The sequence below is a fragment of the Neltuma alba genome, unplaced genomic scaffold, assembly GCF_004799145.2.
Source record: "Neltuma alba isolate B1F8T4 unplaced genomic scaffold, ASM479914v2 tig00010243_pilon, whole genome shotgun sequence".
NCBI lineage: Eukaryota > Viridiplantae > Streptophyta > Magnoliopsida > Fabales > Fabaceae > Neltuma > Neltuma alba.
Window position 1 is genome coordinate 33,424 of NW_021635172.1, and position 144,179 is coordinate 177,602.

Below are 144,179 nucleotides of genomic sequence, written 5' to 3' on the forward strand. Positions count from 1 at the left end.
ACAAGAGTTACACAAGATGGGTAAGTCATCTCAATCGGGTCTTCAACATGCTCAACTTCATACCTACTGAAATCTGCTACCTCATCCCAATATTGTTTAGATGAATAACCGTAGACAGTTGTTTCATATCAATAGTCCTTATCTAGCATGAATTATTAAGAGGAAAATGTGCCCAATATTGTTTAGATGAATAGCAACTGCAGACATTCATTTCATATCAACAATCCTTATCGAACATGAATTATTAAGAGGAAAATGTGATCAGTGACTTGGCTATTAGGACTATGGAAGGAAGATAGAAAAAATCAATGACTCACAAGCCGCCACATATAAATCCTTTTTTAATTATTTCTACTATTTTAGTTGTTAAACACAATCATTTAAAAAAATCATTAAAAAAAAATCAGTCATACATCATTCCATTTGAAAAACATTTGGTAGTATATTACTTAATATTCCCCGAGTCTTATGCCTTTTCTTCATACTGAATTTTACCTTACTTCATTCTAAGTTGTACCCTACACATTCTAATATAACATAATTCATATCTAATCAATCACAACAACAACTCGAATTCCTTTATAAAAAATAAACAATGAGTTTCACAATAAATGAAACTCTTATCAGATTTACCACCATTCAAAGTTACCTGCTTCACAGGGGCTTAATTCAGGAATTTGTCCAAAAATTTAACAATGAGAATTGAAGATTGAATCAAAAACTTAGTAAACATTAAATCTAGACAGCTTGTTTTAGTAGCTGTAAGTGCTAAGCTTCAAGTCTAATTAGCAGTGGACTACCATGAAGTGCATGTTGCCTTGCATAGCTTTCTACATCATGGAATTTTACCTCTGTTGTTGTTGGTTTTTTTTTTTTTTTTTTTTAAGATAACTTTGACTTGAATTATATTTCTATTACGTTGTTGAGCTAATTACTGAAATCTTCCTTGCTAATTATTTTTGTTCTTTAAAAAGTATTCTAAAAGCATTTAAAGTGTATCAATCTCAGGGTCGTACATATCACACAAAAAGCTTCAATTAAAAATGCAAAACAGTGATAAACATATGCACATCATTCTGAAAGAAAACAAAGTCTAAAGAGCAAAACCTAAAACATTTAGTATCAACTATATAATGCCTAAATTCCATGAATAAGCAAAATAATTGTCATATTAATTGCTTTCACAAGTTAAGCAAGTAGATGCAGATGGAATTTCAGAAAAAAATCCAAAATTACTGTACTAACAATATGAAGTTAATCTCATAATCTATTGTGTACGAACAAATGTAATGTCAGTACATAATCCATTATGCAATTATAGGAACTTGAGTACTTACAGCTACATGATTAAATAGAGCATTTGCATGACATGAACATTCATTGGTGCAATACAAAGTTTAATTTCTTTTTGTTTCCCTTTTTTTCCCCCCAACAACACAAAGTTTCCGATATTCTTATACAACATAATAATTTTAGCTTGTTTCTTAATGACGTTCAAACAAAACAAACAATCGTACAACAAATACATTTAGCACAATAAAAAGTTTCTCCATCTCTTGCTAAAAGCACACAAGTTCAAGCTACACATATCAATAGCAAGCTAATCTTGCAGGTTTGCATACAGGAGAACTTTGTAAAGAAAAAACTGTCAGGCAAAACAGAACCATTCATTTTATATGACACTCTTAGACGTCAAGAGAAGGCTGTGAAATAAACAGCCAAAATGTATTCCTATGGCCAGAGAGAAAATGAATGTGACAAGGAGAAGGGGAAAAAATACCTTGATTCCTGTAAGAAGGATCCGTTGTTCTCAGCAGCAGAAGGAGTTTCGCTTCCAATGGGCAAGAAATGCTCCACTTCAACAAAATGCAAGAGACAGTAAAGTAAGTAAAAGCACCTTAGTTCACTCGAAAAAAGCTCCTTAGTGACATGATAAAACAACTACTGATGTTTTTAACAGACATATACCGATATAAGGTTTATTACAGATTTCATCCTTATGGTCAATAGGCTCTCCAATGGCATTCGTGATACACCCAAGAGAATCAAGAAGTATATAAGAAAAGAACAACACAAATATCAAATATCAAGCAAGCAAGATCCAGATACGATAGGTGTTAAGTGCTAGACAAAATAAACAGAGAGAACCAAGAGAACAGAATCACAACCACATCCAGAAACCAAAGCCCAAACTTAGGGGACCTTAAATAGACTTCAATATCAAACATCACAAGACGTTTGAGTAAGGAAGGAATCCTACGACGATGACCCAGATAGAAAGTTCTAGTTTATCTTTCCCTAACAAAACAATTGAACAATATGATTTTCAAACTATCCTATCCTATAACTTCAGAGCAAATTTAAAGAAAAGGATACACGGTTTTGGGTCAATTTCTTAATGAAGGAAAAATACACTCAGATCTATGAATATGCTAAAAGCCTAAAGCTACACGGGGCATTTGCCTAAACATCCAGAAACTGGCTAGAAAGTGGAACTCTCCTAAGACCCCAAACCTTCGTCGCCAAATCAAACGACAATACTTGAAAAATTGCAACATCTGGAAATAGAATGTGAATGGAGACTTACGATAAGAGGAGACGCAAGGTTTGAGCCCTTCAATTTCGTTCATATTGAACCCAAAAAAGCTGAGTCACCTGCACCGCCAATCGAATGTCAGACGATCACACTAATAGACCTGGAACACATTCCGGAGCAACTGTGGCTCATGTAGCATACTCAGTGAAGACACGATTGAGTAAATAAATAGCAAACTTGGTCTTTGGACCCAAAAAAAAAAAAAAAGCGCAAATTTAGTCCCAACGTTACAATTTTGGAAAGACTGACTTCTCAGAAATAACCATCTAGCTAACGGTAATTTTTATTCAAATTAGAGGAAACAAATTGCCTGAATTCCAATTCTAGTTAACGGCTATTTTCATTCAAATTAGAAGGTACCAGGTCGCCTGTATTCCAATTCTAATTTAAATTATATGGGTTTACATATTCATTGTGTGTGTGTGTGATTTGTTTGTGGGGACACGCTGCTTAGGCTTTCACCATCAACCTTAATCGAGTCACCGATCTTGAATCGAAATAACCGTTAACCAGATCATTTAAATTTTGAAACTTTCAGTCTTTCACAAATTGTAACTTTAGGACTAAGAAATCTATTTATATTATCAGATCCAGTTCTCCGCAACCGAGTCACTGAATATGCATCCCAGCCGATGGTACTCCACCTCCGCCAGCGAGAAGACGGACGCCGGAAATGGCAGTGTTGACATCATCAATATTAGAGAAGAAGAGGGTTTGGCTGTGATCTTGCTGCGATTCAATTCGAATGGGTTAGAGGCAGCGCCTACGTTTTACTGTAAGTCTCGAAACATCACACTCTTTTATTTTAGATTGTGTTTCATGCTTACTGTTTAAAAGAGTATCGTAATCTGGTCAGCGAGAGAAAGTTTGGGTTTTCAATAGGGTTTGAATTTCTAGTGTCTTTTTCTATATATGCCCATGAATCTCAAGCGGAGTCCATTGCACCATGAACCATGAGTCTCTGAGCTTTTTGAATATATTCTATTGGACTGAGCTCCTTGATTTGCCTTGAACCGGCATAAAATTGGTCTTCTGTGTAATTGGGCTAAGCTTTCTGTTGCAAGAAGGCCATCAGATGAGAGTTTTTCTTACTAGCATTGTTTATGGTTGTTGGTTGGATTTGTATATTTAACAAGTGTGGGGAAGAGATTTTTTGTCGTGTTTTTTGCTTTTCAAAAGGAGGGGGGAAAAAAGTTTGGTCTTTATTTTGTTTTTCTTGCCTTGTTTTAGAGAATAAAAAAATTGAAAAAAAAATCATCACTTTCAATAAGATTCCATGACTTTTAGACTAGTGAGCATATTTGGGCCTCGTTTTATTCTTTTTATGTCTGCGATCCCCTTTGTAACATTGACTTTTTTTTTTTGTAACATTGACTTGATTCTTATAATTGAGATTATATTTATATTTGCATGCATGAAGATACTTTAAGTGTTCTTTTCCTTTTTAATAGATATATATATCTTTTGTTTATTTATTTCTGGTTTAAAAGTTCTTTGGTGCAACAGGAGGGCCACCTCATTTCTATATGTCTTTTAATGCATTCTATTTATATTCTGAAAATTTAAAATTTTGGGTTTTTTTTTTGTTGGGGGGGGTCTCTTCCCCTCTCAATTGCAATGACGTACTCATAATAAGCTCCACCTTTCCCTCTCTATTTACACTCACTCATACATGTATCCTAAAAATTTTGATTTCAATTATTTTTTTATGTTATGTGGCAATGGTTATAAATTAATAAAATGTAGAGAAAATATGTTTCTAGTTAAAAATATAAGGGGTGCAATATATTTTTTCTATTTTAAAATATATTTTTTTAAAGAAAATATTCCATTTAAATGTCTTTCTTTAAAAGATTGAAATTTTGGCAACGTACTACTGAGATTTTTTATTTTAGATACTTTAATCCATGTTTGAATCTTAAAGAACTTTCCCGTCATTTTTTATATAAGAAAACACGGGTCCCAACTTAACTTACTCAAAATATAAATATAGAATGATAAAATTTAAAGCATTTAACATTTTAATTATAAGATTAAACAATTTAGTTATAACATTTTAGCTTGCCCTTTTCTACAATTAAATTAAAAAAAACTTGTATTTGAACTAGAAAAACATATAATCCATTTTATGATGAAGTGTATGATACTCCTTTTATTTTTTAATTATAAGATATTTTCTAGAACATTTTATTAACTTATATTAGCAAGTAACATCAAAAATTATAGTTAAATAATTAAAAATTTTAGAATACAAGTAAGAGATAGTTGCATGAAAAAAATAAATGAGTTGAATATATTCTAAAATGATATAGTTCAAAAAAAAAAATTGCAAGAACATGGCCAATATACTTTCCATTGGAGCAAGCATACTCCCTTTTAGGCTATCTTTGATTTCATTTTTGGATTTGGCTTTCTTAGCTCCAATTTTTCAAACAACAGTGGATCATTACCAAAACAGCCTCTCCCCAAGCAAAACTTTATGTCATTCACATTTGTAGATAGTTGCATGAAAAAAGAAATGAGTGAGTATGTTCTAAAATAAATATAGTTCGAAAACAAAATTGCAAGAACACATAGGTAATGTACTTACTTACCTTAGGCAAAGTGCTCCCTTTTAGCCTAACTTTGATTTCATTTTTGGATTTCGCTTTCTCCCTTATAATTTTTCAAACAACGGTGGATCATCATCAGAGTAGCCTCTCCCCAAGCAAAATTTTATGTCAATAACATTTCGATAAATTTTGCATATAGAGCTTTTCGTGAAAAAAAGAACCATGGTCCTCCTTATTCTAAACTTTAAATCATGAGTAAACATCTCTACTCTTTTCAAGGCTAACTGCTTTCATTTTTAGATTTGGCTTTCTTAGATTTTTATCCTCACCAAAGCAGCCTCTCCCCTTAACAGATTTGGTTCTTTTTATCACCAAGGCAAAACTATAGCAATTTTTTCAAACCATTTATGTATAACATACTTCAAAGTTTGGAAAAATAGAGTCAGCTATAACTTCCTCATTGTCTTAAAGCAACATAAGTGTTTATGACTAATTAGCAAATCAAGAATATTAAAAATATCCATTAACCATGCGATGGATTGTGGGATAAGGATAATTATTATTAGATTAAATCTAGGATTTTATTACTAGGATATGATTTAAATTATTATTTCAGGGACCTACAATTCAGACAAAAGTGAGATATTATTTGTGATGGTGAATAAGAAGAGTTCACCAAACCATAAGTGAAACATCAACCAGTCTTGAACCTGTTCGACTTTCTTCTTATTTTACCCCTCAAAGACTTCCCTCCTCTATTCGTAGATCCCTTTTTAAAAGGATAGAAAATCTTATTGAGATAGACTATCTACTTAAAAATGCTAAAATTCAGGAAACAGATCTATCTCTTCTCAGCCCTTATAGCCTCTATCACCATACCAACTGTGTCTCCAAAAAAATCAAAAATCTTATTTCCACTAGACGACCCTATGTGAAAGAAATTGTTCAGACTACCACTCTGAAAAACTGTGGCCTTCATGCCACCTCTTCTGAACAGTATGTTACTCTTGACATAGCCCAGCCTTTAATTCATGAATGGAAGGCTCAGGATTATACTCATCTCCATATTGGTGCCATACGTCTCATTTTTACACTTCATGGGAGAAAAAGAATTCCATCTATTGCTAAAGTTGCTTTAATTGATACTACTATGTATACTTCTTATAATAATGCTCTGATTAGTGCTATTTTAACCACTCTTAGCAATAGTAGTGTCATTCTTACCATAGCTCCGAATTTTAATATAAAACTTTCAGATCCAACTTTGACGGATAGACTGAAAGTCTAGATCTAGATAGTTGGAGCAGATCAAGATCGCAAAGCTATTATAGCAACCCTTCATCATCAGATCATCTACAGACTCTAGAATCATGCTCTTGACCTCCATTTTCCAAGCTCTACTAAAGATGCTCTTTCTATCATCCAGATTCCTCGACAGATTCCTAAAGAAGAACTTGCTCAGTTGATGCTTTTTGAATGGATCACCAATTATGAAAAACGGTTCCATAGTGTCTAAAGGGATGTCCATACCTCTACTCGTCCAGTGATAAAAAGACTTCTAGACGGCATAATCGAATCTGTTTTTTCAAAACTAGGCCAAAAAGGACCCTTAATTCCTTCTAAACATATTTTTTCAATGATCCTGACCTACATTCCATCTAAGCGAGATCTTCCAATTTGGATAGACCAAAATGACAAACCATAACCATGTTATGTGTCTCACATAAATAGTTATTTTATCTGGGATCATGTACCAAAAGAATGTGATCCTAATTGTAAATGTGATACACCTATTAGTGGAAAGCATCAGATGATAAGGACGGTCTTATCCAATTAGATATGCAACAAAAAAGAAAAAGGAGAAGAAAACCCATGTATCTCCTTGTTTCCACAAGAATTATAGTCATCATCATTCATCATGATGATGATGATCATGGTCCAAAACAGAAAGCTAGAAATTAGAAACTTCCTATTCCTACTGTTTCTTCTAATCAATTATCATTGTATGATTTACTTAAAGAAATAGGTCATGAAGATCTCCTTCCCAAACAAAGGCTAGATCCAGTGATCTCTATTATCCAACAATCCATCCCCTGCATAACAATGATGGATCCTTATGGATTTTCCTCCTCTTGAAAGAAGAATTAGCAGAGAAACAAAGGTTTCAGCAAGACCTTTCTCAATTCCTATAAAAGTTTCTACTGGTGAAGCTAGACCAATCTTTACAGAAGAAGTTCTCAACTGGAACTTTGACACTCAAAACTTGATCTTTTAACTCTCATAACTAATACTTTGACAAGCCGACTAGATCAAGTTTCTGATCAGGTCAAACAACCCTATATGACCTTGTTTTCTTAGGCTTATCAATTGGATGTAGATTTGAAGCGGTATATCGAAAAAGGATACATTGGACTAGAATTTATTAAAGGAACAAGAAGTGTCACAGATCCAAAAGGATTTACAAAGGATTGAGCTATATTGTAAAGTCTGACTATAGCAAGGTTTTTATAATGTCTTATCCCATTTTAAGACAATTGAGAAAACCTCAACCAACTCTTCTACTAGTACAACCAAATTCTCTTCCTAGACTTCTAGTAAAACCACCTCATTTTCCTTCATCGAAAAATCCTTTTCAACCCTCATCCTCATATACTAAACCCAATGAACCAACACCATCCTTTCAAGGAATTATAATCAGAACTCCACCTTCATCTCCACCAAAACAACACTATAGCCACTCTCCAATCCTTGAATAAAGATCAATCATCATCATATGACAGCTCAGAGACTGTATCCAATCCTTCTATTGAATATGATTCTAACTTTGACTTGAGATATATCATGCTGATATTTCCAGAGTACTAATGGTCCAACCCTACAGTTGACAGATATTTCCAAAGTACCAATGGTCCAACCCTATAGTTGAAGATCCCTCTGATGGAGAACTATTTGTTTCAAATCCATCTAAGCTAAGAAGAACAAATTACAAGCCAACTACAAGTCTATGGTTCACCTTTGATGACCTTCCTCAAGAAAAATAGAGAGAGAGACTCCATGAGTCGAGCCTAGATTGATTTGCAGCTTGCCAGACATGATACAAATCTCAAGACTGACAGGAACATTGAGAGAATGGTTTTAAAGCCTCAGTGGCTATTAGAAAATTGCAGCAGCCAGAGTTGATAATACAAGAACTCTCTTGGGACTCATTCACAAAAAATTCATTGGTGATTTTCAAATCATTGATAAAAGAATACTTTGAGATGATATCAGTGTGTTTTCCTTATGTATTCTCTCTAAATCTAAAAGCCTTAATTATAATACCTTTCTTCTGTCACCAGAGATTCTGAGAATGTTGTGCATCAGAAATAGAATTTGATCACGATCTATTAAGGTGTGTTTAGTAACGAATTTCTCAGTTATCTTAGATCTGATATTCAAAGATAAGAGTCCTAACGTGGCCCGTTGATAAGTTGAGAATGAGTAGTCTTACCAGAAATGGTGTCATTTATTGTTATTTACTTTATAAAATATTGTTAGGATTCTACTACAATTTCTCCCTCAATTCTCCTTCTGTATCTTTTCTCGATCTCTTCTCCTTTCTCCCGACTTTCGTACCACCACAACCTTTGTCCCCTTTTTGCTACCACCTATCCCTACTACAATCATCTTCATCAGCAAGAATGTGGCCCGATCCATGAGTTTGAAGATCAAAAAGGCTTTGTTTGTCACATGCCCTCATGTATATCCTGTTGTCTAACATTCAAATCCCATGCTGTCACAATGTCTAATTTGATTTTAGCAAAAAAATTGACTTTCATACCTACATTTTGGAGAAAAGTTCACCTTTCGGCCTTTTGGTGAAAATTACACTTTTGACCCACTTTTAGGCGACCTTAAATGCTCCAAAAGCTATTAAAATATCGGGGTATTTTTCTTTTCTGATTTCTTTATCAATATTTATTTGTTGTATTTAGTTTTTTGCAATTTTAGAGAAAAAAAATAGAGAGATAAAAATCTAAAAGAAAAGGAAGAAGAACAAGAAAAGAATTATCATGCTACTTAGTTCTAAGTATGAGACACTATGCTAAAAATGATTATTGTTTTGAGCATGTCGTGCGGCGAAAACTTGATTTGCAAAGTTCAAATCGAACAATTTGAAGCAAATGACTATGTACTCGATAAAAATCATGTGACTATATACTCAATAAGTTTGAAAAGAGATATACAAGGGAATTGATAAACTTGTGAAATTCATCAATGATTCAAAAATCAAGTGGAAGAGGCTTTTGAAGTAACTAAACTAATAGACGTCAAAGCTCCTTCATTAAACACAGAAGAAGATATTGTAAAGCCAACTGAAATAGTGCCCACAACTTATGTAGAGCCGATTCATAGTAGTCAACATGTTGTTCAATTAGCTAGCAAGAATTAACTTAATCATTTTATAGTGTCGCCTTGTTTGCGAGCTACACCTTCTAAGATTGCCTCATTGCTGAACGAAACACTCCAACAGTATCTTGTCTTATTAGAAACGTTTTCCAAATGCTTTTCCAAATGCTCACTCCTTCCAAGGTTTCCTCTTCTGGTACCTTATCTATTGGAAGGGATTTCCAGATCAAAACACCTACCCTGCTCATCTAGATAAGGATAATTATTATTAGATTAAATTTAAAATTTTATTGTTAGGATATGATTTAGATTATTACTTTAGGACTTTGATTAGGATTAGCATTTATGATTGTCAGTTACAGTAGATTTTCGGATATTGATTGAATTATTCAGACTACAGTGTCTCTCTCAGTTCTCCTTCTGCATCTCTCTGACTTCTTTTCTCGATCTCTTCTCCTTTCTCTCCTCTGATTTTTATTTCTCCTCTTTCTTCTTCTTTGTTTTAGATCACCTATTGGAAGGGATTTCTAAACGAAAGTGCCACTTTTAGCTTGTCCGGAGCCAAATCCTTTAAGGGCCTGTTTGGTTTGAGGGAGGGGAGGGGAGGGTAGGGAGGAGGAGGGAAGGTTTCATCCTCCCCTTATTTGGTTTGATTAAAAAAGAGGGGAGGGAGGGATATTTACTGATCCCTTGTTTGGTTCAAGAAGGGGAGGGGATAATCAATTTACCATTTTATCCTTACATATTAGTTTATATTTTTTATTGATATATTATATAAATTAATTTACATCTTAGTTTAAATCATATAATTTAATAAAAATTCGGTCTTATCATGTTAATATGTGCATTAAAAAATTAATTAATATAATAATATATTTGAAATAATCCAATTGACAAATTTTATATGCTCTAAAAAAATTGAAATTTTATTCTAGGCTATGCCTTTATTTAGCTTTAAAATATATTTAATAAATAATATATTTATAAAAATAATTAATTTTATATTATTATAATTTTTTATTTTTATATAATTTATATTAGTTTTTATTATAATATTTTTTAATTATAATAATTTATATTTTTCATTTTTTTACTTAGGATAATATATTTTTTATTTAAAATAAATATTATAATAACATATTTTATGGGTGGTTGTGGAATATTAAAAAAATTATAAGGGTATGTATAATGGTCCAAAATTTAGCTCCCCTCCAAAACCCCCAATTTGGAGGGGAGCTAAAATGGGGGAGGGAGGGGACAGGAGGGAACATTTTGGCTTCCCTCCCCTCCAAAATTTTTAACCAAATGAGAGGAGGGGCTCCCCTCCCCTCCCCTCCCCTCCCACCAGCCTCTCATTTGGTTAAAAATGTCCCCTCCCCTCCCTTCCCTCCCCTCCAAATTTGGAGTTTTTGGAGGAGAGCCAAATTTTTAGACCATTATGCCCTTATAGTTTTTTCAATATTTTACTTTTACTCATAAAATATATTATTATAATATTTATTTCAAATAAAAAATATATTATCCTAAGTAAAAAAATAAAAAATATATACATTATTATAATTAAAATATATTATAAAAAATTATATAAATAAAAATTATAATATTATAAAATTAATTGTTTTTTATAAATATATTATTTATTAAATATATTTTAAAGCTGGAAAAAAGATAGCCTAAAGAGAATAAAATTTCATTTTTCTTAGAGCATATAAAATTTGTTAATTTGATTATTTTAAATATATTATTATATTAATTAGAATAAAAATTACTGTACCAATTTTTTAATACACATATTAACATGATAAGACTGAATTTTTATTAAATTATATGATTTAAATTAAGATGTAAATTAATTTATATAATATATCAATAAAAAACATGAACTAATATATAAGGGTAAAATGATAAATTGATTATTACTATCCCTCCCCTCCCCTCCTTGAACCAAACAAGGAATCATTAAGTATCCTCCCCTCTCCTCCTTTTTAATCAAACTAAACAAGGTGAGAATGAAACCTCCCCTCCCTCCCCTAACCTCCCCTCAAACCAAACAGGCCCTAAGTGGGGGAGAAATGATGAGATATGGGAAGAAATAATTATGATTTAATTATATTTCTAGGATGTTTGAATTATTTAGAATTTATCATTATTTTAGTTTTTTTTAGATTTATCAATATTTTAGCGTTTTTATTATAAGGATTAGTTGTTATTATTGTTTTCATTTTATTATTATTTTAGTAGAAGTAGCTCTAAATTTCTCATTAGACCTGACTTTCAATATTGAATTGACAAATGGTTAAAAGCACATAATTTCAAGCACCAATACATCACCATATCTTTATTTTTCAAATATGCATATAGAAGAACTTTGAAAAGAATCAAGCTGTATTCCATTGAACAGACCGAAAATAAAAGTGAGAAGGAGAAGAAAAGATACCTTGATTCCTATAAGAAGGATCTATTGTTCTCAACAAAAGCAGGAGTTTTCTCTAGGCGGCAAGGAATGCTCAATTTCAACAGAATGCAAGACAATAAAGTGAGTAAAAGCACCTTAATAACAAGATAAAGCAACTACTAATGTTTTTGATAGATATATACCGATATAAGGTTTGTTACAGATTTCATCCTTGTGACCAATAGGCTCTCCATATCCGATATCTAATATAGGTGTTAAATGCCAGAAAAAATAAACATAGATATCACGAGGTGAGCAGAATTACAACCATATCCAGAAACCAAAGCCCAAACTTAGGGGACATTAAATAGACCAGAATATCAAACATCACATAGACCGCGGTTAAGTCAGGAAGGAATCCTCCGATGATGACCCAGATAGAAAGTTTTAATTCATTTTTCCCTAACAAAACAATTGAATAATATGATTTTCCAACTACTCTATACTGTAGTTTCAGAGCAAATTTAAAGAAAAGGATACGCGATTTTAGGTCAATTTCCTAATGAAAGAAAAATACACTCAGATCTACGAAGCATGCTAAAAGCCTAAAGCTTCACGATGCATTTGCCTAAAGATTCAGAAACTCACCAGAAAGCGGAAATCTCCTAAGAACCCAAACAATCGTTGCCAAATCAAATCACAATACTCGAAAAGCAGTAACCACAAAAGCAATCTAGAAATAGAATGTGAATCGAAACTTACGATAAAAGGAGGCGCAATGTTGATCCCTTCTGTTTCGATCATATATAACCCAAAAGTTGAGTCACCTCCAACGTCAATCGAATCGAATTACTCTAAACCTCAAGCGCAGTTAAGATCAAAGGCAAACCCCTCCTCGAATCATAGACGACTACACCGATGACCTGGAACACCTAACACCTTCCTAATCACACCCTTGCCGATGAAGGCGTTAACTACTTCCCCACCACCAGTTCCGGAATCCTTCTTCGCAGGCGGAGGCGAAGCAACTACGGCCGTGGCTCAGGAGTAGCATCCTCAGTGACAACACGGTTGAGTAAAAGAAGAGCAGATTATATATATTTTTCTCTGCCCAACGTTACAATTTTTTAGAGACTGACATCTCAAAATTAATCATCTAATTAACAGTTATTTTTATTCAAATTAGAGGAAACAAATCGCCTGAATTCGAATTCTAGTTAACGGCTATTTTTATTCAAATTATAGGAAACAGGTCACCTGAAATCCAATTCTAATTTGATCAACTGGTTTCAAACTTCAAATTATCGTATAATCTTGGCCATTGAAATCATTGATGGTGTAAGACTATGCCACGTATCTGACAAAAGATTAGAGCGAATCATTAATTTAATTCAAATAATCCTTGTTTCCTTTTTTTTTTTTTTTTGCCAATGCCGAATAGTCCAATTCTTTTGAAGGTAAAAAAAAAAAAAAGAATAGTCCAATTCTTTTGGCACTCACCATCTATCTATTAAACCAGGTTTTGGAAATTTTGGGAAATATGGCATCAGTTAAAAATTTATTCGTGAGAGTGATGTGTATAGAATTTGTATAATATCGGATTTGTGGTATAATGTCAGATTTGGGTGTTTGCTGATCCTAAAAAATACCCTAAATTTGTGAAGTTTCTTTTTTTAAAAAAAAACTGAATTGTGTGATTCTTGTTTTTTTTTTTTTTTTGAATTTAGGGTATTTACATCATACTACCCGTTATGTTGATAAGGATGTATTGGAAGTAATTGAATTACTAATTTTTTTACGGCAAAGCATTTAGTAAGTGTTATTATTGTCTATTACAATAAGGGACTCTTTGCATCATAAATAAAGTAGTTAAATAACCGCCAATAATTAGATCAACTGGTTACAAAAATTATCCTAGCTTAATCAAGATCTCAGAGTTTGAATTTGGGAATGCCTCCTGCTTGAATTCAGGTTAATCTAGACCTGTCAAATTTCCCGTCATAAGAAACTAGCCTAAAATATCGAGTGCATACACTAATAATAGTAGTAGTTAAATAAAACTGCAATTTAAATTGGTCACCATGCTTGCCACTTGTGATTTTGAAACTTGAAGATTTGTGAAAATGCCTCTTATTATTTTGTCGGCAACTGACAGGGAAATGCATGAATAAATTTACCTTTAAAAAAAAAACCAAAATTGAAAATTTCATTTCTTTATGTTAGAGAAGCTTACCAAAACAAGAGTAAATGGAGCTAACAAATTACTGCTTTACATACCCATTAGAATTGATATTGATTTATCACCAACATCCTATTTAGTTGTGTATTTTGAAAATATTCAAATGCACTAGATTTTATTATTATACTCTTCTGATTCTAAATATAAGACCCCTTTTGTAGTGTAAATTACACTACGAAAGGGATCTTATATTTAGGATCGGAGGAGTATCATTTTCTTTTCATCACATCTTTTACTTTAAAGTATTCATTAAGCCATAGGTTCTCACACAGCTACCAACAGCTTAGGCTCAAAAGATTCACTAATATTATAAAAGGCCTACTACTTCATATGATTTTATATCAAAAGAAGCTAACCATTATGCTACTAAGATCACCAAATGGATGTTGAAGTTATTATCATGGCAATTTCCTCTGCAGAGTACATTCTCATCGAAGATTCCAGTCCTAAACTATCAGTACCTAGCTACTCTCTGCGTGTTTTACACAGCCTCTTTATTCCAAGAAAAAGGGGCCCACTACTTCACAAGTTCAACACAGTAAATTCAAACTACCGTTGGGGAAAAAAAATCAAACTACCTTATTTCTGTGATGTGAGTCGCATCACTCAGCGCCAAGGCAGAGTCGGATCATAATGTGATGTCAAACATGTTTTTGCTCTGACCTCAGAACAGAACTGAAAACATGAAGGGGATGAAATACAGGAATGACAATTTCATTATTCTCAATCACCTTAACGTTGACATAAAGTTCCGGATATTACTAGAGAAGGGGAAAACATAAGTACTAAATTGAGGAAAATTCTCATTTCTTGTAACGTGCTACTTCACCATCATTGGGAAAGAAACCCATAAGCCGACCAGTGGAGTTTTGGTATGCAAACATGAACCCACCCATGAACCCGATCAGATCCCCAGTCACCATAGATGGACCCTTGATTCCAGTTTTGATCCCTAAGCAAAAAAAGGTAAACAGATTTAACCATAAACTACACAAACCATTTTAGTACCAAATAATGCAGGATCTTACTTGGTTTCAGAATATACAAATTCAATTTCATAGCATAAGCAGATCTCTATCACGCATTCAGATACCCCGAGAGAATTTATCAGTACTAGGTGCATTCTTAGGCAATGGAGTATCTTTGAAGCAACATCTTCTCAGCGATTTAACTTCTAGCGTCTAAATTCTTGTCAACAAGTCCAGATTGAACAGAATCTCAGTTATTTATGCCAAATTAATTAACACCTGGTCGATGTAAAACAACCAATGCAGTGCGCAAAAAAATGACAAACAGAAATTGGAAGGAAGAACGTAAAAATAATCTGAAGTCTTCAACAATGATTAACCGTTGATAGGTCCATAACTAATGGACCAAGCTGGTAACGAACATATGGGTTGCGAGATATGATGTTAGGGTGAGAGATAAAGATGGAGGGAGGGAGACATTGGGGCATATATTGCGTGTGATGGAGTCAATGAGAGGCAGGGAACATGTGGGCATCTGCGTGGAGAGCATAGCACTCTCAAATTGCTAGGAGCCTTGTGTATTTTTTGCTTTGTTTCCCTTTCTTTTTTTTTTTTTTTTGCCATTACCTTCAAATTAGGTTCCAATAATCTCTCGCTTGTGACAGAAAGAAGCAAAACTGTCATCAACAAGCACAAAGAAAAAAACAAACTGGCACTAAAATTGCATGCATTAGGGAAAGTTTCGGAAGTCATTTTCACCAAAATGTTAAGAAGTTTTAGCTATTAAAACCCCTGAAGGAAAGAAACGGACAAAGAAGTACTTAAGTCTACAAAATTCCCATTTCTCATATCACATCATCATTGTGAGAGAAGCCGTGAACTGACCAGCGGAGTGCGAGAATGCGAGAAAAATTACTGTTGGGAAACATAGAACCATTCTTTTTATAACACACGCTTAGACATCAAGAAGAGTGGCTGCGGAGTAAACAATCAAAATTTATTCCAATAAACAGACCGAAATGAATGCGAGAAGGAGAAGAAAAGATACTCTGATTCCTATGAGAAGGATCTGTCGCTCTCAACAAAAGCAGGAGCTTCTCTATGAATGGGCAACAAATACTTAATTTCAACAAAATGCAAGGCTATGTAGAAGCACCTTAACAAAATAACATAACAATTACTAATGTTTTGACGGATATAAATTGGTATATGGTTTCTTACTAGTTTCACGTACTCTTTCCGTCAATAGGCTCCTCAAAGGACCAAAGAAATATCAAATATCAAGCAAGACCTATATCCAATAGGTGTAAAATGCTAGACAAAATAAGAAGAGATAGGAGCAGGTAAACAGAACCGCAGAATCACTTCTACAAACAAAAGCCAAAGCTTAGTGGACGTTAACTGATATAGAAAGTGAAGATAAACATACTTCAATTTCAATTATCACAGTGTTTTTAACCACGATCCTCATAAATCATACCATGAACCTACAACAAAACCTTTGATCAATATGGTTTTCCAGCTACTCTATACTGTAACTTCAGAGCACATTTAAAGAAAAGGGTACACGCACTTGGGTCAATTTCCTATGGGAGAAAAAATACACTCGGATCTATGAAACACTAACAGCTTACAGCTTCACAATGTAATTGACTAAACTTCGTCACCAAATAAAATTACAGAACTCAAAAAACAGTAACCAGGATACTCAATCTACAAATAGAATGTAACACGAGACTTACGGTAATAAGAGGCGAAATCTTGAGCCCTTCAGTTTCGTTCATATAGAAATATTTCTCACCCAGAAGCTGAGTCCCCTCCAACGCCAATCGATTCGAATGGCTCTAAAACGCAATCAAGATCAGAGGCAACCTTCCTGTTGACACCCATGCCAACGACCGCATTAACTACTTTCCTACCAGCAGTTCCGGCATCCTTCTTGGCCGGCGGAGGCGGAGGAGCTGAGGCTGTGGCACCTGTAGCATACTCAATGGCGCAGTTGAGTAAAATAAGAGCCGAAGGTATATATGTCTGAGTCCCAACATTAAAATTTTTGAAAGACCGACTTCTCAAAATTGACCATCAACCTAACGGCTATTTTTATTCAAATTACTAGAGGAAACAGATAGGCTGAAATCCAATTCTAATGTAATCATTGATCAGATGGGTAATTTAGACTTCAAATTATCGTCCAGGCCATTGAAATAATTGATGGCGAAAGCCTATGTCTGGCAAAAAGGCTGAGAGGGATTGTTAATTTAATTTAAATAATAATACAATCTCTAAATTGTTTTTTTCTTTAATAAAAATAGGTTTTGATTTGGGGTGATTATTGCAATTCTATAGTTCATAAATAAGTGGCGAAAGTTAGGATTGACAATTGATGTGTGGATTGATTCCGACGTATCACAACTAATAATTATTAATTTATTATAGAGGAACCTAATTAATTTTTTTATTTTTAAGAACCGCATATTTCTAATTATCTTAAAACATCCAATTATATTATTCAGGTTGGATTTAAAATTGGTATATATTTTTGAATTATTTCGTTAGTAGAATCGAATTACTTGTAATTAAGATATAAATTTTAAAAAAAAGTTAATATAAATTTTGGTCCTTCAAGTTTACTCTCGTTTTGGTTTTGGTATCTCAAATTTCTTTTTATTTAAAATATTAATTCCTATAATTTAATAAAAATATCAACCATTTTACCCCTTATGTTGCTAAATTATATAGTTTGAACTTGAGGGACTAAAGCCAAAATTATGCAAATTTGAAGAACCAAGTATTATATTAACCCATTAAAAAAAATGTTAATGTGCTTTGCTATCCCTCCCCCGAATTGTGAGGTTAGATTATAACGGGATGAATGATTGAAATGCTAAATAAATCAAATATTAAATAATTATAAATTCTAATCATTGCTTTTATTCTGGCAAAAAAAACCCATTGCTTTTATAGAACGGGTAATTTTTTGCTTTTATAGTAATTTCAACTTGAACTTTTATCTAATTGTAAAATCAATCTAATTGTATTTAGATTTCAAATCAATCCAATCCTGTTTAAGTTTAGAACTAATAAATTTTTATTATTAGAAGAGAATATAAAATCTAATTATATTTCAGGTTGAATTTCATTCCCCTCTCCCTCTATATGTTTAAATTATAAGATATAAATTAAATTTTTTCTGAACGGGTACTTCTCTCATTATGAATTTAGATTATAACAAGTATAATTATTCAAATATTAAATACTTCGAACTATTAAATAATTATAAATTCTAATAATTACACAATAATTAAAAGGAAAAATGATATAAAAAGAAGTTGAAAATTGTAATATTACAGTTAAGGCGCCTAAGACTTCAAAATCCCAAAGGAAAAAGTGATGCATGATTGGGTATTTTGTTCATATAGTTAAATGACTAAAATGCCCTTATATCAAAAAATTTATTAACAAGTTATGAATTGGCAATAACAAGTATTAAATAGCAAATGATAAGAAATGTACCAGTAATGACAAGTTATTTATTAATAAGTTGTAAACTGATGATAACAAGTGTTAAATAGCTAATAACAAAAAATTGTACTAGTAATTAATGACAGATTTGATAGTTTTTTGTTTAATCTAATACAAAGACATTTGAGTCATTTGACTACATTTACAAAATATCCGATTTGGCACTACTTCCTTCTTTGGGATTTTGAATTCTTGGGTGCCTAAGTTAGAATATTATAATTTTTAACTTCTTTTTATGCATTTTCCCTAATTAAAACTTGGATTTGTAAATAATCATAATAGATAATATTATTTACATGTCAGATTATTCAAATACCATTTGAATTTGAAAATAAAACCTAATTATTAAAGAGGCGTGTTCTGTCTTAATTTCTTGAAAAAATAATAGAAAAATAATGCTTAAATTTCAAAATCCCTAAATGGTCATTTAAATGAACAAAATTTCAGTTTAGCTGTAAATGACTAAATTGGGATTTGCAAATTTGGTGAAATGACTCTTGCCCTTTATTTTTGAAAAAAAAAATACTAAACACTCTCACCGGCTGGCCGAGTGTTGGAGCTCTAGTGATGGTGGCGGCGGTCAGAGTTTAGGTGGGTTACCATCATCAGAGCTCCAACGAATGGTCATTGGGTAACTTTTTTTTTTTTAATGGAGATTTTTACAATTCCCATAATGCAGTTAACAAATTTTTTTAACATTATTAGTAAGTTCAGTATAGTAGTTAGTTGCAAGTTTTTTAGAAAATTCAAAAAGTAACATTTTTATTACCCTAGTAATGCGGTTAATAAGTTTTGTAATACTATTAACAAGTTCGATATAGTAGTTAAATAAGCAAAATTTTAGTTTAGGTATAAGTGACTAAATTGGGGTTTACAAATTTGGTGAAATGACCATATTGGTCTTTATTTTTCTTTAAAAAAAATACTAAACACCCTCACTGGTTGATTGGGTGGTGGAGCTCCCGTGATATTGGCGACCGTCGGAGTTTAGGTGGGCCCCCATCATTGGAGCTTTAGCAGTTGGTCATTTGGCAAATATTTTGTTGGAGATTTTTTACAACTATAATAATGTAAACAAATTTTTTAATGCTATTAACAAGTTCGGTATAGCAGTTAACTATAGGTTTTTTTTAGAAAATTCAAAAAGCCACATTGTTATAATTTTAGTAATGCGGTTAACAAGTTCTATAACACTATCAACAACTTTGATATAGCAGTTAACAACAGGTTTCCAAGAAATTCAAAAAGATGAATTTCTTTAATTTTAGTAACTTAGTTAACAAGTCATGTAACGATGTGAATAACTCTCATAGCACTATTAACAAAATTTCCTTATGAAGATTAATGTTTTTAATATTAGCTCGTTGCAGAAGTTGTATGTCAAAATTTTTTCATTTATTAGATAATCACTATAGTTATGAGAATTGTTAATATCATTATATAACTTGTTATTAAAGTTGTTAATAGTATTATGAGAGTTGTTAATATTATTACATGACTTGTTATTAAAGTTGTTAATAGTTTTATTATAAATGTTGTTAATATCATTACATGACTTGTTAGTCAGGTTACTAAAGTCCTAAAAATATCACTTTTTGAATTTTCTAGAAAATCTATTATTAACTGCTATATTGAACATACTAATAGCATTATAGAACTTATTAACTAAGTTATTGGAGTTGTAAAAATACCACTTTTTGAATTTTTTGAAATATTGGTTATTAATTGTTATACCAAAATTGTTAATAGTGTTAAAGAACTTAACAACGGCGTTGCTGAAATTATAAAAATTCCCAAAAAAATAGTTGCCGGACGATTAGTTGCTGGAGCTCTGGTGATGACGGCCCACCTGAACTTCCGCAGCTACCCTACTGGAGCTTCGGTGGCCAGCCAACTAGTAAGGGTGGTTGGTGTTCTTTTTTTATAAAGAAAATAGATGTCAATATGGTCATTTTAGCAAATTTACAAATTCCAATTTAATCACCTATATCTAATCTGAAATTTTGCTTTTTTAAGTAACTATTTGGGAATTTTTAAATTCAAGAATTAGTTTTCGGTCATTATCCCTAATTTCTTCATGTATGATTTTGGAGGATGGGTCTATAAATAGTGTAATGAGAAAAACATTATATGGTAAATTCATCGCTGTTTTTTTAAACTGTTAGTCACTTTGCCCAACAAAAACTTACAATGTGATGGTAGTACAAGATTTTGAAATATACAATTAAGAAGATGAGTTCGTTTTATTTGTAAAAAGTTAATGAAAGCTATTTTTAATTTATATATTAAATTAGTTGTTCGCTTTGAACGGGAGAGTGCTAAAAGGATCCCAGTAAAAGAAATATATATTCCGGGTTTATTTGGCATATAAGTTATAGTTAGAAGAAGAAAATGAAATAAATAATTTGCAAATTTTATTAAATCGTTTATTACTCTTTTCTTCATATTGATTACATATCGTTACCGAATAAGGTCAAAAAATATAGGGAGAATTTCACAAAAAAAAGAAAGTTAAAATCACTAAATTTCAAATCAAGTTTGGTTTCCACACTTTAATAAGTTTTCACAGCACTTGACTTCATTTGACTTGCAAATAACAATATATTTTTATAAAAGCTCCTTATTTAGAATTTAATAATTTCAAGCTCCTTTTTATGAGATTCTCCCAAAAATACACTGTTAACGAATATTAACTAAGAGGGCAAAAATATAGTGGGCTGAAAATGAAAGAAACTAATTAAAAGTGTGGTTCATTACCGTATCATCTATTGCTTATAATGATCACGCCTTTAGAAACATGATCTATTATCATTCATGATATGTTTTGAAGACACCAACAATATTTGTTTTTTTCCTTTTCCCATTAGAAAAACTTTTGCTTTGGCTTTAGTTTTTCCCATTATGGTAGTGAGTTTCTCAGTAGTGGCCCATGAGCTCAATTTCCACCTTCTTATCTCGTTTCTTATTTATTTCTTTTTTTTAAAAATTCATGTTAAAGCTATGGATTTTGGGGGTTAGATTATTCTTCGTTTTTTATAGTTTCATATTTTCTGTACTCTGGAATTGAATTTTAATGATGAATAATTACGCAGCAAAGCCTTCCATATTGTTTTACTTCACATCAATATATATATATATATATATATATATCCTGGAAACAGGTAATTAAACACGTGATTATTTGAATCTCTATCTAGTAATACTTTCATTGATGATCCTCAATGGTGTGGGGTTAAGTTTTCATATTCGTTAATTGACTTCCTTCGTTAGCGGTGTTCTAAATGCATTAGTAGACTTCATCATGAAACAAATGCTAATCGGTGGTGAAGAAATTGTTTTTAAATGCATTTATAAATAGGCTTTAATTTGAGATTTATATGAAATTAAACAATGAAGATTAAAATGCATTTTTATGCGTGATATTATAGCTTGATCTCTAAAAGTGTGGGCGTTAGATATTTCATGGTAGTCTTTTGAAGATAGTTTACGAAATAAATACACAATCATGTTAATTATTAAAGGAAAAAAAAAACAAGAAGAAAAACTCTTTCATCACAACAAATATATTATTATACAGTAGTATCACATTCAAAGTTCAACCACACAATCCTTGAAAATGAGTTCACATATTCATCAATTACATCATCGTTATTGAAAAGCATAATATGATTACAGGAGAGATAAATCACTCATCTCTTCTGAAAATTTATGTATATCTCAATGCTTCGTTTGTGTTCTAGCCTTGAAGTTGGTTTTTATAGAGGGGCAGATTGTTGTGTCCTTGTGTATGATGTTAATGTTATGAGGTCTTTCGATACCCTTGACACATGGCGTGAGGAATTTCTCGAACAGGTCCTTTTTCTTTCCCTTTATCCTGTTATTTTCATTGTTTTGGTTCATTTGCATGCTTCATTCCGCATATTTTCTCATGTGAAATGAAATTTAAAAACAGGAAGCCTCACATTTGAACTGCTTAATTCTCCTAGGTAACTTCTATTGTAGACTTGTGCTTGGCGTTCAGGATGGGAAATTATAGGGAAGAAGAGTGCATAAAATGTTTCTTAAATGGGATGATCCTGGCTGAAGTATGTTTATCGTGCTTTACACTTTCATTTCTTGGATTTTATTTCCTTTTCATTTGAAAGGTTGTTTAGACGCTTTTCACACTGGAATCTTTATCATGCTTTTGCCTTTAGATTCCTGTTTTACACTTTCATCTGTTGGACTTTAATTCCCTTCATTTGAAAGGGTGTCTTGATTCTTTTCAGTGTCAGTCTTTAGCATGCTTTTGCTTGTAGATAAAAAAAAAAAAACTGTATTATTGCATGAAATCTTGATCAAGATTATCACATAACAGTTAGTAGATATGCTATAGGATCATAATCTAAAGGCTTGGAGCTTTCGTTGGATGTTCTACTCATAGATTGTTTGCGCGGGAGTTTCACTTGTGGATTTTCAGAGAGATTGAGGATCCTTTTCCAGTTCGACTATATGTTAATAACCCAGTCTCCCAAAAGCTTAAGCTCCTACTATTAGGAGGAGGCCCAAGATTGATTTTACTAATACATACTTCACACCCTTCACATGGAAACCTTGTGTTGAAACGAATCTAATTACAAAAATGAGGGCAGAAGGAATTAAAGTCTTGATTGTGACTATGTAATTATCTCACTGATAGCATGTCAAAATCAGTTTTCCCAATGGGTTAAGTTGTTAGGAAAGGTTGAAAACATGTTTATTTTACAGATGGGAAATTTTATAATGGGTTTTTCATAATAAAAAGGAAATCCTTGTTTAAGTGATATTATTAGAAGCTTTAAAGGGTAGGAAGGATGCGTCAATATATATTAGAAAAAATACCTCAGCATTTGCTATTCACAAGTCTAAATAGTGCGATTTATTTATTAGACTTGTATAATACATATACCCTAATATCTAATTTATAATTATAAACAATTGAAATAAATTATTATCTCTATTCACTATTTATATATGTAATAAAATTACAGCAAGTTATTCTATTCATAAATTATAAATAGGGTGACTCATTTTTCAAATGTTAGGGCCTGATATCCAGTTTAAAATGTTACTCTTCCTGATGATTTAGCAGCAGTTTTTGTAGAGAACTTTTAAATCTTTTATGGGTTCTCCATTGTGAAGTATAAAACTGGAATACCTAAACAATAGTGTTTGCTTCACGTATGACCACGCTGCTAATGAGTCATTATCCCCCTTGAAGAGAATCCACTTCCACTTCATAATATGCTGCCCAGTGCAGAAAAGCTAGAATAAATAATTCTAAAACATTGCAGCAAATTCAACACTGGATAAAAATTGATTCCTCATTTCTGTTCACATGCTAACAGTGGCCAGTCCTGTTATTTGTTAGCTGTTGAAATACAGCCAAAATAAAAACAAAAAGACGAAGAAGAAGAGGTAAACACGAAAGAACTGAACAATTAGGAAGGAACTTCAAAATGATTGTGACTTGAGTCAATTGATTCCTTATAGCATAATCCACGGACCATGTCTCCAATATATGGAGTCATTTTTTATCGATCACTGATAAACTTGTTGTTTAGCTATCAAAATACTAGAATTAAACTCCTATAGTGTAGTGGAGTCAACCCTAGGTCAGTTCTCTTTGATCTCTAGCTTTTAGAATTTCCAATTAATGAAGTTTAATTACAAATTAAGAGAAGAGACGGTGATTTAAATTCTTTATTTCTAATTGTCTAGAACTAATTGTTTTTCTGTATTGTAGTGATTAAGTGGAGGAATGGAATGTGATAGGAGATATGTGATTAGCAACTCCTAGAGATAGTGTTCATGCTTGCCTCGCTTTTCTCTAGGATATGGAATTTATTTAACCGCCGGTCAGATTGCAAACATCGAAGATGTCACTTGATTCAAGTATAATAGCAACATGAAATCATCGTAATATCTCAGAATTAACTTTAGCCACTAGTATTTTTTAATTACCACTTGGTTTTCAGTTGTGAAAAAGAAAGCAAATCTGGACAGAGATTACTTTTCTAGCAACCTTCCACAATTTAATCACATCTACAACGCAATATCATGTCTAAAATGCAAATGCATCAAATTAATCTTGAAACTAGAAAGCAATATGTCTTAATCAAGAGGAGCATCCAGAACTGCAAGCAATCACAAAGGAGACCGTCCTCCTCAAGTGACACATTCAATTGAGAGATCATACAAATTCAGAATCACAGTGTCTAATAAACTTAAATCTAAGCTAATCAGAAGTGAGAATCTGAATCTAGAGAAGAAACAAGAAGAACTCTCTTTGTGGCACATCAATTCCAGCAATTGACACCTCCCTAGGGGTCGAATGGATCAATCATTCATTTCCAATATGTCTCACATGGAGCCTCACTCACCATGAAGCCTCTAGTTTTAGGGCCTGTTTGGTTTGAGGGGAGGGTAGGACAGGGGAGGGTAGGGGAGGGGGGGGGGGGAGGGAGGGGTAGAGGAGGGGAGGGGAGGTTTCATCCTCACCTTGTTTGGTTTGATTAAAAAGGAGGGGAGGGGAGGAATAGTAATAATCAATTTACCATGTTACCCTTACATATTAGTTTATGTTTTTTATTGATATATTATATAAATTAATTTACATCTTAATTTAAATCATATAATTTAATAAAAATTTAGTCTTATCATGTTAATATGTGTATTAAAAAATTGGTACAGTAATTTTTTATTCTAATTAATATAATAATATATTTAAAATAATCAAATTAACAAATTTTATATGCTCTAAGAAAAATGAAATTTTATTCTCTTTAGGCTATCTTTTTTTCCAGCTTTAAAATATATTAATAAATAATATATTTATAAAAAACAATTAATTTTATAATATTATAATTTTTTATTTAAATAATTTTTTTATAATATATTTTTAATTATAATAATGTATTTATTTTTTATTTTTTTACTTAGGATAATATATTTTTTATTTGAAATAAATATTATAATAATATATTTTATGGGTAGAAGTGGAATATTAAAAAAACTATAAGGGCATAATGGTCCAAAAATTTGGCTCCCCTCCAAAAACCTCCCAATTTGGAGGGGAGCCAAAATGGGGGGAGGGGGGGAGGGCACATTTTAGCTCCCCTCCCCTCCAAAATTTTTAACCAAATGAGGGGAGGGCTCATTTTCCCTCCCCTCCAGCCAAACAAACCCTTAGACTATGTCATCCATCTTGTTATTAAACTTTTTTTTTGTTGTTGGAGGAACTTGATTCATAATATCATATTTTCTTGATTATGTGGGTTCGAAAAATTGGCAATTTTGACGCTGTTTTTGCTTTATTACCTTTAATTTTAATTTTTCCCCCTATTTTCTTCATTTAGCCCTTTTATCTACACTTGGCATTTTTGTCAATATCTTATATATATTGCTTTAATAGCGTTTTAACTGAAGTAGAAGATAGCAACATTTTGATTATGGGAAATATATCCTTTGTACACTTGAAGTTATGAGAGTGCACTGCATTGGTTGCTTGTTTCTTTTTATTTGAAGAGATTTGAGTCCACCCATTGTGATGGTGTTGATATTTTGTTTGGTGATGATGCATAGCTGGAGTACAGGACTTGATCAAAATTTCTTTTCTTATGCAATATTTGATTATTTTACATCTTTATACTCATCATCATTATTATGTCAAAATTTGATAGCCCTTTTCATCTTTTGACTTATGTTTTCTGACTGAAGATGAGCTCCTATTGAGATAAAAGTTTCATGGAAATTTCTGTTTCTATTGCTTGAAAATGAGGTTGATATTGATGTGGGAGACAGTTGAGCGCTAAGCAGACGGTGATATGTTTTGAAGTTTTCTCATAGCCTTTTTTTTAATATAAATATAGTTTAAAAGAAAAATTTTGTAAGAGGAGTGATTGGACTGGGGATCTTTTTTCCAAACTACCACCTAAGGAGCCTCATGTGGTTATCTTGAATTCAGGTGTCTAAGAAAAAAGCATTGGATTGGTGTGCGTTAAAAGGAAATATTCCTTATTTCAAGACATCTGCTAAAGAGGACTACAATATAGATGCTGCTTTTTTGTGTATTGCAAAGACTGCCCTAGCTAATGAGCAAGGGCAGGACATGTATGTTTTGCTTTGAACTTGTGTGCACATACATGTCAAGATATTTACATCCGACATACATATATTTATATAGGATATGTGTGTAAAATGTAGGATATTTGTCTCAACCTTTAGTAAGAATTATGGAACCTTAAGCAAGCTAATCATATTGTGAAATTAGTAGAACAATCTTACTTGCTAAACACTCAGTCGTAAATGATAGCGAGTGATCATTGAAAACAGAGCATAAAGGATATATACATGACATCAAATAATGTTCCATTCTTAATTGCACATGCTTTCAAGGTATTCTAGACATATACTAATGATTCTCCACCCTTCCCGTCTTTCTTGTTATTCGGTCAGTTGGATTAGTTTGTGTTGGGAACTCACATTTGACCTTTGACTTGATTATTTTGTTGACTGTTATGCATTCGATCAATTGATTTGCCACGAGTTGTTTAAGCTTATGTATTCATGTTCCTTCATAACAAAGTTGTTTAAGCAAAAGTGTTGTAAATCGCATTTTATTGACAGTGCCCTTGATGTTAGGCTATTCTATTCTAAAGGACTTTGGTATCACAAAATCTCCTATTCTATTTCTTGGGAAAACAAAGTTCTTTTTTATTTTCTCTTTGTTTTTATTATTTGGATTGAACTTGATTATTGATGGTTACAGGTTTTGTCAAATGGAGTATTGATTCCTCAAAGATAGTGCACTGAATCTAGTTTTTAACAAATGCTAATAGGTGATTAAGCTTTGTATGAAATCAAAACAAGCAAAGCTTGAATAGAGTTTTCTGCATGATATTATAATTTGGTCTTTAAAGTGTAGACGTTATGTCTTTAATGGTACTTTTTTGAAGATAATTTATGAAATAGATTGATAATTATGTATTGCTTAATTTTATCTGTAATGCATCTATTGAGACCACAACTCTTTCATCACAATGATATGACATTCAAAGTTGAACTGCACAATCCTTGTAAATGAGTTTATTTATCAACAACTTCATCATTATAGAAAAACATAAGATGATTACGAGAGAGATAAATCACTTGTCTTTTAAAAACACCAACCTTCCAGATGCAAATTTGGCCTTAGTTTGCTTTCACCAGTGGCAACGGTATTGCAGTTTATACCACATGCGATCAATGAATTGGAAATAAGCATACCTCCAAGAACTATTGTAGAGCAAAGGACCCACCACTACCCAGAACCCCACAATAAATCCAAATGCCATGCTCACAAAGAACCACTTGATTCCTTTCGCATGATGGACTTCTTTCTTGCTAGAGTTGTTTGACAAACAACTATTGTTGAGTGGAGGACCATATAAATCGTAATTGCCAACAAAACTTGATGCTTCAAAGCTTTGTATTTGGGTCCTTGTTGGAATTTTTCCTGTCAAATTATTGTAAGACAAGTTTAGCATGCTCAAAAAGCTCAATTTCGACATGCTTGATGGGATTTCACCTGTAAGATGGTTTCTTGGGAAATCCATAGTCTCTAGTGATTCCATATTGCAAATATTTTGAGGAATTTGGCCAACAAAATGATTATTTGAAAGGTTCAAAAAATGAAGTCCCCTAAGTCCTGTAAGTTATGTTGGTATCTCTCCAAATAATTCATTATTTGAGAAGTCGATGCTAGTGATGAGACCAAGGTTGGAGCTGTAATCATAAACCCTTTTTTTCAACAATAATGGTTCAGCTACCAATTGAGGACCAGCCGATAATTCTATAAAAGAAATGTAAGACTTTAAACTATTATTTATTACCAACATGGCACTCAAATGGTTAACACATTTTGGAATATATCCTGTCAACTCATTCTGCACAAGGTCCAAGATTTGTAAGATACTCATGTCGCAAATTTGATGAGGGATTAGACCAAAAAATTTGTTTGATCTCAAAACAAGAATCTTCAAATTTGACAAACTTTGTCCAACCCAAGATGGAATCATTCCTGAAAATTGATTCTCTCCCAGATCCAAGGAAATCATGCAGCTTCTGTTCTTCAAAAAACTTGGTAAGTTTCCAGAAAAAGTATTGTTGCGAAGGTTGAATATTTCCAATAGTGGTAAGGATGGCATGGATGTCTGTAAAATTCTAGTGAAATGGTTGTTTCCTAAGTTCACCCCCATAATATATGGCCATCTCGTCCAGCAATTAGGTACTTTACCTGATAAATTATTTGATGCCAAATTAAGAAAAGCTAACACCATCTCCTCTTATTTATGACACAAAAAGTGAGTAATGGATCCTGAAAACCAATTGCTTGAGAGGTCTAAGAATTCCACATTTCGTGATACATACAGTAATTGGCCATATAACTTATTTGAGCTTAGATCAACAATACCTTCAAAAGAACAGTTTATTAGTGTATTCGAAAGCTCTCCTTTAATATGATTGTGGGAGAGATTCAAATAGCCGAGATTTCCAGTTGTGCCCCAAAACCAAGTTGGAATTGAATCACGAATCTTGTTGTCGGAGATGTTCAAATACCGAAGATGCTTTAGTGATTGAATCCATGATGGAAAGTGAGGACCAAAATTCCAAGAAGCCAATTTTAACTTTTGTAAAAGTTGGAAAGGAGGATTCCAATTAGGGTCCACTTTTAAAGCAAGTTGGTTTTTTGGTACATCTAATTCTTGCAGATGGGTAAAATTAACAAGGTGGACTTCTTTGACAACCCCTTGAAAAAGATTATACCCCAAATAAAGGAAATTCAATTTACAGAGTGATCTAAGGATTTCGAAAGGATTACCTTCAAGTTGATTTTCACAGAGATCAAGATACATCAAAGATGTTAGATTTCCAAATGATATAGGAATTGCACTTTCAAAAGTGTTGTTCCAAAGATCAAGACATATCAAAGATTTAATGTTTCCTAATGAGTCAGGAAGTGCACCTTGAATGGAGTTATCAGAAAGATCAAGTTGAACAAGATTCTTAAGAAGACCAATTTGGTCAGTGAGATGGCTAGATAATTGAGAATCACTCATATAAAAAATCTCTAGTGCATGAGAAACACATCTTTCTGAAAGAATTTTTAATATTTGAGAAATTTGTTGGTTGCACTTCATGTTTGAAATATCCAGTTTTTTCAAGTTGCAAAGATTTCCCAGAGAAGTTGGAATCGATTCTTCTAAAAGATTTCCATGTAAATCATGAGTAATAAGAGAAGTCAAGTTTCTAATATTCATAGAAATTTTGCCAACCAAGTGGTTTTGAAAGAGAATGAGGGACTTTAAATGACTAAAACTGTACAACCAATCAGGAAGAGAAGAGTTGAACTGATTGTCAAATAAATCAAGATGTTGAAGGAGAGTTAAATTTTGAATACTAACTGGGATGGGACCTTGAAAACCATTACTGTTTAGTTGAAGATGAACTAATCTTTTCAGTTGAAATACCCAATTTGGAATCAATGAAGTGCCCAATTCAGAACCAAAAAGATGAAGGATGGCTAAAGATGAAAAGTGTAAGGTTGATGGTTCAAAATGATGGTTCAAATTACATCCTAACAAGTGCAACACTCTCAGGGAAGGAAGTGAATCTAGATCCTGCAACCAGTCAAAGGTGTTGGATAGGGTTAAATAACTCAGCTCAAGATGCTGAAGAGAAGAAAGAGCTGAAACCCATTGAAGGTTTTCATCATATCCGAGATGAAGATTGATTAGATTTGAGAGGTTCCCAATTTGATGGGCGATGCTTCCACCAAACTGATTATATCCAAGATCTAGATATTGCAAATTGGAGAGATTTCCAATTTGACAATGAATGCTTCCATTAAATTCAGTATCTTCGAGACCAAGATATTGTAAATTGGAGAGTTTTCCAATTTGACGAGGAATGCTTCCATTAAATTCATTACCTCCGAGACCAAGATATTGTAAATTGGAGAGTTTTCCAATTTGATGAGGAATGCTTCCTTCCAAAAAATTGCTACTGAGACAGAGACAGATTAGATTGGAGAGATTTCCAATTTGATGAGGAATGCTTCCTTCCAAATAATTGCCTCCAAGGTCAAGATAGATCAGATTGGAAAGATTCCAAAACTGAAGAGGAATGCTTCCACCAAATCGAGCATTAGATAGGTTAAGATATGTCAAGCTTGTCATTGAGCCAAGAAAACCAGGTATTTGCATGCCTCCAAAATTATTACTGCTCAAATCCAAATAATTCAAATGCTTCAAGTCAAGAAAGGAAGAACTTGCCTCACCCCCAAACATTAATGTCTCATACAAATCATAGTCGTTGAACTGTAAAGGAGGTGGAGTCGTGAGGTGGAGCTCAAGAACATGGCGTGTGATGTTGTGGCAAACAACTGAAACCCAGCTGCAACAATTTGCATGGATAGACCCAGAGGTGAGCCTATTTGAAGGATCTAAGAGATGACCCTTCATCTTAAGTAAGGCATCTCGCTCACTTGGAAGGCACTGAACCTCATAAGATGTTCTGCAAATGCATAAATCAACATTTGATAAGGTAAGTAACCAAAGAAAAACAACCACGACGATATTGCAAGAACCATCCATGACTACGTCAACCAAAGAAGTTTTTGCTAACAGTTTTTTTGTGCTTCGATGGACATGCTACTCTCGGAGAAGAGAGTAGCTAGTATTTATAATGTCGCCTTCGATTTTTGTTTTAATACATCAAAAAACTTTTCTTTTTAACTTCATTTTTCATCATGTAAGGAGTTTATTTTAAGGATAACTTTTTTATCTGCTATAAAAGATTTTCAAAATCCTTTATTAAACCCTTTTATTTTAAAGAGTGCTAAAATAAAAAGAATTTAATACACATTTAAATAACTTGCTGAAATAATTCTTTTATTCTCTTGTAGTCTTGTTATTATATGAAGATATTAAAATCATCAATGACAATAAAGGTATTGAGGTAAACGTGCGTGTTCTAAGGTTCAAAGAAAACAAAACAAGAAGGTTCCACAGTTGTCCCCATTTTTTTGGGACCGGTAAGTCTACCCTTGTGCTGGTCAACTACGGTATGTAATTTTTTTTAATTTGCAAAAAAAAAGTTTTAAAATAAAAATTACTCAGAGGCTTAAAGAACATGAATTTTATTGCAGAAAGTTGCTAGTTATTTATATATAGTGCCATGACTATTTTCTTGCAGAAAGTTTCTGCTTATTAAAAAAAAAAACATAATGCATAAATTAAGAAAATACGAAAAACTCTAAATAATTGTTTTTGAAGCCACATGATCGTTATTATGTATTAGCAGTTACAATATTTTTTCCATGAATATTGGTGGTTAGAAAAATGGCCCATCATTTAATTGAGCGATATGAATGGGTCCTTTGTTATTTTCTAACCTGCCGCGTTGTTCAAGTTGGGTTCTACCTATAGAATACGTCTTGTAATGCAGAAATTTAGTAATGAATAAGAGAAATAAAGATAAAAATATAAGAAATTTTATTTATATAATTTTGCATGTATTGAAAAGGAAAATTAATTTCATCCATCGAGTCCACATAGTTATTTTTTTCTTGTAAACCTTCTATACGTAAGAGTAACAAATAAATCCTTCACACACACACACAAGGTGTTTAATTTTTTCTTGTTACAAAGGATGATCAAATTATGTAGTCAATCCTTTTATTTTTACAAATGTCAGAATATAAACAATTTCAGCATAACATTTTTTTCTAGGCACAAACATTTTCCTATCGGAAGCAATTATGTTCAAGGTATTGTCTGGTATTAAATATGAATACATCTCTTAACAGAAATTAGAATCTTAATTTGCCATATCATAAGAAACTAGCCCTTTTTGCTAAATCTAACCAACATTTAATTAAATCACCAAAAGAATTATTTCGTCAAAAGTGATGGAATTAATGTTGAAGATAGAAAATTATTGTGGGCCATTCTATCCATATTTGTTTGTATGGAGTTGATTAGAGACTAGTCAAGATAAAAGAAAATAAAATTGACAGGATAATGATGAAAAAGAAACTTAATTAATGTGGTCATTCTATAGGTGTTTGCATATAAGTTGATTATTATAGACTAATAGACAACCACCACATGATTAGTAGCAACGTGTGGAATGGGATTCCAACTTCCTTGCTATTATTTTTGTCCCTAGCTATTATCAATTTAATAATTTTTCCATACAATAACAGTTCATGAAAGAGAATATTTTTCTTTGGAGAAAATAAATTGCTAATGTATGTGCTGTGGAAAATTATGTTTTGTAGTTATAAGTCTTTCATAATTGAATTCACATTGAGAGATATTCACATTTAGTATCTATTGTGTTTTGAATAGGATTGTTTCTAATAAGAAGATACTTATACGTATAAAGTCGGAAAATTTTCGTAATTGAGTTATTATGTTTGTGCGTGTTAAAATCGCAAATTATAGTCGAGATGATTCTTAAATCATAATTCAATTTTTTTATGTCCTTCATTATGGACTTAATGTTGTTGTCCGTCAACTACGACAAACATATAGATACAATCCTAAAATTCATAAGGCTACATCCAACCATCATTGTTTTTCAAATTTTGCTATAAAAAAAAACTTTAAAGTTCTAAATTACTCAAAAGGATAAAAATGACTTGAATGAATTCTTTTATGATTGGATAAATAATATGTGCTCCCAACAATTTTTTTCCCTAGAAAGTTGTGGCATAGATTGTGGGGCTACAAGGAATATTTAAATTAAAATTATTGCTGTCGGATTTCAGATATTTTATTTTATATATATATATATTAAAATTTGTTCTGGAAAACCCAAAAAAGAACATTTTCTAATGATATAATTATCTCCCAATTGATCATGCACGCACAAGTTATATAATATACTCCCTCTGGTCCATAATATAACATCCAATTGATTAATTTAGAGAGATTAAGAAAGTTATTCAATTACTTAATTATAGCATATATTACGCAATCTCTCTAAAATGTTTATATGTATTATTAGATTATATATATATATGTCAATTTATAAGAGTGAAAAAATAGTTTAGAAAAAAGATAAAGATAAATACTTTAAGGTAATTTATTTATTTTTATTTTTTAATCTCTTCAAATAAGTTAACTAAATTTTATATTAAGAACTCGAAAATAGTAAAAAAGTTATAACCCAAGCTGTTTCATGTTAGAGTAATGGCCCATTATCTCATTAATTGATATATATGGATGGGATGTTCTCTATTATTTTCTAACTTGCCGTGTTATTTGGTTTTTCATCATGTAAGGAGCAATAATATATTGTGAGGGACAATAATGCTATTGAGGTAAACGTGCGTGTTCTAAGGTTTTAGAAAAAGCGGAAGAGATAATATAATCTCTCCAGTCCATAATATAAGATTTAATTGATTAATTTGGAGAGATTAAGAAAGTTATGAAATTACTTAATTATAGCATATGTTATACAATCTCTCTAAAATGTTTACATGTATTACTAGAGTATATATATCAATTTATAAGAGTTAAAAGTTAGTTTAGAAAAAAAAAATGATAGAGATAAATACTTTAAGATAATTTATTAATTTTTATTTCTTAATCTCTTCAAATAAGTTAACTAAATTTTACATTAAAAACTGAGGAGATGGGAAGAAAGTTATAACCCAAGCTGTTTTCAGTTAGAATAATCGCCCATCATCTCATTAATTGATGTGGATGGGACGTTCTCTAATACTTTCAAACTTGCCGTGTTGTACTTGTAAGGTTGGGAAGTGCCTATTGAATACGTCTTGTTTTATAGAAAAGTTAGTCATCTAATTAATGAGCAAGAGAAATTTCGTATCTTGAAAAGGAAATTTAATTTATTTTCTTCCATCAAGTCCAAATTATTTCTTGCTTGAAAATCTTCCAAGTATGAGTAACAAGCAAACCCTATCTATATTTAAGGAAACTTATGTGTTTGAGGGATGTTCAAATTATTTAATTAATACTTTATGTTTAGAATATCGCCAAAGTATAAATAATTTCAACATGATCCAAGTACCTCGCCAACATATAATTCTATTTCCACTATTATCATAAGCGCATACAATTATCAATATTCAATGTGGTAATAAAATGTATCAGAATTGCAAGAAAAAGAAATGAAAGAGAAAGTGATAGGAAAATGGTGAATATTGAAAATTATTGTCGTGGGCCGTTCTATATTCATATTGTTTTCAAGAAGTTGATTAAGGGCTAATTAACAGCCATGCGTGACTTTGGTCCCAACTTTCAAATTTTCCACATTTGAAAGAAGGAAGAAGGAAGAAGAAGTGGTTACGTCTCCCCCCCCCCTCCTTCTCTGTTTCCTCCCATAACTCTTGCCCATCCCACTCCAACTCCACCAACGGTTCTGCCTCTCACCTCCTCTCCTCTGCCACTGGACCCCCATCACTGCCTCCTCTGCTTCTCCCGCGGACAATAGCTTCACTAATGCCTCCGATGAACCTCCCAGGCGGAAGTTCCGCTGCACTCCTATATTTATTTATTTTATTTCTCAAACTGTTTCGATTTTTAGCCTTTTTTTTGTGGTTTCTGGATGGACGGTAATCTTTAGTGTGATTGAGGCCCTTTTCGAATGAAGATTGTGGATAATAGTATGAAGCTTGAGGATGAATTGATTTGTGTTTTTCTATTTTTTTTTATTTCTGTATACGGGCTGAAGCTGAAGAAATTTCTTTGGAACTGCTAGTTTTTAATTTTAAAGTCAGCATAATTCTCTGATTTTTTCTATTCAGCTAGCATCACACTGCTCGCATAGTTTCTTTTTGTTCATTATCTTGACTTCTTCGGTCTGCGAAGTCATGAGTATCAGTTGTGGATTTTGGTTTAATCTACTTCTATGTTGATAATGGTCGATTCCTTTTGTGCTATTAATAACCAGACTGATGTCATTCATATTGTTAGTATTAATCAGAGACTATGTTGGTCTCAGTGCAAGAGAAATATGTCCGCCAGTGGCTTGAGGTTGAGGAGAGGGTTGGATTCACATCCAGTTAATTTTGTCCTTCAAAGATGATGATGACTCTAGCTATTTTTACATTTTACAGAGTTGCAATCGCAGGTCCTCCCCCCCCCCCCAAAAAAAAACTGTTTGTGAAGTTTTTACGTATTTTCTTTATAATTGTTATTTACTTGCAATTATGTTGGAACTGATGTAGACTAAATTCTTGAGCCGAAAAGGAGTGGGCGAGGTAGTAGAAAGGCCCATCTGGAAAAGCAACACAAATCAAGATATGATCCCTCATAATTGGAACACAAGGAAGCACATTCACAAACCTGTAGGCCAACAAATACAATTGCACAAAACAAAAGAAGTTTCAAAGTTGCAGTGATTGGATATTGATGGTAATTGAAGATGGGATATTGCTTTCTCACGATGACATCTTGGAGGACGAACACCAAGTGAATTTTGTTTGTTGATATTTTTGGTTAAATGTATTTTGTTGTACTGGTTGTGTTTCAATGGGGTTAAGTTTGCTAGCTATAATGTAAGTTTATATCCCCAGGGTGTGCATATTGCTTATGTAAATTCTGATTTAGTTTGCTATCAAGTTTAGAATGTTGAAAGGAACGAAATCTGTTAAATTATCCATGTTACATTCTCGAACTGGCAATTTGTAAAGCATTTGAAGCAAAAATGTTTGTTGTCACCAGATCTCATCTTCTTGAGAAATTTTTTACAGTTCTAGCATCTGTCTAAAACAAAATTACTTCCCTGGTTGATTATGCCCTCGATCATAAGAATAATAATGAAAAATATCGCTCCGAGCAGTGTGATACTAGCAGAAAAGATTAAATCAGAGAATTATATTGACTTTGAAATCACAGAAATGTTCAAAACTCGCAGTTCCAAAAAAAAAATTTCCCAAAAAAGCCAAAAAAGCACAAATAAGTTCATCTTCAAATTTCATACTAGTATTCACGATCTTCATTCGACAAGGACCTCAATCTCACTAAAGTTTAACGTTGATCCAGAAATCACAGAAAAGAAGAAGAAGAAGAAGAAGAAATCCATATTGTCTGAGAAATAAAATAAAAAAGAGAATACAAAGTGATGTCCTCCTGGGAGGTTCATCAGAGGAAAGGGTCTAGCAGCAAGGAGGAGGCGAGAGGCAGAATTGTTGGTGGAGTTGGATGGGATTGGCGAGAGTTATGGGAGGAAACGCAGGAAGAGGGGGGGGGGGGAAGACGTAACCCACTTCTTCCTTCTTCCTCTTGTCAACAGGGCTAGTGAAGATGGCGAGCACCGTAGCGGGAAGATGTTCAGCTCAACCCACATCCATCCGCCTCCATGCGCGGCGGTGAAGGGGGGAGGAGACAGAAGAGGGAGGTTTTTTCATTTTTGCGAGGTTGACAAGAAGGCAATCGAAGGTGGAAAGGTGAAGCTAGAATGAGATGAGTGGATGCCAGATAGGATTAATTTAACATGAGTTGGTGCATTACAATTGGTCAGAACAGGGATTACGCGGTAATTTGAGAGTATGTAAGAATTTCTCCCTAATTATTTCTTGCTTGAAAATCTTCCAAAGATGAATAACAAGTGAATCCTATCTGCTCCTCTTATCATATTTATAAGGTAGAAAGGGAATATTTTTCTAGTAGGTAGAGAGAGAATATTTTTTCCAATGCTATTTATAAGTCACTTTATTAAATTTTTAGTACGAATATACTATTTTATCCTTTATTTATTATAGTGTAAATAGTTTTTTAAAAATAGTGTATGTGTCAAATAAGGATAAAATTAAAAAATAGTTATATTTTAATGGAGAGTTAATGCATTTTAAAATTTTTCTTGATTTGTGTGAAACATACTAGAAGTATCTTATAAATAGGACTAAATGAGTATATTTAAGAAAACTTATTTGTTCAAGGGATGTTCAAATTATTTAGCCATTGATTTTATGTTAAGAATATCGCCAAAGTATAAATAATTTCAACATGACATCTAAGTACCTCGCCAACATATAATTCTATTTTGCACTATTATCATGAACACATCACCATTATCAATATTCAATGTAGTAATAACATGTATCAGAGTTGCACTACTTACCAGAAAAAGAAATGAAAAGAAGATGATGGGATTAATGGTGAATATTGAAAATCATTGTCGTGGGCCGTTCTATGTGCATATTTGTCTCCAAGAAGTTGACTAAGGAGTAATGACTAATTAACAGCCATACAACGTCGGTCCCAACTTTCAAATTTTCCACATCTGAATAGCTAGTGAAAAAGGCTATTCACTGTTTGACAGGAGAAAAGTTGTTAAGGTGCTCTCACTTTCATTCATAATACAAGTCATTTTAACTCATTCTTAAAACCAAAAACTAATAGTTAATTCATTAAATTTGTTTCAAATTGAAATTTTTTTTAACTTTATCCATATTAAAAGACGTTGTGAAGGAGAGAAAAAACATAAAGAGTTACATTTAAACATTAATTCTAAGGACAACATGGACAAATAAACATATTCATTACTCTTCAGGTAACTTATATTTTAAACCAAACTATTCTTCTAAAAGTGACTTGTATTATGGATTGTAAGGAATATGCGTTTGGAAAATCCTTTTATTATTGTGTGTATTAAAAAGAGCAAAGTATTTAACTGTTATTCAAGTCTTTCACCATTGACTTTGTACTCTTACACCCGTCAAGAACGCAAAGATAAACATATAATCAAGTCTCTAGATGAAGGCCAAAAAGATATCAAGTCTCTAGAAAAAAGAAAATAGAATTGATAGGATAATGACAACAAAGTAAATTAATGAGGTCATTTCATAGGTGTTGTATGTAAGTTGATCATAGATTAACAAACAACCACATTATTCCCAACGTGTGGAATGGGATTCCAACTTTGCTATTATTTTTGACCCAACTTGTAAGTTTTCCACACAAGAATAGTTCATGAAAGAAACTATTCATTATTTGGAGAAAATAAATTTTTAATGTGTTTTGGAAAATTATGTTTTTGTGGTTGTAAACTAACTTTTCATAATTGAATCCTTATTGAGAGATACTTACGTTTTAATGTTTAATATTTGGTCGTACCTCAAATAAAATTACTTTAAATAGAAAAATACTCACGTATAGTTAACAAAAAATCTTTCATAATTTTTCTGAGATAAAAAGTCCTTTTCTATTAAGTCATATTTTTGTGCATGTTAAAATTGGCAGAGTTACGATCAAGAGCCTTTTTCTGTCATAATTCAACCTTTTAATCTTTTAAGTCTTTCGTCATTGACTTATTATCAGCTTTTGTTTCCGTCAACTATGGCAAATAGATATAGATGCAATCATAAAATTCATAAGAAGTTCACATCCAAGCATCATGATTTTTCAAATGTTGAAAGAAAAAAACTTTAAAAATTCAAATTAATTTCTCCAAGTTCCAAACGCTCAAAAACCTGAATGAATTCTGTTATGATTGGATAAATAATACATGGTCCCAACTATTTTCTTCTAGAAAGTTGCCGCTTGGGTTGTGGAGCTTCAAGGAATATTTAAAATTATTACGATCACATTTCTGATCTTTTATTATATTAATTCTCGACTCTAATATAATGCATACACAAGTTATAATATAAGAAATTTACGACTTAAGCTATTTAGAGTTATCACCTCAGCTCGCAAGACTTAATTCTTAAATGTATGATATGATAAAAGAAAATTAATTAAAACTCACTTCTGGTAGTTACAATGGAATTTTACAACTATTATTATTGCTCTTGCTACATCTTACAATATTGGCAAGATAAAAAATCCTTGTTGGCTCATAATATATAGAATTTTTTTTATCACCGAATAATATAAATTTCTAAGATACTACTTCCATTTATATTGCTTGTAAACAAGGTTGATATTGATGGGGGAAATAGTCGAGTCGTAAGCAGACGGTGATGTGTTTTGAAGTTTTCTCATAGCCTTTTTTTTTAATACAAATATATTTTTCAAAAAGAAAAATCTTGTAGGAGGAGTAATTAAACTCGTGATCTTTTTTCCAAACTATCATCCTTCCTACCACCTAAGGAGCCTTATGTGGTTATCAAACTCAGGTATCTGAGAAGAAAGCATTGGATTGGTGTGCGTCAAAAGGAAATATTCCTTACTTCGAGACATCTGCTAAAGAGGACTACAATATAGATGCTGCTTTTCTGTGTAGTGCTAAGACTGCTCTAGCTAATGAGCAAGGGTAGGACATGCAAGTTTTGCTTTAAACTTGCGTGCACATATTCAAAATCATATTGAGATATTTATATAGCGTGTGTGTGTAAAATGTAGGATATTTGTCTCAATGTTCAGTAAGAATGATAGAAACCTTAAGAGACCTAATCATACTGGGAAATTAGCAGGACAATCTTACTAGGTAAACACTCAGTCGTAAATGATAGCAAGTGATCCTAGAAAACAGAGCATCAAGGAAATATACATGACAGCAAATAATGTTGCATTCTTAATTAGCAAAGGCGTGGGTATGCATGCTAATGCAAAAAATTCCTACTGAGTTATATGATATACTTGGCCCTTTAACCCACATTTTTTTGGGTCCTGTAATGATTCTCCACCCTTCCCGTCTTTCTTGTTATTAAGTCAGTTAGATCATTTTGTTGATTGTGATGCATTTGTTTAATTGATTTGCCATAAGTTGTTTAAGCTTATGTATTCATGCTCCTTCATAACAACGTTGTTTAAGCAAAATGTTGTAAATGACATTTTATTGACAGTGCCCTTCTAAAGGACTTTGGTATCATAAAATCTCCTATTCTATTTCTTGGGCAAAAAAGTTCTTTTTCTTTTCTCTCTGTTTTTATTATTTGGGTTGAACTTGATTATTGATGGTTACAGGTTTTGTAAGATGGAGTATTGCTTCCTCAAAGACAATGCATTGAATCTAGTTTTTAACAAATGCTAATTAGTGATTAAGCTTTGTATGAAATCAAAACAAGCAAAGATTAAATAGAGTTTTATGCATGATATTATAGTTTGGTCTTTAAAGTGTAGACATTATATCTTTAATGGTACTTTTTTGAAGATAATTAATGAAATAGACTGATAATTACGTATTGCTTAGTTTTATCTGTAATGCATCTATTATGAGCACAACTCTTTCATCATAACAAATATATCATATGTATGACCTTCAAAGTTGAACCACACAATCCTTGTAAATGAGTTTATTCATCAATTACAACATCATTATTGAAAGCAAATATGATTAAAAGAGAGATAAATCACTTATCTTCTACAAACACCAACCTTCCAATGCAAATCTAGCCTAGCTTGCTTTCACCAGCAGCAATGGTATTGCAATTTATACCACATGCGATCAATGAATTGGAAATAAGCATACTTCCATGAACTACTATAGAGCAAAGGACCCACCACTGCCCAGAACCCCACAATAAATCCAAATGCCATGCTGACAAAGAACCAATTGATTCCTTTCACATGATGGACTTCTTCTTCGTTGTTGCTGGAGCTGTTTGATGAACAACTATTGAGTGGAGGACCACATAAATCATAATTGCCAACAAAACTTGATGCTTCAAAGCTTTGTATTTGGGTCGCTGTTGGAATTTTTCCCATCAAATTATTGTAAGACAAGTTCAGCATGCTCAGAAAGCTCAATTTCGACATGCTTGGCGGGATTTCACCTGTAAGATGGTTTCTTGAGAAGTCCATAGTCTCCAGTGATTTCATATTGCCAATATTTTGAGGAATTTGGCCAACAAAATGATTATTTGAAAGGTTCAAAAAATGAAGTCCCTTAAGTCTTGTAAGTTCTGTTTGTATCTCTCCAGATAATTCATTGTTTGACAAGTCGATACTAGTGATGAGACCAAGGTTAGAGCTGTAATCATAAACCCTTTCTTTCAACAATAATGGTTCAACTACCAATCGATGATCATATACTTCTGTGAGAGAAATGTTGGACTCTAAACTATTATTTATTACCAACATGGCACTCAAATGGTTGACACATTTTGGAATATATCCTGTCAACTCGTTATGCGCGAGGTCCAAGATTTGTAAGACACTCATATCACAAATTTGATGAGGAATTGGACCAGAAAATTTGTTTGATCTCAGAACAAGAATCTTCAAATTTGATAAACTTTGTCCAACCCAAGATGGAATCATTCCTGAAAATTGATTCTCTCCCAGATCCAAGGAAATCAGGCTGCTTCTATTCTTCAAAAAACTAGGTAAATTTCTAGAAAAAGTATTGTTGCGAAGGTTCAACATTTCCAATTGTGGCAAGGATAACATGGATGTCTGTAAAATTCCAGTGAAATGGTTGTTTCCTAAGTTCACTGCCACAAGATATGACCACCTCGCCCAGCAATCAGGTACTTTACCTGATAAATTATTTGATGCCAAATTAAGAAAACTTAACTGCATCTCCTCTTGTTTATGACACAAAAAGTGAGTAATGGATCCTGAAAACCAGTTGCTTGAGAGGTCTAAGAATACCACATTTTGTGATACATATGGTAATTGGCCATGTAACTTATTTGAGCTTAGATCAACAATTTCAACAGAATAGTTTATCAGTGTATTCGAAAGCTCTCCTTCAATATGATTGTAGGAGAGATTCAAATATTCGAGATTTCTAGCTGTGTCCCCAAACCAAGTTGGAATTGAATCACAAATCTTGTTGTCAGAGATGTCCAAATACGAAAGATGCTTTAGTGATTGAATCCATGATGGAAAGTGAGGACCAGAATTCCAAGAAGCCAAATCTAACTTATCCAAAAGTTGGAAAGGAGGATCCCAATTAGGGTCCACTTTTAAATTGAGTTGGTTTTTTCGTACCCATAATGCTTGCAAGTGGGTAAAATTAACAAAGTGGGCTTCTTTGACAACCCCTTGAAAAAGATTATGTCCCAAAACAAGGAAATTCAATTTACAGAGTGATCCTAGAATTTTGAAAGGATTTCCTTCAAGTTGATTTTTATACAAATTAAGAAACATTAAAGATGTTAGATTTCCAAATGATATAGGAATTGCACTTTTAAAAGTGTTGTTCCAAAGATCAAGACATATCAAAGATTTAATGTTTCCTAATGAGTCAGGAAGTGTACCTTGAATGGAGTTTTGAGAAAGATCAAGTTGAACAAGATTCTTAAGAAGACCAATTTGGTCAGTGAGATGGCCAGCTAATTGAGAATCACTCATAGAAAAAATCTCTAGTGCATGAGACACACATCTTTCTGAAAGAATTTTTAATATTTGAGAAATTTGTTGGTTGCACTTCATGTTTGAAATATCCAGTTTTTTCAAGTTGCAAAGATTTCCCATAGAAGTTGGAATCGGTCCTTCTAAAAGATTTCCATTTAAATCAAGAGTAACAAGAGAAGTCAAGTTTCCAACATTCATAGAAATTGCGCCAACCAAGTGGTTTTGAGAGAGAATGAGGGACTTTAAATGACTAAAACTGTACAACCAATCAGGAAGAGAAGAGTTGAACTGATTGTCAGATAAATCAAGATGTTGAAGGAGAGTTAAGTTTTGAATACTAACTGGGATGGGACCTTGAAAACCATTACTGTTTAGTTGAAGATGAACTAATCTTTTCAGTTGAAATACCCAATTTGGAATCAATGATGTGCCCAATTCTGAACTAGAAACATGAAGGATGGCTAAAGATGAAAAGTTTAAGGTTGATGGCTCAAAATAATGGTTCAAATCACATCCTAACAAGTGCAACTCTCTCAGGGAAGGAAGTGAATCTAGATCCTGCAACCAGTCAAAGGTGTTGGATAGGTTTAAATAACTCAGCTCAAGATGTTGAAGAGAAGAAAGAGCTGAAACCCATTGAAGGTTTTCATCATATCCGAGATGAAGATTGATTAGATTTGAGAGGTTTCCAATTTGATGGGGGATGCTTCCACCAAACTGATTATATCCAAGATCAAGATATTGCAAATTGGAGAGATTTCCAATTTGACGAGGAATGCTTCCATCAAATTCTATATCTCCTAGACCAAGATATTGTAAATTGGAGAGTTTTCCAATTTGATGAGGAATGCTTCCATTAAATTCATTACCTCCTAGACCAAGATATTTTAAATTGGAGAGTTTTCCAATTTGATGAGGAATGCTTCCTTCCAAAAAATTGCTGCTGAGATTGAGACAGATTAGATTTGAGAGATTTCCAATTTGATGAGGAATGCTTCCTTCCAAATAATTGCCTCCGAGGTCAAGATAGATCAGATTGGAAAGATTCCAAAACTGAAGAGGAATGCTTCCACCAAATCGAGCATTAGATAGGTTAAGATATGTCAAGCTTGTCATTGAGCCAAGAAAACCAGGTATTTGCATGCCTCCAAAATTATTACTGCTCAAATCCAAATGATTCAAATGCTTCAAGTCAAGCAAGGAAGAATGTACCTCACCACCAAACATTAATGTCTCATACAAATCATTGTTGCTGAACTGTAAAGGAGGTGGAGTCGTGAGGTGGAGCTCAAGAACATGGCCTGTGATGTTGTGGCAAACAACTGAAACCCAGCTGCAGCAATTTGCATGGAGAGACCAAGAGGTGAGCCTATTTGAAGGATCTGAGAGATGACTCTTCATCTTAAGTAAGGCATCTCGCTCACTTGGAAGGCATTGAACCTCATAAGATGTTCTGCAAATGCATAAATCAACATTTGATAAGGTAAGTAACCAAAGAAAAACAACCACGACAATATTGCAAGAACCATCCATGACTACGTCAACCAAAGAGGTTTTTGCTAACACTTTTTTTGTGCTTCAATGGACATGCAACTCTCGGAGAAGAGAGTAGCTAGTATTTATAATGTCACTTCTGATTTTTGTTTTAATACATCGAAAAACTTTTCTTTTTAACTTCATTTTTCACCATGTAAGGAGTTTATTTTAAGGATAACTTTTTTATCTGCTATAAAAGATTTTCAAATATCCTTTATTAAACCCTTTTATTTTAAAGAGTGCTAAAATAAAAAGAATTTAATACACATTTAAATAACTTGCTGAAATAATTCTTTTATTCTCTTTTTATTATATGAAGATATTAAAATCATCAATGACAATAAAGGTATTGAGGTAACGTGCGTGTTCTAAGGTTCAAAGAAAACAAAACTAGAAGGTTCCACAGTTGTCCCCCTTTTTTTGGGACCGGTAAGTCTACCCTTATGCTGGTCAACTACGGTATGTACTTTTTTAAATTTGCAAAAAAAAAGTTTTAAAATAAAATTACTCAGAGGCTTAAAGAACATGAATTTTATTGCAGAAAGTTGCTGGTTATTTATATATAGTGCCATGACTGTTTTCTTGCAGAACGGTTTTGCTTATTTTTTTAAAAAAAACATAATGCATAAATTAAGAAAAAACGAAAAACTCTAAATAATTGTTCTTGTGAACAGGGCTAGTGAAGATGGCGAGCACCGTAGCGGGAAGATGTTCGGCTCAACCCAGATCCATCCGCCTCCATGTGTGGCGGTGAAGGGCGGAGGAGACAGAAGAGGGAGGTTTTTTCATTATTGCGAGGTTGACAAAAGGCAGTCGAAGGTGGAAAGGTCAAGCTGGAATGAGATGAGTGGATGCCAGATAGGATTAATTTAACATGAGTTGGTGCATTACAATTGGTCAGAACACGGATTACGCGGTACACTGAGAGTATGTAAGAATTTCTCCCCAATTATTTCTTGCTTGAAAATCTTCCAAATATGAATAACAAGTGAATCCTATCTACTCCTCTTATCATATTTATAAGGTAGAAAGGGAATATTTTTCTTAGTGGTAGAGAGAGAATATTTTTCTTAATCCTATTTATAAGTCACTTTATTAAATTTTTAGTATAAATATATTATTTTGTCTTTTATTTATTATAGTATAAATAGTTTTTTTACAATGGTGTATGTATCAAATAAGGATAAAGTTAAAAAGTAGTTATATTTTAATGAAAAGTTAATACAGTTTAAGATTTTTCTTGATTTATGTGAAACATGCTGGAAATATCTTATAAATAGGACTAAATGAGTATATTTAAGAAAAGTTATTTGTTCAGGGATGTTCACATTATTTAGCCATTGATTTTATGTTAAGAATATCGCCAAATTATAAATAATTTCAACATGACATCTAAGTACCTCGTCAACATATAATTCTATTTTGCACTATTATCATAAACACATCACCATTATCAATATTCAATGTAGTAATAACCTGTATCAGAGTTGCACTACTTACCAGAAAAAGAAATGAAAAGAAGATGATAGGATTAATAGTGAATATTGAAAATCATTGTCGTGGGCCGTTCTATGTCCATATTTGTCTCCAAGAAGTTGACTAAGGAGTAATGACTAATTAACAGCCATACAACGTCGGTCCCAACTTTCAAATTTTCCACATCTGAATAGCTAGTGAAAAAGACTATTCACTGTTTGACAGGAGAAAAGTTGTTGAGGTGCTCTCACTTTCATTCATAATACAAGTCATTTTAACTCATTCTTAAAACCAAAAACTAATAGTTAATTCACTAAATTTGTTTCAAATTGAAAATTTTTTTTAACTTTATCCATATTAAAAGACGTTGTGAAGGAGAGAAAAAACATAAAGAGTTACATTTAAACATTAATTCTAAGGACAACATGGACAAATAAACATATTCATTACTCTTCAGATAACTTATATTTTAAACCAAACTATTCTTCTAAAAGTGACTTACATTATGGATTGTAAGGAATGTGTTTGGAAAATCCTTTTATTATTGTGTGTATTATAAAGAGCAAAGTATTTAACTGTTATTAAGTCTTTCACCATTGACTTTGTACTCTTACAACCCGTCAAGAACGCAAAGATATACATAAAATCAAGTCTCTAGATGAGGTAGGCCAAAAGATATCAAGTCTCTGGAAAAAAGATAATAGAATTGATAGGATAATGACAACAAAGTAAATTAATGAGGCCATTTCATAGGTGTTTGTATGTAAGTTGATTATAGATTAACAAACAACCACGTTATTCCCAACGTGTGGAATGGGATTCCAACTTTGCTATTATTTTTGACCCAACTTTTAAGTTTTCCACACAAGAATAGTTCATGAAAGAAACTATTCATTATTTGGAGAAAATAAATTTTTAATGTGTTTTGGAAAATTATGTTTTTGTGGTTGTAAACTAACTTTTCATAATTGAATCCTTATTGAGAGATACTTGTGTTTTAATGTTTAATATCTGGTCATACCTCAAATAAAATTACTTTCAATAGAAAAATACTCACGTATAGTTAACAAAAAATCTTTCATAATTTTTCTGAGATAAAAAGTCTTTTTCTATTAAGTCATATTTTTTTGCATGTTAAAATCGGCAGAGTTACGATCAAGAGCCTTTTTCTGTCATAATTCAACCTTTTAATCTTTTAAGTCTTTCGTCATTGACTTATTATCAGCTTTTGTTTCCGTCAACTATGGCAAATAGATATAGATGCAATCATAAAATTCATAAGAAGTTCACATCCAAGCATCATGATTTTTCAAATGTTGAAAGAAAAAAACTTTAAAAATTCAAATTAATTTCTCCAAATTCCAAACGCTCAAAAACCTGAATGAATTCTGTTATGATTGGATAAATAATACATGGTCCCAACTATTTTCTTCTAGAAAGTTGCCGCTTGGGTTGTGGAGCTTCAAGGAATATTTAAAATTATTACGATCACATTTCTGATCTTTTATTATATTAATTCTCGCCTCTAATATAATGCATACACAAGTTATAATATAAGAAATTTACGACTTAAGCTATTTAGAGTTATCACCTCAGCTCGCAAGACTTAATTCTTAAATGTATGATATGATAAAAGAAAATTAATTAAAACTCACTTCTGGTAGTTACAATGGAATTTTACAACTATTATTATTGCTCTTGCTAATCTTACAATATTGGCAAGAAAAAAAATCCTTGTTGGCTCATAATATATAGAATTTTTTTTATCACCGAATAATATAAATTTCTAAGATACTACTTCCATTTATATTGCTTGTAAACAAGGTTGATATTGATGGGGGAAATAGTCGAGTCATAAGCAGACGGTGATGTGTTTTGAAGTTTTTTCATAGCCTTTTTTTTAATACAAATATATTTTTCAAAAAGAAAAATCTTGTAGGAGGAGTAATTAAACTCGTGATCTTTTTTTCAAACTATCATCCTTCCTACCACCTAAGGAGCCTTATGTGGTTATCAAACTCAGGTATCTGAGAAGAAAGCATTGGATTGGTGTGCGTCAAAAGGAAATATTCCTTACTTTGAGACATCTGCTAAAGAGGACTACAATATAGATGCTGCTTTTCTGTGTAGTGCTAAGACTGCTCTAGCTAATGAGCAAGGGTAGGACATGCAAGTTTTGCTTTAAACTTGCGTGCACATATTATATTTATATAGCGCGTGTGTGTAAAATGTAGGATATTTGTCTCAATGTTCAGTAAGAATGATAGAAACCTTAAGAGACCTAATCATACTGGGAAATTAGCAGGACAATCTTACTAGGTAAACACTCAGTTGTAAATGATAGCAAGTGATCCTAGAAAACAGAGCATCAAGGAAATATACATGACAGCAAATAATGTTCCATTCTTAATTAGCAAAGGCGTGGGTATGCATGCTAATGCAAAAAATTCCTACTGAGTTATCTGATATACTTGGCCCTTGACCCACATTTTTTTGGGTCCTGTAATGATTCTCCACCCTTCCCGTCTTTCTTGTTATTAAGTCAGTTAGATCATTTTGTTGATTGTGATGCATTTGTTTAATTGATTTGCCATAAGTTGTTTAAGCTTATGTATTCATGCTCCTTCATAACAAAGTTGTTTAATCAAAATGTTGTAAATGACATTTTATTGACAGTGCCCTTCTAAAGGACTTTGGTATCATAAAATCTCCTATTCTATTTCTTGGGCAAACAAAGTTCTTTTTTCTTTTCTCTCTGTTTTTATTATTTGGGTTGAACTTGATTATTGGTGGTTACAGGTTTTGTAAGATGGAGTATTGCTTCCTCAAAGACAATGCATTGAATCTAGTTTTTAACAAATGCTAATCAGTGATTAAGCTTTGTATGAAATCAAAACAAGCAAAGATTAAATAGAGTTTTATGCATGATATTATAGTTTGGTCTTTAAAGTGTAGACATTATATCTTTAATGGTACTTTTTTGAAGATAATTAATGAAATAGACAGATAATTACGTATTGCTTAGTTTTATCTGTAATGCATCTATTATGAGCACAACTCTTTCATCATAACAAATATATCATATGTATGACCTTCAAAGTTGAACCACACAATCCTTGTAAATGAGTTTATTCATCAATTACAACATCATTATTGAAAGCATAATATGATTAAAAAAGAGATAAATCACTTATCTTCTACAAACACCAACCTTCCAATGCAAATCTGGCCTAGTTTGCTTTCACCAGCAGCAACGGTATTGCAGTTTACACCACATGCGATCAATGAATTGGAAATAAGCATACTTCCATGAACTACTATAGAGCAAAGGACCCACCACTGCCCAGAACCCCACAATAAATCCAAATGCCATGCTGGCAAAGAACCAATTGATTCCTTTCACATGATGGACTTCTTCTTCGTTGTTGCTGGAGCTGTTTGATGAACAATTATTGAGTGGAGGACCACATAAATCATAATTGCCAACAAAACTTGATGCTTCAAAGCTTTGTATTTGGGTCCCTGTTGGAATTTTTCCCATCAAATTATTTTAAGACAAGTTCAGCATGCTCAGAAAGCTCAATTTCGACATGCTTGGCGGGATTTCACCTGTAAGATGGTTTCTTGAGAAGTCCATAGTCTCCAGTGATTTCATATTGCCAATATTTTGAGGAATTTGGCCAACAAAATGATTATTTGAAAGGTTCAAAAAATGAAGTCCCTTAAGTCCTGTAAGTTCTTTTGGTATCTCTCCAGATAATCCATTATTTGAGAAGTCGATGCTAGTGATGAGACCAAGGTTGGAGCTATAATCATAAACCGTTTCTTTAAGTAACAATGGTTCAACTAACAATTGACCTCCACCTACCTCAAAAGAAATGTATGACTTTAAACTATTATTTATTACCAACATGGCACTCAAATGGTTGACACATTTTGGAACATATCCTGTCAACTCATTATGCGCGAGGTCCAAGATTTGTAAGACACTCATGTCGCAAATTTGATGAGGAATTAGACCAGAAAATTTGTTTGATCTCAAAACAAGAATCTTCAAATTTGATAAACTTTGTCCAACCCAAGATGGAATCATTCCTGAAAATTGATTCTCTCCCAGATCCAAGGAAACCAGGCTGCGAAGGTTCAACATTCTTCAAAATTGATTCTTCAAAAAACTCGGTAAATTTCCAGAAAAACTATTGTTGCGAAGGTTCAACATTTCCAATAGTGGCAAGGATGACATGGATGTCTGTAAAATTCTAGTGAAATGGTTGTTTCCTAAGTTCACTCCCACAATATATGGCCATCTCGCCCAGCAATTGGGTACTTTACCTGATAAATTATTTGATGCCAAATTAAGAAAAGCTAACTGCATCTCCTCTTGTTTATGACACAAAAAGTGAGTAATGGATCCTGAAAACCAGTTGCTTGAGAGGTCTAAGAATACCACATTTGTGATACATACGGTAATTGGCCATGTAACTTATTTGAGCTTAGATCAACAATACCTCCAAAGAACAGTTTATCAGTGTATTCGAAAGCTCTCCTTCAATATGATTGTGGGAGAGATTCAAATAGTCGAGATTTCCAGCTGTGCCCCAAAACGAAGTTGGAATTGAATCACGAATCTTGTTGTCTGAGATGTCCAAATATCGAAGATGCTTTAGTGATTGAATCCATGATGGAAAGTGAGGACCAGAATTCCAAGAAGCCAAATTTAACGTCACCAAAAGTTGGAAAGGAGGATCCCAATTAGGGTCCACTTTTAAATTGAGTTGGTTTTTTCGTACCCATAATTCTTGCAAGTGGGTAAAATTAACAAGGTGGGCTTCTTTGACAACTCCTTGAAAAAGATTATGTCCCAAACTAAGGAAATTCAATTTACAGAGTGATCCTAGAATTTTGAAAGGATTTCCTTCAAGTTGATTTTCATACAGATCAAGAAACATTAAAGATGTTAGATTTCCAAATGATATAGGAATTGCACTTTTGAAAGTGTTGTTCCAAAGATCAAGATATATCAAAGACTTAATGTTTCCTAATGAGTCAGGAAGTGCACCTTGAATGGAGTTTTGAGAAAGATCAAGTTGAACAAGATTTTTAAGGAGACCAATTTGGTCAGTGAGATGGCCAGATAATTGAGAATCACTCATATAAAAAATCTCTAGTGCATGAGAAACACATCTTTCTGAAAGAATTTTTAATATTTGAGAAATTTGTTGGTTGCACTTCATGTTTGAAATATCCAGTTTTTTCAAGTTGCAAAGATTTCCCATAGAAGTTGGAATCGATCCTTCTAAAAGATTTCCATTTAAATCAAGAGTAACAAGAGAAGTCAAGTTTCCAACATCCATAGAAATTGCGCCAACCAAGTAGTTTTGAGAGAGAATGAGGGACTTTAAATGACTAAAACTGTACAACCAATCAGGAAGAGAAGAGTTGAACTGATTGTCAGATAAATCAAGATGTTGAAGGAGAGTTAAGTTTTGAATACTAACTGGGATGGGACCTTGAAAACCATTACTGTTTAGTTGAAGATGAACTAATCTTTTCAGTTGAAATACCCAATTTGGAATCAATGAAGTGCCCAATTCAGAATCAGAAAGATGAAGGATGGCTAAAGATGAAAAGTTTAAGGTTGATGGTTCAAAATGATGGTTCAAATCACATCCTAACAAGTGCAACTCTCTCAGGGAAGGAAGTGAATGTAGATCCTGCAACCAGTCAAAGGTGTTGGATAGGTTTAAATCAATCAGCTCAAGATGCTGAAGAGAAGAAAGAGCTGAAACCCATTGGAGGTTTTTAACATATCCGAGATGAAGATTGATTAGATTTGAGAGGTTTCCAATTTGATGGGGGTGTTTCCACCAAACTGATTATCTCCAAGATCAAGATATTGCAAATTGGAGAGATTTCCAATTTGACGAGGAATGCTTCCATTAAATTCATTACTCCGAGCAAGATATTGTAAATTGGAGAGTTTTCCAATTTGATGAGGAATGCTTCCTTCCAAATAATTGCCTCCAAGGTCAAGATAGATCAGATTGGAAAGATTCCAAAACTGAAGAGGAATGCTTCCAGCAAATCGAGCATTAGATAGGTTAAGATATGTCAAGCTTGTCATTGAGCCAAGAAAACCAGGTATTTGCATGCCTCCAAAATTATTACTGCTCAAATCCAAATAATTCAAATGCTTCAGGTCAAGCAAAGAAGAATGTACCTCACCACCAAACATTAATGTCTCATACAAATCAAAGCCTTTGAACTGTAAAGGAGGTGGAGTCGTGAGGTGGAGCTCAAGAACATGGCCTGTGATGTTGTGGCAAACAACTGAAACCCAGCTGCAGCAATTTGCATGGAGAGACCAAGAGGCGAGCCTATTTGAAGGATCTGAGAGACGACTCTTCATCTTAAGTAAGGCATCTCGCTCACTTGGAAGGCACTGAACCTCATAAGATGTTCTGCAAATGCATAAATCAACATTTGATAAGGTAAGTAACCAAAGAAAAACAACCACGACGATATTGCAAGAACCATCCATGACTACGTCAACCAACGAAGTTTTTGCTAACAATTTTTTTGTGCTTCGATGGACATGTAACTCTTGGAGAAGAGAGTGGCTAGTATTTATAATGTCACTTTCGATTTTTTTTTTAATACACGAAAAAATTTTCTTTTTAACTTCATTTTTCATCGTGCAAGGAGTTTATTTAAGGATAACTTTTTTACCTGTTATAAAATATTTTCAAATTCTTTATTAAACCCTTTTATTTTAAAGAGTGCTAAAATAAAAAGAATTTAATACACATTTAAATAACCTGCGGAAATAATTCTTTTATTCTCTTATTATTACATGAAGATATTAAAATCATCAATGACAATAAAGGTATTTAGGTAAACGTGCGTGTTCTAAGGTTCAAAGAAAAAAACAGGAAGGTTCCACAGTTGTCACCCTTTTTTTGGGACCAATAAGTCTACTCGTGTGCTGGTCAACTAAGGTATGTAATTTTTTTAATTTGCAAAAAAAAAAGTTTTAAAATAAAAATTACTCAGAGGCTTAAAGAACATGAATTTTATTGCAGAAAGTTGCTGGTTATTTATATATAGTGCCATAATTATTTTCTTGCAGAAAGTTTTTCTTATTTAAAAAAAAACATAATGCATAAATTAAGAAACTACGAAAAACTCTAAATAATTGTTTTTTAAGCCACTTGATCGTTATTATGTATTAGTGGCTAGAATATTTTTTCCATGAATATTGGTGGTTAGAAAAATGGCCCATCATTTAATTGAGCGATATTAATGGGTCCTTTGTTATTTTCTAACCTGCCGCGTTGTTCAAGTTGGGTTCTACCTATTGAATACGTCCTGTAATGTAAAAATTTAGGTAATAAATAAGAGAAATAAAGATTAAAAATATAAGAAATTTTATTTATACTACCTCATGTACTAATTATAAAATTTATTTATAATCTACAAATAAGGTCTTATAGTTAAACCGAAGGTAGTATAATTTTTTTATTTATTGAAAAGGAAAATTAATTTCATCCCTCGAGGCCACATACTTAATTTTTTCTTGGAAACCTTCTATATGTAAGAGTAACAAATAGATCCTCCGCACACACGCACAGAAGGTGTTTAATTTTTTCTTGTTCAGAAGAATGATCAAATTATGTAGTCAATCCTTTTAATTTTACATATGTCAGAATATAACCAATGTCAACATAGCATTTTTTTTGTAGACACAAACATTTTCCTATTGGAAGCAATCATATTCAAAGTATTGTCAGGTATTAAATGAGTATATTTTCTAACAGAAATTAGAATCTTAGTTCGTTATATTGTAAGAAACTAGCCCTTCTGCTAAATCTAACTAACATTTAATTACATCACCAAAAGAATTATTTCATCAAAAGTGATGGAATTAATGGTGAAGATAGAAAATTATTGTGGGCCATTCTATCCATATTTGTTTGTATGGAGTTGATTAGAGACTAGTCAAGATAAGAGAAAATAAAATTGACAGGATAATGATGAAAAAGAAAATTAATTAATGTGCTCATTCTATAGGTGTTTGCATATAAGTTTATTGTTATAGACTAATAAACAACCACATGATTAGTGGCAACGTATGGAATGGAATTCCAACTTCCTTGCTATTTCTTTTGTCCCTAGCGATTATTAATTTAATAATTTTTCCGCACAATAACAGTTCATGAAAGAGACTATTTTTCTTTGGACAAAATAAATTGCTAATGTATGTGCGGTGGAAAATTATGTTTGTAGTTATAAGTCTTTCATAATTGAATTCGTCCATCATATTTCAAATAGGATTGTTTCTAGTAAGAAGACACTTATACGTATAAAGTGGGAAAAAATTTCGTAGTTGAGTTATTATGTGTGGGCGTGTTAAAATCGCAAAGTTATAGTCCGGGTGATTCTCAAAACATATTCAACTTTTTTTTTAAGTCTTTCATTATTGACTTAATGTTGTTGTCCGTCAACTACGACAAACATATAGATACAATCATAAAATTCATAAGGTTCCATCCAACCACCATAGTTTTTCAAATTTTGCTATAAAAAAAACTTTAAAGTTTTAAATTACTCAAAAGGATAAAAATGACTTGAATGAATTTTTTTAATGATTGGATAAATAATATGTGCTCCCAACTATTTTTTTTTTAGAAAGTTGTGGCATAGATTGTGGAGCTACAAGGAATATTTAAATTAAAATTATTGCTGTCGGATTTCAGATATTTTATTATATATGTTAAAATTTGGTCTGGAAAACCAAAAAAAGAACATTTTCTAATGACATAATTATCTCCCAATTGATAATGCACGCACAAGTTATATAATATACTACCTCCGGTCCATAATATAAAATCCAATTGATTAATTTGGAGGGATTAAAAAAGTTATTAGATTGCTTAATTATAGCATATGTTGCACAATCTCTTTAAAATATTTACGTGTATTATTAGATTATATATATATCAATTTATAAGAGTGAAAAATTAGTTTAGAAAAAAAGATAAAGATAAATACTTTAAGGCAATTTATTGATTTCTATTTCTTATTAATAACTGGGGAGATAGTAACAAAGTTATAACCCAAGCTTTTTCAAGTTAGACTAATGGCCCATCATCTCATTAATTGATGTGGATGAGACGTCCTCTATTATTTTTTAACTTGCCGTGTTATTAGGTTGGGAAGTGCCTGTTGAATACATCTTGTTTTGTAGAAAAGTTAGTCATCTAATCAATGAACAAGAGAAATTTTTTTTTATCTTGAAAAGGAAATTTAATTTATTTTCATCCATCAAGTCCAAATTATTTCTTGCTTGAAAATCTTCCAAGTATGAGTAACAAGCAAACCCTATCTATATTTAAGGAAAATTATATGTTTGAGAGATGTTCAAATTATTTAGTTAATCCTTTTATGTTTAGAATACCGCCAAAGTATAAATAATTTCAACATGAAATCTAAGTACCTCGCCAACATGTAATTCTATTTACCACTATTATCATAAGCACATCACAATTATCAATATTCAATGTAGTAATAAAATGTATCAGAATTGCACTATTTATAGGAAAAAGAAATGAAAAATAAAAGTGATAGGAAAATGGTGAATATTGAAAATTATTGTCGTGGGCCATTCTATATACATATTGTTTCCAAGAAGTTGACTAGGGGCTAATTAACAGCCATATGTGACTTTGGTCCCAACTTTCAAATTTTCCACATTTGAATAACTAATAAAAGAGACTAGAGAAAAAGTTTTTTTTTTTTGGCCAAACAGACTAGAGAAAAAGTTGTTATAGTATTTTCTTCGATCCATAGTACAAGTTACTTTAACTACTTCGTTGAAATAAAAGTAATAATAATAGTTAACTCATTAAATTTATTTCAAATTGAAACTTTTTTTTTCAACTTTACCTATGTTAAATGAGATTGTGTGAAGAAGAGAGAAAAATATATAAAAAGTTACATCTAAGCATTAATTGTAAGGACAAAATCAACGAATAAGCATATTAATTACTCTCTAAGTGATTTATATTTTTGGACCAAACAATTCTTCTATAAGGGACTTATATTATAGATTGGAGAGAGTATGCATGCGGAAAATTCTTTTATTATTGAGCGTATTAAAAAGGGCAATGTATTCACTTTTATTCAAGGCTTTCACCATCGACTTTATACTCTTATACCCGTCAAGAACGCAAAGATATACATATAATAAAGTCTCTAGAAAAAAGAAAATAGAAGTGATAGGATAAGACAACAAAGAAAATTAATGTGTTCATTTTATAGGTGTTTGGATGTAAGTTGATTATAGACTAATAAACAACCATATTATCAGTCTCAACGTGTGGAATGGGATTCCAACTTTTTTGCTACTATTTGTCCCGACTTTTAAATTTTCCACGCAAGGAACAATAGTTCATGAAAGAAACTATTCAATATTATTTGGAGAAAATAGATTGTTAATATGTGTTCTGGAAAATTATGTTTTTGTGGTTATAATCTAGCTTTCCATAATCGAATTCTTATTAAGAGATATGCTCGTGTTTAATATTTGGCCATACCCTAAACATAATTACTTCTAATAAAAAGATATATACCTATGCATATAACGTAAAAAAAAGACAAATTGCAAGGTATGTCCCTTAAGGAGATGCCCTTTATCCCTAATACAGGAGCCAACTCACCTCGGGGACGGGGTTACAGACTACTTCTTTAGTTTTGTTTATAAGGTAAAGAGAGAAGATTTTTCTTGGTCTATTTATAAATTACTTCATTAAATCTTTGTATAGATTTACAATTTTATCCTTCATTTATTAACATATTGATTTTTTTAAAAAAAAAGTGTGTGTATTAAATAGAGGTGAAGTTAGAAAGTTGTTGTATTTTAATAGAAAATTAATACAGTTTAAAATCTTTCTTGATCTAGTATAAATATACTCAAAATACCTTTAAAATTGCAAAGTTACTTCTTAAGTCACAGTAATTCAAACAATTTTGGTAAGTCTTTCATTATTGATTTATTGCTCTTGTGCCCGTCAACTACGGCTAACTTATCATGAGGTTACTAAAAAAGCTTTAAGAGTTCAAATTACTCAAAATAAAGGATAAAAAACTTGAATGAGTTTTGTTGTGGTTGGATAAATAAATAATGTATGCTTCCAAATGTTAAAACTCGTGACGGGAATGTAAACTTGTAAACGTTTACGATTAAGAATAAGTAACTATTAAATGTATATAATAAAATAATTAAAATGTAAAAATGACTACAATTTTATTTGGATATATTTCAAATTCAATACTTGGAATTAAGTCCATAAATATAAATATTTATAGTTTACCATACTTAAGAAAGAAATTTTATAAAGTTCTTATATAAAATCACTAATCATAATCAAATTTTAAAAATTAATGACTTTAAGAGTGAATTAATACGATTTTGTAAGTTAAAAACATAAAAACAATAATTCCGTGTGTAAATTTGTGAGTTCAGCTAAATTTACAAGTAACATGAATTTAGAGCGAATCGATATGATTTGATAAGGTGAAAATGTAAAACTATTAAATTTAAAGAGTCACTAACATTTAAAACAACAATGCTCCCAACAATATTTTTTTCTTTAGAAAGTTTGTAGAATAGATTGTGGAGCTGTAGGATATCTAAATTAAAATTATTGCTGTGGGATTTGAGATTTTTATTATATTTAAAATTTGTCTTGAACAAAAAAAAATAGAACATTTGCTAATGATATAATTATCTTCCAATTGATAGTGCACTATACTCTTCTGATCTTATTTATAAAGAAGAGAAAATGATTTTTTTAATCCTATGTATAGTCATCTCATTAATTTTTAATATGAAAGTACTATTCTATCATTCATTATTATAATGTAGATGATTATTTTTTTAAAGATATAAATCAACTAAAATAAAGTTAAGAAGTTATTATATTTTAAAAGAAAATTAATTCGGTTTAAATTTTTTTATATAAAATATGCTGGAACATCACATAAATAGAATCACATCACATCACATTATAATATAAGAAAGTTATAACTCAAGCTGCTTGGAAGAATAATGACCCATCATCTGATTAATTGATATGGATCGGACGTTCTCTGTTATTTCCTAACTTGCCGTGTTTGTTAGTCCGGAGCCGCGTATTGATCGCGTCCAGTTTTTGTGGAAAAATCAATCACATAATTATGAATAAGAGAAATTATTTTATCTTGAAAAGGAATTTATTTGTATACTCTCAGTGCACCACGTAACTCATGCTCTGACTAATTGTAATGCACCAACTCATCTTTATTTTAATCCTATCTGGAATCCACTCATCTCATTCCAACTTGACCTTTCCAAATATGAATAACAAGTGAATCCTATCTACTCCTCTTATCATATTTATAAGGTAGAAAGGGAATATTTTTCTTAGTGGTAGAAAGAGAATATTTTTCTTAGTTCTATCTATAAGTCATTTTATTAAATTTTTAACATGAATGTACTATTTTGTCCTTCATTTATTAGTGTAAATAATTTTTTTTAAATGGTTTATGTATCAAATAAGGATAAAGTTAAAAAGTAGTTATATTTTAATGGAGAGTTAATGCAGTTTAAGATTTTTTTCTTGATTTGTGTGAAACATGCTGGAAATATCTTATAAATAGGACTAAATGAGTATATTTAAAAAAGTTATTTGTTCAAGGGATGTTCAAATTATTTAGCCATTGATTTTATGTTATGAATATCGCCAAATTATAAATAATTTCAACATGACATCTAAGTACCTCGCCAACATATAATTCTATTTTGCACTATTATCATAAACACATCACCATTATCAATATTCAATGTAGTAATAACATGTATCAGAGTTGCACTGCTTACCAGAAAAAGAAATGAAAAGAAGATGATGGGATTAATGGTGAATATTGAAAATCATTGTCGTGGGCCATTCTATGTACATATTTGTCTCCAAGAAGTTGACTAAGGAGTAATGACTAATTAACAGCCATACAACGCCGGTCCCAACTTTCAAATTTTCCACATTTGAATAGCTAATGTTAAAGTGCTCTCACTTTCATTCATGATACAAGTCATTTGAACTAATCTTTAAAACCAAAAGCTAATAGTTAATTCATTAAATTTTTTTCAAATTGAAATTTTTTTTAACTTTATCCATATTAAAAGATGTTGTGAAGGAGAGAAAAAATATAAAGAGTTACATTTAAACATTAATTGTAAGGACAACATGGACAAATAAACATATTCATTACTCTTCAGGTAACTTATATTTTAAACCAAACTATTCTTCTAAAAGTGACTTCTATTATGGATTGTAAGGAATATGTGTTTGGAAAATCCTTTTATTATTGTGTGTATTAAAAAGAGCATAGTATTTAACTGTTATTCAAGTCTTTCACCATTGACTTTGTACTCTTACACCCGTCAAGAACGCAAAGATATATATAATCAAGTCTCTAGATGAGGTAGGCCAAAAATAAATCAAGTCTCTAGAAAAAAAAATAGAATTGATAGGATAATGACAACAAAGTAAATTAATGAGGTCATTTCATAGGTGTTTGTATGTAAGTTGATTATGGTTTAACAAACAACCACATTATTCTCAACGTGTGGAATGGGATTCCAACTTTGCTACTATTTTTGTCCCAACTTTTAAGTTTTCCACACAAGAATAGTTCATGAAAGAAACTATTCATTATTTGGAGAAAATAAATTTTTAATGTGTTTTGGAAAATTATGTTTTTGTGGTTATAAACTAACTTTTCATAATTGAATCCTTATTGAGAGATACTTATGTTTAATGTTTAATATCTGGTCGTATCTCAAATAAATTTATTTTCAATAGAAAAATACTCACGTATAGTTAACAAAAAAATCTTTCATAATTTTTCTGAGATAAAAAAGTCTTTTTCTGCATGTTAAAATCGGCAGGGTTACGATCAAGAGCCTTTTCCTATCATAATTCAACTTTTTAATCTTTAAGTCTTTTGTCATTTACTTATTATCAGCTTTTGTTCCCGTCAACTATGGCAAATAGATATAGATACAATCATGAAATTCATAAGAAGTTCACATCCAAGCATCATGATTTTTCAAATTTTGAAAGAAAAAAACTTTAAAATTTCAAATTAATTTCTCCAAATTCCAAACGCTCAAAAAACCTGAATGAATTCTGTTATGATTGGATAAATAATACATGGTCCCAACTATTTTCTTCTAGAAAGTTGCCGCTTAGGTTGTGGAGCTTCAAGGAATATTTAAAATTATTACGATCACATTTCTGATCTTTTATATATTAATTCTCGACTCTAATATAATGCATACACAAGTTATAATATAAGAAATTTACGACTTAAGCTATTTAGAGTTATCACCTCAGCTCGCAAGACTTAATTCTTAAATGTATGATGTGATAAAAGAAAATTAATTAAAACTCACTTCTGGTAGTTACAATGATATTTTACAGCTATTATTATTGCTCTTGCTACATCTTAAAATATTGGCAAGAAAAAAAAAAACCTTGCTGGCTCATAATATATAGAATTTTTTTTAATCACTGAATAATATAAATTTTTAAGATACTACTTCCAATCCTTAATATAAGAGCTAGTTTGACTTTTAATTTGGTTCTAAATATAAGATTCCAATCCACTTTGTCTCTTATGTTTATCCACTTTTTGCAAAGTAATCTTTGTAGTATGTGAACATGTCAAAGACTCTATTAAATAATAATTCTAACTAATACACATGACAATCAAGGGTATTTTAGGAAAGATAATACCTATTTATTATAAATAACTAACTTAACAAACTTTATAAATCTATTCAAATTATTTAACTAGCTTTTATATTAAGGATCAGAAATAGTATTTGATTATAAATTTAGTGATGAATCAAACCAAACCATATTCAGTGAATGACAGTGACGAATCAAAAGGCCCAAGTCACAATATGGTTATGTTTTGCTCACCCACAACTAACAAAGCCCACGCATCTTTATCCACAAGAGAAGATAAAGGAGAACACTTGCCATTGTTTCATTTCTCATTTTCTTTCTTGTTTTTTCCCCCTTAGCCGAACGTTATTCCTTTAATATTTTTTCTGTAATTCTTTCTGTTGGACCATCCTAAATTAAAGCTTCAACTTAGGCAGAAATAAATTCTACAAATCAAAACATTTTTACTTTTTGTATTACCATTTTCACGTATATACAAATAGAGCATAGCCATCCCTCTTGAACTTAGTTATCTTCTGATTGATGGAAAGCTTATATATTGACTTCAACCATTAACTTTCGATCTCCAGCCATCCTTGACCTATATCCAATTCTTACTTCTTTGGGCCTTCACTGGTTCCAAAGTGGGTGGATATCCCCATTGAAAATTTTGGTTTATCTTCAGTTATCAAATAACAATTTTCATGTACCTATCCCTTATGACATTTAAACATAAACTCTCCTTAAACATCTAGATTTATCAAAAAATTTGTTTGAATCTTCTATTCCCTATTGGTTGAACAGCTTTAGTCACTTGAAAGTTTATTTGAGCTTGTTTGTATCTGTGAATAAGTATTATTCATAACCACTTTTACGTAACAAAACTTTCTTTACATACATACCTTGTATTATATGAATCATGATTGAGAAGTTGTTTTTAAACGATGTTATCAAACCCATATCAGACAGACTGAACCGGATGGTCTAACCAGTCCAAGTCCGTTCAAATGCTTTAGGTGGCGTTGCGGGTTCAGTCAGATTGATCCGCTTTGAGCAGGCTTTTGAGTCGGAACCCGCATTTGAGTCGAGAACCAGAACGGATTTGAGTAAATTGAATGGTTTTAAGCTTACTTTTTTCACCCAAAAAATCCTTCAGATATGATGCATTTTGTCACTCCTTAGATATGATTTTACACTTTCACTTGCCAAAATAACCCATCTTCTTCCGTTCACTTTTATGTATTTTGAACTTTTCTTCTTATGATTAGTCCAGCATAATGTTTAGTTAAGGGCCAAAATCAATTTTTTGCAAAAAAAAAAACTTAAAATCAATTGGGAGTAGAAGGAAAAAACTCAAGATCATTGTGAAGTTTTTCTTTTCCAGAAAATCATTATGAAATTAAACTATTTAAATTTATTTTTATGTTATTTAAAAATTTGATATTTTAATTTCATATGTTTATTATATTTATATAACATTATCTTTAATTTAATTTTATGTTACTAGCATAACCGAACGACCGATTTAATAATTTGAACCATAATCTATTGGTTTTTCCGGTTTGACGTCTAGTCTGACTTTTAAAATACTGTTTTTAAGCTGTTTTGAGCAATCCCATTATCTCTTTGGCAACAACTTGCAGGCGGGCACTATTTCTTATAATATTGGAAACTTGACTTTTCTTGATCATATTGCTTTGCCTGATAATCATCTATAGAAGGGAAAATTTAAATCTCTATTGAAAAACTCTACAACCTGAAAAGTGTGTTTACTAGAATTCTCTTTGCATGGCTTGTAAGCATACCTATATTTATTTTTCCGATAAAATCAACTTCAGTGAGTGCCTAGCAAACTGGAGAGTGGAGACAACATGCAAATTGAGATTTAACTCTTCGAATTTAATTTGAGAAGCAAGAGCTTAAAGATAAGAGATCTCTATTTATTGAACAAAAGTAAAACAAATAAAAAAACATATAAAAGTTGCTCTTTTTTTCAGTTTTAAAAACATATTTTCGTTTTCTGTTTCACAAAAAATTTAACTAAAAAAATCATTATCAACCAAGTTTTTTTTTTAAAATTTTTGCTTTTAAAAAAATTAAAAATTGTTTTGAAAATAGGAAATCAAACAAGACCTATATTTTTGAAAGGGATAAGGTGTAAATTTGCCCTGGAAGTTTGTACTTAGGAGCGCTCAATATCTAAAAGTATTTTTTGGCTCAATATTGCTCTAGAAGCTTTCAAATTGTAGGAATGTCCCCCAGCCGTTATCTAGGTTAAGTTTAACTGTTAGTTGACCAAATATGCTAAGCTGGCATATCTATATGTCGTATACATTATTTTCTTTTTTGGGTTAAGTGCAAATTTGCCTTGAAATTTTTTACTCAAGAGCATTTGGTATTCGAGAGTTTTTAAAATGTAGTAATGTTGCCCAACTGTTATTCATATTAAATTTGACCATTAATTAACTAAATATGCTGTGCTGGTAGATTCACATGTGATCCACTTCTTCTTCTTCTTGTTTTTTTTTTTTTTTTGAGTTATTCACTTCATTTCTGGTCCATAATCCTAATGCAACTTCTCCCACACAAGAACAACTCTTTCTACACATCTATTATTTTATCATTTGCTCTTAATTTAGTACTTTTTATAAGAACAAAAGTAGAGTATAAAAATATAGTAAATAATATATGTAAAAGAGAAACTTACGAGAATTCTTGAAAGATGTAAAGGATAAGGTCAATTTTGGAAATAGTCATGGACTTCGAAAGTATAGAAGCAATGATTTTTCTAGAGTTAGTACTAAATTCTCACCTTAAAAAAATAAAGTGGATTATATGTCGATCTACCAGCTTAACATATTTGGTTAATTAATGATCAAATTTAACATGAATAATAGTTAGGGCTATATTGCTACAATTTGAAAACTTTCGAATACCAAGTATTCCTGAGTAAAAACTTTCCAAGCAAATTTGCACTTAACCCAGAAAAGAAAATGATGTGGATGATACATGGACATACCAACTTAGCATAATTGGTTAACTGATAGTTAATCTTAACTTAGATAATGACTAGTGTGATATTGCTATGACATGAAAACTTCCAAGGTGACATTAAGTCAAAAAATACTTTTTGATACTCAACGCTCCTAAGTGTAAATTTTCAAGGCAAGTTTGTACCTTACCCCTTTTTTAAAACTTATGGCTAGAAGGTGCAAAAAAGCATAATTTATATGAGATGTGCAAAAGCTATATCAACAGCATGCAAACTGAGATATCTCTACTTATTAACCAATTTTACTGAGCAAAAGAAAACAAATAAGAAAACATATAAAAGCCATTAACCAATTTTACTGAACAAAAGAAAAACAAATAAGAAAACATATAAAAGCCACTAGCTTTTTGGGATAAAGTCTAATTATATCCCAAAAGTATTTGCTCAGGAGTTATGGGTATCGTAAAAAATTTTTTTGAAGCAATGTTACTCTGAAAATGTTAGAATCGTAGCAATATTGTCCCATCTGTTAATAAAGTTAATTTTGACCATTAATTAACCTGATTTTGTTGAGTTCGCTTTGCACATAGAATATAATGCCACATGTTACTCACCTGGTATGCCATGCTAGTATCATCTTCCTTCCCTCCATTCACTTCTCACCCTTGTACTCGTGGGAATCTAGCTCTGCCCCAGCTCCTTCTTCTCAAACCTTCCTTTCACTACTTCATCCATTTCCTCCCTCTCAAGTTCGACGCCTACTTCTAACATCTCTCTTCCCTTAACCCGGCCGGCAACAAGAAAATAGAAAGGGAAAATGACATTAAGGTCCCACAGAACCAAATATACAGCAAAAAGGTCCCCTGAAATCTCATAATTCTTCTGAAGTCCCAAAGGGACTTGGCTGCAAATTTCAGAAAGTTAAAATGACTCTCTTGCCCTAGCATATCAGAAACAAAGATGTTGAGTGAGTTTCCTGCGCAATGAATCTGTTGTGATTGTGAGAGAGGACATGGAGAAAGAAGGAAGGAGCAATTGATGATGAAATATCTTCTCCATTACTATTAGTGAACTACAAAGAGCTTCCATTTGAATCTCCACAAATTGTCAGGTCTGAAACTTTCTTTCCTCTCCTCTCCTACTTTTCTTGACAGATTGATTGTGTTTGGGAATGGGAAATCAGAAAATCGTTTTTACCTTTGGTACTGCAAAGCTTTTGTTTTTGGTCTAGGATTTACAAGGTAATCAATGAAAAAGCTGTGTTTTTGGTTGGTGTGTGTTGGAGATTTACGTTGGGTTTGTAGGATGATCATAGGTACTCTGTTTTTGGATATATTGTGGGTGGTTTTGCTCTGTTTTGACATTAGTTCAGTGGCAAAAGAAGAAAAAGATGAAGGTTAGTGTGGGTAGAAACCCTTAGGACGAAATAGGATATTGTGTTGTCAATCAAGCTGCAATAGTTGTCAATGCGTGCAGCGACAGTTGTCAATGTAGCTGCTTGACTTGTCAATGACAGTTGCGTGATTCTTGATGCAGGTTTATATTACTAATGACGAGTATGTTTGTAAAGCACCTATTTTGCTTTGTTCACATAGGGAGAAAGTTTATAAATGATGGAGAAGATGATATGAAATATATGGGAGGTAGTGTAAGAACAACAAATATAAAAGAGGACACAAGTTATGAAGAATTGAAGAAAATTATATCATCAATTGTTGAAAAAAAGTAATTCATTTCTTTTGAAATTCTCAGTTGTGTTTGATAAAACAAACATTTGTAGAGTTGGTAGATGATGATAGAGTTGAACATTTGATAAAATTCAATGTAGAAAATGGTCATGTGTATGTAGAAGAGAATGAAAATAAGGACCACATAGAAGCAACAAGGGATAATGCGATGAAAGAGCAAGATGTATAAGTTTAGTTTAATAAAACTGTTATTATCATTTCTTAGTATGTCAGTTGTTACTGTCTTGCTACCAACTTGTCAATGCATGCACCTTGACTTGTCATTTCCTGCAGGATTGATTAATTATTTGGAGGTGTCAGTGGATTCTCTATGTCTCCACCTACCTTATTTGATGACATTGAAGAGCCGCTATCAATTTCTTGTGCTGTTGAAATGATCCCAACACCTACACCACAAATGAATTCCACAAAATGGAAGGATTTGATTATTGAAGGGAATATTTTATAAATGGGTATGAAGAGAATTTTTTGTAAATGGATACACACTAATAATTATTTTCGTAATTACATGCAACCCCTATATTTTTTTTTGGGATGGGTTGTGAAATAGGTATAGTTTCATGTATATGAAAGTGTAAATGAAAGTTGGCTATGAATTGGCATGTTAGATTTTGCTGTAATTTCAGTTGTCATTACCTGCACCCTGCATTGTCATTAGACATGTTATGACTTGTCAATCATTACAGTATGACTTGTCAATTAATTTGCTGACATAAGTTGTCAACAATATGAATTTAGGTTACGTAACCTATTTTAGTATCATGATATTTTCAATCACTCTGTCATATTATGTTTTGGTTATGTTGTCATATATAATCATTATTAATGAAGTGTCAATAGTGACACTGTGACTTGTCAATGATGGCACTATCCCTTGTCGGTGGTTGCACTGTCCCTTGTTAATGGTTGCACTGTGACTTGTCAATAGTCGCACTATGACTTATCAATGGTGTACTATGACTTGTTAATGAAGGCATTGTCCCTTATCAATTGAACATAAATTTGAGTAACACTTTCTTCTTAATAATTATATTTTAATGTAAATATTACTTAACATTATAAATAAATGACACCTTCAGTTGTAAAAATTTTGAATATCAATTGTTAATATCCACACATTCATTTGTTATGAAATTCTTATATCACTTGTCATTAACTCCTGTTATATTACTTGTTATTTTGGATAACTCAGGTTGTTAATTTATACGCTGGGTGTTGTTGATTTATACACTCCCACTTGTCAATATCTCTGCACAGAGTAATATTGGTAACATAATCCCTATAATATTAATATTACATAAATTTGTTGATATCAATAAAGGTATAAGACATATACTATTACAAATGTAATAAAATCCTAAGAAATTGGTACTACAACATGTGATGAAAAAGGTAATAATATTATAAACATAATTTGATCAGTTTGTTACAAAATGACCTGTTGACCATTAAGCTATTACTACTCATTGCTAACACCCTTAGTTGCCAGTCATCTTACAACACATATCATGGCCTAACAGAACAAAAAATTAATTGACTACTCTATCTCCTCTTCTTGCTCTTATTGTAGTCCGATAGCAATTACATCACTTTATCTCCATGTTCATTATTTGGATGGGTAACCAACCACCACAAATAGCCAACCTTTAACTCTTGTAGTTCATTACTAGAGTATTGTGGCATTGTATATCCTGCATCATCATGAACAGTGCCTTCCCACTCTTATAGCCAAGAGAGGACATGAACTCCACATGAATTACTGTCAAAAAAATTGAATATGTAAGCACCATGCAATTATTATTGTGAACAATAACAAATAACATAACACAATCAAACAACTACTCAAGTATCATTCTACACATAAACTTTAGCCCATTTCACTTTATTCTCAATTTTGTCCTCATTGGCAAACAATTCTGGCTTAACAGCACGTAATATCATATGGAAACAGTTCATCTGGAAAAAAAAAAAAGCACATAATCAAAAAGCATCACTAACAATACAACATCCAGTGACAAGGGACAGAGCATCCAGTGACAACTAACACAGTGTTTAGTGACAAAGGACAGAGCATCCAGTGATAACTAACACAGTATTTAGTGAGAAGGAACAGAGCATCTAGTGACAACTAATACAGTATCCAGTGACAAGGGACAGAGCATCTATTGAATGAACATGGTCAAGCTTTGTTAGCATCTGTTTACATAGTTGCATTTACACCAAAGAGGAAAAAAGTGAAAAAAAGAAAACAAGAGAACATTAACTTAACTATATGTCATGTGTCAACAGGACACTAAAAGGAACTTAAACTAACCATATTGCACAATATTTGTCAGTTAAAAAAGTAAGCATAATATCTACAAAGAAACGGGCATGGCTTGTTTATGATTTTGCCATTAATCACTATTGATGAAGCTTCTAAAGATTAGTTTTCATCTTCTTTTCAGTGTTAAAAATCAGTTATCATTATTTCCTTCTAGGTGGGATAAAAAAACACATTTAATAATAATTACAACAATAACAATATGTGTGTGTCTAAGTTACCTTAATTATCAACTAATGCCACTTATTCAATCTCCAATGCTGTTTAATTTCCTTTTTCTGTTGACATGAAATCTGCTTATTCCTTCCCATATATATATACTAATAACTTGATTTGATGACCAAGCATGCCTAAAGGTGGACTTTTATTTCTTCTCAACGGGCCAACAAAACGGCAATTGTACATTTTGATTTTCTATTCAATTCACACTTTGTGAGGATATTACAAAGCACACACCTTTGTATCATGCTGTTACTCTTATCATTATTTCATAATTATAAATCCAAAGACAAATGCAAAAATCAAATAAGAAGACACTAATATAATGAATATATAAGCTTAATGCAAATGTCATTTTCCTTAGAAAAAAATTGTCTTGTATATAGCACTGTGATATGTACATGAGAAATTAAACCAGCAATAATGGAGGCGAAAGTGCTCATAGATACAGGAAAAACCAAAATGGATCCACAATTCCACAAATATTAACATTTACCGATGAAGGAGAAGTGGTAATTTGCCAAGCCAAAATGAAAACATACCAGAAAGCTAACCTTTCATACCTACTTTCACTGAAAATTTGCTTTTAAAAAACAGGCATCAATTCCCCCATTGCAAAATGAATCCACACCAGCAACCTAAGCTTCCATACACACCTTCACAGAACGTGAAATAGGCACTAAGAATGGTCTTTGAATGCTAACATGAAAACCACGCTAAGAATGGTTTTTGAACGCGAACGTGAAAGCAGTGCTGAGAACAATGGAGAGGTTGAGAGTAAACGTCATGGCAAACAGAGGTTGAGAATGCAATCCAAGCGGCAACGGTAGGACAGGTCTGGAGTCTTTCACTTTTGACAAAACCTAGAGCAAATTTGGATGAAATTAAACATGTTTGGCAGGGATAATATAGTCTTTTCATGTTTTCACTTATTACAATTAAGTCCCTTTAGGACTTCTGAATAATTACTAAGTTTGAAGGGATTTTTTTGCTGTATTTTGTCTTCCGTGGGACCTCAGTGCCATTTTCCCAAATAGAAATCACTCTCTAACAACGTCATCTCCTGCCTCACCAAACCATGCTTTTCAATATCTCTTCCCCATTATCCAGTGGGCCCCTCACTAGTCCCTTAACCTTCTTCGTTCTGATATCATCTTTGGCCTCACCATTGCCAGTCATGCCATTCCTTTTGTTTGTTTCTTCATCGCAACTTCAACATAAATTACCACTTGCCCAACATTTCTCCTCCCACACCATCAAAAAATCAGTCTTCTGGATTTCTTATCTCTGTCACCATCATGACTGCTTCAGCTACTCCTGACACAGCGTACCATATCAAAGCGTAGGTCTACTCTGAATATGGGAACCCATCAGAGGTCTTAAAGCTAGACTCAAGCATGTCATTACCTGAGCTTAAGACGATTAGGTTCTCATCAAATTCAGACTATACTCTAGGCTTTGATGTTGCCGGCATAGTGGTCAGAGTGGGAGGCGCAGTAAAGGCGTTCAAGGCAGGGGATGAAGTGTAGGTGACATCATAAGTGGGTTTGTTATAGCCAAAGTCGCTGTTTCTTCTTCCATCAAGAATCTCTTTTTAAGTATACCTCCATATATATAACAACTCTATTATATATAATGTGTAATCGTCAAGGTATATATTGATAATATATTGCCCATTATTTCTTTCCAAGTGTAAAATAAATTTAAGCCTTTATTGCAGTGCTCATATATATACACACACACTTTCGCCAAGTGTATCAACCTATTATGATTCTGAATGTGAATTTAAGAATAATTTTGCCTTGAACTACCACTTGGTCAGAGTATATGCTTTTTGCAGGTTTTTTTAGAGTTTTAGAGAGAGAGAGAGTGAGTGAGAGTGAGAGTGAGGACCACCCCTGTACTTAGTATCGTCAGACAGAGCAATCAGGAAACAACAAAAAATGAAGGCGATTAACATGAGAGGGATGGGAGTGGATGAGGGAATAAGGGAAGTTTTGAGAAGAGGTGGGGCAGAGTCAAACGAGTACAGGGATGAAGAAGTGCAGGGAAGGAAGATGATGCAGACATGGCATAACATAACAGGTGATAATATGTGGCGTTAAATCCTATGTGTCAAGGCCAACTCAATTTATTTTATTGGGTTAACTAACGGTCAAAATCAACTTTGTTAATGGATGGGCGAAATTGCTATATTTTTAGCACTTTTGAGGTAGTATTGCCCTTAAAAAACTTTTGGATACTCATAGCTCATGAACGAATATTTTTGAAGCAAAATAAGACCTTATCCCTATTATTTTTGTTTTGAAAACATATATATTCTTGTTTTCTGTTTCACAAAAAATTTAACTGAAACAAAAATTATCAACCAAGTTGGCTTTTTTTTAATTTTGCTTTTAAAAATTAAACATTGTTTTAAAAATAGGAGCCAAACAAGACCTGTATTTTTGAAAACTTATGGCTAGTGGGTACAAAAAGTATAATTTATATGAGATTTGCAAAAGCTATATTTTCACATATGCAGTGTATGCTTTTTTGAGATAGCTAGGGAGTATTCATCCACACTTATTAATAGATGGGTATGAAATAATGTGTAAAGACTATATCTTCGCGAGGATTATGATAGATATCTAAAATTCTTTGTACATCTACTACTTTATTTTTCTTTTGATAAGCCGGAATCAAAGATTAAGAGCTCCTTTATTTAAATGAAAAAGGTTCAACTTAATGTGATAAACCTATTTTAAAAAGTAAAAAAAAATTAAAGAACATTATGATATATATTTTTGAATTATTAGTATTATTTTACCTGCATCAATCTCTTTTGTAAGTTTATTAAACCCGAATATAGACCAATTCAAATTCACATAAAAATATACCAATAATAGCTCACTACATATATAGCCCAAGCTTTGCTAACCTATCACGTTACCACAAACTCTGAATTCTAGATTCTCAATCACTGAACTAGAACAGCCTATCGCCTTATACGCATCGTCATCTATTTCAGAACCCATTGATATCTTATACATATATATATATTGTGTGTGCGCGCGCTTGTTATTACTATATGTCAACCTCACGTTGGACTCCAAATCCATAATGTCACAAAACAATCCTTTTATTCCTCTCCACATTGTCGAAGAAATTCTGCTCAACCTAGATGGCAAAACCCTAATTCAATGCGCCTTCATTTGTAGAGATTGGAATCCTCTTATTGCTAGTCCTAATTTCATATCCCGCCATTCAAATCGAGCTTTTGATTCCAAAAAAGAAGTCCTCCTCATTAAATGTTACCGACCCAAAGAGACCAAATCAAGTGAATCCGTTCATGAAAGTATAGTGAAATTTGAAGGCGGCTATTCATTACATTTGGATAATGACCAATTCGATTTGTTTCGCACAGTGAAAAGTCCTATCATTGAGGGCTACAGGGGATTAACGAGGATGGGTACAAGCAACGGTATAATATGTTTTGTTGACCATCCACCCATCAACTTTGTCCTTTGGAACCCAACAATTCAAAGATATGTTTTTCTTCCTAGACTCACATTATTGACTTGGGATCTACATCGATCAGTTTTAGCGTTTGGTTTTGATCGTAGGAGCAATGATTTTAAGGTTGTAGTCCTTGTTTGTCATAATTATGAAGTTAGTGCAGTTGATTCGGCTTATGTCTTCTCGTACCTCACTTGGTCATGGAAACATGTCACTGGTATTCCTCCTCCTCCTCCTCCTTGCGATCTCAAAGAGGCTTCATTTGATCGTGTGCTTATTAATGGTGCACTTCATTGGATTGTTTGGAACAAAATAGAAGATTATCCGTTTGTACTTACATTTGATCTAACGCACGTAGTATTCGGGGAAATATTACTTCCTAGAAGTATTGCCAACGATGCATATTCTCTTTCAATAATGGCAGTGGGAGATTCAATTGCGGTGTCGTCAAAGAAGAAAAACACGTTTAATGAAAGAATATGGTCCGTGTGGATTATGAAACAATATGGGATTGATGAATCATGGACAAATACAGTTTCAACAAATGAGCTGCATCCAATAGAAGTGTTGGATATAAGAAAGAATGGGGACATAATACTAGAAAAAAGAGCTGGCCAGTTTGTTAGATACAATCCATCAACTTCAACAACCAAGGTCCTAAGAGCTTTAGATGGGAGCGTTTTTATCGGTAATCATGTGGAGAACTTGTACTTACTAAACCCCAATCAATTGATGATATGAATCAAATCACTTTGTTTTCCTTTGTTTATTGAATCACAATTAAGTGAAATCAAGGCGTTATTTGATTTTTTGTTCCGAAAACAGTTTTTCTTAAAACAAAAGATAAAAAACTTGTTTGATGGTCAATTTTCAATTAAGTTTCTGTTAAAAAAAAAAGAATTACGTTTTTTAAAAATCTCAGAATAATTTTTACATGCTTTTTTTTTTCCTGTTATGTTTTGTTGTTTTTCTTAATCTTATTTTCTCTTGCAGTTGTGCTCTCTACTCTGTCACTCATGCTCACATTCTCAATTGCTCGCCTTTTCGACGTTGTCTTTCAGCCCTCTGACACTCCATCCACGGTTGCTGCATCCACTCTCCACTCTATCTCTCACATTATCTCAATGAGTTCTTTAAATTGATTTTGAAAACAATTTGTTTTAAACAACTTTTGTTTTTTTTCATTTTTCAAATGCAGCTTTAAAAAAAATCCAAACAAACTTTTTGTTTTTTTTTTGCAAAACTTAATTGTTTTAAAAAATAATTTTATAAAACTATTTTTAAAACATGAAAACCGAAAACAGAGAATCAAACAATGCCATCACTAGCTGAGATTACTTCTTAAAACTAGTTTGATAGACCTTGATCAGCAGCTAAAAGAAAAATGTCCAAAATTGTCATATTATCAACTAGATAATGCCTAAATTCCATGAATGAGCGAAATAATTGTCATATTATTTGCTTTTACAAGTTAACAAAGTAGATATAGATGCATGTATAGAAAAATATCCAAAATTACCCTACTAACAATATGAACTTAATCTCAGTCTAAACGCATTATTATCACATAATCTATTCAATTATAGGAACTTTAAGTAATTACTGCCACATGACTCAATAGAGCAATTACATAATATGAGCATTCACCGATACAATGCAAAGTTTCATTTCTTAATTTTTGCTTAAATGACACACACGCATCCTATATCTTTACAGTATTCTTATACTGCATAATCAACTTTAACTTATCTCTTAATGACTTCCAAACAAATCAATCATATATCAAATACATTATTTAAGCATCAACACATACGTAGTTTCCGCAACTCTTGTTAAAAGCATATAGTTTCAAGCATCAACACATATCATCATCATATGCACTAGAAAAAGTATCATTAAAAGCAATTACATAATGTCCCGCTATCAAATAGAAACCATTTGACTGTCATTGACATCTTCTTGCCTCATAATTTAATTTTTTTTATGGGCTAATTTATTTCTGTTAAAACTTGAAAAATTGTAAGTTAACATACGCTAAGCAGCAAAAAACAAACGATCTCATTTAGGAAAACAACATTGTGGAAGATCTCACACACTTCCACATCGATATCCAGTAACAAGATTTTTTTTCCCCAGGTTTGCGTACAGGAGAACTTTGTAAAGAAAATACCTTCAGGCAAAATAGAACCATTCATTTTATATGACAATCTTAGATATGAAGAAGAGGCTGTGAGGTAAACAGCAAAAATATATTCCAATGGACAGAGAGAAAATGAATGTGAGAAGGTGAAGGAAAAAAAATACCTTGATTCCTGTAAGAAGGATCTGTTGTTATCAGCAAAAGAAGGAGCTTCTCTATGAATGGGCAAGAAATGCTCAATTTCAACGGAATGCAAGACAATAAAGTAAGTAAAAGCATATTAATAACATGACAAAACATCTACTGATGTTTTTTCACAGATATAAATCGATATATGGTTTCTTTCTAATTTCATGCTTCTCGGCAATATAGGCTCTGCTGGGACAACACCAATATCAAATGCAAGCAAGCAAGATCCATATCAAATAGGTGTTAAATCATATCGTGAATTTATAACAAAACCATTGAGCAATATGTTTTTCCAATACACCTCAGAGCAAATTTTCAAAAAAGGGTACACGCACTTGGGTCAATTTCCTAATGAAGAAAGATTACATTCAGACACACGAAACATGCTAAAATCCTACAATTAAAGAACCTTGAGATCCTTCTGTGCAGAAAGTCACCAGAAAGTGGAACTCTCCCAAGAACCCAAACCTTTATTGCCAAATCAAATTGCAGTACTCAAAAGAAAGTAGCCACGACACGTGCAATCTACAAATAGAATGTGAAATCGAGACTTAAGGTGACAGGGGCTGCAAAGTTGAGCCCTTCAGTTTCGTTCATATTGAACCCAAAAGCTGAGTCACTTCAACTGCCAATCGAATCGGCTTGCTCTAAACCTCAAGCACAGTAAAGATCAGAGACGCAACCCCTTCTTAAATCACGAACGATCACACTGATGGACTTGGAAAACCTTCCGGAGCGGCTGTGGCTCATATGGACGACACGGTTGAGTAAAAGAAGAGCGGATGTGGTGTGTGTGTGTCTTAGTCTCCATGTTACAGTTTTGAAAAGACCGACTTCTCAAAAGCAACCATCTAGTTAATGGTTATTTTCATTCAAATTAGGGGAAACAGCTCCCCTGTATTCCAATTCTAATTCAAATTATAGGGGTTTACATATTGCGTGTATGTGTGTGTGTTTTGTTTGTTTGGGGGAACACGTGGCTGAGGCTTTCACCATCAACTATTTTGGTGCTGAAAATAGCCCTTAATCGAATCACACAGTGTTGAATGAGAATAGCCGTTAACAAGATCATTTAAATTTTGAAATTTTCAGTCTTTCTTAAATTGTGAGAAGGAGAAGAAAAAAAAAATACTTTGATTCCTATAAGAAGGATCTCTTGTTCTTAGCAGAACAACAGAATGCAAGAGACAACAAAGTAAGCAAAAGCACTTTAGTAACATGATAGAACAACTATTGATGTTTTTGATACATAGATACCGATATAATAAGGTTTCTTATAGATTTCATCCTCCTTTTGGTCAATAGGCTCTCCAATGGCATTCGTGTGTTATGAGTCCCACGTTAGGAAATCTCATAAGTATTGTGGGGTTTATAAGTTTAAGGGGCTTTTCCTCCCAACATACTAGTCTTTTGGGATGGGCTTTTTTCTTAGGCTTAAAAACTCTACAACACTTACGAAGTTTTCCAATATGAGACTCATAACATCATGATACACCAAAGACAAGCAAGAAGTATATAAGAAAAGAACAACAAAAACATCAAATATCAACAAACATCAAATATCAAGCAAGCAAGATCCATGTCCGGTAGGTGTTAAATGCTGGACAAAATAAACATAGATAGAACCAGGTGAACAGAATCACAACCACGTCCAGAAACTAAAGCCCAAACCTAGAGGACGTTAAATAGACTTCAGTATCAAACATCGCATAGACGTTTAAGCGAGGAGTGACTCCTACGATGATAAGCCAGATCGAAAGTTCTAGTTTATTTTTCCCCAACAAAACAACTGAACAATATGATTTTCCAACTACCCTATACTGTTAACTTGAGAGCGAATTTAAAGAAAAAGAAACACGGGTTTGGGTCAATTTCCTAATGAAGGAAAAATACACTCAGATCTATGAAACATGCTAAAAGCCTAAAGCTGCGCGGTGCATTCGCCTTAACATCCAGAAACTGACCAGAAAGTGGCTCTCTCCTAAGAGCCCAAACCTTCATCGCCCAATCAAATGACAATACTCGAAAAAAACAGTAACATCTAGAAATAGAATGTGGATGGAGACTTACGATAAGAGGAGACGCAAAGTTTGAGCACTTCGATTTCGTTCATATTGAACCCAAAAGCAGAGTCACTTCCACTGCCAATGGAATCGCAGATGATCGCACTAATGGACCTGGAACGCCTGCCGGAGCAATTGTGGCTCATGTTACTCAGTGAAGACACGATTGAGTAAATAAAGAGCAAACTTAGTCCCAACGTTACAATTTTGGAAAGACTGACTTCTCAAAAATAACCATCTAGTTAACGGTAATTTTTATTCAAATCACAGGAAACAAATTGCCTGAATTCCAATTCTAGTTAACGGCTATTTTCATTCAAATTAGAAGGTAACAGGTCGCCTGTATTCCAATTCTAATTCAAAAACTATGGGTTTACATATTAACTGTGTGTGTATGATTTGTTTGTGGGGACACATGGCTTCGGCTTTCACTATCGACCTTAATCGAGTCACCGATCTTGAACGAAAATAGCCGTTAATGAGATCATTTAAATTTTGAAATTTTCAGTCTTTCACAAATTGTAACGTTAGGACTGATAAATCTATTTATATTATCCGATCCAGTTCTCCTCAACCGAGTCACTGAATATGCATCTCAGCCAATGGTACTCCACCTCCGCCAGCGAGAAGACGGACGCCGGAAGTGGCGGTGGTGATGTCATCAGTATTAGAGAAGAAGAGGGTTTGGCTGTGATCTTGCTGCGATTCAATTCAAATGGGTTAGAGGAATGCGCCAACATATTACTGTAAGCCTCCAAAAATCATTCTCCTATTGTAGATTGTGTTTCATGCTTACTGTTTAAAAGAGTATTGTGATCTGATCGGCGAGAGAAAGTTTGGGCTTTCAATAGAGTTTGAATATCTGGTGTCTTTTTTATGCCCATGAATCTCAAGGGTAGTCTATTGCACCGTGAACCATGAATCTCTGAGCTTTTTGAATGTATTCTATTGGACTGAGTTCCTTGATTTGCCTTGAATCGGCATAAAATTGGTCTTCTGTATAATGGGGCTGAGCTTTCTGTTGCATAAAAGCCATCAGATGAGAGTTTTTCCTACTAGCATTGTTTATGGTTGTATATTTAACAAGTGTGGGGAAGAGATTTTTTGTCTTGTTTTTTGCTTTCAAAAGGAGAGGGGAAAAACTTCTGGTCTTTATTATGTTTTTCTTACCCTTGTTTTAGAGAAGAAAAAATTGAAAAAAAAAAAATATATTCAAGAGTTTCATAAAGATTCATGACTTTTACACTAATGAGCATATTTGGGCCTTCTTTTTATATCTGCGATCCCCTTTGTAACATTGACTTTTTTTTTTACTGTCCTTTGTAACATTGACTTGATTCTTATAATTGAGATTATATTTATATTTGCATGCATGAGGATACTTTAAGACTTTTAAGTGTTCTTTTTCTTTTCAATAAATAAATATATTTATTTATTTTTAATAAATAAATATAAATAAGAAGTTATTAAGTGCAACAGGAGGGCTGCCTCATTGGCACTCTTTTCGTGTTTTCTGTGTCTTTTAAAGCACGCCATTTATATTCTGAAAATTAGACCCCCGGGGGGGGGGGGGGAAGCTCCCTTCCCATCTCAGTCGCAATGAGGTACTTGGAATAAGTTCCACCTTTCCCTGTCTATCTATACTCACACTCTCCCTCTCATTCTCATACATGTGCTCTAAAATTTTCGATTTCAATTATTTTTAATGTTATGTGACAATAGTTATAAGTTAATAAAATGTAGAGAAAATATATTTATGGCTGTCAATATAACGGGTGCAATATATTTTTTCTATTTTAAAATATTATTTTTGTAAGAAAATATTTCATTTAAATTTCTTTCTTTCAAAGATTGAAATTCTGGCAACGCACTTAATATTAAGATTTTTTATTTTAGATATTTTAATTCGTGTTTAAATCTTAAAGAACATTCCCGTCATTTTTTATATAAGAAAACACGGCGGATCCCAACTTAACTTATTCAAAATATAAATACATAATGATAAAATTTAAAGCGTTTAACAATTTAATTATAAGATTTAAACATATTAATTATGACATTTTAACTTACCCTTTTCTACAATTAAATTTTAAAAAAAAAACTTATATTTGAACTAGAAAAACATATTGTAATCCATTTTTATCATGAAGCGTTTGGCACTCCTTTTATTTTTTAATTATAAGATATTTTCTAGAAAATTTTATTAACTTATACTTGTAAGTAACATTAAAAATCATAGTTAAATAATTAAAAACTTTAGAATACAAGTATGAGAACAAAAGAGAAGGGAATGTGTGAGGACAAATGAAGAGGAAGAGAGGGAAGGTTGGATTGTGTGAGATAGTTGCATGAAAAAAAATAAATGAGTTGAATATCTTCTAAAATAATATAGTTAAAAACAATGCAGGAACATAGGCAATATACTTACCATTTGAGCAAGCATACTCCTTTTAGACTATCTTTGATTTCATTTTTGGATTTGGCTTTCTTAGCTCCCTTATAATTTTTCAAACAACGGTGGATCATTACCAAAACAGCCTCTTCCTAAGCAAAACTTTATGTCATTAACATTTGTAGATAGGCTAAAAGGGAGTATCTTGCCTAAGGTAAGTACATTGCCTATGTGTTCTTGCAAACAACAGTGAAATTTTTCAAACAAAATTTCTTAACTCCCTTATAATTTTTCAAACAACAATAGATCATTACCAAAGTAGCCTCTCCCCAAGCAAAATTTTATGTCATTAACATTTTGATAAATTTTGCATATAGAGTTTTTAGTGAAAAAAGAACCATGGTCCTCCTTATTCTAAACTTTAAATCATGAGTAAACATATCTACTCTTTTCAAGTTAAATCATGAGCAAACACCTCTACTCTTTTCAGGGCTAACTGCTTTCATTTTTAGATTTGGCTTTCTTAGATTTTTATCCTCACCAAAGCAGCCTGACCAAATCTAAAAATGAACTATGGTCCTCCTTATTCTAAACTTTAAATCATGAGTAAACATCTCTATACTTTTCAAGGGTGACTGCTTTCATTTTTATATTTGGCTTTCTTAGATTTTTATCCTCACCAAAGTAGCCTCTCCTTAACATGGATTTGGTTCCTTTTATCACCAAAGCAAAACTCCTATTATTAACATTTTCAACAAATTTTGCATATAGAATCACCTATGGCAATTTTTTCGATCCTTTTATTTATAAAATATCTCAAAGTTTGGAAAGATACGATCAGCTATAACTTGGTGCCAGTGCAGAAAAACTAGAATAAATACTTTTAAACCATTGCAGCAAATTCAACGCAAGATAAAAATTGATTCCTCATTTCTATTCATGTGCTAACAGTGGCCAGTGCTGTTATTTGTTAGCCGTTGAAACACAGCCAAAATAAAAACAAAAAGATGAAGAAGAAGAGGTAAACATGAAAGAACTGAACAATTAGGAAGGAACTTCAAAATGATTCTGACTTGAGTCAATTGATTCCTTTTAGCATAATCCACGGACCATGTCTCCAATATCTGGAGTCATTTTTATTGATCATTGATAAACTTGTTGTTTAGCTATCAAAATACTAGAATTAAACTCTATAGTGTAGTGGAGTCAACCGTAGGTCGGTTCTCTTTGGTCTCTAGCTTTTAGAATTTCCAATTAATGAAGTTTAATTACAAATTAAGAGATGAAGTTTAATGACAAATTAAGAGAAGAGACGGCGATTTAAATTCTTTATTTCCAATCATCTAAAACTAATTGTTTTTCTGTGATGGAGGAGTGGAATATGGTAAGAGATGATATGTGATTGGCAACTCCTAGAGATAGTGTTCATCCTTGCCTCGCTTTTCTTTAGGATATGGAATTGATTTAACCCCCTAGTCAGATTGCAAACAGAATTAATCACATCTACAACGCAATATCATGTCTAACATGCAAATGTATCAAGTGAATCTTGAAACCAGAAAATTATATGCCTTAATCAAGAGGAGCATCTAGAATTGCAAGCAATCACAAAGGAGATTGTCCTCAAATGCCACCCTCAATCAAGTGATCATACAAATTCAAAATCACAGTGTCTAATAAACTTAAATCTAAGCTAATTAGAATTGAGAATCTGAATCTAGAGAAGAAACAAGATGAACTCTCTTTGTAGCGCTTCAGTTCCAGCAATGAACACCTTCCTAGGAGTCGAATGGATCGTTCATTCATTTCCAGTATGTCTTACATGGAGCCTCACACACCATGAAGCCTCTAGTTTTAGACTATGTCATCCATCTTGTTATTAAACCATTTTTTGGAGGAACTAGACTCATAATATCATATTTTCTTGAATACGTGGGTTCCAAAAATTAGCAATTTTGACGCTATTGTTGCTTTATTACCTTCAATTTTAATTTTTTCCCTATTTTCTTCACTTAGCCCTTTTATCTACACATGGCATTTTTGTCATCAATATCTTATATATTGTGCTTTAATAGCGTTTTAACCGAAGTAGAAGACAGCAACATTTTTGGTTATGGGAAATATATCCTCTATACATATGAAGTTAAGAGATTGCACTAAATTGGTTGCTTGTTTTTTTTTTTTTTTTGAAGAGATTTGAGTCCACCAAGTGTGATAATGTTAATATTTTGTTTGGTGAGGATGCATAACTGGAATACAGAACTTGATCAAAATTTCTTTTCTTATGCAATATTTGATTCTTCTACATCTTTATACTTGTTATCATTTTTATGTCAATATTTGATAGCCTTTTTTATCCTTTGACTTATGTTTTCTGGCTCAAGATGAGCTCCTATTAAGATAAAACTTTCATGGAAACACAGGTAAATGCTCTTAATATGAGAAAATTTCTGTTTATATTGCTTGAAAACAGGGTTCATATTGATGGGGGAAATAGTCGAGTGGTAATAAGCAGACGGTGATGTGTTTTGAAGTTTTCTCATAACCTATTTTTTAAAAAGAAAAATTTTCTAAGGGGAGTAATTGAACTCATGATCTTTTTTTCCAAACCATTGCCTTTCCTACCACCTAAGAAGCCTCATGTGGTTATCTTGAACTCAGGTGTCTGAGAAGAAAGCATTGGACTGGTGTGCGTCCAAAAAAAATATTCCTTACTTCAAGACATCTACTAAAGAGGACTACAATATAGATGTTGCTTTTTTGTGTATTGCTAAGATTGCTCTAGCTAATGAGCAAGGGCAGGACATGTAAGTTTTGCTTTAAATTGGGATGCACATATTCAAAATCATATCAAGATCTTTACATCTAATATATATATATATATATATATATATGTAGTATGCGCATGTGTATATATAAAATATAGGATATTTGTCTCAATCTTCAATAAGAATGATAGAACCTTAAGAAACCTAATCTTACTGGGAAATTAGGAAGATAATCTTACTAGCTAAACACTCAGTCGTAAACGATAGCAAGTGATCCTAAAAGAACAGAGCATAAAGGAAATATACATGCCAGCAAATAATGTTCCATTTTTAATTGCAGATGCTTTCAAGGTATTCCAAAAACTGTTCCTGAGAATGAGGAATGGCGTGGGTGTGCATGCTAATTCAAAAAATCCTTACTGATTTATCTGATATACTTGGCCCTCTGACCCCCATTTTTTGGGGTCCTGTAATGATTCTCCACCCTTTCCATCTTTCTTGTAATTCAATCATTTAGATTGGTTTGTGTTGGGAACTCACATTTGACCTTTGACTTGATCAATTTTTTGATTGTGATGTATTTGTTTAATTGATTTGCCACGAGTTGTTTAAGCTTATGTATTCATGTTCTTTTATAACAAAGTTGTTTAAGCAAAATGTTGTAAATGGCGTTTTATTGACAGTGTGCTTGATGTTAGGCTATTCTATTCTAAAAGATTTTGGTATCGTAAAATATCCTATTCTATTTCTTGGGCAAACAAAGTTCTTTTTTCTTTTCTTGCAGTTTTTATTATTTGGATTGAACTTGATTATTGGTGGTTACAGGTTTTGTAAGATGGAGTATTGCTTCCTCAAAGATAATGCATTGAATCTAGTTTTTTTTACAAATGCTAGTCAGTGATTAGCCTTTGTATGAAATTAAAACAAGCGAAGATTAAATAGAGTTTTATGCATGATATTATAGGCTGGTCTTTAAAGTGTAGATGTTACATCTTTAATGTTACTTTTTTGAAGATAATTTATAAAATAGATAGATAATTATGTATTGCTTAGTTTTATCTGTAATGCATATATTAAGAGCACAACTCTATCATTCCAACAAATATATTACAGTGGGATGACATTCAAAGTTGAATTACACAATCCTTGTAAATGAGTTTATTCATCAATTACATCATCATTATTGAAAAACATAATATGATTATGAGAGAGATAAATCACTTATCTTCTAAAAACACCAACCTTCCATGTGCAAATTAGGCCTCGATTTGCTTTTACCGATAGGAACTGTATTGCAGTTTATACCACATGCGATCAATAAATTGGAAATAAGCATACCTCCATGAACTGCTGTAGAGCAAAGGACCCACCACTATCCAGAACCCCACAATAAATCCAAATGCCATGCTCACAAAGAACCAATTGATTCCTTTAACATGAGGGACTTCTTCTTCTTTGCTGCTAGAGCTGTTTGATGAACAACTATTGTTGAGAGGAGGACCACATAAATCATAATTGCCAACAAAACTTGATGCTTCAAAGCTTTGTATTTGGGTTCCTGTTGGAATTTTTCCCGTCAAATTATTGTGAGACAAGTTCAGCATGCTCAAAAAGCTCAATTTGGACATGCTTGGCGGGATTTCACCTGTAAGATGGTTTCTTGAGAAGTCCATAGTCTCCAGTGATTCCATATTGCCAATATTTTGAGGAATTTTGCCAATAAAATCATTATTTGAAAGGTTCAAAAAATGAAGTCCCTTAAGTCCTGGAAGTTCTGTAGGTATCTCTCCAGATAATCTATTATTTGAGAAGTCGATACTAGTGACAAGACCAAGGTTGGAGCTGTAATCGTAAACCCTTTCTTTCAGCAATAATGGTTCAACTACCCATAGATCACTAGATACTAAGTCAAAGGAAATGTGTGACTCTAAACTATTATTTATTACCAACATGGCACTCAAATGGTTGATGCATTTTGGAAGATGTCCTGTCAACTCGTTATCTGCGAGGTCCAAGATTTGTAAGACACTCAAGTCGCAAATTTGATAAGGGATTGGACCAAAAAATTTGTTTGATCTCAGAACAAGAATCTTTAAGCTTGACAAACTTTGTCCAACCCAAGATGGAATCATTCCTGAAAATTGATTCTCTCCTAGATCCAAGCAAACAATGTCGCGTCTGTTCTTCAAAAAACTCAAAAAATTTCCAGAAAAAGTATTGTTGCGAAGGTTCAACATTTTCAACCATGGCAAGGAGGACATGGATGTGTGTAAGATTCCAGTGAAATGGTTGTTTCCTAAGTTCACTACCTCAAGATATGGCCACCTCGCCCAGCAATCAGGTACTTTACCTGATAAATTATTTGATGCCAAATTAAGAAAAAGTAACCCTGTCTCCTCTTGTTTATGACACAAAAAGCGAGTAATGGATCCTGAAAACCAATTGCTTGAGAGGTCTAAGTATTCCGTATTTTGTGATACATACGGTAATTGGCCATGTAACTTATTTGAGTTTAGATCAACAGCACCTTCAGAAAAAGTGTTTATTAGCATATTCGAAAGCTCTCCTTCGATATGATTGTGGGAGAGATTCAAATAATCGAGATTTCCAACCATGCCCCATAACCAAGTTGGAATTGAATCACAAATGTTGTTGTCGGAGATGTCCAAATGTGAAAGATACTTTAGTGATTGAATCCACGATGGAAAGTGGGGACCTGAATTCGAAGAAGCCAAAGCTAACACCTCCAAAAGTTGGAAAGAAGGATTCCAATTAGGGTCCACTTTTAATGTGAGTTGGTTTCTTTCTACCGATAATATTTGCAAGCGGGTAAAATTCACAAGGTGGGCTTCTTTTACAACTCCTTGAAAAAGATTATGTTCCAAAATAAGAAAAATCAATTTGCAGAGTAATCCCAGAATTTCAAAAGGATTTCCTTCAAGTTGATTTCTATTGAGAGTAAGAGACATCAAAGATGTTAGATTTCCAAATGAGCTAGGAAGTGCACCTTTAATGGAATTGCTAAATAGATCAAGATATTTTAGAGATGCAAGGTTTCCCAGTGAGTTAGGTATTGGACCTTGAATGGAGTTGCTAGAAAGATCAAGTGCAATAAGATTTTTGAAAAGACCAATCTGGTCAATGAGATGGCCAGATAATTGAGAACCACTCATATGAAAAATCTCTAGTGCATGGGAAACACATCTTGCTAAAAGAATTTTTAATATTTGAGAAATTTGCTGGTTGCACTTCATGTCTGAAATATCTAGTTTTTTCAAGTTGCAAAGATTTCCCACAGAAATTGGAATCGAACCTTCTAAATAATTTTCATGTAAATCAAGAGTAACAAGAGAAGTCAAGTTTCCAACATTCATAGAAATTGTGCCAACCAAGTAGTTTTGAGAGAGAATAAGGGACTTTAGATGACTAAAACTGTACAACCAATCAGGAATATAAGAGTTGAACTGATTGTCAGATAAATCAAGATGCTGAAGGAGAGTTAAGTTTTGAATACCAACTGGGATGGGACCTTGAAAACTGTTATTGTTTAATTGAAGATGAACCAATCTTTTCAGTTGAAATACCCAATTTGGAATCAATGAAGTGTGAAAATAAGAATCAGAAAGGTGAAGGACAGCTAGAGATGAAAAGTTTATGATGGATGGTTCAAAATGATGGTTGAAATCACATTCTAACAAGTGCAACTCTCTCAGGGAAGGAAGTGAATGTAGAACCTGAAACCAATCAAAGGTGTTGGATAGGTTTAAAGAACTCAGCTCAAGATGCTGAAGAGAAGAAAGAGCTGCAATCCATTGAAGGTTTTCAACAAATCCGAGATGAAGATTGATTAGATTTGAGAGGTTTCCAATTTGATGGGGGGTTCTTCCACTAAACTGATTATCTCCAAGATCAAGATATTGCAAATTGGAGAAATTTCCAATTTGATGGGGAATGCTTCCGTTAAATTCATTACCTCCGAGAGCAAGATATTGTAAATTGGAGAGTTTTCCAATTTGATGAGGAATGCTTCCTTCCAAATGATTGCTCCCAAGGTCAAGATAGATCAGATTGGAAAGATTCCAAAATTGAAGAGGAATGCTTCCACCAAACCCAGCATTAGAGAGGTTAAGATACGTCAAGCTTGTCATTGAGCCAAGAAAACCAGGAATGTGCATACCTCCAAAATCATTATTGCTCAAATCCAAATAATCCAAATGTTTCAGGTCAAGCAAAGAAGAATGTACCTGACCACCAAACATTAATGTCCCGTAAAATAGATCGCCATTGAACTGTGAAGGAGGTGGAGTCGTGAGATGGAGCTCAAGAACATGGCCTGTGATGTTGTGCCAAACAACTGAAGCCCAGCTGCAGCAATTTGCATGGAGAGACCAAGAGGCGAGCCTATTTGAAGGATCTGAGAGATGACTCTTCATCTTAAGTAAGGCATCTCGCTCACTTGGAAGGCATTGAACCTTATAAGATGTTCTGCAAATGCATAAATCAACATTGGATAAGGTAAGTAACCAAAGAAAAACAACCACGACGATATTGCAAGAACCATCCATGACTACGTCAACCAATGAGGTTTTTGCTAACAATTTTTTTGTGCTTCGATGGACATGCAACTCTTGGAGAAGAGAGTAGCTAGTATTTATAATGTCACTTTCGATTTTTTTTTTTTAATACATCAAAAAACTTTTCTTTTTAACTTCATTTTTCATCATGTAAGGAGTTTATTTTAAGGATAACTTTTTTATCTGTTATAAAAGATTTTCAAATATTCTTTATTAAACCCTTTTATTTTAAAGAGTGCTAAAATAAAAAGAATTTAATACACATTTAAATAACTTGCTGAAATAATTCTTTTATTCTCTTGTTATTGTATGAAGATATTAAAATCATCAATGACAATAAAGGTATTGAGGTAAACGTGGGTGTTCTTGGGTTCAAAGGAACAAACAAGAAGCTTCTACAGTTGTCCCCATTTTTTTCTGGGACCAATGAGTCTACTCGTGGCTGGTCAACTACGGTATGTAATTTTTTGAATCTGCAAAAAAAAAAAAGTTTTAAAATAAAAATTACTCACAGGCTTAACGAACATGAATTTTATTGCAGAAAGTTGCTGGTTATTTGTATATAGGGCCATAACTATTTTCTTGCAGAAAGTTGCTTATTTTAAAAAAAAACATAATGCATAAATTAAGAAAATACGAAAAACTCTAAATAATTGTTTTTGAAGCCACATGATCGTTATTATGCATTAGTGGTTAGAATTTTTTTTTTCCCATGAACATTGGTGGTTAGAAAAATGGCCCATCATTTAATTGAGTGATATGAACGGGTCCTTTGTTATTGTCTAACCTGCCGTGTTGCTCAAGTTGGGTTCTATCTATTGAATACGTCCTGTAATGCAAAAATTTAGGTAATGAATAAGAGAAATAAAGATAAAAATATAATAAAGTTTATTTATATAATTTTTTATGTATTGAAAAGGAAAATTAATTTCATCCATCGAGTCCACGTAGTTTTTTTTTTTCTTGTAAACCTTCTATATGTAAGTATAACAAATAAATCCTTCATACACACACACAAGGTGTTTAATTCTTTCTTGTTACAAAGGATGATCAAATTACGTCGTCAATCCTTTTGTTTTTACAAATGTCACAATAAAAACAATTTCAACATAACATTTTTTTTTCTAGACACAAATATTTTTCTATTGGAAGCAATTATGTTCAAAGTATTGTCAGGTATTAAATGTAAGTACATCTCTTAACAGAAATTAAAATCTTAATTCACGATATTATAAGAAGAAACCAACCCCTTCTGCTAAATCTAACCAACATTTAATTAGACCACCAAAAGAATTATTTCGTCAAAAGTGATGGAATTAATGTTGAAGATAGAAAATTATTGTGGGCCATTCTATCCATATTTGTTTGTATGGAGTTGATTAGAGACTAGTCAAATAAAATAAAATAAAATTGACAGGATAATGATGAAAAAGAAAATTAATTAATGTGGTGATTCTATTGGTGTTTGCATGTAAGTTGATTATTATAGACTAATAAACAACCACATGATTAGCGGCAACGTATGTAATGGGATTCCAACTTCCTTGCTATTATTTTTGTCCCTAGCTATTATGAATTTAATAATTTTTCCACACAATAACAGTTCATGAAAAGGACTATTTTTCTTTGGATCGGAGAAAATAAATTGCTAATGTATCTGCTGTGGAAAATTATGTTTTGTAGTTATAAGTCTTTCATAATTGAATTGTCATGGAGAGATATTCACATTTAGTATCCATTGTGTTTAGAATAGAATTGTTTATAGTAAAAAGATACTTACACGAATCCAGAGGTAAAAATTTTGTAATTGAGTTATTATGTTTGTGCGTGTTAAAATCCCAAAGTTATAGGCGAGATGATTCTTAAATCATAATTCAACTTTTTTTTTTAAGTCTTTCATTATTGACTTAATGTTGTTGTCCGTCAACTACGACAAACATATAGATACAATCATAAAATTCATAAGGTTACATCCAACCACCATAGTTTTTCAAATTTTGCTATAAAAAAAGTTTTAAAGTTTTAAATTTTTAAATTACTTAAAAGGATTAAAAAAAGACTTGAATGAATTTTTTCATGATTGGAAAGGACATTTTCTAATAATATAATTATCTCCCAATTGATAATGCATGCACAAGTTATATAATATACTACCTCCAGTCCATAATATAAGATCTAATTAATTAATTTGGAGAAATTAAGAAAGTTATTAAATCACTCAATTATAGCATATGTTACACAATTTCTCTAAAATGTTTACATGTATTATTAGATTATATATATCAATCTATAAGAGTGAAAAACTAGTTTAGAGAAAAACAACAAATATAAATACTTTAGGATAATTTATTAACTTCTATTCTTTAATCTCTTCAAATAAATTAACCGAATCTTATATTAAGAATTGGGGAGATAATAAGAAAGTTATAACCCCTGCTGTTTGAAGTTAGAATAATGGCCCATCATCTCATTAATTGAAAGGGATAGGACGTTCTCTATTATTTTCTAACTTGCTGTGTTGTTGGGTTGGGAAGTACCTAAACACGTCTTGTTGTGTAGAAAAGTTAGTCACCTAATTAATGAACAAGAGAAATTTTTTATCTTGAAAAGGAAATTTAATTTATTTTCATCCATCAAGTCCAAATTATTTTTTGCTTGAAAATCTTCCTAAGTATGAGTATCAAGCAAACCCTATCTATATTTAAGGAAACTTGTATGTTTGAGGGATGTTCAGCTTATTTAGTTAATCCTTTTATGTTTAGAATATCGCCAAAATATAAATAATTTCAACATGACATCTAAGTACCTCGCCAACATATAATTCTATTTACCACTATTATCTTGAGCACATCACAATTATCAATATTCAATGTAGTAATAAAATGTATCAGAATGGCACTATTTATAAGAAAAAGAAATGAAAAAGAAAGTGATAGGAAAGTGGTGAATATTGAAAATTATTGTCGCGGGCCATTCTATATACATACTGATTAACAGCCACATGTGACTTTGGTCCCCACTTTCAAATTGTCGACATTTAAATAACTAATAAAAGAGACTATTCATTGTTTGGCAGGAGAAAAAGTTGTTATAGTATTTTCTTAATACAAGTCACTTTAACTAATTCATTGAAATAAAAATAATAATAGTTAACTCATTAAATTTGTTTTAAATTGAAATTTTTTTTTTCAACTTGACCTATGTTAAATGAGATTGTCTAAAGAAGAGAGAAAAATATATAAAAAGTTACGTTTAAGCATTAATTATAAGGACAAAATCAACGAATAAGCATATTAATTACTCTCCAAGTGATTTATATTTTTGGACCAAACAAATCTCTATAAGCGACTTATATTGTGGATTATAGACCAATAAACACCCCCATTATCAGTCTCAACGTGTGGAATGGGATTCCAACTTTTTTGCTATTATTTGTCCCGACTTTTAAATTTTCCACTCAAGGAATAATAGTTCATGAAAGAAACTATTTAATATTATTTGGAGAAAATAAATTGTTAATATGTGTTCTGGGAAATTATGTTGTTGTGGTTATAATCTAGCTTTCCATAATCGAATTCTTGTTAAGAGATATGCATATGTTTAATATTTGGCCATACCTTAAACATAATTACTTCCAATAAAAAGATGTATACCTGTGCATATACTGTGAAACAAGACAAATTGCAAGGTATGCCCCTTGAGGAGATGCCCTTTATCCCCAATATAGGAGCCAACTCACCTCGAAGTCTAGGGTACAGACTACTTCTCTAGTCTTGTTTATAAGGTAGAGAGAGAAGATTTTTCTTGATTCTATTTATAAATCATTTCATTAAATCTTTAGTACGGATTTACTATTTTATCCTTTATTTATTGCAATATTGATAGTTTTTTTTTTTGAAGATGTATGTATTAAATAAGGGTGAAGTTAAAAAGTTGTTGTATTTTAATAAAAAATTAATACAGTTTAAGATCTTTCTTGATCTGTGTGAAACGTGCTGAAAATACCTTTAAAATTATAAAGTTACAGTAGAGATGCTTCTTAAGTCACAGTAATTCAAACAATTTTGGTAAGTCTTTCATTATTGATTTATTGCTCTTGTGCCCGTCAACCACGGCTAACTTATCATGAGGTTACTAAAAAGCTTTAAAAGTTCAAATTACTCAAAATTCAAGGATAAAAAACTTGAATGAGTTTTGTTGTGGTGGATAAATAAATAATATATGCTTCCAACCTATGTTATTAAACTTACAAATCTAAAAAACTTGTGATAGGAATGTACACTCGTAAGAGTTTACTATTAAGAATAAGTAACTATTAAACGTATATAATAAAATAATAAAATGTAAAAATGACTATAATTTTATTGAATATATTTCAAATTCAAATAATTGAAATTAAGTCCATAAATAATAAATATTTATAGTTTATCATACTTAAGAAAGAAATTTTTATAAATTTTTTATATAAAATCACTAATCATAATCAAATTTTAAAAAATTAATATGAGTTTAAGAGTGAATTAATACGATTTTGTAAGTTAAAAATATAAAAATAATAAACTCTGTGTGTAAATTTGTGAGTTCAACTGAATTTACAAGTAACATAAATTTAGAGCGAATCGACACGATTTGGTAAGGTAAAAATATATAACTACTAAATTTAAAAAGTCAACTGACAAATTTAACCAGAAATGCTCCCAACAATTTATTTTCCCTTAGAAAGTTGTAGAATAGATCGTGGAACTGCAAAGAATATTAAAATTAAAACTGATTGCTGTGGGATTTGAGATCTTTTATTATATTAAAATTTGTTCTGATAAAAAAATTAGAAGCTAAATGATATAATTATCTCCCTATTGATAGTGCGTTACGCTCTTTTGGTCTTATTTATAAAGAAGAGAAAATGCTTTTCTTGATTTTATTTATAGGTCATCTCATTAAATTTTTAATATAAACGTATTATTGTATCCTTCATTTATTGTAACCTAGATGATTATTCTTTTAAAGATATGATATCAACTAAAAAAAGTTAAAAGTTATTATATTTTAAAAGAAAACTAATTTAATTTAAAATGTTTCTTATATAAAATATGCTAAAAATATCGCATAAATAGAATCACATCACATCACAGTATAATATAAGAAAGTTATAACTCAAAATGTTTGAAACAATAGTGGCCCACCATGTCATTATTTGATATGGATCGGACATTCTCTGTTATTTCCCAACTTGCCGTGTTGTTAGGTTCGGAGCCGCGCGTATTGATCGCGTCCTGTTTTGTAGAAAAATCAATCACATAATTAATGAATAAGAGAAATTATTTTATCTTGAAAAGGAAATTTATTTTCATCCATCGGGTCCTAATTATTTCTTGCTTGAAAATCTTCCAAATATGAATAACAAGCGAATCATATCAGCTCCTCTTATCATATTTATAAGGCAGAAAGAGAATATTTTTCTTAGTCCTATTTATAAGTCACTTTATTAAATTTTTGACATGAATATACTATTTTTTCCTTTATTTACTATAGTATAAATAGTTATTTTTTAAAAAAAATGGTGTATGTATCAAATAAGAATAAAGTTAAAAAGTAGTTATATTTTAATGGAAAGTTAATGTAATTTAAGATTTTTCTTGATTTGTATGAAATATATTAGAAGTATCTTATAAATAAGATCATATGAGTATATTTAAGAAAAGTTATTTGTTCAAGGGATGTTCAAATTATTTAGCCATTCATTTTATGTTAAGAATATCGCCAAAGTACAAATAATTTCAATATGACATCTAAGTACCTCGGCAACGTATAATTCTATTTTGCACTTTAAACACATCACCATTGTCAATATTCAACGCAGTAATAAAACGCATCAGAATTGCACTATTTACCGGAAAAAGAAATGAAAAGAAAATGATAGGATTAATGATGAATATTGAAAATTATTGCAGTGGGCCATTCTATGTACATATTTGTCTCCAAGAAGTTGACCAAGGGGTAATGACTAATTAACAACCGCACGATGTCGGTCCCAACTTTCAAATTTTCCGCATTTGAATAGCTCATGAAAAAGACTATTCACTGTTTGACAGGAGAATCATTCATAATACAAGTCATTTTAGCTAATTCTTAAAACCAAAAACTAATAGTTAATTCCTTAAATTTGTTTCAAACTGAATTTTTTTTAACTTTACCTATATTAAAAGAATTTGTGAAGTAGACAAAAAATATAAAGAGTTACATTTAAACATTAATTGTAAGGACAACATTGACAAATAACTATATTCATTACTCTTCAAGTAACTTATATTTTAAACTAAACTATTCTTCTAAAAGTGACTTATATTATGGATTCAGGGAGTATGCGTGTGGAAAATCTTTTTATTATTATGTGTATTAAAAAGAGCAAAGTATTTAACTATTATTTAAGTCTTTCACCATTGACTTTGTATTCTTATGCCCGTCAAGAACGCAAAGATATACATATAATCAAGTCTCTAGATGAAGACCAAAAAAAAAAAACTCTAGAAAAAAGAAAACAGAATTGATAGGATAATGACAACAAAGTAAATTAATGTGGTCAATTCATAGGTGTTTGTATGTAAGTTGATTATAGATTAACAAACAACCACATTATTCTCAATGTGTGGAATGAGATTCCAACTTTGCCATTATTTTTGTCCCAACTTTCAAGTTTTCCAAACAAGAATAGTTCATGAAAGAAACTATTCATTATTTGGAGAAAATAAATTGTTAATATGTGTTTTGGAAAATTATGTTTTTGTGATTATAGAGTAACTTTTCATAATCGAATCCTTATTGAGAGATTCTCACATTTAATGTTTAATATCTAGTCATACCTCAAATAAAATTACTTTTAATAGAAAAATACTTATGCATAGTTAAAAAAATATATTTTATGATTTTTCTGAAGAAAAAAAGTATTTTTCTATTAAGTCATATTTTTGTGCATGTTAATTAAAATTGGCAAAGTTATGATCAAGATCCTTTTTCTGTCATAATTCAACTTTTTAATCTTTTAAGGAGGTGTTTGGATTTGGCTAAAAGTGCTTTCTAAAAGCAATTTTTCACAAATTAAGACAAATTCCTTCACATATTTATTTTGCATCTCATAGAAGAATTTTTAAAACCATAATTTTATTTCTACCTAAACATTTCCTAAGTCTTTCATCATTGACTTATTATCGCTTTTGTTCCCGTCAACTATGGCAAATATATATACACAATCATAAAATTCATTAGAAGTTCACATCCAAGCATCATGAATTTTCAAATTTTGCAGGTAAAAAACTTTAAAAATTCAAATTAATTTCTCCAAACTCCAAAGGCTCAAAAACTTGAATGAATTCTGTTATGATGGGATAAATATTACGTGCTCCCAACTATTTGCTTCTAGAAAGTTGCCGCTTAGGTTGTGGAGCTTCAAGGAATATTTAAAATTATTACAATGACATTTCTGATCTTTTATTATATTAATTCTCGACTCTAATATAATAAATACACAAGTTATAATATAAGAAATTTACAACTTAAGCTATTTAGAGTTATCACCTTAGCTCGCAAGACTTAATTCTTAAGTGTATGATATGATAAAAGAAAACTAATTAAAACTCACTTCTGGTAGTTGCAATGGAATTTTACAACTATTATTATTGCTCTTGCTATGTCTCAAAATATTGGCAAGAAAAAAAAATCCTTGTTGGCTTATAATAGATAGAATTTTTTTTTTATCACTGAATAATATAAAGGGAAAATTTCATTCAAGAACCCTTGCAGCCAATTAATATCATTCAACCCCCAAAACATTTGAAAACCTTAGTCAACCCCTTGAACCAAAATAAAATCAAAATTTAAGGATGAAATTACAATACTACCCCTCCTTTTTATTTTTTTAAAAAATAAATATTAATGGTTGTCGAAACAGAGGTCAAAGGTCCGGCCGCTAACGTTCAGCCGGCCGGATTGGAGGTCAAAGCTCTAATGGCCGGCTACCAGACTCTGGCAGCTGAAGGATCTCTCTTTCTTTTTTTTTTAAATAAGGTGACCAAAAGAAGGTTTGAACCCATGACCTCTTAACGCACCTAAAGTAACGTGATTACCAAACCAACCAAACCATTTAGTTATATGATGCAAAGAAATATAGATATGACAAAACAAATTCAAGTATTTAAGTGTAAATGAACAAATGAAATTTAGCAATACACAAAAAAAATTTGGCTATTTACAAGTAACATAATGGAATTCACAACTCCAAATACAAGTGTTTATATGTGAATAAGCAAGTGAAATTTGAATATTTACAATAAAAATTTATAGATTTATAACCCAAATTCGGCAATTCACAAGAAATATAAGATAATTCGCAATCCCAAAGGTAAGTGTTTGAGAGTGAATAAACAAGTGAAATTCAGCAATTTACAACAAAAATTCAGCTATTTATAACTCAAATTTAGATATTCACAAGAAACATGAATATTACAAAACCTATAAGAAAATCCACAACCTCAAAAGTTTTGCTAATTAAGGCATCGGATCTTGTATTCAAGGAGGCTTCATTTGATTGTGAATTTCATTATGCTTCTTAGACGCATTGTGCATTAATTTAAATCATGCTTCAAATATCTAGATTTATTTTTTTTTAACTTGTGAATCTATTTGTTATGATCTATTAAATATATAGAAGTTATGAGTTAATTATCAAAGGCTTTGATATATGTGTGTGTGGAGCCAGAAGAAATGAAGATTGTACATGAAAAATAGTATTATTGACAATATGTTGTCCATGTAACATTTATTTATATTGCAAACCATATTTTAATATTTTATTCATTGTGAAAAATTATAATATAATTACATTACAATGTATCTGATGAGCACAAAATGGGTAACAGGGCTAACTTGAGATCATTAGTATTATGAAGAAACAAAAATTAAATACAGGCAATACGTAATTAATTCTAATACGATGTTACATATTCCTTTTTATTCAACCAAGCCTTAATTAGCAAAACTAAGAAGTTGCCAGTCTTCACTTAATGTCGCCGGAAGCAATGAAACCTCCCTAAATAAAAGCTCCGGTGCCTTAATTAGCAAAACTTTTGAGATTGTGAATTTTCTAAGTTTTGTAATATTTATGTTTCCTATAAATCTCTGAATTTGAGTTGTAAATTACTGAATTTTTGTTGTAAATTGCTGAATTTTAATTATTCATTCACAATTAAACACTTACATTTCGGATCGCGAATTCCTTTATATTTCTTGTGAATCGCCAAATTTGGGTCATAAAACCATGAATTTTTGTTGTAAATCTTCAAATTTTACTTGTTCATTCACACATAAACGCTTGTAGTTGGAGTTGTAAATTCTATTATGTTACTTATAAATTGCCAAATTTTTGCTATGAATTACTAAATTTCACTTGCAAATTGGTTGAATTTCACTTGTTCATAATACTTAGAAACTTGCATTTGTTTTATTATATCTATGTTTCTTTGCATTATATAACTAAATGGTTTAGTTGGTTTGGTGATCATATTACTTTTGGTGTGCCAAGGGGTCATGGTTTCAAAACCCTTCCTTGGCCACTTTATTTTCTTAAAAAAAAAATCCTTTAGCTACGAGCTCCAACCTCTAACGCCACCCATCAAAGCGCCGGCTACCGGACCTTCAACCTCTGCTTCGACGACCATTAATATTTATTTTTTAAAGAAATAAAAAGAAGGGGTAGTATTGTAATTTTATTCTCAAAATTTTAATTTCATTTTGGTCCAAGGGGCTTGATTGAAGTTTTCAAATGTTTTGGGGGTTTACTGATCAGCGAGAGAAAGTTTGGGTTTTCAATAGAGTTTGAATATCTGGTGTCTTTTTCTATATATGCCCATGAATCTCAAGCGTAGTCCATTGCACCATGAACCATGAGTCTCTGAGCTTGAATATATTCTATTGGACTGAGCTCCTTGATTTGCCTTGAATCGGCATGAACCATGAGTCTCTGAGTTAGCTTTTTGAATATATTCTATTGGACTGAGCTCCTTGATTTGCCTTGAATCCGCATGAACCATGAGTCTCTGTGTTTTCTTACTAGCATTGTTTATGGTTGTTGGTTGGATTTGTACATTTAACAAGTGTGGGGAAGAGATTTTTTGTCGTGTTTTTTGCTTTTCAAAAGGAGGGAGGAAAGACTTTTGTCTTTATTTTTTTTTCTTGTCTTGTTTTAGAGAAGAAAAATTGAAAAAAAAAATCGTAACTTTCAATAAGATTCAATGACTTTTAGACTAGTGAGCATATTTGGGCCTTGTTTTTATTCTTTTTATGTCTGCGATCCCCTTTGTAACATTGACTTGATTCTTATAATTGAGATTATATTTATATTTGCATGCATGAAGATACTTTAGGTGTTCTTTTCCTTTTTAATAGATATATATATCCTTTGTTTATTTATTTCTTTTTTAGAAGTTCTTAAGCGCAACAGGAGGGCCGCCTCATTTCTATATGTCTTTTAATGCATTCTATTTATATTCTGAAAATTTAAAATTTTGGGTTTTTTTTTGGGGGGGGGGGGGAGAGGGAAGCTCTCTTCCCCTCTCATTCGCAATGACGTGCTCAGAATAAGTTCCACCTTTCCCTCTCTATCTACACTCACTCTCCCCCTCATACATGTATCCTAAAAATTTTGATTTCAATTATTTTGTATGTTATGTGGCAATAGTTATAAGTTAATAAAATGTAGAGAAAATATGTTTATAGTTAAAGCGGTGCAATATATTTTTTCTATTTTAAAATATATTTTTTTAAGAAAATATTCCTTTAAATGTCTTTCTTTAAAGGATTGAAATGTTGGCAACGTACTACTAAGATTTTTTATTTTAGATACTTTAATCCATGTTTAAATCTTAAAGAACTTTCCCGTCATTTGTTATATAAGAAAACACGGATTCCAACTTAACTTACTCAAAATATAAATATAGAATGATAAAATTTAAAGCATTTAACATTTTAATTATAAGATTAAACAATTTAATTATAACATTTTAGCTTACCCTTTTCTACAATTAAATTAAAAAAAACTTGTATTTGAACTAGAAAAACATATTATAATCCATTTTTATGATGAAGCGTATGATACTCCTTTTATTTTTTAATTATGAGATATTTTCTAGAACATTTTATTAACTTATATTAGCAAGTAACATAAAAAATTATAGTTAAATAATTAAAAATTTTAGAATACAAGTAAGAGATAGTTGCATGAAAAAAAATAAATGAGTTGAATATATTCTAAAATAATATAGTTCAAAAAAAAAATTGCAAGAACATAGGCAATATACTTTCCGTTTGAGCAAGCGTACTCCCTTTTAGGCTATCTTTGATTTCATTTTTGGATTTGGCTTTCTTAGCTCCCTTATAATTTTTCAAACAACAGCTGATCATTACCAAAACAGCCTCTCCCCAAGCAAAACTTTATGCCATTCACATTTGTAGATAGTTGCATGAAAAAATAAATGAGTTGAGTATGTTCTCAAATAAATATAGTTCCAAAAAAAAAAATGCAAGAACACATAGGCAATGTACTTACCTTAGGCAAAGTGCTCCCTTTTAGCCTAACTATGATTTCATTTTTGGATTTGGCTTTCTCCCTTATAACTTTTCAAACAACAGTGGATCATCATCAAAGTAGCCTCTCCCCAAGCAAAAGTTTATGTCATTAACATTTCGATAAATTTTGCATATAGAGCTTTTAGTGAAAAAAAAAGAACCATGGTCCTCGTTATTCCTAAACTTTAAATCATGAGTAAACATCTCTACTCTTTTCAAGGCTGACTGCTTTCATTTTTAGATTTGGCTTTCTTAGATTTTTATCCTCACCAAAGCAGCACCTCCCCTTAACAGATTTGGTTCTTTTTATCACCAAGGCAAAACTATGGCAATTTTTTCAAACCATTTATGTATAAAATACTTCAAAGTTTGGAAAAATAGAGTCAGCTATAACTTGCTCATTGTCTTAAAGCAACATAAGTGTTTATGACTAATTACCAAATCAAGAATATTAAAAATATCCATTAACCATGTGATGCATTGTGGGATGAGGATAATTACTATTAGATTAAATTTAGGATTTTATTACTAGGATATGATTTAAATTATTATTTCAGAGACCTACAATTTAGACAGAAGTGGGATATTATTTGTGATGGTGAGAAAGAAGAGTTCACCAAACTATAAGTGAAACATCAACTAGTCTTGAACCTGTTCGACTTTCTTCTTATTTTACCCCTCAAAGACTTCCCTCCTCTATTCGTAGATCTCTTTCTAAAAAAAAATCTTATTGAGATAGACTATCTCCCTAAAGACGCTAAAATTCAGGAAACATATCTACCTCTTCTCAACCCTTATAGCCTCTATCACCATACCAACCGTGTCTCTAAAAAAAATCAAAAATCTTATTTCCACTAGACAACCCCATGTGAAAGAAATTGTTCAGACTACCAATCTGAAAAACTGTGGTCTTCATGCCACCTCTTCTGAGCAGTATGTTACTCTTGACATAGCCCAGCCTTTAACTCGTGAATGGAAAGCTCAGGATTATACTCATCTTCATGTTGGTGCTGTACATCTCATTCTTACACTTCATGGGAGAAAGGAATTCCAGCTACTGCTAAAGTTACTTTAGTTGATACTACTACCTATACTTCTTATAATGATACTCTGATTAGTGCTATCTTAAACACTCTCAGCAATGGTAGTGTCTTCTTACCATAGCTTTGAATTTTAGTATAAAACTTTCAAATCCAACTTTGACGAATAGACTGAAAGTCTAGATCTAGATAGTTGGAGCATATCAATATCACAGAGCTATCACAGCAACCCTTCATCATCTCATTTACAGACTCTAGAATTATGCTCTTGACCTCCATTTTCCAAACTCTACTAAAGATGCACTTCCCATCTCTAGATTCCTCGGCAGATTCCTAAAGAAGAACTTGCTCAGTTGATGCTTTTTGAATGGATCACCAATTATGAAAAACAGTTCCATGGTGTCCAAAGGGACGTCCATACCTCTACTCCTCCAATGATAAAAAGACTTCTAGACGGCACAATCAAATCTGTTTTTTCAAAACCAGGTCAAGAAGGACCCTCAATTCCTTCTAGACGTATTTTTTCAATAATCCCAGCCTACATTCCATCCAAGCGAGATCTTCCAATTACTTGGGTAAACCAAAATGCTAAACCATAACCATGTTCTGTGTCTCACATAAATATTCATTTTATATGGGATCATGCACCAAAAGAATGTGATCCTGATTGTGAATGCGATACACCTATTGGTGGAAAGCATCAGATAATAAGGATAGTCTTATCCAATTAGACATGCAGCAAGAAAGAAAAAGGAGAAACCCATGTATCTCCTTGTTCCCACAAGAATTATAGTCATCATCATTCATCATGATGATGATGATAATGGTCCAAAACAGAAAGCTAGAAATTGGAAACTTCCTATTCCTACTGTTTCTTCTAGTCAATTATCATTGTATGATTTACTTAAAGAAACATGTCATGAAGATCTCCTTCCCAAACAAAGGCCAGATCTAGTGATCTCTATTATCCAACAATCCATCCCCTACATAACAATAATGGATCCTTATGATCAAGATTTTCCTCCTCTTGAAAGAAGAATCAACAGAGAAACAAAAGTTTCAGCAAGACCTTTCTCAATTCCTATAGAAGTTTCTACTGGTGAAGCTAGACCAATCTCTACAGAAGAAGTTCTCAACTGGCAAACCCCAAATGCCATCTGTCAAAATAGAACTTTGACACTCAAAGCTTGATCTTTTAACTCTTAGAACTGATACTTTGACAAGCCGACTGGATCAAGTTTCTAATCAGGTCAAACAACCCTATATGACCTTATCTTCTTAGGCTTATCAATTAGATGTAGATTTGAAGTGGTATATCAAAAAAGGATACATTAAACCAAAATTTACTAATAAAGGAATAAGTGTCACAGATCCAAAAGGATTTACAAAGGATTGAGCTATATTGTAGAGGATCATTCACAAACCATCTATGACCCTTATCCATCTTATCCTTCCAGTTTTCAAATTCCTACCTATCCAACATCACCTATCTCTTATCCAAAAAATTCTGACTATAGCAAAGTTTTTATAATGTCTTATCCTATTTTAAGACAATTGAGAAAACCTCAACCAAGTCTTCTACTAGTACAACTAAATTCTCTTCCTAGACCTCTAGTAAAACCACCTCATTTTTCTTCATCGGAAAATCTTTTTCAACCCTCATCCTCATACACTAAGCCCACTGAACCAACACCATCCTTTCAAAGAATTATAATCAGAACTCCACCTTCATCTCCACCAAAACAACACTATAGCCACTCTCCAATCCTTTAATAAAGATCAATCATCATCAAATGATAGCTCATAAACTGTATCCAATACTTCTACTGAATATGATTCTAACTCTAACTTGAGACATATCATGCTGATATTTCTAGAGCACCAATAGTCCAACCCTACAATTGAAGATCCCTCTAATGGAGAACTGTTTGTTTCAAATCCATCTAAGCCAAGAAGAACAAATTACAAGCCAACTACAAGTCCATGGTTCACCTTTGATAACCTTCCTCAAGAAAAATAGAGAGATAAACTCCATGAGTTTTGAGCCTAGATTGATTTGTAGCTTGCCAAACATGATAATGCATTTCAAATCATTGATAAAAGAATACTTTGAGATGATATCATGTATTCTCTCTAAATTTTCTCTCTTCTTTTGAAAGTCTTAATTATAATACATTTCTTCTGTTACTAAAAATTCTGAATATGCTGTGTATCAGAAATAGAATCTGACTACGATCTATTAAGGTGTGTTTAGTAATGACTTTGTCAGTTATCTTAGATCTGGTATTCAAAGATAAGAATCCTAATGTGGCCCGTTGATGAGTTGAGAATGAGTGTTCTTATCTGGACTAAAGCTTTGAATATCATACTATGTTATAACTTAGTTTGTTTTAGCTAACACCCCGAAGTGGTATCATTTATTATTATTTACTTTATAAATATTGTTGGGATTCTACTACAGTTTCTCCCTCAATTCTCCTTCTACATCTTTTCGCGATCTCTTCTCCTTTCTCCCGACTTTTGTACCACCATAACCTTTGTCCCCCTTTTGCTGCCACCTATCCCTACTACAATCATCTTCGCCGGCAAGAATGTGGCCCAATCCACGAGTTTGAACATCAAAAGGCTTTGTTTGTCGCATGCCTCCATGTATATCTTGCTGTCTAATGTTCAAATCCCATGCTATCACAGCATCTAATTTGATTTTGGCAAAAAAATTGACTTTCATATCTAGATTTTCGAGAAAAGTTCACCTTTGGACCTTTTGGTAAAAATTACACTTTCGACCCACTTATAGGCGACCTCAAATGCTCTAAAAGCTATTAAAATATTGGGGTATTTTTCTTTTTCGATTTCTTTATCAATATTTATTTGTTGTATTTAGTTGTTTGCAATTTTAGAGAAAAAAATAGAGATAAAAATCTAAAAGAAAAGGAGGAAGAACAAGAAAAGAATTATCATGTTACTTAGTTCTAAGTATGAGACACTATGCTAAAAATGATTATCGTTTTGAGCATGTCGTGCAGCGAAAACTTGATTTGCAAAGTTCAAATAGAACAATTTGAAGCAAATGACTATGTACTCGATAAAAATCATGCAACTATATACTCAATAAGTTTGAAAAGCAATATACAAGGGAATTGATAAGCTTGTGAAATTCATCAATGATTCAAAATCAAGTGGAAGAGGCTTTTGAAGTAACTAAACTAACAGAGGTCAAAGCTCCTTCATTAAACACAGAAGAAGATATTGTAAAGCCAATTGAAATAGTGCCCACAACTTATGTAGAGCCGATTCATAGTAGTCAACATGTTGTTCAATTGGCTAGCAAGAATTAACTTAATCATTTTATAGTAATCATTCTATAGTGTCGCCTTGTTTGGGAGCTACACCTTCTAAGATTGCCTCATTGCTGAATGAATCACTCCAACAATATCTTGTCTTACTGGAAACGTTTTCCAAATGCTTTTCCAGATGCTCACTCCTTCCAAGGTTTTCTCTTCTGGTACCTTATCTATTGGAAGGGATTTCCATATCAAAGTGCTATGCTAAATTCTTTATCCCGCCTACCCTACCCTTCTAGATAAGGATAATTATTATTAGATTAAATTTAAGATTTTATTGTTAGGATATGATTTAGATTATTACTTTAGGATTATTTTAATTTATTGTCATTTTATTATTTTAAGACTCTGATTAGGATTAGCATTTGTGATTGTCAGTTACGATAGATTTCAGACATCGATTGAATTATTCAGACTACAGTTTCTCCCTCAGTTCTCCTTCTGCATCTCTCTGCCTTCTTTTCTCGATCTCTTCTCCTTTCTCTGCTCTGATTTTTATTTCTCCTCTTTCTTCTTCTTTGTTTTAGATCACCTATTGGAAGGGATTTCCAAACGTAAGTGCCATATTGAAGTTTTGTCAACCTCCCACACTTTGTGCATCACTTTTAGCTTGTCCAAAGCCAATCCTCTGTTACCTTTTGGGAGGCCTACACCCCATAGAAACTGTCTACCTGAGACTGTCCCTTGGCCCGTAGGTCCTGGCACAAGGTTAGAATTCTAGCCCTTCCACAATAATATCTCCCTGATGGCTCAGGCCTCCTTTAAGTGGAGGAGAAATGATGAGATATGGGAAGAAATAATTATGATTTAATTATATTTCTAGGATGTTTGAATTATTTAGAATTTATCAGTATTTTAGCTTTTTTATTATTAGGATTAGTTGTTATTATTGTTTTCATTTATTATTATTTTAGTATAAGTAACTCTAAATTTCTCATTAGACCTGACTTTCAATATTGAATTGACAAACAGTTAAAAGCACATAATTTCAAGCACCAACACATCACCATATCTTTATTTTTCAAATTTGCATACAGGAGAACTGTGAAAAGAATCAGGTTGTATGCCACTAAACAGACCGAAAATAAAAGTGAGAAGGAGAAGAAAAGACACCTTGATTCCTATAAGAAGGATCTATTGTTCTCAACAAAAGCAGGAGTTTTCTCTAGGCGGCAAGAAATGCTCAATTTCAACAGAATGCAAGACAATAAAGTGAGTAAAAGCACCTTAATAACAAGATAAAGCAACTATGATGTTTTTGATAGATATATACCGATATAAGGTTTGCTACAGATTTCATCCTTGTGGTCAATAGGCTCTCCATATCCGACATCTAATATAGTGTTAAATGCTAGACAAAATAAACATAGGTATCACCAGGTGAGCAGAATCACAACCATATCCAGAAACCAAAGCCCAAACTTAGGGGACATTAAATAGACTAGAATATCAAACATCACATAGACGTTTAAGTCAGAAAGGAATCCTACGATGATGACCCAGATAGAAAGTTTTAATTCATTTTTCCCTAACAAAGCAATTGAACAATATGATTTTCCAACTACTCTATACTGTAACTTCAGAGCATTTTTAAAGACAAGGATACACGGTTTTGGGTCAATTTCCTAATGAAAGAAAAATGCATTCAAATCCGTAGATTCAAGGTGCATTTGCCCAAAGGTTCAGAAACCGACCAGAAAGTGGAAATCTCCTAAGAACCCAAACCATCGTCGCCAAATCAAATTACAATACTCCAAAAGCAGTAACCACAAACGCAACCTAGAAATGGAATGTGAATCGAGACTTGCGATAATAGGAGGCGCAAGGCTGATCCCTTCAATTTCGTTCATATATAACCCAAAAGTTGAGTCAGCCCCAATGTCAATCGAATCGAATTGCTCTAAACCTCAAGCGTGGTTAAGATCAGAGGCAAGCCCCTCGAATCATAAACGACCACACCGATGACCTGGATTCCTATCACCTTCCTCATCACACCCTTGCCGATGGAGGCGTTAACTACTTCCCCACCACCAGTTCCGGAATCCTTCTTCGCAGGCGGAGGCGAAGCAACTACGGCCGTGGCTTAGGAGCAGCATCCTCAGTGACGACACGGTTGAGTAAAAGAAGAGCAGATTATATATATTTTTCTCTGCCCAACGTTACAATTTTTTAGAGACTGACTTCTCAAAATTAATCATCTAATTAACAGTTATTTTTATTCAAATTAGAGGAAACAAATCGCCTGAATTCGAATTCTAGTTAACGGCTATTTTTTATTCAAATTATAGGAAACAGGTCACCTGAAATCCAATTCTAATTCGATCAACTGGATTCAAACTTCAAATTATCGTATAATCTTGGCCATTGAAATCTTTGATGGTGTAAGACTATGCCACGTATCTGGCAAAAGATGGGAGGGGATCATCAATTTAATTCAAATAAGACAATTTAAATCATTCTTTTCTTTTTCTTCTTCTTCATTTAATTTTTTGTTCACCCAGCATCTCCAAATAGTCGTTTTTTTTTTCCTTTTGCCAATGCCTAATAATCCAATTCTTTTCAAGGTCCAAAAAAGCAACAGTCCAATTCTTTTGGCACTCACCATCTAGTTTTTTGGCTTTTTTTGGCACTCACCATCTATCTACTAAAATAGGTTTTAAATTTGAGTCATTCAGACAATTCTGTACTTTGAGTTTTGGAAATTTTGGGAAATATAGTATCAGTTAAAAATTTATTGGTGAGAGTGATATATGTATATAAAATTTGTATAATATCGGATTTGTGGTATAATATCAGATTTGGGTGTTTGTTCCTCCTAAAAAATACTCTAAATTTGTCTAGTTTCTTTTTTTTAAAACTGAATTGCGTGGTATTTTTTTTTCATTTAGAGTATTTTCATTATATTACCCGTTATATTGACAAGGATGTATCGAAAGTACTTGAATTACTTTTTTTTTTTTTTATGGCAAACCATATAGTAAGTGTTATTGTCTATTACAAGAAAGGATTCTTTGCATCAAGAATAAAGTAGCTAAATAACCGCCAATGCTTAGATCAACTGGTTAAAAAAATTATCCCAACTTAATCAAGATCTCGAGTTTGAATTTGGGAATGCCTCTGGCTTGAATTCAAGTTAATCTAGACCCGTGAAATTTCCCGTAATAAGAAACTGTGCTAAAATATCAAGTGCATACACCAATAATAGTAGTAGTTAAATAAAACTGCAACTTAAATCAGTCACCATGCTTGCCACTTGTGATTTTGAAACTTGAAGATTTGTCAAAATGCCTCTTTACCATTTTGTCGGCAACTGACAGAGATGCATGAATAAGTTTGCCGTTTGAAGGGAGAAAAAAAAAAAAGAATTGGAAATTTCAATTCTTTCTGTGAAAAAAGCTTACCATTACTTTGACCGGGAAAAAAAAACAAAGAGTAAATGAAGCTACCAACACGACTTCTTTATGTATAAATAAGTTTTAAACAGCTTGATGACAGATTGCGGCTTTACATAGCCACTACAATTGATATTGATGTATCACCAACATCCTATTTAGTTGTGTATTTCGAAAAGATTCAAATGCACTAGATTTTATTTTTATATCATTTACTTTTCATCACATCTTTTACTTTAAAGTATTAATCCAGCCATAGGTTTTCATTGATTTTTTTTTTTTCATCACACAGTTACCAACAGGATAGCCTCAAAGATTCACTATATACTATAAAAGGCCTACTACTTCGTATGATTTTATATCAAAAGAAGCCAACCATTACACTATGATTTTATATTATAAATGGATGTTGATGTTATTATCATGGCAATTTCCTCTGCAGAGTACATTCTCATCGAAGATTCCAGTCCTAAACTATTAGTACCTTGCTACTCTCTGAGTGTTTTACACAGCCTTTTTATTCCCAAAAAAAAAAAGGCCTACTTCACAAGTTCAACATAGTAAATTCAAACTACCGTTAACCTTCACAACAATTTTCTGTGACGTGAGTAGCATAACTCAGGGGCACCCCAAGGCAGAGTCGTATCATAATGTGATGTCAAACAGGTTTTTGCTCTGACCTTAGAACAAACTGAAAACATGAACAGGATGAAATACAGGAATGACAATTTCATCATTCTCGATCACCATAACGTTGACATCAAGTTCCGGATATTACATCCACTAGAAAAGGGGAAAACATAAGTACTAAATCGAGGAATTTCTCATTTCTTGTAACGTGCTACTTCACCATCATTGGGAAAGAAACCCATAAGCCGACCAGCGGAGTTTTGGTATGCATACATGAACCCGCCCATGAACCCGATCAGACCCCCAGTCACCATAGATGGACCCTTGATTCCAGGTTTGATCCCTAAGCAAAAAAGGGTAAACGGATTTAACCATATAATAAACATACCATTTTAGTACCAAATCATGCAGGATCTCACTTGGTTTCAGAATATGCGAATTCAATTTCACAGCATAAGCAAATCTCCACCATGCATTCAGATGCCCCAAGAGAATTTATCAGCAAGGAGTAAAAATAATAACTAACTGCATTCTTAGGCAATGGAGTACCTTTGAAGCAACATCTTCTCAGGGATTTAATTTCTAACGTCTAAAATCTTGTCAACAAGTCCAGATTGAACAAAATCTCAGTTAGTTATGCCAAATTAGTTAAAACCTGGTCGATGTAAAACAATCAATGCAGTGCGCAAAAAAATGACAAATAGAAATTGGAAGGAAGAATGTAAAAATAATCTGAAGTCTTCAACAATGATTAACCATTGATAGGTCCATAACTAATGGACCAAGCTGGTAACTAGCATATGGGTTGTGAGGTATGATGTTAGGGTGAGAGATAAATTAGGGAATATATTGTGTGATGGAGTCAATGAGAGGCAAGGAACATGTGAGCATCTGCGTGGAGAGCATAGCACGCTCAAATTGCTAGGAGGCTTGTGGATTTTTGCTTTGTTTCCTTTTTTTTTTTTTTTTTTTTTTTGTGCCCCGCCATGACCTTCAAATTAGGTTCCAATAATCTCTCGCTTGTGACAGAAAGATGCAAAACTGTCATCAACAAGCAAATATAAAAACAAACTAGTACTAAAATTATATGCATTAAGGAAAGTTTCGTTAGTCATTTTAACCACAATATTAACAAGTTTTAGATATTAAAAGCCCTGAAGGAAAGAAAGGGATAAAGAAGTACTTAAGTCTACAAAATTCCCATTTCTTATATCACATCATCATTGCGAAAGAACCCGTGAACTGACCAGCGGAGTGCCGGCAAGCATCCTATTCTCAAACTAAATGTTGAATTTTCTAAAGATAGGAGATAGCATGCAACAGTGACTGGGAAGTCAGGCAAATATTAACTTTGTTCCAATCTCCAAATTCATCTTAAATTAAGGATATCCATGTACCCAATATATGTGCAGCATATGCCTATGTCTTTATTAAAAGAGAGGAGATCAAGAAGGAACAGAAAAACTTAAAATATCAGAGACATGTGTTTAATTATAGTTATGAACCCTCATAAAATATTTTTACAAAGAACATCCCTAATTTATAGATTAAGTCCAGTAAGTCAAATCATCAACAGATACACAATAAACAGTGGCAGTTTGATAAACCTTTATGGGTATGGGTGATCCTAATAAACTATGTAAAAATTGTAAAAGATGCCCACAATGCAAGTTAACCACGTCAATTGATAACTACATGACCTCCCGCAATATTAACATAAAGGTAAATTCAATCAATTAGTTGCATGAGAATGATAATTGCGAGGAACAAGTATCATTTCCCTATTCACTATAGTCCTCCCACTGGTTACTGCACATCCCCTTACCAAATTGTGACATTAATCAATATTTTTAGCATACAGGTGAAATTACACTCACTATAAGGGTCAGAAGGAAATTCTCTCATGCAATTTTAACTACAAGTGATATCATCTAAAGTCAATTAAACTAGGGAAAAGCGATAACAACCGGTAAAATTCCTATCGAGTTTTCAACTAACAAACAATATGTTCATAAAGTTTATCAGTAGCATTATTATCTGCTATTTGTCAATACAAGAAAGCGAATACCCTTTCCAGAAATATATAAGAAACACATTGTATTCAACACAGATAGAGTTTAACCAAAATGCAGGGAGAAGAATCAACTGGCCGATCACTACTCATAAAGATTTCGATTTCACAGATAACACCACATGAATTCCACAAGCCCAATCCTTTTTTGTTTAAATTGCGATGCAGAGCCAATTCACGTTTCAAATTGGAACCTTGCTATAAATTTCCAAAAGTCCTACCCTAAAAGATTGGGTGGACGACAACGGGGCTGAAGGATCTAAGGTTCGATTAGCAATACTTCCCAATGTACGAACTAGAGAGTAGAAATCCGAAAACGCACAAATATCCTTCAACTTGACAGAACCATTAATTCAAACAAAACCCCAGAAGGATTGATTCAATTGAAAGGAACCAGACAAGTCCACAGTGGGGTTAAGGAACCAAGCAAAGTAATTACCAACCAACATTACACATCAACTTCAAACATGAAACGAAAATATATATTTATGTATATAAAGAGAGAGAGAGAGACATACCAGAAAGGTAGCCAACGGTGACGGAAACGCCGGTAAGGGTGACGAAGCGAAGATAGTCGAGAGTGTTGAAATTACCGACAACTTTGGTAAAAGGAGGGTTCCGATCTATCACTGGATACTCTGGCTTCGTCGATGCGGTGATATCCGTGTTCATTTTTCTCGCTCTTCTTCTCTCTCCCCCGGCGTGCTGCTCCTCTAGCTCACTGTACTATTTGCTTCCCAACAAAACGATGGGTATTACTCTTGCTCTTCCTTGGCAACTTTTGGGCCTCGATTTATGAGATAGGCTTATTTGGGCTTTAGGAAATGGGCTAAACAACATTATAGGCCCATGTTCTGAAAGATGTTCTGTTTGGCTATATTCCAATATTTAGGGTATATTTGAAATAGTTTATAAATAGTTTTTTAATCTTAATTTATAAAATACAAGATAAGCATGTGAGAAGAGTTTCATCTTAGTTTATGTAAAATATATTTATAAGTGATTTTAATAGTAATACTAAATTATCATTCAATAACATCTTTAAACGAACTTTTTTGTATTAAAGATCCAAAACATTCTAAAACTATTTTTATAGATCTGAGGACCAAATTGACAATCAATTTCCGTGCAAAACGGTGTTCAGTTTCCAAACCTTTTTGTGAAGATCCCTTCATTGACGCGGTCATGATTGAAGTTGACCCAGTAAAATTGAAGTTCGTGACTTTGTGTCACAAAAATTTGTTCTTTAATTATTCTCTTAAAAGGATTTAACTCGATTTCTTTCAATGCAGATGGTTATAAAACACACACATTCTCTCTTGCTCACTCTCTCACTATAACACCTTGCTCCCCTTTTGTTTGTAAGAAGAGAAACTGATAATATTAAATAAAGGAGAGTTTTACATAACACAAAAAGTTAACACAAACAAAATGGCGAAGAAAACTAAGAAAAAAAAGACAAGAGAGACAACTTTGACAGAATAGTTACTAAAGGCATGCAATAAGAAAGAGCAATCCTTTGCTTGTTGAAGTGGGAGGATGGATACATTGGGATATAGATGGAGCCTTTTTCTTTTTTTCTTTTTCTTTTTTTTTGGGTACACAAATTTTAGGAAAGGGGTTGAGATCACCTATGATCCAGGGACAAAAAAACTAACTCATGATCTACTGGAACCTGTCCTTATGGGTTTAAAAGCATAACAAGCAAACTTTTTTTTTTCTAGTTCAATAGGTAGAAATCTCTCAACTTCACTAGGCTGCGAATATGCCACCCTTAGCATCTCGACCAACTTAGGGATCAAACTCACTCCATTTGTAAAAGTGTCCGGCCCTTTGCCAACTGATATGAATAAAGCTTTTTGTTGACACAAGTGATTGTTAATAAAGGTATTGATGCTACTTCATGGACCCAAATTAAAAAGACTCTGAAACACTAACCAATAAAAGAGATGCCATCCGTAGAATAACTCTTCCACAAAAACTACTTCAAGGGCAAACCACGATGGCAGATGATACCATGACAATAATGTTGTCTCAACCTGTTATACTCGTAAAAGAAGACGTGTCATCCCAAACCATTAAGATAAATAGAAGAACCAAGAGGGTTCACTAGGCAACTGCTGCTATTATTTGAAATTTGCTCCATAAAAGCCAAGGCAAGGAAGGAATGAATATTGAGAACCTTATTGATTATGACTAACGGAGGATCACATTACCCTCGTGTAAAGCCAAATTTCTTTTTCTCCATATAATGTTAAGGAGACAAATGATTCCACGTACCAAGGAAGAGCCATCATCTTTGTGAAGAATAACAGTATCTTTTGACACCTTGCTCCACTAAGCATATAATCAACACAATAATCAAGTACCACCTATGATAACGACAAATCATGGCCTAAAACTTTGAAAACAAATGGACAAAGTTAAGTCCAAAACTAGACAAAAGTGGCATTTATATTATCTTATTTTTGCAAGCATGACTTAGGATAAAAGTCAATTAATATAATTTGATTTATATTTGAATTGATCTTTATAAAAATTAGTCTGATAAATTAAAACTTGATTGGATAAGTAATGAAAAAGTAAGTTCAATGTAAAATAATTGAAAATGGTATTGTTTTTCTCCAAATTAATTTGTTTGATTTATAAATTGATTTTAATCTAGTGATACACATAAATATTTTAGAGAGATCATGTAACATAAAATAATTAAGTAATTAATTTATCTTTTTTAATCTCTTCAAATTGATTTACTAGATCTTATATTAAAGACTGAAAGTATACAGTTTGATAAATTTAAGAAAAAATTAAAATAATTAAATTTTATTAGTTAGTTATTTTCTTCCTATAATATTTTTTTTGTAAACATCAAATTATTACAGGAAAAACATCAAATTATTAGATCAAGTTAGGAGCTAGGACACACTAAAATACCTCATCTTTCTGTTCATTCCCATTTTCTATCCTCTCTCCACAGTAACAATGAATTTTTTTCCTAAAAGCATCTCTGATGTCATTCCTCATGATCAATGCCGTTTTTCCCCTGCTCAACCTGGCTTTTCCCCTCCTCCACGCACGCGATCCCAAATACATGCTTAATCCAAATTTTCAATACATACATACATATACATATATATATATATATATATATATATATTCTCAAATTCTTTATAAACTATGAATCGGATTCCAACAACGCAATCTTTCAACTAAAATTCCAATTTAACTAATCTAATCAAACAACTATACCAAGGTTCCAACGTGAACCACGTGCCAATGAAAATATTATCTCTAGTCTTAATTATAAAATTTTGTTTGTAAATTATAAATATAGTCTTATAATTAAAACTAGAGATGGTATAATCGGAGGAAAAAAATGTGTCTCAACAACTATATGAAGGCCAGACTCACTATTTTTCATGGAAGCTTAAAAAAGAATTCAACCCAACGCTTGCTGATGTAGCCAATATCACCGTCGAAAAAGGGACCATCATGATCAAAGATCTGAGGTATTGAAGCCAGACAAAGTGTTGACTTTCTAACTCCAAAAGAATAAAATAAATACAAAATTTGACCTTTTGAGCAAACTCAATCATGCTTAACTAATGTTACAATATTAAATGTGTCTAGCAAAATCTTTGGTTGCCTATGGCTACACAAAAGAATAAGGCATTAGTAAAATAATAGAAAGCATATATGGTTGATCAACAAGCTGTTAGTTGAAATAATAATGATCACTCTCTAAGAAAAAGAACACAAATAAAAATTTCAGGAAACAAACTTATTGGTAGAGCTATTCTTTATCTCTCAACCCAAAAGAACGAATCTTAAGTCTAATATGATTTGAAAATATCCTAGTTTTACCTAAAAAAGGTACATATGATTGAATATGTACCTACTTTTGATGAGATCCGTGTAGGGTCATTCACCTTCGGCATGTGCTAACCTGAAATAATGGACTTAGTGTGCGTGCCAAACAAACATCTCCATTAATGCAAAATTTAAACAAATAATATTACCGAAAAAAATATTCAAACAAATATTTGAAATTTTGCATGCAAGGATGGTAAATATCCCTAAGAAATGCGTGCATGTATCAAATTTAATTACTCCTCCGGTCCTTGATATAAGACCTAATTATTAAATTAGTTTTGGTCTTAAATATAAAACCCATTTATCATATTTATCATTTTTCTCTAAATTACTCCTATAGATCCTTCCTCAACCATAATCAAGTAGAAGAGAGAGATGGAGTATTAAGAAAGATGATTATGGTGTTTTAGGAAAAGCATGTTATATTTTTTATAATTAACTAACTTACGTAACTTTCTTAATCTAATCAAATTAGTTAAATGGGTTTTATATTAAAGACAGGAGAAGTACAGTATAACTCTCACAGTGATAATGTATAAATTATTTGTTAATATTGAGATAGCAAAAGGATTGAAACGTCATTCTTCCAAATATTTTTGTATGAAGTTTTGCACTTTTTTTCTGGACTACTTTGACATTTGTGCCTCAAATAAATTTATATTCTATAATGAAATATACAATTTTTTTTTGACACACCGGAAAGAGAAAAGAAAAGAAGACTTTAGGCACTCATGCACACAACTAGGTTCTCAGCACTAACAACTTGCAGTCCGAGGCTAGCGGTAAGGGCTTTCTTGGCGAGGCTGTCTGCTTGAGAGTTATCCACTCGGTCTAGTAGCCTTAGTTCAACATTCCATTGTCGTTGCAGCATACCTTTTATCTCCATAATCATGTTCCAGTCTTCATGAGTATCAGTTACCTCTGTCTTGATCGCATGGAGTGCATCCGTGGAGTCACTCATGAGGATGAGGTCTCTGAATCCCAGGTCCCATGCTCTCCGGAGACCTAAGAGGCAAGCCCATATCGGCAATAAAGGCATCCCCTTTGTCGAGTCTGTGGTAGAATCCCTCCACAGTTTTGCCATTTGTGTCTTTTAAGATCCTCCGCATCCTGCTGTTTGGGTTAGGAAAGAAAAAGCTCCGTCAACCTGAACAATCTATTTGGTATTCTCTCTGATGTGGTCACCTCGAGGGCAAACATGGGCAAACATCTGGAGGAGCTTGCATGTTGGTTAGTTTCTTAGGGGTCGCTTTTATACAGCTTACTATTGCTGATGCTCTTGGGTATATGGAGCCTACATCCGTTTTAGCATTGGAGTGTATCCTCTCATTCCTTCTTCTCCAAAGTAGCCAGCAGATGGTGGTGAACAAGGCTTGCCAGTTCTCTGACTCCACACCCACTGGCTTGGACCAGTTGAGTTTTAGCCAGTTTTAAAGGTTTGCACTAAAGAAGGCCTAGTTGAACTCCGGTTTGACGACTGAGGTCCAAAGGCACTTACTCTCTTGACAGTCTCTCAGCATATGCAATTCATCCTCCAAGTGTTCCCTACAAGAGTTACAAGCTCCCGTCGCATGTAACCCTTGTCGCCATTTCATCTTATTTGTAACAAGACGTTCGTGGGCAAGGAGCCATGCAAACATTCTGCATCGCTACAGCACTTTTATCTTCCATATTGGATCCCATAGCTGAGATGGGGGGAGGTCATGTGCTGTCAGCAGCTGGTAAGCTGATTTCACGGTAAAAGCCCCACTCTTCGTCCATTTCCAGCTGAGTTTGTGTCTGCCTTCTGAATCTTGTCGGTCTTGTATTCCGTTTTTCACATGCTGCCAATTATTTCTTACACCTCGCTAGGTGTTGGATCCTGGTTTGCTTGTGTTAATAGTCGGCAGAAGGTCATCACTACATCCGTATTTGCTTCGGATCACTTTAACCCAGAGAGAGTCTCGTCGCTGAACCAACCCCTACCCTAGCTTCATCATGAAAGCCTGGTTTTGCTGTTTGGCATGTCGAAGACTGAGCCCACCATTCTTTTTTCCCAAACAGACTGTGTCCCAGGAGACGGCGTGTAATTTTCTTTGGCTCTCCGTGCCTCCCCACAAGAAATCTCTAGCTTTTCTTTCTAGAGTGTGGCACGTTTTGTCAGGTAGATAAGCAGTTTGCATAGTGTAGACTGGTAGGGCATTGATAACTGAATTAATAAGGGTGCATCAACCTGCAAGGGTGTGTTTTCCAGTTGCTCAACCGAGACTTGACTTTGTCTGTGGTACTGTTGAAGGTGTTATGAGAAACGCGATCGTGATGCAGGTGCACTCCAAGGTACTTTCCTAGATTGTTTGTTCTTGTGAACCCCAACTCAGCACTGATCTGCGAAGAGACGCAATGGTTGACATTGCTTGAAAAGAAGATATTGGTCTTTGCCTGGTTGACTTTTTGACCTGACGCTTGGCAGAAAGACCCAAGGCATTTTTTGATAATATCCACCTGATTGAGACTAGCTTATGCAAAAATCAACAAATCTTCAGCGAAAAAAAAGTGGGAAATAGGAGGCCCATACTTACTGAGTTTGATCGGTTTCCATTTGCCGGCATCCATGTCCTCTTGGATAAGGTGAGATATACAGTTAATCTCAAATGATCTTTTTACCATAAATATATAACTACCTTACTAATGAAGTGACTAAAGTTGTGGTGGTGAGAGAAATGTCAATCGTTTTCAAAAGATAGGAGTGATAATTTAGTTCAAATGGAATTTTTTTTAAGATTTATGAGGTCAATCTGCCATAAATGTATTGATCTCACGTTTGTGATATTATCAAGCTTTGTTATGAGATAGAAAATGTCCAAAATCAAAATTTGTGTACAATCAACACATTATGCTAAAATGGACATATCTTTATTTTTTTAGAAATACAAAGATCATGATAAGACGGTGCAAAATAAAAACAAGCTATTTATATCCTAGATGAGCCTCATTTTTCAATATTGTCGGTTGCATTCCATTCATTTTTGTCCAAGTTTTTTGCTTCGGCAATAAGCCAACTAATCCGTCTTTGGAAACATTGTCCATTTGCACGCTACTCCTATTCATTTTAAGGAACGAGTTTCGGATGTGTATTAAGAGCTCATCTCGTTTAGATTAAATTTAAATGGTTGATATTGAATTTTATCTTTTTATTCTTTTAAAAATTATTACTTGAAAATTTTACCTCTAAACGGTTAAAGTTATGTTACCTTCTGTCCTCAACATAAAATCCACAATCTTATTTCCATTTTATAATATTTTAAAATTAGAATTGGTTTGGTTATTTTCATAAGATTTTGCTTAAAGATGTTTAAACGTTAATTTTATATTCTTTATCCTTATCTTTTTCCCATACTACATTCTAGGGATATGCTAAAAGCCAGTAGTTTGGTCCAGTTCAGTCCAACCCAAAGTAATCTGATTTGGTCCAATTCGATCCACTCTAAATAAGCAATATGATAAAATCAGATCAAATTAAACTAGACTAGTTGGTCAAGTTGAACTAGGTTCTAGACTAAATGGTTAGACCACCTTCTGGTCTGATTCAAGTGTTTCGTTTAAATTGTAATTTGAAATGTCTTTTTTTAATTTTTATTTAATATTTTTGGAGATTTATGTGGATTTATGATTAATTTTAAATGTTTTGGTATGATTTTTACATTGAAATCTTGGTTCCCATAAATGATTTTTTTTTTAGAAAAAGAAAATTAAGGTCTCAGACTACCTAGACTGATTTAAGTAGTTTGTTAGACCAAGTCTACCCTAGCTTGACTTTGGGTTACTATTGTATTAGATTAGGAGAGTGTTTGAATAGAAATAAAACTATAGCTTTAAAAGTGTTTTTATGATATATGAAGTAAATAAATGAAATAGGTTGCCTCGATTTATGAAAAAATATTTTTTAAAAGCACTTTTTGGATAATCGAAATACTTCTTATACCACAAATTGCTAAACCCAACTAATTAAAAATCAGACCAAATTTTGAGTTAGTTTTTTTTCCCCCCTTTTGATAACAAGGTTGGGCTCTTTTCTAGTTTGGTCTATTTGTTGTATGGTCCTACTATGTGTTTTTCTTTTTAAAAAGGGTGTTTGGCAAACCTAGAAGAAGTACTTTTGGAGCTCAAACTAAAATTTGACCCCAAAAGTATCCAAAAACCTCTTAGTTTTTGAAACCATAGTTTTGTCATGAAACCATAGTTTGCCTATCAAAACCATAGTTTTTTCATAAGCAAATTTTTTTTCGCTTTTTGAACGAATATGGACGTTGTTGTCGGTGCAATTTTTTGCCCAATCATTGTCAATCTTCATGCCTTCACATTTCCCCTTCTTTCTCCTCCTTGATTCCTTTTGTTTTTTGACCGGTTCTCCTCCCCCACTTAAAACAATATTTTTCTGTTGAAAAAATTATCATTTTTTCTAAAAATATATTTAATCTTATATTTTATAAATATATATACACATATTAACAATTAGTTAATATATTTTTTTATGCATTATTTATTATGTTGGCAAAAAAATTATTAAAAAATTTATTATTCTGTTCCTTAATATATGACTTAATTTGGGAGTTAATATTAGTCTTAAATGTAAGATCTATTTTATATGATTATCTATTTTTTTTTCAAATTAACCATATTGATATTTCCTCAATAATAATCAAGTAGGAAAAGGAGAAAGGAAATTAAAAAAGATGCTTAGGGTGTCTTAAAAAATCATAGTAACTAATTCAACTAACACTCTTAATCTACTCAAATTAATTAATTATATCTTATATTAGGGACAATAGAAAAACTTCAAATAAAAATATAAATTTAAATATATTTTTATGTAATTATTATATTAACTTATGTACTTTTTAGTAATTTGTACATTAAAAAAGTGTTTGATAATAACTATCCAAATACTATCTTTTTATTAAAATTATTTTTTTCATAAAATCTAGTTTCAAAATCACTTTTTTCTCCGAAACTATTCTCCAAACCATAGTTTGAATTTATCTAAACACCCCCTAAAACCATGGTTTTTCATAAAGTGAATTTTTTTAACTTTTGAATGTATAAAATCATGGTTTGGGACATAAAAAATAGATAAATATAAGAAATAAAGTAAATTAAAATTTTATATTCAAAATCAAATTGAAAATCCAATTAGCTCTTATATTGAAGATGAGAGGTAATATTAATTAATTATATTTTTTATATGCAATTTATTATTTCAAACAAAAATATAAATTAAGATCTATTTTTCTATTATTATCATATTAACTTACATTTTTTTAGTAATTTACATATAAAAAAATGATTATGAGAACAACCACTCAAATATTTTTACTTTATCAAAATTATTTTTTTTACAAAATCTATTCTTCTAAAATTTATTCTCAAAATTTATTTATCAAAATCTATTTTTGAAATTATACGATTTGAAATTATGATTTGGTTTCACCTAATCACGTTTTTCTTCTTTTATCAAATCGAGTAGAGAGGGTATTCACTATTCAGGACCAGAGGGAGTATTTGAAAACCATAAGCACCTCGCAGTCTCGCACTCACGTGGTGAGCACTGACGAGAGTCTTAAACCCCTCCCATTTCCAACCAAAACAGTACTACGGATTCTCCTCGCATGACATGGGATAGACGCCCACCTTTGGAAGCATTTGTCGATTCCACGCCATTCCTATTCTCACTTTTTCGGGTGTTACTGTTAAGTGGTTAGCCCAAGGGCGTCAAGCGAGAGCGGCGAAGCTCCATGGCGTTGGATAACCACATAGAGAAGATACTTTGGAATGAGGATCAAATCTCCCGCCGAGTCTCCGAGCTCGCCGCCCAAATCGCTGACGACTTTCGTTCCTCCTCCCCTCCACCCGTTTTTGTCGGCGTGGCCATCGGCGCCTTCTTGTTTTTTGCCGACCTTGTTCGCAAAATCGACCTTCCCATTTCAGTTGATTTCGTTCGAGCTCAGTCCTATGGTTCTGGAACCTGCTCCAATGAAGCACCGATTGTTTCCTCTGATTTGAAGATTGACGTTCAGGGCCGCCATGTAGTCCTGGTACTTTTGCTCTCTTATCGTCGCGTGAATAAAGTTTTCTTTTGTTTTTTTTATCACCGAAGAATATGTTGATTTGATAAAAGTGTTTCGAGAGAATTCTTCATGGCCCACATGAACGGCGCTTTGGTGAAATTAGTATTGCTTCAGAATTACAAACTCATGTCTCGAAAGTCCCATATTTTCCCCAGAAGGTTCATTATATGAAAATGTACAACTTGAAGAAATGGAAGAAAAATTACTTACGGTATTAGAGTAACTTGAGACATTTGTGGTAGCAACAGATAGTGAGGATAATTTGCGTCATTTGTCTGGTTAATTCGAAATAACGGCTGGAATGTTATTAGGTTCTTTATCTGAGAAAAAAAAAGAGTTAAGAAAATCTTCATTATAACTCCTAAACAATAGTTAAAAGCCAAAGATTTCTTGTGTCTGTTGCTTCATCTTACGCTGTGTTTGGCTCGACGGAAGGAAGGGGAGGGGAGGGATTTAATCAAGGGAATAGGAGGGAAAGAGAGGGGAGGGTAGCTACAAAGGGGAGGGGAGGGGAGGGAGCAATTTTAATAATACCTTATTTTGTTCTAATAAAAAATTGACTATTTTAACCTCATAAAATTTAAATGAATTTTCTCACTTTTTATTTAGTAGATAAAGAAAACGGTTTTTCATTCTGTATTACGTTTCCGTTGGTCATATGAGATCTGAGTTCGTGTCTCCCCCCCCCCCCGGGGTCTGCGAGAAATTCCTTTACTGGTGATAAATGTTATTTAACAGAAGTGATTCTCATCTCTAGGTGTAACGTCATTGTGGTCCCAAAAGGAGTAGAATTTAATGAACCAGAGAATATCTTAATTTCCCCCCTCTCTGTTGCAATTATACTGTCAGTTCCTTTAGTAGTTTAATCCCCCCATTCCCTTCTCCTGCATTCATATCCGACTTCATTTTCTTATGGGATTGTGTTGTTGATAAATGATTAGGTTGAAGACATTGTAGATACGGGGCATACTATATCTAGCATAATTGCTCTCTTGAAAGCAAAAGGAGCATCCTCTGTCTCCGTGTGCACTTTCCTTGATAAACCATCAAGGAGAAAGGTTAACATTCAGCTAGTTGGCGAGGGGAAATTCTACAGAGGATTTGAGGTATAGTACTCCCTTTTTTTTTTTGGGGGGGGGGGTCAATGAGGTATAGTACTCTAACCAATAGTCATTAAATATCTTTCAAAGTATGTACATATCTTCTCTCTATGATTCAGGCCTTTACCTTGCTGGAAATATGGTAGTATATAAGTTTTCCATTTCTTTATAGTCGTTGTAATTTTCAAATTTTCTTCTGTAGCTTTTTTCTTTCTCTTCCTAATTGATACCATGTCAAAGTACCAACTTTGAATGCTCTGTAGCTTTTTGCTTTGAAATTCCTAATTGCCCTTTCTATTACTAAAATTATCCCGTTAACGTTTCCTTTTCTGCAGTGCCCAAATTATTTTGTTGTTGGCTATGGGTTGGATTTTGCTGAACTGTATAGGAACTTGCCTTATATTGGCGTCTTGAAGCCTGAACATTACAGTTGACGCTATATCTCATCTGCCACGAGGTTTATGCATCAGTCTAATGAATTTTCCTCAACTTCCCCCTCTCTGATTTAATTGAGTTACGGATTTCCATCCTTCTGTGATTTTTCAGGAATATAGTGAAATTATACAATGTTCTTTGAAGCTTTAAAGTTCCATTTCTCAGTAGTTTTATCTTGCAGGGACTCTGTTACAGTCTTTCGAATTAGCTTGAAGAAGCTTTTTAACGTGCATGAAAATATGTAATACACTCTCAAACTGGGCCTTCACATGTTTATGATCTATATTATTTTGATATTTGAATGTTGGCACATTGCGAAAAAGCATTAGGTTCCTTCAAAGATGAAAAGATTCTGAAAGTCAATGACTTTTGAAGGATGAAAAAATTTGGGTAAACATGGGAACAGTGAAGCCAAAATGCCCTTTCTGATTATCTTACATACCGTTTCTGGATTCTGCCTCGTCATAAACTAATTACTTGCTTTAGCTCATGGAGTTAAGTAGAAACTTACCTCTATGGGTTGTTCAGAGGAGCTTGATAGGTTTCTCATGGTGCACTGACAACAGAGCAGACATGAGTATTCCTGTTTGTGAAAGACTTTCCATATCATGGAGTTAAGCAGAAACTTACCTCTATGGGTTGTTCAGAGGAGCTTGATAGGTTTCTCATGGTGCACTGACAACAGAGCAGACATAAATATTCTTGTTTGTGAAAGACTTTCATATCCATAAACCCCTATGAGCATGAACTACGTAGCTTGCAGACATCAGTTATATGACATGACAAATGTCACTGCTGGAATCTTATATGGTTGTCTCATAGCCTGCTCTCCTGACCTGAATTTGCAGAAGATTATCCAAGGCACTTTAGGAACTGATATAGGCATTAATTTGCTACTTTCGAACTGTATAGGTTTTTTTAATCCTTGTTTGCCGATGTAAGTTTTAGGTTTTAGGTATTAGGTGCTTCTTCCCTTTTGTATGTACTCCTTAAAGATAGTATTGTAATCAATAACCCCGGGGGGGGGGGGGGGGGACACTAGAGACCTTCAAAACTTGATAAGATTAAAGCGCAACGTTGTGGAGTTCTGGAGTTAGGGTTAAATTTATCCATTCCGGTCTCATTTCAACTGGATACGTTGAAATGCTCATGGGTTCGTCGAACTTAAATATTTTCTCCGCATTAATTGTGCAGCTCCTGAAGAAAGCTGGTGTTGGAAAACTCAGTTTCCATATTTGACAAGCTCAGATAATAAAGAATTATACTACATGCATTGGGGGCAGCAGAATGATGGCCCTGAGGTTTTGATTGTGCTCCAATGGAGTCAGAAGTCCCACCCCCTTAAGCTTCAAAATAATGACTTTGCCCCATCCCAACTTATTCAGTACTAGTCGCTTCGTTAGGGAGAGTTTGTGCTTTAGTAAGTAGAGTTTAGTAGTATAAGAAATTTATGCAAATGTACTTTTGGTTTTATTATTGGTGTCATTGCTTGAACATGAAGGGAAGGTTCTTTGGTAGAAAGTCCTTCATGAAATATGTTTATCATTTATGTATATTTTGAAGGGCCATAGTTACCCATTATAGGTTAGTAACTTGTAGTTTGCCAAGAACCAAAGGCACAATTTGGCTGAGAAGCTCACCGAAGATATGAGAGACTAAATGCTAGTTTGGTAAACTTCATCCATAATCACTTCAACAAAAAAAAAATCACCGAAGATATGGGAGACTAAATGCTCGTTTGGTAAACTCCATCCATAATCATTTTAATTTTTTTTTTCATGCTTTATGAGATAAATTTTTTTTTTCCACATGCTTTGTACAACACAAAATTACCTAAAATAATCTGATGTAAATACCTCCGAGCATCACTTGGCAAGCACTTGAAGAGTAAGGTGTAAAAGACCAAAGTTGAAATTTCATATAAGGCCAAAGCAAGTTATTGTTTATTCCAATCTTTAAAATATTGGAAATATTTTGTGCCTTGTACAAGAAATTAAAAAAAAAAGTATTTATATTTTTATCGTTATTGCTACTTTATTAACAACTGTTTATTAAATCCTATATCATACCTTTAGATATTATTATTTGCCGTAAAATTGTCAAGTCAGCATCCACTTAATATTTAACTTAATGAAGTTTCAATGTCTTCATGCATCACGCGTGGACGTAAAATCTAGCTTTGATAATGCTTTTTATTCATGGTCCCTAATTAAGAGGAATGAAGTTAGAAAGCTATGTCACAAAATTATCGAAGAAAAAAAGACACATTTAATTTGACATCAATAAACTAAAAAAAAATTGTATTATGCCATTCTTACCTTTTAAGTCACACATTTTATTAGGTGTAGGTACAATGGAGCTAACGGTCGATCAACGAATGTTATTTTAACACATCAATGATTCACTCTTTATCTTCTCATGAAATCTGAAGAGTTTCTTTCTTTCTTTGTTTTTTTTTTGGTTTGCAAGCGATGCTCCTCTTTTTAAAGTTATTCTTCTTTATTTGTCACGCCTTCCATATCATCAAGAAAGTTTTCACAGAGATGTTTCAGTTCATTGTCAGCACTGAGTATGGTTATAGTGTATGTGTATAGTACAAATATGGTCAAAGGAATGGTCTATTGCAAAAGGACAAGAAATGTTTCTCATAGTCATTGTCCTCTTGGAGTAAGAACATTCAAAGAACTATGCGAACAAGAAACAATTAGACATTAGGGACAGATTAAAAAAAAAAAGTGAAAACTGCTGGAAAAATCTTTCATGGCAAAATTTATTACCTAAAAATAACTCAAATTTGTCTAAGAATTCAAGTGTAACTTATTTCTCGATTTGTGCGTGGCATCCTTACGCAGGGGCCATGCTGATCTTATTCTTAACGAGCACAACTCTTTTTCGGTTACGTGCAACTTATCTCCAATGTATGCAAAACTAAAAAGTGTTTATATCTTTAGATAATAAATTTCATAATAGGAAAATTTGACGGTAAGCTGTGTTTATATTTTGTTCATAACATGGCCAATTATGTTATATGAGGGAAAAAATACTTCTCTAATCATAAATATAAAACTCACTTTATAGTATAAATTACATTTCAATGTGGGTCTTAAATTTAGCACCGGATGAATATAAGATTTAGTACATATAAGACAATTGAAAAGTTAAAATGACATAACATAACAAGAGAGACTATGATTGTAAATATCACATCTGATGGCCAAATTAAAACTACTAACAAACTAAAAGTAAAAAGATATTATCAATTCTCCTGTAAAAAGAAGAAGAAGATATTATCAATTAACTTCCAACTAGCATGAGGAAGACCCAAGCTACAAATCAAGGCAAATGCTGCTGCCAGTGATGTGCTTCAATTCATGTGTTTAATGAAGTTACTTGATTTATTATGGTGAAATACATGCTCTAAAACCTGTGACAACCAAAAATCAGGAACACACAAGAGAGGTATGATGTGAGAGGTCCTTCATCAGTTCAATAAAGGGCTTCCTCTCCCAGCTGTTTCATCTACAACAAGGGAGGCTGCATAGCATAGATGCATCTTTGGACATCAAAAGAACTGGCACAAGAACAACCACAAGAAATGAGTAGAAATGAAGATACAAGAAAGGAGAACACTTGTGTATTTATGATTATGTACTTAATATACTTTTATCCAATCAAATAAAAAGTAATGAATCTTGAAGTGTTTAATAATATAAATAACATGGGTTTGTTATAAAAATAATATATATATATATATATGTAAATAAAATTTATATGTTTGATTTGGGAGTGCTTGACAAGCTTGTTAAAATCACTTTTGGAGCCCAAAACACGGTTTGACCCAAGTTGCCAAACACCCCACATTTTTATGAGACTATGGTTTAACCCATCAAAATCATGGTTTTATGAAAACCAAAAAAAAAATTATTTTTTGAAAATATGGTCCTTTTTTTATATTATAACACTACTTTTGGTCCTTAATATAAGAATTAGTTAACTAATTTGAGTAGAATAAAAAAAATTAGTTAAGTTAGTTACTTGTAATAAATAGGTGTTATCTTTTCTAAAATACTCTTTAAGATCATGTGTATTAACTATAAGTACCATTTGATAAAATATTTAACATCTACAACTACTATAAGAACTATTTTGAAAAAATGGATAAATATGAGAAACAAAATGGATTGAGATTTTATATTTAGAACAAACTGAATATCAAAATAACTCTTATACTCCTCTAATCCTTAATATAGGATCTAATTGTTAAGTTAATTTTGGTCCTAAATATAAGACCTATTTCTCATATTTATCAAATTTTTCTAAATTATCTCTATAGATACTCCCTCAACCATAATCAAATAAGTGAGGAAAGAAGGATATTAAAAAATGATTATGGTATTTTAAAAAAATATGTTATATTTCTTATAATTAACTAATTTGCTTAACTTCATTAATCTAATCAGATTAGTTAAATAGGTCTTATATTAAGAATAAAAGGAATATTAATTATAAGATGTAGTATGTTGTTAAAAAAACTAGTAAAATGTTATGGGATTTCATATTTAAAATCTTTAAGGCAAAATAATATTTTTGCATTGACCAAAAAAATAATCATTTTTCTAAAAACGTATTTAATTTTATATTTTATAAATACATATATACATATTAATTATTTAGTAATTATATTTTTATATGTTATTTATAACATCTATCTTTTATGTAATTATCACCTATTTAGTGAAGATAGGCAAAAAATATATTATTGACAAATTTATTGCTTCAAATAAAAATATATTATAACATCTATCTTTTATGTAATTATCACATTAACTTATGTCTTTTTTAATAATTTACATATATAAAAAGTGTTTTTGATAATAACTATCTAAATACTTTTATTTTATCATAATTACTTTTTCACAAATATAGTCTTCTAAAATCTATTTTTTAAATTTTTTTTTTCAGAAACTATTCTCCAAATCATGACTTCATTTTTATTCAAACAAACTAATTGAGTATATAAGTTTTTTCTCAGAGAGAAATATGGTCCAAGAAGAAGTAGGATTGGGAGAGACATTTTAGGGTGAGGAGAACGATGAGATTGACGTTTAAGAAAAAAGAAAGTTGATATCTTGACCGATGGGTTTGCTCATTGGTTTTGTTTTGTGTCCCAATGCATTTGCTATTTCGAATGTATTCATTTTTCCCTTCTCTCTCTTTTATTTTAGGGAAAATGGCTAAAAAAACCTTGAAAGGAGGAGATTCCAAAAAGAATAGCTAACACTTCCAAATAACAGAAAATGAAAGAAGGCATGAATGGAAATTATGAAAATATGGGAAAATGACCAATATACCCTTGTGTCATTTTGGGAAAATAACTAGATTTGATCTGAAAATAACAAGATTACAACATAAATTAACAAGTTTGGGATACAAAATAACAACATTCTTTTCTCAAATGAAAACATATGTCCATTGGAAAAAATGACTAAATTTGATATGGAAATAACAAGATTGAAACATAAATTAACAAGTTTGGAATACAAAATGGCAATATCATTTTATGAGCATCACACAAGGGAATACTGATCATTTCTCCACATTTCCATAATTCCGATTTAGGCTTTCCCTCCTTCCGTTTAATTTGGAAATATTACATGCCTTTTTGGGATTTTCTATTTTCAAGGTTCTTTTTTAGTCATTTTCCCTCTATTTTATTTGGTTTGTAACATCTTAGAATGCTAAAGCTATGTAATTGATGAATTAATTTGGATTAAGTTGCGATTTGACATATAAATTGAGGTTTAGGACGACTTCTTAGATAAAATGAGGTTCATATTTGAGACATAGGAACAATTAAGAACAATTTTTAGACAAGATAGAAGCGAAAAGGAAGATTTTGGGTTTGAACACGACAACACCAACTTCAATCACTTGACCTCGAGTAGCATTGATAAGAAGGCAAAAGAAAGGCTGAGTGGATTTCTTTTTGCAATTTGGGATTTAAGTCTTTTTTTTGGTGAAAGGGAGATTTTATTAACTAGAAAAAGAACAGTACATCTCGGAGAAGATTACACAAGAAAGCAGCAAGTAAAAAAGGGATTAACAAAAAATAACAACTTCAACATCCTAAGAAAAGGTGTTGAACGGTCCAATGAGTTGTCAAGTCCTAGAAGTTTGATCAGCTATGGCAGCAGCACCTATAATAATCGATTGAGCTATGAATGAGTCCCCTGCAAAGAGTCTTCAGTTTCGGGCATCCCAAATTTTCCAAGTGATTATGCCGAAAATGAGGGACCACCTTGAGCTAGAGTGTGTTGGGTCCAGGTTCTTCAGCCACCAATCCTTTAGCGGTGTGTTAATGAAGCTGAGAGTTGGTGTTGAGGCAGGATTAATTTCCAGCAAGCTATAGCTAGAGGGCATTGGCGAAATATATGATCAGTAGTTTCATCTACCCTATTATAGAGTTCGCACGTTGCCTCAGCGGTCATATGTTTGCGCAAACATTCAACATTGGTGAGAAGCCTATCCTTGAAAGCTAGGCAAAGGAAGGATTGAACTCGTTAGGTACCTTGCCATTGCCAAATAAGCTTCCAGCAATATGCTTCATCTGCCCAGGAGTCTTCTTCAATTATCTTATAGGCTGAGGAGACTGAAATGGCTCCATTTACTGTCAGGTTCCAAGCATAAGCGTCGGTCCCCCCCGAGGGGGAGGGTGGCGACATAGCAGCTATTTGGAGATTGATGGACATAGGTAGTTGGTCTTGGAACATGTCCCATTTCCAATTCCCGTCCTAATCGATAAAATCTCGAATGGGTTGTGCTAAAGCTTGATGACTTATCTCGCAAAAAGCTAGATGCTTTAGCGGCCCTAGTTCTCCTATCCAATTGTCAGACTAGAATCTCACATTTTCACCATTCCCGACTTGCCTTGATCCCCAAAGAGGTGGTAGGCCAAGCCTTTGAAATGCTTCTTCAGGTATGCGAGCAAGCCTGCGTTTTGAAATCAGAACTCCTCATCAGTGACCAGTTATATTTCGCTCTTAGAACCTGTACCCATAGGAGGTTTGGCTTGCTGGCTAGGTAAAAACCAAGTTTGGCAAGAAAGGCACTGTTTTGGCTTTGCAATTTTTTCAAACCACATCCTCCATTCTGTGTAGGTTGACATAAATCATCCCAACACACTAAGTGGGTACTTCTATGTGTGGTGTCCGATCCCCAAACGAAGTCTCTAATTATTTTCTCAATTTGATTGCAGCAGGAAGTTGGAAGCGACAAGGTTTGCATGGCATAATAAGGTATGGCTGAGAGAATTGATTTGGCAAGTATAATCCTTCCTGCAAGGGAGAGTGTATGACCTTTCCAAGCAGAGAGCTTTTGTTGAGTTTTCTCAATGATATATGCATATGTGTCTTTAGTAACTCTTGAGTGGAGAAGCGGGACGCCCAGGTATCTGCCAAGTTCATCTATTTTGTTATAGCCCAAGTGAGCACAAATACGGTCAGAGTCTCTCTTTTGCACGTTCTTGGAGAAGAAAATGCGGGTTTTGGCTTGACTAGTGGAGTGACCTGATACAACACAGAAATCATTCAGTACCTTTTTTATCAAATCAACTTGGCTAGGAGATGTGGAACTAAAAAGGATGAGGTCGTCTACAAAGAATAGATGGGAAAGAGGGGGGCCCTCTTTTCCCATCTTAATGGTCTCCCATTTACCGGTGGTAACCTCTGTTCTGATTAGCTGAGACAACCGCTCCATGCAAAGTACAAAGATGTAGGGTGACAAAGGGTCCCCTTGACGGATTCCTCGAGAGGGGTGGAATGATTCTGATGGGGAGCCATTCTAGAGGACTTGCATTGTGGGAGATGAGATACAGTGCATAATGATCCTGGTTATATTTGCTGGGTTTCTTGCATCTCTAAGTGTTTCTTCAATGAATTCCCATTTAATCTTGTCGAAGGCTTTTTCTAGATCTACCTTGATGGCCATCCATCCTTTCTTTCCAGTTTTGCGTCTCATGGAATGTATGACTTCTTGTGCAATAATGATGCTGTCAGTGATGTTCCTTCCCTGAATAAAGCTAGACTGGTAGGGAAGAATAAGCTTTGGCATGAGGGCCTTGAGATGGCTGGCTATGATTTTTGTGAGCATCTTGTAGACAACTGTGCAGAGGCTAATGGGTTTGAAATCCTTGAGTCTGCGTGGTCTATCAGCCTTAGGGATCAAAGTGATGAGAGTTTTGTTATGCACAGGGTCTATGATTCCACCCTCAAAGACTTGTTTAACCATTCCGCATAAGGAAGCGCCTACCACATCCCAGTGAAGCTGATAGAAAAGAGCATGAATACCATCTACTCCTGGTGCCTTTAGAGGTTTCATATCGAAGAGGGCTCTTTTTATTTCCTCTGTTGTCACAGAGTCAGATAAGGTCAGCCAAGAAGAGTCAAGGAGGACGGGAGACATACCTTGGTGGTGATAGGCCCTACGCGGCTCGGCATTAGTTGAGTATAAAGAATGGAAAAATTGCTTTGCCATAAGGAGCAGATTTTGTTCATTTGATTCCCACGTTCTATTCTCCTTTTGGAGGCAAGTGATTCTATTTTTGCGATTTCAAATACGCGCCTTAGTGTGGTAGAAGGCAGTGTTACGGTCCCCTAGAGTTATCCATTCACTTCTGGATTTTTGGAGCCAAAGGAGCTCCTCTTGTAGGCACACATCCTCATAATCCATGCATAAGGAATGATCTAGCTCTAGGAGGTAGGAGGATGGAGTTTGGTCTGCCAAGGCCTTTTGAATCCCAGAGATGTGGGCTCTGAGTCGTCTCTTCTTCCTTCCAATCTGATCGAAGACTTCTTGGTTCTAGTGGGATGCAGCTAAGGAGAAGTTGGAGATATTCTCCGAGAGGGTAAGCCTAGAGTCCCAGTTATCCTGAACTAATTTGGAGAAGGTATGGTGGGTTTCCCAAACAGTGAGGAATTTGAAATCTTTAGGCCTTTTGTTTGCAGATATGGGGGCACCAAAATTTATCCAGAGGGGCCTGTGGTCTGAACTGATTTGCGGTAGGTGTTGAACTGTGGAGTTGGGAAAACAATGCATCCAGTGGGTGTTGGAGAGTGTTCTGTCTAGGCGAGCTAAAGTGAGCCCACATCTCCAAGTGTAGAATGGGCCTACATAGCCCAAGTCAATGAGCTCATTAGACTAAATGAAGGAATAGAAAAGGCGACATCCTCGTCTTCGTTCACTGGCGCCTCCTTTCCGTTCACCTGAGCTTAAAGTGGCATTGAAATCGCTAGCAAGTAACCAAGGTTCATTGGAATCAGGTGCAATACTGGAGAGGTCACTCCATAGATTAACTCTCCATTGGGGTTTTGGGCTAGCATAAATTGCTGTAAAGAGAAAGCTTTGTCTTTGGTTAATCAAATTGACACAGCAGTGGATGAATTGTTGATGGTTTTTGAGTACTTCGATCTCTGTCAAACTGGACCAAAGAACCCAAATGCCTCCTGAAAATCCATTTGCTTCCACTCTGTGAGAGCGATACATGCCAATTTTCTTTATTACTCTGTCCTCCTTGAGACCAGAGATTCTGGGTTCCACTAGGACTACTAGATCAGGTTTGTAATCCATCAGAAAAGATTTGAGCACTGCATGGAATTTATTGGCTGCAGTGCCCTAGCAGTTCCAAACAAAAGCTGACATAAATAGAAAAGACAAGAGGGTTGACGGAGTCTTAGCACTCCATATCCGGTTGTCCATCCCCTTCTTCATCGTCAACAGTGTTCTCTTCTGCGTGGATTTAAGTCTTTCTTTTCGCTATACACAAGTAATTCTATATTAAAGGTAATTTTGTTGGAGGTAGTGTCAAGTACTAAATATGAATACTTCTCCTAATAAAGATTTGAATTTTGGATCATCAAGTTGTGCGAAACCGGTCTTTTCTATTAAACCTAATCTTCATTAGTTGGGATTTAGGTCTGATGAGATAAGAGGCTAATAAATTAGGCTCTCATGATATTGTTACTTTTATCCTATTTGATTAGATATTTCATATACTATTACAATTACATTCAAGTCACTTATCATTAAGGTATTCAACTTGTCCCGTCCTGATCCCGGTTAGTTTGGGACAAGACAGGACAGAAAGAGTTTTTTTTTAGAAAAATTATTTATTGATAATTATTATTAGATGATTCAATTCACTTATTAATAAGAATAATAATAATTATTATTTTTATAATGATTTTCAGCTCTTAAGTTGCAGTGTTATCTTAACAAAATCTCCTTCCTCAATAAAATAATTCATAAAACTACTATATAATGTTTCTTTTATGGTTTTTTTAGTATTGTTTTTATATTGTTTTATACTATATAATTGAGTTTTTGACATAATATTTTTTATAATATTTTTATCTTGAGAAGCCTAATAAAAAAATAAACATTATAACATTAAAAAAATCATACAAAAAATTATAATGTTTTAAAAAAAAAAAGGAAATGAGATATCCCATTCTTGTCCTGACTTCATCCTGTTGGGACTGAGACAGAACTGGGACAGGACAGGATATGAGACAAAAATCCCGTCCAGCTCCTATTCATGAGGATAAGCCTATCCTGATCTCATCTCCTCTTGTAAATAATCCTAATTATGAAGAGAAAACTAAGTTTAGGGGCTTATTTGTGATTAATTGTTTTATCAAGACCCATTTATAAATCTTCCTTTTCCCTTGCCGTTGTCACTATCCAAAATATCAAACCTATATCAACGTGTGAATCTTACCCAAACAGGGGTGCTCCGACAACTCTCCTATGGCGGGAGCTACGGGCAGAGCCCTTATCACTCTCTCTCTAAACTCCAACCTTTCACCCTTCGTACGCTTATCTCATGGCCACACCATTCCATTTCTCAATCTGTCTGCAAGACGCAGCAGGGTTTTGCTAGGGTTTAGACACCTCTGTTCTGTCACCTCCACCGCTACGGCCACCGTTTCCGACACGACGGAGTCCATTGATCCTGACCGAATCAAGCACTCAATTCTTCTTGAGAGACTAAGATTCAGGAACCTTAAGGACTCCACTAAAACCCCAGAAATTAAGAATTCAACGAGGTCAGTTTCTGTCTCTGAAAAGGGTCGTGAGAATGAGGGGAAGAAGTCAGAGAAGAAGAAGTTTGTGGGAAGTTTTGAGGAGTTGGGCCTCAGCGATGAGGTAATGGGAGCCGTGAAGGAGATGAATATTGAGGTTCCCACGGAGATTCAGTGTATCGGCATCCCTGCTGTCTTGGAAGAGAAGAGTGTCGTTTTGGGATCTCATACTGGTTCTGGCAAGACTCTTGCTTACATGCTTCCCCTTGTTCAGGTACTTGGTCGCTTGTAAAACCTGACCTGATGTTTGGATGGGGAGCTTGCTTTAGTTTAGGTGTGGTGTTAGTTTCATGGGAGTAATTTGCAATTTTGTGTATATACTTCGGTCATTTAGAATGCTACTGTTTAATTGCAAAATACGCGAGACTTGCTTTTATTGAGCAGTGCATTTTGTGTTCCTGATGTTGGTATTCTACAGCCATTTCTTGTGTTAATAGTTATATAGCTTTAATTAGTAACCATCCTATCTAGTTGTATATTAAGAGAAGCTGATCGACCCTGTTAATTTGTTCATATAGTTGCTTAGACGGGATGAACAATTGAATGGAGTGCTTATGAAGCCCAGGCGTCCCCGAGCTGTTGTGCTATGCCCTACGAGGGAGTTGTCTGAGCAGGTACTTATGCAATTTATTCATTATTTAGGGATCACGTAGAGTTTTCTGGTTGCATGACTAAATTATTGTATGATTGGACGTATAGGTATTTCGAGTTGCAAAATCTATCAGCCACCATGCAAGAATAAGGTCTACTATGGTAAGTGGGGGTGGCCGTCTCAGGCCTCAGGAGGATTCATTAAATAACCCCATTGACCTGGTTGTTGGTACTCCGGGTAGAATTCTGCAGCACATTGAGGAAGGCAATATGGTATACGGTGATATCAAATACTTGGTAGGTTTCCAACCATATGATATTCTTCTTAATTTTTAATACCATTATTCAGTTGTTCTACATTTTTTAATCTGCTGTATTTCTAATAAGTGTTCTTTGAAAACTATCTCAGTTCTCATTTTTCTTCATGTGGAAGCTCTTGCACTTACTGATGGTGGATTTATTTTGCAGGTATTGGATGAGGCAGACACAATGTTTGATCGAGGTTTTGGTCCTGATATTCGCAAGTTTATTGGCCCGCTAAAGCATCGTTCATTAAAACCTGATGGCCTAGGTTTTCAGACTATCCTGGTTACTGCTACCATGACAAAGGTATGCTAACTTGCATCACCATTTTTTGTTACTTTGGAAAATTCCATTATATCTAAATAAAAGTGAATTTGTGCAGTACCACTATTGATGGTTAAGTTCCACAATTGACATTTGTGCGTCTTGCAGGCAGTGCAAAAGCTTGTTGATGAGGAATTTCAAGGCATTGTGCATCTAAGAACATCAACACTACATAAAAAGATTGCTTCTGCTCGTCATGATTTTATTAAGCTGTCGGGTTCTGAAAACAAGCTGGAGGCATTACTACAGGTATGTTTTTTGCGTACCATCCATTTGCTTTGCACATGTGATCAAGTGGTTGGTTTCTGTGGCTCTATAGAGATATAGTTGTATAAAGAATTCTGGCAACAAAAATGCTGTTTCTGTCTGTTTCTCTTCTTGCCACAAAACTTCATGACTTCGTTTGGAGGTATGACCTTAAATGAGTAGGGTGGGATGCTTGTTTTAAGCTATGGAGTTGTGGTATATATGGAAATTTCAAGTTTCAATTTTTTAATTGCTGCTGATTGTGAGTTTTACTTGACCGATCCTTTAACTTCTCTGTGAATGATATCTCTCATTTCTTGGTACTATAGGATGTCGTGCCAAAGTCATCCCAGTAATGCAGATTGGAAAGTTGCTTTAGGTGCTTGGTAATTAATGGTCATGATATTATGACACCGATGAAACATAATAATATTCTATTATTAAAGTATAAATCCTTCTTATCTTACTCATCAGCCATGATGGGAGAGACAGAAGAAGAGAAGCAAGCTCAAACTGGCAAACTAATAGATGTCAACATCACCGAAGCAAAAATCAACATTCTCTTCCCCCGCCCCCCCTTTTTCTGCATTGCATGCCCAACATTTTGTTTTATTCTTACGCACGCATGCTTTGTTATGATGCCTACAGTGCATGCTCTTCATTGGTAGTAATCTGTCGGTACCTTTGGCTTTCTTGATAAGATTATCTGTGGTTTAGACAATTTTTAATTCACTGGATATTTATCATATGTTGTTCGGTCATGTGTGTACAGGTTCTGGAGCCAAGCCTGGCAAAAGGGAATAGAGTGATGGTTTTCTGCAATACATTGGATTCTAGCCGTGCAGTGGATCATTTTCTCAGTGAAAATCAGATAGCTACTGTCAATTACCATGGAGAGGTACCAGCAGAGCAAAGGTCAGTGCTAATTTCACCCTATTTATCTATTTATTCCTTCCATTCTCTAATATGTTGCAGTCTCTATGGAAGTTCTGCTGTCAAAGTGCTTAGATGAGTAATGTCATTTCGGAGATAACTGCATTGTTGACAGATATGACTGTCATCATCCAGTTCTGTTATGTTCTTTATATTGTTACTCGTGGCAATGGACTAATTTGTAGTTTTTGTGTCAGTTTATTATTGATTGCTTCATTAATCTTTGATAGGTAAAAGCATAACCTCAGGTTAAGGACCCGATACAATTTTGCATGTCTGTAATAATCTTGTTTTGTAACTTGAAGACACCTGTCAATGCGGATGTTACATGTTTTGCCTGCTCAAAAGAGTTAATGGGATTTCATACAACTAAAATACTTCAATTTACACAAAAGTCTGACCAAAGAAAAATGATTTGACCTAAGGGAAATGTTTATCATGCACAGTATGTTACATCACTTCCCAAGTATGAAAACAACTTGCATAAGGGCCTGGTGAGGTTGAAATTCAATCATCTTATCATTATATATATACTTTGTTGCCTGTTTGTGATGTATCTTACAGTTCCTTTATTTGAAACTCAGGGTTGAAAACCTCAAGAAGTTTAAAAATGATGAAGATGATTGCCCTACATTAGTTTGCACAGACTTGGCTGCTAGGGGTCTGGATTTGGATGTCGATCATGTTATCATGTTTGATTTCCCCTTGAACTCTGTGAGTATCATCTGGGTTACCAGGATTTTCATTTTGCTCTACTCCCACTCCCCAACACCCAAAAAAAAGAAAGAAAAAAAAAAAAACCTCCCACTATCAGTTTTGTACCAGTTACTGAGCATTACTATTCATCCTCTTTCAGATTGATTACCTTCACCGCACTGGTAGGACAGCTCGTATGGGTGCAAAAGGTGCTGATTTTTATCATGCTTTTATCTATTTTAAGAATTCCCTGAAATTTAGTTCTATCTACAGTCTAAAATAAGTTAAAATATAGATAGAACCAGTAAACAATTGTTTGACATATTGTTTCTGAATGATCTAGATATAGTTTTACTACTATTATTTATTGACTTCTTGTTGCTTATACATGGGCAGAGTACGGCATGAATTATTGTGTTATCATTACAAATATTCTGGATGCAAAACGCCATGCTGCTCCCTATATTCTAAGCTTTCAAATGCCCACTGAATCTGGCATTTTTACGGATAATTCCATTTCTTTTGTGGGAGTTCCAAATGTACAGTTTTATGAAGAAGCCATAGATTTTCTATCAAATTTATATACAAACTAGCTTACAAAAATTATGATTGATGATTAGATCTTTAGCCTATGTTTTTGCAGAGTTTAAATAATATGGCTTATTTTATGTTATATATAGAAATAGAAAATCCTTTTTTTTTGGTGGGTTAATTTTTTCTTTTGACCAAATTTGGTGGGTTAAATTAAATATCCTCTTTTCTATGCAGGGAAGGTAACTAGCTTGGTTGCAAAAAGAGACTTAACCTTGGCCACTCGAATAGAAGAAGCAATAAGGAAGAATGAGAGCTTGGAGGCTATCAGTAAAGAAAGTGTTAGGAGGGAGATTGCTAGGACCCAAATAACTCAGCAGAAGGGGAAGAATAACAAATTGGTAAAGGTTTCCAAAGGGAAAAGCACTTCTACTGTCCGTGCCACTTCCAAAAAAGCATTGAAGAAGCCCACTGTATCAAAAGTATTAAAAAGTTCTTCTAGTGTTAACACTGGTTCGAGAAAAGTATCCAAACCATTAAAATCAGCAAAGGCAGGAGGGATTCAGGTTAAAAAATCTGTAAGATCTTCCAATGCAAGTAGCCTGAGAAAAGCTTCAGCAGGGAAAAAGCAAACAATTAAAAGAAAGAGTGCTGGCAAATCAACAAATTCTAAACTGAGTGTTGTTGGTTTTAGGGGGCGGAGTTCCTCAAACAAGAGGGAATCACAATTTTGAATTTGCATGTGATCATGCTGTACAAAACTATCAATTATGTACAAGTTTCTTTTTTAATCATATTTTTGCTCAATGCATCTTCTCCAAATCCATTTGGTTTTGCTATTTTATCTCTTTGTACTTCATGTTGTCACCAAACTGACTTAAAAGTACTAGATTTATGATTTTATCCACGCTCAGCGTGCCAGAGGGATGATAATATTGACCTATTCAAATCAATGACAATCATTTTAAAGATCATCTGGTCTTCAAGGAATGTGGCTGCACATCATGGCTACTTCCCTCACCCATCCTAACTGATCGGATAATGTCAGAGTCAACGTTTTCTTTTGAATCAGGTTTGCACATGGAGCTCAGAATCTTTTATGGATATATCTACGGTGATATCAACTTCGTTTCAGTAGAAAATTGTTCACTGCCGTATGATCATTCAGTTGGATTCTCAGACTCTGACCAGCATCTCAGTGAGGAAACAAACGGATGTCACTTTGCACTTCTACTTGTCTTGCTTTTGGTCGGTTTTAAATATGTCAGTTCATTTTATCTCTGACTTATAATTTTTTTAAATTAGCCTTATGAATTGTGCATATTAGAAATGTTTCTATCAAGAGATAGTTCTAACATGAAAAACACACTTATTGAGAAGATTTTAATCTTAACACTTGTGGCAGATTTAGTTTTAATTTCAACGTGACTTAAAAATATTGAGTTGCGTAAAAAATATTTTTATCAAGAGACAATTCTAATATAAACGATTAACAGGGTAATTTTAAAAACTAATACATATTTCCTATAAATAATTAACTAAATTAATTTTTTAATCTTTATAAATTAATTATCTAGTTTTTATGTTCATGATTGGAGTAAATATTAAAAAATACAGTTGTTATTGAGAAGAAAAAAAACATAATATATAGAGCATATTTTAATACAAATTCTTTCTCACCTTCTTGTATGGTAAATGGTAAGTGCACATCCAACTAACTTCTATGCTTTTTTTTATGTGCTCTCTCTCTCTCTCTGTAAACAAACTTTGAACTCTCTGCTCAAATCAAAGACCTAAATACGCCCAATATGAAGTTACTGGTGGCATGCCTTGTTATATATTTATTTCCAGGTAAGTAACAAAGGACGAGGAGTTTTGGGTTGAGTGACGATATTGCCCTCGGAATCATAAATAATGACACCTGAGAAGTCAGGGAGCTGGCACTTGCCACCCATCAGAATGTTCTTCTGCCAAACGGAAGGGGGAGCTGTTTCCCGCTGCTCTGTCTCTGACGATGTCGTCACAGTATTCACAGTTGCCACATTCTGAATTTCTATCACTGGCTCTGGATCCTCCCCGAAGAACCAGCTGCTCCAGCTCTGACGACGTCGTTTCGTGGAATGAGAAGCGCACATCAGCAACGCAAAGGCACACAGGAAAACGCTCACCACTGCGAAGCCAAGCTGTGAAGAAGAAGAAGAAGACTGTAGAAGAAGGTGGTTCTGTGGAAGCCAGCGAGCCATAGAAGATGGTGTTTCTGTGCCTTTGACACTGTGAGACGCATGGGTATTTATATTTATAGTGATGTTTAATGCTTTCGGTTTGAGGTCCAGGACAAAAAAAAAAAAGAAAAAGGAAGAAGCTTTGGTGTTACCGGATGTTTTAGGTGTTGGTTTAGGTTTTGGTCCTTTTGGAGGATTAGTTAAAGCTTTGGTCTTAGTGGTTTTAGCTTGGAGATGTGTGGTGGTTTTAGTATTATTTGACTTTGACTTTGACTTTGTTCCCTTCCTTTTTTGAGAGCTAGCGGATCAGTTCGTTTTTTCTTTCTTTCTTTCTTTCTTTTTTTGTTATGGCAGTCAACATGATCTTAGAAGAGCTTACGTAGTCCCTTCATAACATGAACATACATAATTAGTAATAACGAAATGAAAAAAGGAGGCTAAAGAACCGGAAATATTAGAAAAGTTAGATAGTATCACGATCCTAATTATAAAAGCTAGTTGACTAATTTGAAGAAATTGAGAAAAAAAGTTAAGTTAGTTATTTGTAATAAATAGGTGTTGTCTTTTCCTAAAATATCTTTACTAATCAAGTGTGTTGGCTAAAACTATAATTATTGGAAGAACTATCTTGAAAAATTGAGTAAATATGAGAGACAAAATGGATTGGGGTCTTATATTTCGAACCAATATAAAAGTTAAACGAAGTTTTATATTAAGCAACAGAGGTAGTATATCTTATCAGATCAGATGACAGATTGCTGATGATGGGAAGATGCTAGATTAAAGCTATTTTGTTAATACAAATGATGTCCAAACATTCCTGAGTGGTATCATAAAAACGCCTTTTACCAATATTTAATAAAGAACTGGCATACAAATAAGCAATGTTTTAAGAACAGGACCGGACCGGACGGTCGAACCGGTTGAACCGTGACCCGGACTCGTTAACGGCTCGGATTGGACCAAAAAACCATTCATAGTTGAGCCGGATTGACGGAGTTGAGCCGTTATTAGGACCGATATTTTATGTGAGTTGGACCGGGAACCGAACGGTTTTCAGAAAACCGGACGGTTTTTAGCCTGACTGAAAAAATACTAAAAATTTAAAAAAAAAATAGAAGAAAAATAAAAAAATTGATCCCTAAAATCCTAATATATTTTTAGACTATTTAAACATAGAGTATATTTCATTGAAAATTTCATATTTGTGGTGTTAAATCGTAAGTCGCTAGTCTTTTTGTTTGATATTTGGTCTATCGTTTAAAAAAATATTTTGATTTGAATGAATTGATAATTTGTATATCATTAAATTTTACATACATAAATTTAAATATATAAGGTTTTAGTCCATTTTCAATGATTTATTATAATTTTAGATTATTTAATGCATTTCTAATTATTTAATAATTTGATATTTTTCATAATACTAATTATATGTATATAATATTGTTTTAAATAATTATTGCATCACCGGTCTGACCAAACAGTCGACCGATCCGACGATTGAACCATGACCCGTGATCTTTCCGGTTCGACTTCCGGCCCGGCTTTTAAAACATGCAAAAAGTGCGCGTACGAGATGAGCAAGAATCAATATGCTCATTAGCAAATGATTTTGTTTAACCCATACTAGCATCTTATGTCTCACATAAAATCTGAGAAATAATTTGTACTATTTATTTATTTTAACAATTTAATTTATAAAAGAACAATTGTTAATGTAAAAATCTAAGGTATAAATTTAATGTTATCTTTGACAAAAAGTTGTCTTTTTTTTTTAGGATCCATTGGTATGAGAGACAATAAGAAGAGGGGAGGAGAAGGAAAAACTTTAATAAATTTATTTAAAAAATAAAAAAATGGGGTTAAAAGCTTTAAATTAATTTTTATTACTTTTTTATTTATATACTTTTCTCTTTATTAAAATTTCAAAACCCTACTTCTTTAATTTCCTAAACAGAACTCATTAAAATTTTTCTCCTCCTCCTCTTTATTTTCTCATAGTACCTAAAAGAAAGAATAACTCAACAACTTTTGACTTTTAAAGTTAAAAATCATCTTTAAATAGACTAAAATTGATGTCGTAGGATTATGATGAGATTTTGATTGAATGATCCTTATTTAACCCTTTTACTTTGTAAATTTTGTAATAATAAAAAAAATTATTCAGATTAAAACTTGTTAGAAATATATAAATACGAAATAACAACAACAACATAAATCCGAGTTTTCACCTTCCCTCGTTACTACCTCCCATTTTCTGGGCCTGGGTCTTGCTTGATCAAACGTCATCAAATGCTTAAAACCCTCATTGGGGTTTAAGCTGAACCGTAGGTCTCTTACGCCTCAATTGTTCTCTCTCTGCGAAGTGCGGAAGCAAAAATCGCGAAAATGAATCGAAGCGCAAAAGTTTCCATCTTTAATGTGATCTACCGATACCCTTTTCGTCACTATCCAAAATCCACTTCATCTTCTCCACTTGTGCCTTCAGCAATTCTGTCAATATCTTCTTCGCACCGCCCTTCATCTCCAGAACTATCGATTCCCACCATAGCCACCTCAAATTTCCACTCTTTTTCGATGATTCCTCGATCACATTTCATGACCCAGCAGTATGATCTGAGGAGCTACAGTTCCGGGTCGGGTAGTTCGGGCACCGAGTTGGACAAGGACAAGGAGGTGGATATGATTAATCTGAAGTTTGGTGAAGCAAGGGAAGAAAAGAGGCAGCGTTGGATTCAAAAGATACTGTGTATTTCAACGAAAGAAGCCGAGTGTGCTCGTGCTGCTGTCTGAAGTATTGGAAATGTTCGAGGGACTGTTGGCTAAGTTGCCCGAAAGCGAGAAGGCAGCTTTACAGAGGTCAATGGGGTTGAAGATTGAGCAATTAAAAGCTGAGCTTAAGCAGTTAGATGAGTAAGAGATGGTATGTCCCCCTCTCCCACTCTTCATCAAAATTTGTTTCTTGATGAGTTACTAAGCGATATGTTTCAAGATTATAATAATAGAATTCTTTGTACTGTTAAATTGAATGTAACTTTGAATCAATAGTATTGGGTATTGGCCATTCTGTGAGATTGATGCCATTAATCATTTAGACGCAGCTTATCGAATGCTGCGATTTTTTTCTTGTCTCATTTGGCTTGATCTTACCTTTTGTTGGTGGATTACTGTTCTATCGCTTGCTCTAACACTTCGACAGATTGGTTTTACTGTTTCTATGGTTGGTAACTGGTAACATTGTGAGAGCCTTTCGCTCATGCATGTATTTAACGGTGTTGGTCATCAAATGAATAAATTGATTAAATATCCCAAGATGAGATTCTGTGACATTCGATATCTGCCACTAAGTAGTAAAGTTGATTTTTGCATCATTTAGAATGCAAAAAGAGCTACGCACGTTCCCTCTAACCCTCAGCTTTAGCTCTGATGTGATCAAGCTCGTTCTCCCGCTCTTCATTCTACTAGCATGAACAGCTTATCCAACACAGGGGTGGCTTCTACTTATGAGAAGTACAAGCATTAAACTTGAGTGTCGAGTACAAATGAACAGATTAAGTGTTGAAAATTTCTTGAAGCTGCCTTCTAAATTTGCTGGTACTTCTTTCAGGACCTTTTTAGATACACGTTAGGTGATGCTTGTGGAGGGCGCTTTTGGCTTTCTTTTGTTTTCTAAAACCAAAATACACTTAGAATGTCGGTAAAATTTCATTCTGCAAAAGTTATAAATAATTAAAACTCTTGAAGCTCTCACATGAGGTTGTTCATGATCACTTCTGATTTGTAGTGTAGCTGATAGCATATTTGCATTAGAAAAGGTATTTGGGCAGAAACATTTTAAAAGTTGCTAAAATTACACAGCAAGTAACACATTATTTTCAGAAAAGCCTACGTTCTTCTGTGTCTTTTGTCTAGGGCCTATTCATCCCAAAAGGCTTTGCTGGTAATGGCCCGTGCACTTTGGGCCAATTCATCTCTCATGCTAGAGCTGGTTGGCTTTGAAGCGTGCACAAAGTACAAGCCTTTTAGATCAATTTATATAGGAGAATGAAAAGATTATGCTCAATTTCACCAGTCCTAACATTTGATTGTAGAGGCTGTGATGTGAGTGACAACACAGCCCACAGCACAGGTTTAAAACTCGTAAGTCTTAATAGAAAATCCATGATTGGTTTTATTAATGTCATCAACATCTTTATTGCTTAAGCCAGTTGTAACTACTGAACAAAAGAGGTATGACTAGAATGGAAGCAAAATGTTATCAGAATTGATCATATAACTTCTGGACTTAGGCCAATGCCAATCATGTCGACTCAGCGGCTCCATTGATTTTACAATTCAAGGATCTGGCAAACAATTTAGTTGAAATTATTGATCAATGACGACTAGTGGCATGGATGTGTGTGCTACGAGGTGTGCAGCTCTTGTGTGTAGAAATTTTTCCCTTTCCAAGATAGTTTGTGATGTAGCATTTGACACGCAGCCCTGTAGAACAAAGGAAGCAAAAATCAGAGTCTGGTGAATCTTCGGCTTTATCAATTGGAAGTTACTTTCATTCGTCACTTCCCCTAATTAAGTCGCTAATGGTGCTAATGACCAGTGAATTGTTGTCAAGTAAAAGCATTGTCGTTTTTCTGAACGAGCTTGTGTTTGATACATGTAGTTTATGATCGCTGAATAGTCAAGGCCAAAAGAAACTTTATTCATGAACACCAGGTAAGAAGTGAAGATGTGCAATGCATATGGACAAAATGCGTGTTTTCAAATCACAGATTGTGCAATTCCCATTTGCCTTCTTATCTCCATTTCTCCTAGAGGAGCCTAATGAAACTTAACTTTCCCGATAGTCTGGCCTACCTTGTTCATTTGTACTTTTGCTGAATTCTATACCACACAAGTCAATTTAGGAGGTAAGTCGGAGAATAATTGCTTTTGCAGTGGGTCAGTGGTGATTGGTTTCCACTTATTTAGTTCCTAGCATGTCTGTAGGTCTTTCATTGTCAGCGAATTAAAACAAGGTGTCTGTTTCCTCAGTTCACAATTTGTGGGATTGTTCCCACATTATCCAAATCGATGAGATAATAAAAGAAAACACCTATTTTATGTACTAACTCCACTTAGCTGTACTTGTCATCCAATCTGTGTTTTCGAAGTACTACAGTTACTGGTCACTTGAGGTTAAGAAGTAGCTTTTCTTCAACTTCTAGTTCTTGACAGAAATTCCAATGGGGATTACCACAACAGTTTTGATTTTAAAAATTATATAGACTTGTCTTCTCACAAAACTCAACGTTCAACTTGATTTCACTGTTGCCACTTGATAATCTTGAAGACTAGGCAATACACATTGAAAGAACCATATGTATTGGGACCAACAGTATTTTTGAATAACCTACTCACTAATAATCCTAATTCTCACCTTCCAACTTATCTTATGAATTACTCACATCCCCCATTGAGAGATTGCTAACAGTGATCTCTTCTGAAGCTGTTTCATTGAGCTGGTATATCAGTCTATGGGATATCTGTTGGACAGCGATATGCATGATGCTGTTCAGTGTTTATATGACCATGAAAATAACTGTTAAGGACTAGAGCCATGCTAGCACAGGCAAGAAAGGAAGATTGAAGTAGAAAGGACAAACTGATGAACATGCAGGGTCTCTCCCGTTTGACTTAGACCGGAGAATAATCCAAAAAATGATACTCTTCTGGTTCTTAATATAAGACTTATTTAACTAATTTGATTAAATTAAGAAAATTAGGTAAGTTAGTTAATTATAAGAAATATAACATGTTGTTTTTTCTAACACACCACAAATCTTCTTTAATATTTGCTCTCTCTTCTATTTGATAATAGTTGAAAGAGTATCCATAAGGGTAATTTTAAAAAAATGATAAATATGAGAAATATGTCTTATATTTAGGATTAAAATCAACTCAATAACTAGGTCTTGTATTAAGGACTGGAAGAGTAGAACTAAAGAGAAATTATAGGAAATGGGGGATAAATCTACTGCCTCTAAAGGTATGGGAGGGAAGTATGGCTTGTTTTCCTCTGCTTCCTAATACCCGGAAATGGCGGCCCTACACAAGGATGGAACCATACGTGAAGTATTTTCTGGTTACTTTACTTTTCCTTCATATACAATGCTTCTTAAAGATAGTTGCTCATTTGTCTGCTTAAAAGCATTATTGGTTTTGGACCAATTATGACTCATGGAAACTACTTGGCATTGAAGATTCTCTTTACTTTCCCCACAACTTTCGGCTCTGTCGTTTTCTCCCCACCCTTTTCTCTGAAAAAGACGACGTTTTTCTTGGGAAGGAAAGGAATTCCCTGTAAGCAATCTGGTTTAGATGGACTATTTTTCCAAATTAAGTAGACTAAAACAATTAATTTTAAATAATTACGGAAATATGTCGAAAGTACGAAATACTATTGAAGAATATTTGACATGTTAAAAATTCATGTAAAGTTTCTTTTCCGTTGAAACTATTATCAATTAGATGTTTTCAATGTTTTCCTTTGTCACTTTCGTAGCTTAAAAAAAAAAACAGCATGAGTTTGTTCCATTGGCTTTTTTTTTTTTTTTCCGGGGGTAGAGTAGCAAGGATATATTTTTTTAATACATTATAAATGTTTATTTTTTTTTAGGATGACATAAATCTGTTTATATTTCCAAAATATACACATTCAATATTGTTAACACGAATATCGATAGTAAATATTATAAGTGTGAATATTTTCAATTTTAATACGAATATAAAATTTATATTTATAGTCATATTGTTCATAATACAACTCATTTCTATTGCACTTCATGTATTGGAAGGCATTTAATTTCCCTCAACAAGTTATTACAAATTAATTTAATTTTAAACTTCCCTACCAAAGAGAGTGTGAATTCAAGAATGAGTTCATGACGAGTATTTTAAATCAAAAAATTCTAAATTATACTAAAAATTACAATTTAACTTAGCAAAAGTATAATTTAACAAAAAACTATGATATGTTTAATAAATTTTACTGCGTAGAATTTACTATTTAACTATTGGGGAAGCAAATGTTCTTTGCAGAAACTTTTTGAAAATGGGATTATACTCATTTTCAGTACAGACATCCAGTGCATGAACTGAAACAATTACGGGCAGACCTTTAGGCAGAAGTACCGGGACTAACAGAGAAGCATGAATGACAAATTTGGTGTAACCTCACATCAAACCAGCCAACTATTCAGCAATTCAGTACAGACATGAAAATAAGCCAAAAGGAAGGCTCAAAAAGATGTCATGAAATAGCATGGCTGCCACGATCACATGATGCAAATAAGAAAACAGATACTTGTATTTCTTAAACTGTACAATGATAGCCGTTTGAATCCATTACCATAATTTTCTCTAGCTCCACTCTGAAAGTTCCCACAGTAACAACACCAATCTCTAACCCATTGGAAGTGAAAAATACAAAAAATAAAAAGGAAAAATAAAAAAGAGAAGAAATTTAACACTGAGTTGAGGACTGTTTTATTAGAGGCTGAGAGGTCTTTCCCACATCCTCCGGTGGGCTCTTCACCTCCATTAGCAGAGCCACCACTTCCTTCATTGTGGGTCGTTCAGCCGGCGAAGAGTTCACACAGAACATGGCAATCCCAAGAGTTTGAAGCATCTCTTGAACCATTTGATCTGGTAGGCCTTGGAGCTTTGTGTCTAGAATTGACACCGCTGGTTCAAAGCTTCCCATCTTCCTCTTGATCCACTCAACTATGTGTACCCCACCCCCAACATGGGACTCAACAGCACTTCGCCCACTCAGTATCTCCAGCAAAACCACTCCATAACTGTACACATCACTCTTCTCTGTTATGTTCATGGTGTAGCCATACTCTGCAATGGCCATTAAAATGGTTACAGTTAAAATATGCTGCTTTGAATAGCAAAATTAGCCCATGAAGGTAA

At 33.0% G+C, this 144,179-nt stretch overlaps 5 protein-coding genes and 2 pseudogenes across 5 annotated transcripts; 4 read left to right on the forward strand and 3 right to left on the reverse strand.

Annotated features, from left to right (window-relative positions):
- Positions 1–20,458: 20,458 nt before the first annotated feature.
- LOC114755243 (ras-related protein Rab7-like) lies at positions 20,459–81,461 on the forward strand (the record flags this gene model as incomplete). The annotated part of the gene is made up of 5 exons (XM_028944106.1): positions 20,459–20,465; positions 22,410–22,513; positions 80,713–80,793; positions 80,951–81,096; positions 81,398–81,461. Coding segments are annotated over 5 exons (402 nt in total), but the record flags the coding sequence as incomplete, so codon positions are not given.
- Positions 81,462–82,331: 870 nt separating this feature from the next.
- Positions 82,332–85,622, reverse strand: LOC114755245 (receptor-like protein EIX2). Its single transcript, XM_028944107.1, has one exon. It carries the CDS (start codon positions 85,620–85,622, stop codon positions 82,332–82,334), a length of 3,291 nt encoding a protein of 1,096 aa, XP_028799940.1.
- Positions 85,623–105,412: 19,790 nt separating this feature from the next.
- LOC114755240 (NADH-ubiquinone oxidoreductase 20.9 kDa subunit-like) lies at positions 105,413–108,463 on the reverse strand. The gene is made up of 2 exons (XM_028944104.1): positions 108,243–108,463; positions 105,413–105,996 (listed from the first exon to the last, which is right to left on the reverse strand). Exons 1-2 carry the CDS (start codon positions 108,394–108,396, stop codon positions 105,848–105,850), a joined length of 303 nt encoding a protein of 100 aa, XP_028799937.1. The 5' UTR covers positions 108,397–108,463; the 3' UTR covers positions 105,413–105,847.
- An 8,716-nt stretch (positions 108,464–117,179) lies between these two features.
- LOC114755239 (hypoxanthine-guanine phosphoribosyltransferase-like) lies at positions 117,180–119,403 on the forward strand. Its single transcript, XM_028944103.1, has 3 exons — positions 117,180–117,668; positions 118,643–118,807; positions 119,137–119,403. The coding sequence occupies exons 1-3, from the start codon at positions 117,369–117,371 to the stop codon at positions 119,233–119,235; spliced, it is 564 nt and encodes a 187-aa protein (XP_028799936.1). The 5' UTR covers positions 117,180–117,368; the 3' UTR covers positions 119,236–119,403.
- A 10,620-nt stretch (positions 119,404–130,023) lies between these two features.
- On the forward strand, positions 130,024–134,833 carry LOC114755246 (DEAD-box ATP-dependent RNA helicase 39). Its single transcript, XM_028944108.1, has 9 exons — positions 130,024–130,588; positions 130,893–130,988; positions 131,074–131,262; positions 131,434–131,574; positions 131,701–131,841; positions 132,611–132,753; positions 133,356–133,485; positions 133,628–133,676; positions 134,236–134,833. Exons 1-9 carry the CDS (start codon positions 130,040–130,042, stop codon positions 134,730–134,732), a joined length of 1,935 nt encoding a protein of 644 aa, XP_028799941.1. The 5' UTR covers positions 130,024–130,039; the 3' UTR covers positions 134,733–134,833.
- A 3,690-nt stretch (positions 134,834–138,523) lies between these two features.
- LOC114755247 (uncharacterized) lies at positions 138,524–139,272 on the forward strand (annotated as a pseudogene).
- A 4,448-nt stretch (positions 139,273–143,720) lies between these two features.
- The window catches only part of LOC114755241 (probable LRR receptor-like serine/threonine-protein kinase At1g34110), a 3,586-nt pseudogene continuing 3,127 nt past the window's right edge, over positions 143,721–144,179 (reverse strand).

Bases quoted from the DNA above. Each gene is read 5' to 3' on its own strand.
- LOC114755245 (XM_028944107.1), bottom strand. From the start codon at position 85,622: ATGGATGGTTCTTGCAATATCGTCGTGGTTGTTTTTCTTTGGTTACTT.
- LOC114755240 (XM_028944104.1), bottom strand. From the start codon at position 108,396: ATGAACACGGATATCACCGCATCGACGAAGCCAGAGTATCCAGTGATA. The intron at 105,997-108,242 runs GTATGTCTCTCT...TTTTTTGCTTAG, and splicing joins CACCGTTGGCTACCTTTCTG to GGATCAAACCTGGAATCAAG.
- LOC114755239 (XM_028944103.1), top strand. From the start codon at position 117,369: ATGGCGTTGGATAACCACATAGAGAAGATACTTTGGAATGAGGATCAA. The intron at 117,669-118,642 runs GTACTTTTGCTC...ATAAATGATTAG, and splicing joins AGGGCCGCCATGTAGTCCTG to GTTGAAGACATTGTAGATAC. The intron at 118,808-119,136 runs GTATAGTACTCC...CCTTTTCTGCAG, and splicing joins AATTCTACAGAGGATTTGAG to TGCCCAAATTATTTTGTTGT.
- LOC114755246 (XM_028944108.1), top strand. From the start codon at position 130,040: ATGGCGGGAGCTACGGGCAGAGCCCTTATCACTCTCTCTCTAAACTCC. The intron at 132,754-133,355 runs GTCAGTGCTAAT...TTTGAAACTCAG, and splicing joins GAGGTACCAGCAGAGCAAAG to GGTTGAAAACCTCAAGAAGT. The intron at 133,486-133,627 runs GTGAGTATCATC...ATCCTCTTTCAG, and splicing joins TTGATTTCCCCTTGAACTCT to ATTGATTACCTTCACCGCAC.